Source organism: Falco peregrinus, chromosome 14, assembly GCF_023634155.1.
Source record: "Falco peregrinus isolate bFalPer1 chromosome 14, bFalPer1.pri, whole genome shotgun sequence".
In the NCBI taxonomy this organism is placed as follows: domain Eukaryota; kingdom Metazoa; phylum Chordata; class Aves; order Falconiformes; family Falconidae; genus Falco; species Falco peregrinus.
In genome coordinates, this window is record NC_073734.1 from 25,571,188 (window position 1) to 25,711,642 (window position 140,455).

At 51.1% G+C, this 140,455-nt stretch overlaps 4 protein-coding genes and 2 long non-coding RNA genes across 14 annotated transcripts; 2 read left to right on the plus strand and 4 right to left on the minus strand.

Moving 5' to 3' along the window:
• Window positions 1-536: 536 nt before the first annotated feature.
• NRN1L (neuritin 1 like) lies at window positions 537-3,753 on the minus strand. The gene is made up of 3 exons (XM_055818422.1): window positions 3,625-3,753; window positions 1,480-1,639; window positions 537-1,387 (listed from the first exon to the last, which is right to left on the minus strand). The coding sequence occupies exons 1-3, from the start codon at window positions 3,680-3,682 to the stop codon at window positions 1,123-1,125; spliced, it is 483 nt and encodes a 160-aa protein (XP_055674397.1). The 5' UTR covers window positions 3,683-3,753; the 3' UTR covers window positions 537-1,122.
• A 730-nt stretch (window positions 3,754-4,483) lies between these two features.
• EDC4 (enhancer of mRNA decapping 4) lies at window positions 4,484-40,076 on the minus strand. Its single transcript, XM_055818694.1, has 29 exons — window positions 39,922-40,076; window positions 35,612-35,768; window positions 34,410-34,521; window positions 33,149-33,248; window positions 31,530-31,719; window positions 30,365-30,512; window positions 29,719-29,823; window positions 28,674-28,783; window positions 28,006-28,089; window positions 27,383-27,478; window positions 26,253-26,355; window positions 25,607-25,787; window positions 24,790-24,862; window positions 24,250-24,341; window positions 23,399-23,595; window positions 21,083-21,171; window positions 20,115-20,268; window positions 18,975-19,438; window positions 17,210-17,311; window positions 16,065-16,217; window positions 14,647-14,683; window positions 13,496-13,676; window positions 11,400-11,555; window positions 10,529-10,644; window positions 9,702-9,867; window positions 8,315-8,501; window positions 6,844-7,063; window positions 5,975-6,138; window positions 4,484-4,886 (listed from the first exon to the last, which is right to left on the minus strand). Exons 1-29 carry the CDS (start codon window positions 39,995-39,997, stop codon window positions 4,694-4,696), a joined length of 4,206 nt encoding a protein of 1,401 aa, XP_055674669.1. The 5' UTR covers window positions 39,998-40,076; the 3' UTR covers window positions 4,484-4,693.
• Window positions 40,077-42,528: 2,452 nt separating this feature from the next.
• Window positions 42,529-68,982, minus strand: NUTF2 (nuclear transport factor 2). Of its 5 annotated transcripts, none has more exons than XM_055818850.1 (6): window positions 68,841-68,905; window positions 66,824-66,878; window positions 58,533-58,657; window positions 55,035-55,106; window positions 50,958-51,056; window positions 42,529-43,048 (listed from the first exon to the last, which is right to left on the minus strand). In XM_055818850.1, the coding sequence occupies exons 3-6, from the start codon at window positions 58,629-58,631 to the stop codon at window positions 42,935-42,937; spliced, it is 384 nt and encodes a 127-aa protein (XP_055674825.1). In that variant the 5' UTR covers window positions 58,632-58,657; window positions 66,824-66,878; window positions 68,841-68,905; the 3' UTR covers window positions 42,529-42,934. The 5 variants fall into 5 exon arrangements, with proteins under 5 accessions (XP_055674825.1, XP_013152495.1, XP_055674824.1 ...); XM_013297041.3 differs by lacking the exon at window positions 68,841-68,905 and adding an exon at window positions 67,682-67,822; XM_055818849.1 differs by lacking the exon at window positions 66,824-66,878 and having other exon boundaries at window positions 68,841-68,982.
• Window positions 68,983-69,129: 147 nt separating this feature from the next.
• Window positions 69,130-74,339, plus strand: LOC129785657 (uncharacterized). The gene is made up of 2 exons (XR_008749822.1): window positions 69,130-69,418; window positions 73,862-74,339. It is a non-coding gene; the product is annotated as an uncharacterized LOC129785657 (long non-coding RNA).
• Window positions 74,340-76,100: 1,761 nt separating this feature from the next.
• Window positions 76,101-97,022, plus strand: CENPT (centromere protein T). Of its 5 annotated transcripts, none has more exons than XM_055818844.1 (13): window positions 76,101-76,692; window positions 77,876-78,002; window positions 78,316-78,409; window positions 80,412-80,545; window positions 81,986-82,022; window positions 83,193-83,335; window positions 83,769-84,179; window positions 87,894-88,070; window positions 88,861-89,061; window positions 91,108-91,237; window positions 93,879-94,043; window positions 94,776-94,880; window positions 96,601-97,022. In XM_055818844.1, the coding sequence occupies exons 1-13, from the start codon at window positions 76,222-76,224 to the stop codon at window positions 96,722-96,724; spliced, it is 2,319 nt and encodes a 772-aa protein (XP_055674819.1). In that variant the 5' UTR covers window positions 76,101-76,221; the 3' UTR covers window positions 96,725-97,022. The 5 variants fall into 5 exon arrangements, with proteins under 5 accessions (XP_055674819.1, XP_055674820.1, XP_055674821.1 ...); XM_055818845.1 differs by having other exon boundaries at window positions 91,108-91,198; XM_055818848.1 differs by lacking the exon at window positions 76,101-76,692 and adding an exon at window positions 76,901-77,298.
• A 4,429-nt stretch (window positions 97,023-101,451) lies between these two features.
• On the minus strand, window positions 101,452-104,819 carry LOC129785656 (uncharacterized). The gene is made up of 3 exons (XR_008749821.1): window positions 104,331-104,819; window positions 102,858-102,964; window positions 101,452-101,696 (listed from the first exon to the last, which is right to left on the minus strand). It is a non-coding gene; the product is annotated as an uncharacterized LOC129785656 (long non-coding RNA).
• Between the last annotated feature and the right edge of the window lie 35,636 nt (window positions 104,820-140,455).

Consider the following 140,455-nt stretch of genomic DNA (forward strand, 5'->3'; position numbering starts at 1 on the left):
GGCATGGTGGCACTGGCACTGGCCGGAGGATTTTGGCAGTCAGGGTGCTGTTGCCTTTACAGAGCAGGACAGTTTCCCACGTGCCAGCCAGATCCACCCACTGCTGGGAGCCAGCCATTGGTCTGTGCAATAGATGGGGTGGCCCATTAGCAGTTTTAATATCCCCTTAGGTGGTGGGTCAGGGGAGAGGCTGCTCCCCAGAGGGTGGGGAGGCCACCTTGCCCACATGCAGGGGTACTGGTTTGCCACCATGGGTTTTAGTGTGCTAGGAAAAAAAAATCTGAAGTTTTCGCATGACAGCAACAGAGATGGGAATAACAGCGTCTTCTGCTGATAGTCACAAACTGAACCAAGTTAAGCTCCAGCACATCAACTTGGTTTAACTTCACCAAGTCCCCCTTGGACCTGGATGAGCGCTTCAGTTCCCTGTTTTTTTCACCTATATCATCTCAGCTACAAAAACACCTCTTTTCTCTGCAAACCCCCATCTCCTTCATGACCATTAGTAAGACTGAATACAGCAGGACCAAAATAAAAGGGATGGAAAATAGGATTTTTTTCAGAAAATTGTCTGATGCCACTGGAGTTGCCCATCAGACAAGCTGTTGGCTGTCAAAAAGAAAAGAGAAATACATGCACCATGTTTTTCTAAGATGCCCTTTAAAATAAAGAAACCACTTGACTGACCTCTAAAGGGAATATCCTTCATGCCTAGCCCTGAAAGCTGCTGTCAGGGAGCAGCAGAGCCGTGGGAATCCCCGGTACAGCTCTCCCTGGGGCCCAGCACAGCCACAGGCAATGTGCCTGGGTGACAGAGCCACAGAGACCCATGGCGACCCCCCTGGGGGCTGGTCCAGGCAGCATCTCCTCTCCAATCCCCAGAGAAAATCTGGAGCTTGGGAAGGGCGTGAGGGGCATCCCATGGCAGAGAGACGGGAGAAATGTAAAAGCGTCTTTTTAATATAAATATAAATCCATCTGAAGGGCTGCAGGAGAGGACTGTGCCCTGCGAGGGATGCCTGAGGGGCAGATGGGCTCGGCGGGGAACACAGGTGTCTGTGCCCGGCCAGCACTGGGGAACCGACCCGGAGCATCACCTGGGCACCCCGCGGGCATGCAGGGCTAGAGCCGGGGCACCAGCAGCAGCAGGGCCAGCAGGTGGGGGCGCAGGGGGGTGGCTGAGCCCCGCAGCGTGGCGTGGTTGGTCTCAGCAGCTGGTGAGCCGCGGGCACTGGCCAGGCCTCTCTGGGTGCTGCACAGCTCCTGCAGGTTCCCCTGGAACTGGATCTTGCGGGACTCCTGGCGCAGCGACTCCCAGATGGCGGCTGCTTCCTCAGGGCAGCTTGACAGCACCTCGCTGGCACAGGTGTGGAAGTCGTCCCAGGACCTGGGGAGATGGGCAGGAGTGGCTGGGACCGCTGGTGGCAGGTCACCAGCCATCCCAGCAGCTCCCATCAGAACAGGGATGGGGACTCTCACTTGCAAATGGTGTCCAGCTCCTGTGCCTCCTCCCCGCCCTCCTCCTGCTGCTGCCGAACACTCTGGGCCATGCTGTCCCCCAGGCTGATGAGGCAGCCAGCAAAGCCCTTGTAGATGGTGTCGCACTTCCCCGCCATGCTGATGGGCTCCTGGCTGGTGGCTGCAGGCGAGAGACAGAGCTGAGCCCTCATGGACTCCCCCATGGCCATCACCTGCCCGGCTCAGGGGTGCACCACTGTCACCGGGCTCCAAAATCTGGTGAGGGGCTGGCACCCCCCTTCCGCATCCCACCAGACTCCTGGCATCCTTCTCCCCAGGCACTTGGGGTGAGCCTTTGCTCCTGGCCCAGGAGCCCAACGTGGCACGATGCAATTACCCCACAGCGATGCTGCCATCAGCTGCAGGGGAGCGCGGCACGCTGGCCGCTCCGCCGCGGCCTCCCGGGCTCTCCCCAGAGCCATCTGTCCCGGCTTTTATCCCCTAACAGCAAAGATTAATTTGTGACTACAACAGAAAAAAAAAAACAACCAAAAACCCAAAAGCAAAGGCTTGTCAAGCTGGAGTACCTGCTTCTTCTGCAGTGGGAGAGAACGGGGAGGGGGAAAAGGGGAAAAAGGTGCAGGGGGAAGGGGGAAACATGGAAAGGGGAAAAATGGAAAGGGGGAAAAGGGAAAGCACAAAAGGAAGAGGCACAAGCGCAACTCTGGCTGTTTCACTCTGTGAAGCCCCAGCTCCCTGCTCTGCTCCGCAAGGATTCACCACGGGAACTGGCCACACCCCCGTGCTGGCCACAGGACAGTTGGTGACGGGATGTGCTGGGGATGACTGCGAGTGCATCCATGGCCGGGGGACGCCCAGAAAGAGCTGGTGTGTGGCTGGGTGACAGGGAAACACCGCGCAGTCCTCGGCTCTGCCCCTGGGGTCCCGCAGGGCTGGTGGGTTTCCTGTGCCAAGTCACAGGGGTTGGGAGACTTTTGGAAGCGCGGGGGTGTGCATCTGGGAGGTCTCTAAGCTGAGGATGCTTAAAAGGCGCGAGGCGAGGACAGTCCCGGAGGGATCCCTGTGGGAAGGTGACCCCAGAAGCAGGCGAAAGTTGCCCGGTGGCTGCTGAGGCAGCCAGGATGTCTCCAGGGAGCCGTGTGCCGTGTCGCTGGCATCCCACGCCGGTGCCCCTGGAACCAGGCCCCGAGCAAAGGGGCCGTGGCCGAGACTAACAGCGGGGCGAGCCTGAACCCCAGCCCGTCATGGAGCTCAGCGGGTGCTCACGACGAGACACCCCCCTCCCCGAGCATATCGCCAAGGAAGGTCTCGGGGTGACACCAGCCATGTGGGTCACAAATGTCGCAGGTAGCACCGAAGGGGGATCCATTGTTCCTCTTCTGACCCAGTTGGGCTACAAGCGCATCTTCCCCAGCGCAGGGACACACCGGCCGCGGCCGGCAGGTGCCTTCCCTCGGGGCTGGTCCCCGACACAGGCTGCGGTTCGGCCCCCCGGGCTCCCCTAACGCCCGGCACGACCCTCCCCTCCGCCCCGGTCCCTCGGCACAAGGCAGCCGGGAAGGAGAAGCCAGGAGGGCAAATCGCCTCCGCTACCCCGTGGCCAAACCACGAGGAAAAACCTGCCCCGGCTCGGCCGGGGAGGGAGCCCAGGGAGAGGCACACAGGGAGCCCCCAGCGCGCTGCAGCCCCCCGCTGCCCCCGCAGCCGAGCCAGTGCCGACGCAGCCGCCCCGCGCCTGGGGACGGCTCTGAGCCATCACCCACTCTCCGAGCCTGGAAACCGCCCCGGCCGGGCTGTTCTCGTCCCCCGCTCAGCGCCGGCCCCGGGGCACCCCCGGGCCCCCACCCCTCCTCCGGCAGGGATGCCGCGGGGTACCCGCGCCGTGCCTGGAGCCCCCCGTGTCCCTCCTCGGCTCTGGGAGCACCGGGGCAGCGTGGAAGGGACACGCCGGTGCCAGGGCTGCTGGGTGCTCCCCGGGCGAGGGCAGCTGGCAGCAGCCTGGGGTCAGCAGCCAGGGCCGGCTCGGGGCGCTGCCCCGGTCCCAACAGCCCAGCCCCGGATCGCGGAGCCCCGGGGCGAGTGGGCTGAGGCGGCGCGGGGGCTCCGCGGCCGGAAGTCCCGCTCCCACCCGCCCCCGGCACTCACCGAGGTGCAGCAACAACGAGCACACGACCCCCAGCAGCCGCCACCAGCCGCGGTCCATGGTGCGGACTCCGCCGCCACCGCCGCCGTGTGTTCCCCGCTCCGCCGCCGCCGGCAGCCCCGGCCCCGCCGCACCGCCCCCGGCCCGCCCCGGCCCGCCCCACCCCCCCGAGCGGGCAGGGGCAGGGGGCTGCGCCGCGGGGAGCGGAACGGGCGGCTCCTGTCTGCGCCCTCCGAGAGACGGAGCCCGCGCCCTACCCGGTCCCACCTCCTCCTGACCCCCGGGTGGCACAACAGAAGCAGGGACCCAGGGGAGGTGTTGCTTTTTTTTTTTTTTTTTTCTCAAAAAGTTGTTTATTGAACTGTTTTTAATGTTATTTCAAAAAAACCCAAAATTTCAAAATTTAGACAAAAAGAAAAACCTTGGTGTAAAATCAAAACCAACGCCTGAACCATGGACATGCTCCAACACACAACAGAACTGATGGTCACAAGGGGCTGCTGCCCGGCTGGCCTGACCCCCAGCACCACCCCAGCGGCCCCGGGGGGGCACATACAGCCCCCCCTTGCCCACACCTGCTTGGGGAGCCCCCATGGCAGCCGCGCAGAGCCCGGGGTGTGACCCCCCTCCTGCCCCGCAGCCCATCACCCAGGAGGGAGGCACAGCTCGAGTCCCCGACCAAGGACCGGGTGCTGGTTTGTGGCCAGCACGGCAGCCCCCCTGGCTCAGCACTCGGCCCCCACTGCCCTTGGCAGATGCCAAACTAGAGGGCTCAGACATCCACCAGCTTCTACCGAATGCGACTTGGACTGCCAGCCAGGCCTCGGGGACGGATGGGCAGGTGAAGAAGAGACTTAACTCTGTCAAAAAGAGGCTATTTAGGAAAAATAAGCCAAGTGAGCGTTCAGTGACTATTTGGGACTATACACAGATGGCGCTTGCCTTAGAGACATCACACACACGTTGATAGATTTCCTGGCAAGAGCTCTTAACACAAGCCATACGTGGTTAGTAACTACTGGAGCTGCTGGTGGGCTTCCACGGAGCAGCCCACAAGGTAGCCAGGAACTCCTAGGTCATGCCAGGGGTGACCAGGCCCTGAAGCATGATCATGAGACGACGGGCAGGCTTGCTCAGCGTGTTGTGGGGTTCCACCTGGAGGAACTGGAAGAGCTTCTGCCGCACCTGGTTCATGACCGACCCCATGTGGTCTCGGGTGATGGGGTCACTGTGGTCCAGGTGCATCACTGCTTCCTCCAAGTAACTAAAGGAGGAGAGATCAGGGTTAGAACCAAGCCCAACACACAATCCCATTCCGATTCAGTTCATTTCAGCAAGGAAGATGCGCATTTCTGCTCCACCATCCACCCAAACTCAATGCAGTATGTTTAGCCATCAGAAAATAAATGCTACTGACTCACAGCAGAGTTCACTTATCTCTTCTTCAACACATAAGGGCAGCCTATAGCTTTCAGCCTGCAGGATGTGCAGCACAAGCTGGCTGCCTAAACCAGGCACAATGGCAAGCCAGAACACGCTGCAGTGCTGGAGGTGGCACTTGGCCACAGGCCATGCCTGGTCACAGCACTAGATATTTTCTTTGATGTCTTTTTAGCAGAATTAATCACTTATTGGAAGTAAAAATCCTCACCAGTGAGGCTAATTTCACATAGGGATGTATTTAAGGCCTTCTTCCAATGTCTTACCCAGAAAGGGGTGTGGGAAGAGCAAGAATTTTACCAACAAGCCATTCTGAAGTTCAGAGGAGCCATAAACTTTGAAACCACAACCCAAGTAAAGCAATGTGGTCACTGCAATTAGGTTAGGTTTTCACTAACAGACCAGTTTGAACTTCACAGCAGCAAATTTAACTCTAATTAGCAGCTCGTCTGTAAAGCTCCTTTTCTGGTTTTCTAGCTTGCTTTATCCCTATTGTTAACTTGCATTAAAAAACTCCAAGTCACTTTTCCATAGAGGCCAAGGTACCTGCGGGTTTTGACTGTAACAAGTTAAGTTTTTTAGGGCAGAGAACAGGGTTTTGACGCGCTCACTAAAAATGTTCATGGCAAGTATCAGCACAGTCACTATTCTGTCACACAAACTTTGCTTGGAACATCTAACAAGACATGACTTCCAGTAGCTCCTGCTGCCACGTTCCACCAAACCTGTGGCAGTCACAACCAGAAACTGCTGACGCAAGGTCCAGTGATGGGTTAAGAACTGAGGACAGGGAGAAGTCACTCTGGATATTAAACTGCCCAGGAAACGTGGCACTATCCCTCCTTTTGCCTCCACAGGGGAATTGTTCCTTGGTCTGCATAGGTTCAGACCCAGCACTCTGATCATACTCACTTCAACTTCAGTTCTGTACGAGTACCCAAATCCGAGGAGAGCTGCTGAATGAGAGAGAGCAGCACAGGCTGGGACAGTGGGCATGGATGCTGGCCAAATACTTGCTGAGTATCCACAGTCTCACAGACGTACAAAACCAAGTTGAGGTCAGCCGCTGTTAGAGCCTGCAAGGAAGATACAGCTAGAAATGCAGAGGAAACAACAGGCAGGTGAGGGAGACAGGACAGAGCAGAGACAGCCCTCTGTCTTGGGACAGCTTCATGGCTTGCCAGCCTCCTCTGGGAGCAGAATTCTCTGCAAACCCTCTCCCAGTCTACACTCTGAGGACACCTGCGTCTGTTCTAAGCTGAACAGACCACAACCAGGCAGCAGGGAGCAGGTTACAGTTGGCAGCACAGAGCAGGGCCACATCTACATCCCGTGCCAGCCCACTGGCATGGCATTGCTACCATTCCCAGAGGAGTCTGTCTGCAGCAGCTCAAACGGATCTGCCTACATATTCAAAGGCAAAGGCAAGGTCAGGCCCCAGCTGGTAGATCTGCCCAGAGAGGCTTATGAAGCTGTTGCTCTTCAGGCGTGCCCCACGTGCCACTGCTGATCGCAAAACACTCTGGCTTACTGGAGCACTGACACTGTCCTGACAGGGCATGGGCAGGGAAGAAGAAACTGCACCACCACTGAAACATGGAACTTCCATGGCTTGACCTGCATGAGTGCAACAGCACCCCTCAAACAGTCCGCTGCCACAGGTCTTTTCAGTCAGCTCCTGCAGAAGTTGTTGTAGGTTTACGTCTCTACCTCAAGAAGCCCCTCTCCCCCCACTCCGTCCCCCAACAGGCAGCAATGCCCACTGCTGGAAACTTAGGTACCTGCTGGAAAGCTTGGTTGAGGTGTCCCTGCTGGAGCAGCTGAAGGATGTGAGTCTGCTGAGACTGGAAATCCAAGTGAGCAGAGGGGATCGGAGTCCCGGCTGCTGAGCGCATTGCCTGGACGATGCTTGAGGTGACAGCTGCCTGCTGCTCCTTCATAGCCAGGCTCACTTCTCCTTTAATGACTCTCTGCACCTGGGCCAAAATAGACTCCTGCATGCTAAAAACAAAAAAAAAGCCCAAGGCAACTCTGAAAATGAAGAGCTGAGGGACAACATTGCACAAAGCTTGTACCAGCAAGAAAACACAGGCTTGCTTGCTTATTGTAGTGTGGCTCCCAAAGGGTTAACACAAATGGTTCTGAGGCACTGGAAACATGCTGCACAAGGCAGCTCTGTGGCCAACACCACAATGTCCCAGGGTGCATGCAGAAGATGCTAGGATTCTGTGCGGGAAAGTGGTGTTTCAGGGAACTAAGTCTCTCATTATATAGCATTTTAAATCTTTAATGTCTCTGGCTTACAAGCAAGGCTAAAGCTGTAGGTTTATCCCCAAACAAGCCCAGCTTCCTACATCCGATCTGTTGACTGCAGAATCCTAGCCTGCAGATGACACCTTCAGAATGAGAACACATTTTAACCGAGCCTGTGACTTTTCCACAGAAGACCAGTTCACAGTGCAGGCTCTGCTGCTGCATGTTACACCTCTCCCACCAAGGCCCAGATCCTCCCCTCTTACACAGGGTGCCAAGCATCAAACCTGCTCTTCTGCAGGTAGAATATCAGGACTTCCCTGGGAACAAGCACAGCCCATGCAGCAAGACCAGAATTTACTCTGGTAGCCTTCCCTGGCAAGTCTGATCTGCATGGAAGACCCCAATATGCTCTGACATATGCTCTAGTGGCTTAAAATAGACAGGGGCATTCTGCCCCCAGGTGACCACCAGCCAATCTTAGTGCCTGGCAACCTGCCACCAGCCTCACAGCGTGTATGTGCTGAAGGCACCACTGGGATGGCCAAGCACGACTTGCTGCAAGAGCAGTTGGGAGGACAGAGTAACCTGCAAAAACTGTTGGTACGCCTAAGGACACAGAGTCAAGAAGAAAAGCCTTCAGAAGGCCTGTTCCAAAATGATCTTCAGGAAGCGTTCAGACCCGAGTGTGCTTATGGGCTGCCTTAGGTCCTTCTGTCCTCCAGCACACACGCGGGACCCTAAGAGAAGCAGGTCCTGAGCTCCCAGATGCAGCAGCGATACAGCATGTTAGAAACCTTCCGCAGTCTCCGTGTGGTGCTCTACACAGCACTGGGCGCACCCGCTCACGTGCTCGGTGACACTGCATGGAGCCAACAAGCAGCCCCGCCGTACTCATGGAAACAAGCCATTTGCCACAACTAAGCAGGGTGAGGTTTGTGTTAACAAACACATATATACCTCTGACATCTCTTTCCACAAGCCCAGCTGTCAACTTACTTGCCCACGATAATATGCAGCTGATGCTGCACCTCAGCATGGACGCTGGCTGCGACAGTGGAAGCCAGCTGCTCCGTGGTGCTCTGGAAGGTGGTGATGAGCTGTCGGAGTTGGTTCAGCAGCGGGTCCCGGGCCTCCTGCTCTCGTACCTTCCTGTTCTTCAAGTGAGTCTCAAGCTGCTGGATATCTGCAACAAGCAGAGAGGAAGACATTTGTGCCGCTGGTACTTGCAGAAATCCAGCTGCCAGGCTGTACACATTCTCCAGCAGAAACAATTACTGACCCAGCGTACGAGTGCCGGAGAGCCTGGTGAACACACAAGCCTTGTTTTGGGCTGCATTACACTAACCTAGAAACCATGCTTCCAGCTTCCCCATTATGCAGGATTACCTGACCCAGCAACAAAGCCACGAGTCCTCTTATGACAGACCTTTAGAGGCATTCTTTGTTCAAGGCAAGATAAAGGGGGGAGTGAGGTTATTTTATTTCATACACAGTGTGAACTGTGATCCGCGTTAGTGATGGAGTTCAATGCCAATGAAGAAAAAGGAGGAATACTTCTGATGCAAAAAATACCCCAAACCCTTGAACAAGGCGTCTGCAGACATCAAAAAGCTGCATTTTAAAATATTTTATGAATTGGTCTGATCGAAAGGGAGAAGAATGTGAGCTATATGTACTTGTGGAAGACTTATGAGGAAGAGGAAGGGTGCAAAATAAACAACAGCTGGAAACACTGCAGATCTATGGACAACAGAACTCACTGGGCTAGCACTAGCCAACTTCAGCCCCCCTGGGAAACCAGCTCTGCAGAGTAACACCTGCCTGGCCTCCCAGAAGGCCAAGGAACTGGATCCCAAGCCTGAGAACAGGAAAGATCTTCTCCAGTGCATCGGTGTACAATTTTCTTTATTTTTTTTCTTTCCAGCCTGACCAGGCCTATGCCATTCAGCCACTATTTAACCTCCGATCACCCCCATACCCTTCTCTAAACCTTCCCCAACTCATCACCCCTCCGAGCTGAGTGCCTAGCTGTAGAAGTGCTACCCTCTCCATCAGTCATCTTCCTGATGTAGGGATGGGGTAATGCTACAGCTGGGCTTCACTACTCAACAAATGAAGTCACAGATTCACAGCATGAGGCCAAATGTTTTGCTGCATGGACAATGAAGACCAGAGATGAAGCCCTGTTCTTGCAGCACCACCCACAAAAATATCCTCACTTCTGCTTCCGTTGCCCAAGTGTGAAACAGAGCACGCAGACAGGCTAAGAGGTTAAAAAGAGTTACCGGTGAAACTCTGAAAGGCAAAGACCTAAGGCCAACTTGTTGTCAGCCACTAATGCAAATAAGCTGTGCAGAGAAAACTCAAAAGAAAACCTACTCACATTCCTGTGTGCCCTGCTTAAAGGTGTCATTGATTTGCTGAAACATGGACTGGCAGCTCTTCTCGAAGGCTGGCAACACAACGCTCTGAAACGCTTCCTTGTAAGCTGACTGGATCGGCCCCTGCAGGGTATCGGCTGTTGCCCTCACCACGGTATCTGTAAGGTTCTTACAAGCGCACACAGAAGAGATTCCAGGAAATTAACAACAGCCTGCTGCAGACTAAAGATGTGAACAAACACTGTTGGTCCCTGCAACACACCCACAGCAGATAAGGACAGCCCGGTGTCACAAGTGTGTATTCCCTCAGCTCTTTCCACTGACTGGGCTGCACCATGACCACAGCAGGCAGAACATCTGCTTGCTGAGCGGCTGCCTGAGAGCGTCACCATTTCCCGAAGGTGGCACAGTCAGGCATGGCTCCTTTCCCCTTCCCCTGCTTCCCTCCTGCAATCCACCATTCCCTGCAAAAGTACATAACCAGCTTCTGCTCCCTTAAATAAAGTACGAATGCAGAATGGAGCGGGGAGCTCAAACTTTCACAACCTGGCTGAAGGAGTTGGCCCTAAAAGCCCTGGCTGTAGTGAGAAACTCTTCTCTAGTAGAAAATTAACAACTTGGTAAATGAAAGAAAGGGCTAATGAAGCAAAGTGGGCAGGGGAGTATCCAACAAGTTTGTTCTCCTGATGAGACCAGGAAAAAGCTTTGACCACTGGCTCTAACCTTACCAGGAGATACAGGTGAGGGGAAGAGGTGTAAGGAATTGCTACCCAGATGACAGATGACAACCCAATGTCCCCAGGAAAAGTTACAGTCTGGTTCTCCTTACCTTTGATTTCACTAGCTTGGTGATACTTTCTTTCAGGGTCCCCTCAACAGTCGTGAGCTTGGCAGCAATAGTGTTACTTAGCTGGCCAGCGACAGGGTCCATGCTCTTGGAAATGCCTAGGCACAACATGGACATGTCAAAAGCTGCACCTTTAAGCCTAGAGTCCCACTTCAACACCCCAAAAGAAGAAGAAAAAAAAAAAAAAAAAAGTCAAACTCTTCTTGAATATGACACAGCAAGGGGCAATGGTCACAAGCTCTGCCCTGGGAAGCCAAGGTTGGACATCAGGAAAAAATTTTTGCTGGGAAAGTGGTACAGCTGTGGAAGTCACTGGAGAGGCTATGGCATCTCCAGCCTTGAAGGTTTTCAAGACTTGCCCCAACAAAGTCACAGCTGACCTGATCTATAATAGTGAGCAGCCCTGCTTCAAGCAGAAGGGTGGACATGAATGGCTGCAGAAGGCTTTCCCACCAGCATTTCTTTGAATGTTTCCTTACATGGACTGTTGCCAGTATGTCAAGGAAGGGCAAAGACAAGTTTAAGTTTGCTCCAGATGAGTCTCAGCATTTCCAAACTCATTAGCCTCTTCTGCTTTTCTGCACTGAACAGAAACTAGCAACTTTACAGGTTATACTGGAAGGTCAGACCCATGGTCTCTGGAAGGGCATCCCCCGTGGGAGCCTCATACTCTGTCCAGACCAGAACTCCTCAGATTACAGTGGGGCCCACAACAATTTAAAGTGCAGTAACTAGACTTCACGTAACCTAACTCCTACTTTATATAGTGCCAACACTTTTACACAGCACGCTTACAATCCTGACGGGGCTAGCTGTAGGGAACCACCTTCAAAACCTAGGCAGCAACACTCACACTGGGGTACGGTCTTCTTCATCTCCTCGCGAATGGTCCTCTCCAGGCGGTTGCACACAGCAGTGGAAAGGGACTGAGAGAGCTGCTGAGACAGATGCTCCTGGAGCTGCCCATTGCGCTGCTGTCCTTCTGTCAGTGCTCGGTCTAGTCTTCTCTCTAATGAGAAGGCACGTTAAGGAGCACAAACAACAGATTTCCTCTCTATTCTCAACACTCCTGTCCACAAAGATGGATGCTACCCTCGCCTCCAACAGCTGAGTTAAGAGCAAGTTTGCAGCTCTGGTGAAAGAGAGGTCTAATGACATTGCTGATGCATTCCTGTAAAGAACAGCATGCTCCTAAACAAGTGATCAGGGTGAGAGAAGAGCTCTGGAAGTTGGGGCAGAAAAGCCAAACAGCTAAAAGAAGCTCAGCAGTAGTGTTCCCTATGTATTGTGGGTTAACTGCCTCCATAGGCAGCTCAGCCCCACACAGCCAGTCACTCACTTTGCAGCAGGATGGGGGAAGAGAACAGGAAAGGTAAAAGTGAGAAAGCTCACAGGTTGAGATAAAGACAGTTTAACAGGTAAAGCAAAAGCTGCAAGCCAAGGAAAATAAGGAATTCATTTACTACTTCCCATCAATGGGCAGGTGTTCAGTCTTCCCCAGGAAAGCAGGGCTCCATCACATGTAACGGTGATTCGGGAAGACAAACGCCATTGCTCCAAACATCCCCTCTTCCTCCTCCTTTCTCCCAGCTTTTACTGCTGAGCACAATGTTATATGGTTCAGGACACCCCTTTGGCCAGTCGGGGTCAGCTGTCCCAGCTGTGCCTTCTCCCTACTTCTTGCTCAACCCCAGCCTGCTCGCTGGTGAAGCAATGTGAGAAACAGACAAGGCCTGGACAGGGTTTAGCAACAGCAAAAAACATCAGGGAGTTATCAAACTTGTTTTGGTCACAAATCCAAAATGTACCACCCTATGAGCTGCCATGAAGAAAATTAACCTCTTCCCAGCCCAAATCAGGACCCTACAGAAACCAGGAAGCTCAATATCCATAAAAAGCAAATTGGTAAAAAAAGCTTCTACAGGATGGAATTGGTGAACATAGCAATACAGCGCATGGGAGCAAACCCAGGCTTAATAAAAGCTAGTCATACCTCATGAAGCAACCAGGCTCCTTGAAGGAGCTGACACACAAACACTGAGATGCACGTGCATCTTAAAAACAAGACCAAAAAACCCCAGCAAAACAAACAGTGAAAGGACAATTCAGCTGCTGACAAAATTCAGCGCAGATACGAAACTGTGCAGATAGGGAAAAGTTATTCTAATATTACAATATAGCTCTAGACTCCAAACTTCAGAAGAAAGCTACCGGAATTGCCTATGAACACATCAGCCTGATGGTCGAAAAGGAAAACCCAAGACCAATTAACAGAGAAAACAGAAATCATTGTCATGTCACAGAAGCTGAGTGCTTTCAGACATGAAACAGGCTAGAGCTGCTCAGTTTGGGGAACATGACCAAATGCAGTGCTGCAAAAGATGTACAGGAACCAGCTACTCACAATCCAATAAGAATAATTGAATAGCAGGTTTGAAAACACCAAAAGAAAGTAATTTTCAGACAGTACATAAGGAACCTGTGGACCACACGATGTATATATGGGTACAGACAAGATAATTCTATATTCAGCTATGCAGTATGGCAGTCAGATGCTATTTCTGGTGCAAGTACTGACTTGCCTTAAGGAGGAAAGGAAGGAAAGGATCATCCCATAATTACTTTTGTGCAACTGGCCACTGACTGACAGGATAACGTATTTGGTGCACCTCTAGTCTACTCCAGCATTGTGGCACTTAGCATCTTAATGGGTAACTAGAAGATTTAGTGGCATGGAGGAAAGTGTCAGTTCTTCTCTGTTCTGAGTTTCTTGCCCTTAGAAAGGGACTGAGAGGAACTGAAATAGTTATATCACAGCCAGACAGTTTTACTGCACCTATAGTCGACTCTGCCAAGATCCTTGAACTTTCTTAGCCTTCCTCATGTCTCTAGTCTGCCTTGCAGCCTTCCACTCCTCAACTGCCACACAATGTTTGCCAACAAGGATACGCTCCTGCTCCTGCTGGGAGTCAATCACCCTCTCCACGTGGCCCATAAGGGAGCTCTGAATAGCATCAAGGTGATCCGTGAGTCTCTGCAGCAGCTCCATCTGGTTCTGACGCAGGTCAGAGAGCTCCCGCTGTTGGCTCCTCAATATGCACATCAGCTCGTCCTGGAACTCTGGTGTCACCTATGTGTGGAGAGGACAGGCATTCATGTCTAACAGGATCGGAGGTCAGTCAAGCTTTCTGCAGGGCATTAAGTCAACCCCTGTGCCTAGCACTGAAGCATAATACACAAAGCAGGCATTAAGCTGGCCTCATTTTCTATTTCTAAGACTTTTGTCCCAAGAAATACACTGATAAAGCAAGGTACATGAAGTTTCTACATGCAATTCATAAATGGTTGCTTAAAATATTAACTGCTTAGATTCAAGACCCCCTTCAAAGATCCTGTTCACTTTTGGCCAGGTACTGAGAAGAGTATGTTTAGGCCTGCAAATGTAAATAACGACCTCAAACACTTATGAAAGAGCTGTACAATCAGTAGAGTAAGAAGGAGGTTTCCTAGAACACTTTTTCAGCTCTTTCCACTTACTTATGAACAACCAAACAACCGGAGAAGTATACATCTATAACTGTTGTCTCTTCACCTGCTCAAAGTATCTGAAGGAGGCACACACATATCAAGGACAGTTTAAGAAGTGTATGCAACGCAGCTGAGAGCATTTTCTGCCAGATATGAAGTTACTATCAACAGAGACACGGAATGCCAACAAGCCAGTCCCACTCTGACCCTTACTTTGCTGGGAACAGTTTACCCTGCTGCCAACATATGCGAGTCATCTTGGCAGGGAAGAGGAAATGAGTGGTAGCATCTTAGATATAGGGCTTGTGAGAACACAGAAATGCACATCGATATGCAAAGGTGAGAAGGAAGCATCAGTCTGGACAGCACGGAGCAGCTCCTTCTCTGCTGTGTGAGTCAGAGAACAGAGTAATGCCAAGCCCCAGCACAGCCGCACCTCTGCCTGCTCCTGCTTGGGCACAGCAGGGGCTTCAAGGAACTGGGATGAATTTTCTCTCAGGTCTTTAGTCAGACAGTAAACAGAGCTGAAGCATCATGCCCTTGGGATGGATTGTAGAGCAGCTCTGACTCACCTGGTTGTTAGATGATCTTGGTGACTGGTTCACATCCCTGCAAATAAAAATAGTAGTAACTCAATTATGTCAATTAACTGCTCTTATTACCCAAGTCTTCTGCTAAAACACATCACACATTTTACAGTTGCTTCAGATTTTACACTCCAGCTCATACTTCTGTTTTGCCTTGTATAACACGAAGAGCGATGGGGAGGTGTTGAAATCCCAGCCCTTGCAGCATTGTGACTCCATCAACTGCACTATCCCCAGGCCCTGAAGGTCCTTATAGACTGGTCCCTTGGTAGGGAGGAGACTTGAACCAAGTCTTAATGAGGACCCTTACAAAGAACAGTGCACACCGATTTTTCAGTTTTGTCCACATTCAAAGCCAGAGAAGGCTTTGCCAAACAGCTTTTGAAGGTCTCCCAATACTTCACAAAGAAAAACCAAGTGCCCATTCAATAAATATAGAATTAATGAGCTTCAAATCATCTAGAATGATTCCAGTTCTCAAGGTGAAGAAACTATGCACTCCAGCATATATAGCAGAATAAAGAAAAACACTGAACTGATCCACTAATATCGCACGTTTCCATCAAAGTCACAGATATGTGAATACTCAAATGCTACGAGAAGGAAAGTAAATGCTTGTTGTTCCCAGACAGCATCCATTCAGCAACTTAAAAAGGACTGAGGCAGGAAAAATGAAAGTCATTTCAGAGGCTAAGAGCTTCTGGGCGCCATAGTACAGGACCACAACAAGAAACGTAATGCCATAGGCCATCTTTGCTGTAATCTGCACAGCTAGAGATCCAAATCACGAAGCTACAGGAACACAAGAAGAGAGTGCCCTGTGCAGCTGTGCTGCTCTCCTCACATTAATGCAGACAGGTTGGTCTAACTTGCTCTGGGCAGACCTTCCCAGTCATCAGTTTTCAGTTATAAGACATGCATATGGGCACGTTTAGAAACAGCAAAGGCAGCAAGCAGGTAACAAATGATACATATTGTCAAACAAGGGCACTGTGCCAGCATTCAGAAGCCAATTAGAAATGGAGGCCATGTTAAGCTATACTCACAGCATCACAGTTCCAATGGAGCCTTCACTGAAACCAACAAATGGATCCAGTGTCCCCCCACAATGTGCAATTTACCTGCCACACATTCTTCCGAAGCCCAGGCTGTATTTTGGATTTTGATTCCCAGCTGGAAACATAGTGCAGAACCTACTCCCACATCCCCGAGTGGCAGTCAGAGTCCGAGTAACCAGTAACACTTAGTGTGGGGTTACTGCCATTTGCAAAACAAGGTGAGGGTTGGGAGCACTTGGCTGTTGCCCAACCTCAGACCCTGGTCTCACTGCTAATGGCTATGTGAGGTTGTGACCCTGCACAGCTGGTCCCACAGCCACCTGTACTCTGGCCAGCCCGGCATACCCGTCATCTTTCTTGCCCTTCCGCTTTAGTTTTGGGGAAGCCCGGGGTGATGCCTTGGCTTTCCAGTCCTTCACAGGCAGCCTCTGCGTAGACGCTTTGGCACCAAATCCGCCTGACGTAGAAGCCAAGCTTGCGACTTCATCATCATGATCACTACGAAGGAACAGCAGGGGAGAGACATCACTTGCAATACTGGACAGTGTTAGCCTTCACTGAAGGGAGGGAGTTCACATTCTGCTCTTCATCCACACGTGGCCAGTCACACAGCTAAGGACACCTGCCACATTGATCTTTAACACAGAGACCTCCACAGAGCTCAGCACATGCTGCTCTGTTTTCATCCAGGTCTGCTCAGGCTGAGCTCAAGCACTGCGTAACAAGACTGGAAGGGTCTCTGCATTAGGGACAACTATGGCTCAGGCAGTGCAGTGGAATGATGCCTGCTCTTACTGCATACACACACTTGCACATAAGTCCTAGGACGTGACGCTGACCCAGCAGGGAACTCGAGCATAGCATCTCCCTACAGCTTTACAGACAGAAAGCACTTAATGCAGCAAGTATTATGGGAACAGAGTTCAGGCTGAGCCTAGGAAGTACGTGATCCTTGGTACCTTGGAGTCTTTCAGCTGCTGACCAGCCATCCAACAAAGACTGCACGTTTCAGTCTGAATTTAAGTGTGGATTATGAACGAACCCACAGCTGTCAAACAGAGCTGAGCTTGCCAGGCACACAGAATGTGCCCACAAGAACTTTAGGATGGCTTGTGAGGGAGCAAAGGTGTCAAAAGCAAGCAGCTAACTCCTTAGATACCCTCACTACCTTATTTAAGGCACGGTATTTGGAAACTTATCCCTTAATAGGTTTTCACTGGCAAATAAACCAAGCTTGATCCACTCTTAGGAACAGCACAGTTAAACCCTTCCCTACAGAAAGTAAATCTGACAGTGCTCAGAGGCCAATCTCATGATCAGCTGAAGTCATCAGAACATTACGGAAGAAGCTGGACTGCATAAACACATGAAGTCAGGAGACAAAGCAAAGACATTCACCCCACACGTGAAGGCTTGCTGGGGGCAGAAGCACGAATGCAGCCTGAACTGAGTCCATGCAGGGCGAGAGAGGGGGCTGAGCACTCTGGTACCTTTGTTCTGCACTAGCATCCTGGCTGTCATGCTGCAGCAGGTGGTAGCTGTGTCGATGATAGGAAGAGCTCTTGTGCTTTTCTTCAACTTCATCCCTTGGGCTAGAGGAGGGGAAAAAAGCCCAGAAAATACCGTCATGAAAGTATCATTTGGCTTGGATGTTTGTTCACTCCACTTCTCATGAGGGATCCTGATAGAAGGTCTAAACCAAACAAACTCACAACTATCTGCATGGATCCAGAAAGCAGCAAGTGTTGCTTAGAAGTGCTAAACATTCAAAAGTTTTCCATGTGTTTTCCCAGGAGCCTTAAGAAGGGAGAAGCAGCTCAGCCATGCTTTATGCATAACCAAGAACAATCCCCAAGCAGACATTCATGCAAGACAGGTAAGCCACTACTCAAAATGGGCAGTACAGCATACTTCAGTGAATAGCATTCATCTCCAGTTTGTTTTTCCTCAAGTAATACTGATCACTGGGGCAAAAGTCATCAGTGCTTCTCAGTTCTTTCAAGTGTCTGAGGAAGCGTGCAAATTTGAAAGCAAATTGCATGTGCTTCCAAGCTGTAAACTAGGTGTATCTGAACTCAGCTTGCAGGAAGATCTTTAGACAGAAGTGAGTACTTGTTACTTTCACCTAGGCTGATGGCTTGATTGAGCTGGAATGTAAAAAAAACCCACAAAAAACAGCCCAAACCCCTCTCAGATCCAGAGATATCAAACCTGATTATTCTGCTATGAGAAGTCCTGAAGAATTCAAAGACAGAGCGGGATTGAGGGGAGTTGCGAACTCCTATAAAAGCATTTTCTCAACTTCAAATTATGAGCAAAAGCAAAAACACTGCTTAGAGACAGAGCCTCGGTGCCCTCCCCAGAGCCATCAGAATTGAGACCATTTCCTAAAGCAGCATCCTCAGGTGTGGAGGCACAAGGTGAGGCCTTTCTCTTGCAATTCTGATGTGAGAGAACAGCCCTGGGTCATCATTGTTGTCCCTCAAACTCTCTCAGCCTGCTAGTCCTGTTGAAAAGGAAGGTATCTGCAGGCTGTCATGGTGCATACAGTGCTGGCCCGGACAGACTCTGGAGACACCAGATGTATCTCGCTGTTCCTGTCCCACTACAGGACAGGGACACCAATTCTGTGATGAATCCTAGCACTGCTCCAGTGTAATAGTTTGCTCCTGGTAAGCAGGCCTATGTGATGTTGCACTGTTCTGCATGCTTACTCCAAAGCGATATTGCCATTCATTTTCCGACTTTTAAAGCACTTTATTTAAAAAGCTAGCTGCACAGAGCCAATCCTAGAAGAGAGATATACAATTAAGCTATAATTAAACCTGTCAATTATGTGCCAATTGACTCCTTTCATCAAAAACATGCAGGAACGCATCACCCTGGGGCAGATTTTAGCTTGTACTGCTTTTATTTCCAGACTACAAAAAAAAAAAAAAAAAAATCCCATCTCAACTGTCCATTCCCAGGTGAACAAGAAGGTCAATAAAGCAGACTTTTCACCTTCTTAACAGAGATCCTTTATGCTGCAAGGGATATGAGAGAGCAGAAATTGTTAGAGCTGGCCTAGGAAGTTCAGGACACAGCATACGCAGACCAAGCACGCAGGAAGGCTGAATCACCAGATCCTCCAAGGAAAGGAGGGATGGAGGACTGCTCTGGTTTAATCACACCTCAAGAGCTTTTCACCAAGCTATCAGTTTGGCAAGTGCAAAGAAATTGCCCTAAGCAAGACAAACCCAAGTGATTACCTACCTGTCTGCCATGCTGTTCCTAGTTTCTCTGGTTATGTCAGGAGCTGCTGGCCATGGCTGACTCACAACACTGTCAGAAGATGCATTTTCCTGAGTTAAAGCAGTCTCCAGTAACGATGGAGCATTCAGTCTGTCCACCTCCACTGGAGGCATGTCCAAAGAGTGGTGGCTGTGCTCTGAATTGTGCCGGTTCCTCGGAGACAGCAAATGCAAGGCTGAGGCAGCAGATGCCATACTGTCTGCATGGTGACTGGGCTCCAGCACCTCTGCAGGGAGCCCAGACGGAGCTGCTGCAAAGCTACGTTGCAAGGTCTCGGAAGCAATCTCTGGGATATCTTGGGACATAGCTGTGGAAGCAGAGGAAATGACGTCTGGCGAGCGCTCACGGGTGGGAGACGCCTGGGGGACCACCAAGGGCTCCACCTCCTGCAGTTCCAGTGCTAAAGAGGGGTTTCCTGGTGTGACCTGAATACAAAAATCAAATAAGAGCCTTCAGGGTAACGTGGAGACATCCCAAGAATCCCTGGTATCTTACACCAACCACCTCTGGAAACAGCCAGCCATATCCTTTCCTCCTGTGACCCCTGTGCTAACAACACACTTCAGCTGATGCTAGTTTGAACACACTTCCAAGAGAAAATGTAACACCAGTTCTACCTCCCTGCTCTGCTTCAGGATCCCTTCTCTTTGAGGGAAAAATGTTACGTTTAACACTGAGTACCTCCTGGACTGAAAAGTTTATTTCAATTTCAAGCTTTGGTCATAACCTGTTTTACATTACACCTGGAAAGAAAAATTGAGGAATGGGAAATGATTGTTTCAGACTTGTCAGACCAACAAGGAGGAAGAAACCTTTCGAGGTAGCACTGTCTCCTAACACAAAGGCTGACCATGTTCAACCAGTGACAACGACAGCACAAGCTAGAGCTGTCTAGTCTTCAGCAACTGTTTTACACACGGTCAAGTTCCATTAACATGGGTAAACCTGGCTGCAGATCAGTGCCAGCATCTGTGTTTTCCAAAGGGCAGGCGCTAGCCCTGTTAATATCATCTAAGTAAGGCTAATTTCAGCTTGTATAGGCCCACAGAGAGGTCCCTTGGCCCACAAGGAGGAGGAAGGGAACAGCATTTGGAGCCTTACTGGAACAGGCGCCTTTGGTGTTAGCTTGTCGGGGAGGCCTGGGATAATAACTGAATGGCTCCTAGGACTAGTTTGGAGGCTGCTGCTGCTGCTACTCAGCGTGAGGCTGGTGTCTAGCTGCATCTTGGGGCTCACGGTCAAGTCTTCTGATGGCCTGCAAGAAACAGATAGACAAAAAAATCAAGCAGGCCAACCCAGTGATACAGACCTGCAGCAAACACTTGAGGTGAGGAGACGGGATCAAAGGAGGAGCCCAACCCAAACTTCACTAGTGTTCTTCAAGCCCTTGCTTTTTCCACCACAGTCAGCTACTCCCTGTCAACTAACACCTGCATCTCCTAGTCCCCATCCAGCCCAAAGAGATACCAGGTGGAAACAAAAAAAACCAACCCACCCACCAAATCAAAAAACACAAAAAGAGAGGGGCATCGCAATCTCTTGGAATTCCAAGCGTCAGTGAGAGAAGGGACCGGTTATATTTTCAGTGCACACTGTACAGAGTTTAGGGAGAACGAGGACACTACAGGACAGGTCTCTGTCCTTTTCCCAGCCCCCCAAAGTGAAGTTTTCACTGGTTAGGCAGCCCAACCCACTAGTGACACTAGTAAGATTTTTCCTAACAGTCCCAATTATCTCCCTGTCCTTGGTGGCTGCAGTGTTCTCTTACCTGTAAACAATGACAGCCCTTTGGGAGAAGCATGTAAAGCAACAAAACTGAGATGCAGTAAGAGAAACCCTTTGAGGCACAAATGAAACACTATTGTTGGCCCCTTGAATGACAACAGGCATGCTCCAAAAGCTGCATTAGAGATGCAAACAGTTGCCTGTGTAGGGACTTTGGGACTCAGGCCAGTTTCTAACTCTGGTTACAGTCTCCTCTCCTACAAGATACACTACAGCTCCACGCCACCCTGAAGGGCTGTATCAGCTCAGTTGCAGATATATTCTTTAACATACATGCTATTTACCTGGGCATGGAGGCGTCTGCGACAGAAGTGCTACTCATGGCTGTGACTGCAGTCAGGGAACTAACACTGCTGCCTGGAGATACAGCGATCTGCAAGAAAACACACAGTCTTTTGTCGGGATGTGACAGAAGAGTCCAACAGCAGAACGTCACCTGAGAACGCTGGCTCCAAAAGAACTGCTGAAGAGTCTTCGGTGAAGAGGAATAGAAAAAAAAAAATATAGGTCAAGTTGTACTGCTAGGGTGTTTAGACGCTGGTCAAAGGCAAACCCCAATACATCCTCATCACGTGGACCATGACTACTTTTATTGAGGAATTGCTCTCCCAAAACAAAGTGGCACTCTGCAGGGCTCTGCACTAGGTCCCCACTTCGTTCTTTGACCTTGACTGCTCTGGTCAAGGTCTGTTGCCACTTGTGAGGCCAGAGTCTGTATAGGGTTTAGGTCCTGCACTGCTGGACTGATGCATGGAAGTAGAATGCTCCAATGCACAGGAAGAGGTATCATGCCTCTAGCTTAGCTGGCTAGCAGTGTAGAGCACATGGGATATGCTGGCCCCCACTACTGCTTCTGGCTACCAAAAAACACCTACAGAGAACACCAAGATAAACACACAAGTGCTCAGCTGGGAAAGCCAGTGTGGCCAGGCTTCTTACACTTGACAGTGCTTACAGCAGAGACTGAACTCAGGGCGATGTCCACCCTACAGTGCTCCCAGGTCCTGGGTCCAGCAGGAAAAAGCCTGCCATGAAGCAGGTAGCAGTGAAGTGCCAGGTTTAAACTAAACAGCTTAAACTACAGAATAAGGTGCTCCTTGTAGCAAACAGTATGTGCAACCATCTTTCTGCTCCTTTGGGACATCTTTGCATTGGGAAGGCTACCCACCCTCAGGCACAAAAATAACTCCTGCATGTAGCAACTTTGCCAGCAACATTAAAACCGTTAGGAGGATTTTAATTTATTCTTTGTTCTCCAAGTTGTCACCAGGGTGGCTCACTCTCATTAGTCAAGTCAGCATAAACTCCATTTCTGCACATCTTCCTCTGCTGTCTATCCTCATCCAGGCTCCTCCAGTACATGCTCAAGCTGTGGTGACAACCATGCGTTGGAGGGGGAAGCCCTGCCCTATGATGTGTACGTGGAGTGCTGCTCACACTCTCCTCCTTGCCTCTAAGAACTGTATCAGCACAGCAAATAACTGCTGACAGTTAATTTCTCACAGGGAGGCAAAGAAAACAAACAACATAGCTTCTCACCACTGGAATACACACCCTGTCATTAAGTTGCAGATCACTTTTCTGAAAGGATGCACTTTAAATAATACTTTTTAATTTATGTCTACTCCCATTCTAAAAGCACATGGAGAAAACTACAGAGTTACAAATCCAGTACAGCGATTCAGTACAAAGGCACAGAAGCAGGCTACAAAGCAACAATATCTGAGTGGGTTTAAGACAAACTATTATGACACTGGGATGCAGAGTGGCCAAGAAACAGCAAGCTCCTGCACTTCTGCTTGTTGGCATAGCCAAGAAGGGGAGCAGAAACCTGCACTGAGTTAGACAGATGCACAGTGTCAGTGCCAGACAGTGTCTGGAAATGCCCAGCAGTGCTGGCCACACACATGATGGAGCATTAAGACGAATTATATGTTTTCTGACTGCTCTATCAGAGCTCCACTGAGGACTAAATGCTTATGAATCTTCACCAAGACATGCTGTTATCCTTTGCAGAGATCTCCAAATCTTAAGGAATGGTTCACATGCTTCCTGATACCAAAACCCCTGAGCTTTCTGTACAAGTTAGGGTCTGCTGTGTTAGATTCGGAAAAAACCCACCAAGCTTCTGGATTAACAATTTGCAGATCTCATGCAGAAGATGTTACAGTCCCTTCCACCTACCTGATCATTTCTGGCATGCATTCCCCACAAGATCCCATCAGACAGGATGTGCAGAGATGGCATATTGTCTTCCACTGTAGTTACTATCAAAACCCCAAACACCACAGGTAAACCAGTAAGAGCAGTCTCCAAGCGTAAACGCAGTTATTTAGCAAACCTGTATTTCTACACAACACAGCTACATCAGCAGTTTTGCAGCAACACACAGCACTTGCAACACAAGCTTAGGTCAGCCTAGCATTTCAGATTTGCCAGCGTGTCTTTACTAAGTTTGGTCACATGCACAGTGTTTCCTGTCTGCTCTGCATTCAGCTAGCATAGCCTATCAGCTACTATGGCCTAGAAAAAGTTCCCAAAAGTATCAAAATCCAAACCCACCCCTGGTACCACCAATATCAGTGCTGATCTCTGGTTACCTGTTGAAGAGATGTACTTGGTGTCATGAATGCATCTGGAGTCATCAGCTTAGGTTTGGCATCATTTGAGAGAGAAAGGAAGTCTGCTGGTACAGGCAGATCAGCAATGCGCCGCAGGTCTGGTTGAGAGCCATGCACCGATCCTTTTTCAGATCCCAGCCCTTCTGTGCTCAGATCAGCCATGTGGTCTGGAAAGGCTTTCAAAGGAGAAATATAAAACATTTACAGGATCTTCCCCAAAAGCTGAAGATTTAATTCCACAAGGTATACAAACTTAGGCCATTGCCAGCCATACTTGATTCCAAAAAGACCAAGCAAAACCACTGCAACATCCTAGTCAAAGCTTAGGAGAAAGCAAATCCTGTGTTATGCTTACTCTTGTAGGCTAAAGAGTAGATTTTATCAGGCTTTGATAATAAGTGATCCAAGCTTCCTTTTTTCCCTAAACGCAAGGCCAGTTAACAGCCACATCCCAGAATGGTGAATAAACTGAAAAAGCACACTACATGCAGCCCAGTCCGCTCTGCTCCCAAAGCTCTGCTGTCACTCTCATCTCTTCCACCTGACAAGAGGCAAACATCAAGTTCCTGGCACAAGTGCCAAATCACCTAGGAAGGTGAACTCAAGCATGCACAAAGCATTAGCACTGCTAGCCTAACATGTCCCCGTGCTCCATACTTATACCAGGCTCTAGTCAGGTGGCCTGCCTCGTAGCCAGTCCATATTCAGAACTCTTTATGCAATGACACCACTCTATTACAAAGAGGCACCTACAGCTGCCCTCCTGCTACCCCCGCAACAACCTTTAAAGGCTCAGCAACACTGAAGATCAATTTAACACAAATGCTCACCAAACTCCTCATGAGAGCCATGGGAAGGCATGGAGGCACTCATGTCAGGGCTATGAAGAGGCTGGAATCTAATCTGCACATCCTGTAGGGCTCTGCAAAAAAACAGGCATCTCTGATTAGCTTATGAATCACCGAAAGAACTCTAAGACTGAGATTTCTCTTCACAGAACCAATTCTCTTGGAATATGCTTTACAGTTTACTGCCTGAAACAGAAGCGGAGAAGCTGATACTCATTCAGCTGCATCTCCCAGTTCTGGCACCCAGGGTATTAGAAAGATGCTTCCTCAGCACTTAAGCACGAGCACAACTCTTAAGTCACTGCTTACTCATGGCAACAAAAATACTACTAGCTTGCCACAGTACCATGCAAGGCTACTTCCTGGTATGGCAACACTGAACACACCACAGCTACAAGTTTCTATGGGTCCAAGTAATTTTTGTTACAAGCAAAAGGAACCTGTAAGTTAAGTTTCTAGAGGTCAGTGCAGGATTAGGACAGCCATGGACAGCTGCCCATGGTAGCTACTACACGTACTTACTTGGTGTGCACACAGAAGAGTTTTATCAGCACGCCTGCTGCTGATTCAACAGCCCCAGCTCCCTGAGCACCTTCTGGAAGCGAGACAAAAGTAAAACATGAAGTTGGAAGGGAACTGCAAAGTACTAGAAAACCATCATAGCAAATGAACTAGCAGAGAACCAGCATGATACAGCTTTGTAACTTCTCCACTTCAGAGGCGAATTTGCCCTGATAAGGAAAAAACATATCCTACACTCCCTTTACTTTTCAGTGTGACAACAATCTCATTTGCTGTAATCCAGCCAAATAAGCCTCAAGGAAGAGGGGCTTGAGAATAAAAGATACTTCACTAGGTAAAAAGGAAGAAGCTGAGGTCTGGAACTGCCTCGACTGGCTGTTGCAGTGACCAGTTGGATATATTTGGAGACACACTAGCTTATATCAAACAGAAGTTCGGAACAGGGCTCAAACATCCTTCCCGGTTGTAGACAACTATAGTTATGAAGAACTCTGCGATGACTTCCCATCAGCCAACACTGACAACATTCACTCAGTACCCTGTACCAGTCTCACCAAAGCTAAGCAGGCCAACAAGAAAAGATAAACCTCACTCCCCACAAAAAAATTAATTGGCATTCCTATGCAAATTGTCCTAATCACATGAGCACCAATCAGGGACCTGAAGTTTCAGTCGCAGTCTGCTCCTGACTTGCTACCCGTATCAGTGCCCTACCGCTTGTTACTTGGGAGAAGAGACCGGCCTTTCTTAGGAAAGCCAGAACCATCAAAGAAAGAAATCCTGACCTCACAGCAGCCCAATTCTCTTCATCACCTACCCACACTCAAGTTGTCATTTTCCTCTTCTGCTGGGAGCACTTCAGTGTGCCTTAACCGACAGCGGCTCACTGCCTGGATGCCAAAGCTGAGGACTGGGTGGGTGAGGAGGAACTCTGAGATGGAGCTGAAGTAAGCCTTGCCCTCCTCTTGGTTCTGCATCAGCTCCATCACATACAAAACCTGGAAGGATCAGAAACAGTAAGTCACTGGGCTTTCAGAGCAGACCATGTATATGTGTGTGTGGGCTACAAAGCCTAGCCCCTGAACTAGGTTTGGGACAACGGAAATAATACGAGGAACAAAGTCTGGGCCATTTGAATTTGAAACAGAACACCCAAGAGAACCACAATAAGCACACTCCCATCTGAGCCAATGTTGATCAGGAACTCAATCCTACTGTGCCAGACACAGGTGTCTCCAAATGAGAGCTTTACTTAAGGGTGAGAGACACTGCTCAAGGCTCCTCAGGATTAATCAGATGAATTGTTACATTTGTCATCTTATCGTGAAATAGCTGAGGCCAATCTCTACATTTTTAGCTATTAACATGCAAATCCTAGACCTAGGCAGCAGAACCAGCCACACAGAAGGCCGTTTCTCCTGTTACCATCACCCACACAGCCAGCAACAAAATGAACCACCTACTTTTCTCTGGACATCGCTCAGTATCAGATATTCAGCAGAGAGATCCAGGCAGACTTTCAGGCTGGGAAGAATACTCATGGAGCTGAAGATGTCAGGAGAAAAGCTAGATCCATAAATAAGAGGGACGGGAGGTGAAGAAAGCAAGGTAGATTAGCACAACTAGAACAACTGCTATGAATCTGCATTTAAAAAAATATGTATCTTCAAAAGTTTACAGCCATATTACAGTGCAACCACCCACTAGAACTAAAACATCATTGCAGAAATCAGTGCTGACTTCAGCTGAGAGACCAGCAGAGAGATCACACAATAGGATTAAGTTATGGATTCTGAACATTTATATGAAAGATGACATGTCCCACATTCATAGGAGGACAAAAGCCAATGCTACAGATTTAAAAACAAAAATCCACCAAAACAAAATAACTCTTCTACAGGTTTTTGACCTTCTGTAGTATGAGGCAGAAAAAGCAGCACTCGGCTGTATGCCATATTCTTCTTGCTTTAAGAGGACAATTCAGATATGGCCTTAAGCATTCATGTCATCAGACAGGCCATGACCCACCAGCAGAAACCTAAAATTAGGGAACATAAGCTGAGTGAAGAAATGGACTAAAGCAGAATTTGAATTTCTGGACCTATACGGCTCAGCAAATAATCCCTGTACAATTGCTTCAGCTCTGTCAACATAACAGCTCCTCATAATTTAAATCAGAAAAAGCAGTAATAGGAAAAGATCCTAGACTGCTCATTGAATATCTACTATTTTTACAGAAGAAAGCACTCAAGGTGTGCAGTTTTGGAATGCCTCTCCTCATGCTGCAGGTATGTCTATACTCTATGGAACAAAGCAAAAACAACAGGTCTCAGTAACACCAAGGAGACTGTATGAAGTATCAACCTCCCCGGCCTTGCTGAAGGTCGACCTTACAGTCTGCCACAGCCCTGACAGCTTTCAACACAGGTCAGGCTGGCACAGGAGGTGCCTCTACCTGGGGCTAGAGTAGACTCCTTCGGAGATCAAGGACCACCTTTGTAAATTAAGTATACCTGGAATTTGAGACCTTTGTTACAATCCACTGCTCGAAGTAAGCCCAACCCTTCACAGGAGCTGGCACACCAACACCTACCGGACAGTTTGCAGACAGGTCCAAGACACAGTGCACCACATCTTCAGTTCTCTGTTCTGATCTGCTCCTGTAATGAGAAATCTCCAGAAGGGAACCCTGCAAGCACAACAGACACAAGTTCTCTTAAAGATATGGTCCTTCCGATATGGACATTTCACAGAAAAGTTCCTCACAAGCTGCCCATAGCTGATTTTGCCCAACTGCATCCTAAAGTTTGCAGAAAACTTCTGCTTCCGAGGGAGATTAGAAACCACTACAGCTCTCAAGAACCTTAAGGCCACAACTGACTGAAGAAAGAATAAAAATAAAAAGCTATTCTTTTAACCAACTGCAGTTGAATTTGGAGGGTAGCAGGCTGGTTGAAACCGACCATACCACACATCTGAAAGGACTCATCAATTTATTCATGGACTTGACACTAAGATTAAGGTCACTTTAGGCTGTGCTCCAGAGCCTTATTTATTTCTCCATCCCTAGAAAATTGACTACAAAGGGAACAGGACTTGCTCCTGCCACAAAGCTAAACTTTTACAAGTACCATGCGGTTACAAGGAACCCTCCAAAGGTAGAGTTAGAAGACACTACCAAACTTTGATACTTCAAGTACTGGATTTGGAACTTACTCTGGGTCTTGTTTTTTATGGTTGTCACAAAACAGCAGGCAGGAAAGAGGCCTACCATCATGGGGTTTCCACTCATGAAGACACCTGGGAAAGAATCAGAGAAAACATCCAAGTGTGCAGGGAGTGGTAAATGAGGAAGACAAGAGGTGGGCACTGAACACATTATTCCTTGTCCAAAGGCAGCATTAAGTCAGCAGCCACCAAGTGTTACCAACTTGTAGCTGTTTACAGGCTTATATAAAATAAGGACATCATAGCCCATGCAGACATAAATTGTGATTAAAAAATAAATATAATCACATGTTGCCATTTGGTTTGGTGTTTTAACCAGGGTGCAATACACAAAAGAAGTCAGCATCGAGAGGAACAGCTCAGAGTAGCTTTCTGCATTTACAGAGACAGTGCAAAAGAGTCTGGCTACAGCCTGTGCAAAGCACAGAACTCTGGTTTCCAGACACAGCTCTTTGCTTTTTCCCTAAGCTCACCAAACCTTGTGCGAAAGTCATCGATACAGCTCTTCAGCAACAAAGTACTTTACAAACATTCACCCTGTATCTTTATAATGTCCTGAGAATTAACATCACAGAAGATTCTGTAACAAGGAAATTCTCACAGATAAATTGCTGCTCTCAGTTCCAAGATCCTTCATTTTCTAATTCTCCAGTTACCTTGGCTCATCTTGCCCCTCAATATAGATCTGCCAGAATTTGACAAAACCATCATGACTTGCTGTGGCCAACACAGTTCCATCCGGAGAAAGTGCTCCCTCACTGAGGCACTACACAGAGGGGTAGGGGGAGAGGGAAGACACAGAAAAGTCATTATATAGCTTTTTTTATTTCACAGGAAGACAGACTACTCTCTTCAAACAGGAATTTGACTAACAGTCCAATAGTGCAGGAGATCAGAACGATTTCCGACAGACACATCACTAGACAGCTTAACCCTTCACAGAAGAACTGACAGGATATTTTTTTTTTTTTTTTTTTTTTTTTTGGTAATAATAACAATCACCTTTTCCGGACAGCAAGTTTAAGTACAACAGATTGTGCTGCTACTGTTCCTACAGTTACTCATGTTATGAACGCAGTTCGTTTTCTTTTAGGATCTTGTGGCTTTTCACAATCATTATTGTTTCATCTAAGCGATAAAAATAGTTTGTCATCATCCTGTTCAAGAAGCAAAACTGGACTCTTTCCAGTTGTTTCTTTTATATTCAAAATATCGCCTACTGGATACTCAGCTGCAGTCCTGGTCCACTGCATTCACATCTAGAACTACAGTCACTGGAGAAATCATAGAAAAACTAAAGTTGACACCGGGCTTAATTATCTCCTTCCTATCCAGCAGTAAACCACAGCATTGTTAAGTGTGCCATTTACCAGGAGATACAACAAGACAGTTGAAATACAGCCCAGGCTGTCAAACAGGCCCTTGGAAACACAGGTAAGATTTTCCAAGAGCCATTTTCAAAGCAAATGACTACACATTCACCTCAGCTCCTTAAACAGAGGTTACTTACCAACAGCATGTGCACAGAGCCAGTAGGTTGTGGGTGATAGTGTGGGTGAGTAAGAAACTGGGTTGGTTTTTTTACAGCCAACCATCCTAAGAACTAGAGCTCCTGAGACACCAGGACACAAAGAAAACCTCAGCGATGACCTGTGTGATGGCAGTGAAGAAAAAAAGAAGAAAAAAAAAAAGCTTTACTACCGTGCTGTGGCCTTTCACTACGATGAAGCCTTCTTTGATGCTAGGCACCTCCACCGGCCAGGAGCTGTTGTTCGTTCGGATAAGGTCCAAATCCCACACCTCTGCCTGGAAAACAAACATGCAGGCACACAGGTTTATTTCCACAACTACTGGTCTGATCCAGTGGAGATTTTTTTAGATCCACTATCTCATATCCTGACATACCAGCCCAACGGCAAGTACGTGACATAAACCTTCCCATTTTCACCCAATTTGGCCATTAGATTCCTGGCATCCAGCCATACATAAATGCAGGGAATTGCTCTTGGCAATTGTGGCTGCTGCTCACCAAGCCCCCTCCCTCCCCTACATACTGGCTCAGCCTCAACAGAAGAGCAATGCCTCTGGCCCTCCACATTGTTTCTAGTGGTCCTGGCTATTTGATGGCGAGCAGAAATGATCACTTTCCATCTTCCTGAGGCCCAAAGAAAGATCAGTATGACCTCTCCTCAGAGGAGAAGAATCCCACATCTCATATTAGGGAGGATCCTCAACATGGACTAGACAGGAGCCTTTACAACCCTAACCATATGAGCTCTTTCCTTCATTAGATTCTCTCCTGCTAATGGTAATAAGGGACAATGTTTCAAGAATAGGGTTTCCTTACCCTGTCCTCATGCAACAATGCCAACGTCTGACTTCCCTCTTCACCACTCTCCTCATTATCATCCGGAATGAAAGGGCACCAGATGATTCGTCGAGAGGTGTTCAAGGGTGTATTCTCAGGTCGCTTGATGTTAACCAAGATCTCCTCTCTGATCACCATGGTTAAGAAATGTAACATTCTGGCTGTGTTATTAATGCTCAGCAATAACCTATTCAGGCTTGGCCCTCTTAAATACTGTAAAACCTCAAGATTTTTTGGCTCACTGATTCAAATGAAACTAGGTAAAAGGATTCTGCTAAGAAAGCAGACAAGCCACCGTTTCTCTGCTGGCAGAAGAGGTTAAGCTTCCAAAGGTTAAGTCTCATAATTTTCTCTTGCAGGCTGCAGACAGGGTAAGCACAACAGGGGCACACAGCCACATCTGAATGTGCAATCCATGCAACTGCTGGTGGACAGATTAACTGATTTCAGCTAGTGTCACAACACTACCACAGAAAGACAGGAAAGCTAACACACTGCCCCAGGCTGAGTGCTCTAGTCCACCCCTACAGATCAGACCTTAAACAACTACTACTGCCTTTGCTCCAGTTGCTTTTGAAGTGATGGTATACAATTAAAATTCAGAAGCCACAACCTACAATGACATATCCCACAGACTGACATGCTTCCCAAAAGTACTAAGCAGTCACTCCTAGCAATTAAAAGGCAAAGATTTAGGGCAATGAATGAAACACTGAAATTTCAGAACCACCAGAAGAAGGTTTGGAAGGAAGATAGTGAGTGGGAAGGAACTATTACGTCCTCTTCCCCAGAAAAGTAACTAAGAAAAGAGCTAGACAAATGTGAGTAAAAAACCATCGCACAGTTGAGGTAACACCACCCATCTGCAAGGCCAGCTAACACAGACTGACACTTCTGTTTTTGCTTGGACCAGAAAGGAACACCAACACGTCAGCCCTAGAATTTCAAGTTACATGCCATTTCAAGTAATAACTGGGCTGAATACAGGCACAGGGTGACTGATACTCTGGAAGGGGCAGAACTATTGACCTTCCCCCTGCAAGCTGCTATTCTGGAAAGGCTACAAATAAGTTGCAGTTTGGAGGTTGTATTCACATTAACTACCACACAAAGACGCATATGAGCATATCTTCTGACAAGATACTGGATCTTTTCTTTATCCATGGCCAGGCGCCAGACAAAAAGGTTGCCAGCCTCATCCAGGCATGCCAGCTGGTTGGAGTTGAGATGAGCAAAAGCCAGGTCTGCCACACCACCTGTGAATCCTTTCAGCAAGGTCCGCTCAGCAGTGCTGATGCTCAACACCCGCACCATAGCGGAGCCATTACTGGCAGCTGCAGAAAAGACAGAGGGAGAAGTCACCGTTGATCTGTGTGGTTCCCCGCAGGACTGCCTTTGCTCCCAACCGTCAGCATTTCTAGCGCCCATCCTGCCGTCAGCTGCCACAGGCAGCACTCTGAAAACCCATATCAACAGGTACCACGTTAACAAGCACTTTCAACACAGGCACAAATATTCACTGCACTTCTCAGATTTGGCGCAAAGACTGGAACGGCAGCATCAAGGAGGACTTTGCCTGCCCCTATAAGGGGCAGTGTATTTAAGGGAAGCTTAATTCCCCTTATCTTCTGTTTCTCAAGCACCACAAATTCTAAGTTGTTCTACTTGAAAAGAACGCAACAGAAATTGACTTCCCATAATACCCAGGGTTAGCCTCATGAAAGATGCCTTCACTAATGTAAGGCCTAAATCTTTAGCCCAAGCTCATGATAAAGCTTCCAAACCTCCAAGGCTGACCTTCAGTGACAGTGAATTAGTTTTAACAGCATTTTCATTTGCAGTAACCGGAGAAAAAGAGTCACTGAGAGGCAGCTAGCTCAAATACATGTTCTGTAAGGGGAATGTAAAAATCATAAACATTCACCTGGCAAAAAGCACTGCTTTTGGCTTGCATTGCTGAAAAGAACATGCTTTAGAGCACACACACCCCAAGCAAAGCTTCCCCATTTCAGACAAACGTCACTGTGGCACAGGCAATCTTCTGGAGACCATATTGCTTCCACTTCTTGATGCCCACGCCAGCCCTAGCAGACCACTCAGCTTTCCAGAGTGTTACTGCACCCAAGCTTTAATACTTTTTAAAAGGGTGAGACACCCTAAAGCTGCTCTAAAATAATCTCAGCTAGGAAAAAAAACACAGTAGCAGAGTTGTAGATTTCATAAAAGGCCAGACAAACTGAAAGGGGGCTAGAACTGAGAAGAAAGGAAAGAGCTGACTGAGCTCTAAACACTATGTGCTTATATGAGAACAGAGACATTGCAGATGACTAAGTGTTCATTTGTTTCATATATGTTATGAAACAGTATTTCCCTGCATTGTTCTGCTCTTCTCTCCCTTTCTATTGCAAAATACACTGCATATGCATTGCTCTTTGGCTCCTCTATATTTAGCCTTAAACTCAACTCTAAATTTATGCAAGCAAATCCATCGCAAACATTTATCTGCTCAAATTACCACAGGCAGGGCTGTTTCTGTGCTTAGCTACAGAGAAGCTTGTTTGCAGCAGAAATATTTAATTAGAGGACTAATCGGAACATCAGCTTACTGTCCAGCAAAACCAATATAGTCAACAGCACTCCAAGTATTGCAAGATGTGCTTCAATTACTGACATTTACCTTCTTCTGATGCAAACTTTGCCTCTTTTAGAGATACACAGAGCAAAATAATACAAATCACATCCAAGACAGAGAAGGTATCTCACCTCTAATGGCATAAGCCAGGTAAGAGTTTGAAACAGCTATCAGATTGCCATAATAATATTTCTGCTCCCAGTCATATCTAGCAACAGGCTGTATTTTCACCTGCTCAGGAGAAAGAAAACAAAACATGAGAAATGTCTGGAATTAACTTTTTCCTGCAATAAACCTGCCAAATATACAATTTCCTCCAGGGAAGATCTGTAATGTTTAATAGGGAACTGTTAGAAGCACCAGTTGGTAAGGAGAATTGCACTTGAATGCCAGGTAGCAGAGCCCTGAACATTCAAACTTCTGGAGGCTGATGAATGTCTCCTTTCATGGAGCGCATGCCTTCTTGCAATGGATTTGTCATGCTGCAGAACACCACGCTACCCTGCAACTACAGCAAAGCAGCCCTTATCTCTTCATTAGCATTAGTGTCAGGATTCCCATTCTTAGAAACTTTTTTTGAAATACAGAAACACATTTGCTGCATAGGCACTTGCATAGTTTTAATACTGCTTTCCAAGAAACTGAGAGTCTGGTCTTATTTGGTATCTCTGAGCAAAGAATTAAGAAATACTATGGAAATTACAGCAGTGATCCTCCCTGTCATTTTTATCTTCAGAATTTTCTACAAAAAACAGTGTACAGTACATTAACATGGTACAGTATTTATTTACTATCTCTGTGGTCCCTTAATTCACTGCACATTAAGGAAAAAAATGATATAGTATGGAAAAGGGCCAAGAAGATGAAGACCAGAGCGTTCTCTCCTAATGCCTAGCATTTCTTCTGAGCATGTCTTAGTATTCTGCTACAGCACTAGTTCTGGTATCAGCATATTGGTTCTTCTGCATGTTGGATCTGCTGGGTGGAGCCCTCAGCAGGACTGAAGCTAGCAAACCATGAAGAATTTTTGTTTCGGTTCTCCCAAACGCCCCCCACTGTGAAGACCTTCCAGTGAAGAAACAACAGCAGGAAAAGCTTGCTTGTGAAGGAATGACACCTTCCCGTGAATCTACAGCTTAGGTCATGGACTTATTCCTGAAAATTAGAGGATAACTTGGCCAGATTCTGAAATAAGAGTAACAACCACTGACAAGACACCACTCCAAATTTTTGCCCCTCTTTAAGCTCTTTGACAAACTTCTACTTAATTTAAAGCTCCTATAACACAGGAAAAGGGACAGTAATTGCTGTTTAAAAATATTCAAGCATGAGCTCACATGACCCAAAAAAATCCCCAAAACCACAGAACTACGCTTTCCTCTTGCTCCTTACCTTGTTACTCCCTCTGGCCTTACTGGTGATGCTGGAATCACTGCTGGCCACTATCTCCACATCTTTTGCTGATATCACTATGCAAGTGGAGCTGTCATCACCTGAAAGGCAGCTTTTAAGAAAAACAAAAGGGGGAGGTAAAAAAAATTCACCATCAGACAGGAGTCACAGGAAGAGAAAAGAGGTCAGATATTTGCTATTCGTAATTTTAACACCAATGCAGGAGTATCTGTGCATCCAGGAAGTCTGAGCTGAACAACTGAAAAGAGAATCTACTTTCAGTCAAGACCCTCCTTTCTCCATGTGTCACAGGTTTGTCAGTGCCAAGCACCCAGTTTCTTCAGCTTAAAATCCTCCAGTCCATATGACTTGAGCACAGACCTACATTTGGTTAAAGTAGCCTTGACTACGACCCAACACTGGAAGGTGCAAAGAGACCAAAGTCAGTCAGTTGAACCTCATCAACCACAGTGCATGCTGCTCATGGTTCTCACAGCAGCCTCTCACAAAACTATGACCAGAGAACCCAAACAAAAGCTATTTACACGAGCTCTAATGTTAAGAGTCAGCACATGAAGCCAAGCATTATACTAATTAGACTGATGTGGATTTGTGTTATTACTTCCATGACAAATCCAAAGTATTCTATATGCATATGTTCTCTTGCATATAAGCAGTAAAAGCACAAGTATTGGCCAAAATGCATTGACGTGTATGCACAACTCAGCAAAGAGTTAGACGGAAATCCAGCTCAGGATCATTTGTCCTGCTTTATGTCATGCGGACAGCAATACTTCGACAAGCACAAGGTCTACCATACTGCGAACTGGTAAAAGTTACCCTCAGGTACCTTGGGTCCCTGAAGGAGTCCAGCTGGAGGTCTACTGAGAATGCCGTTTCACCCAGAGCCCTGCTAATTTACCTCCAACCTTATTTACAATGTCTGCCATGCGACTAGTTCTGCTCCCCTTCTCTCCAAACAGCTCTGCCAATATTCTGCACTTCCTAAGCAGAAGGATGGCAGGCTCCACACACCAGCCTCACAAAAACTACAAAAGCTCTGACCAGCAGCACTGACTCACAGCTGTCACCTGAACTCGATGTAAAACTCTTCAGATTCCCAGCGTGCTTGTCCAGGCTAACCAGAACTCATTTTCGATCGTTTTCCTATTCACACTCAGCCTTTCTTCGACAAAACTTACATGACTTGTTTCTCCTGCAGGGCTCCCAGAGAAATGCTGCGATGCGCCGGCTTAGCCAAAGAAGGTCCATCTCCAGCTGCAATGGGATCAGGCACCAGCAGTCCATTCAGGTCTCCGTTATAGGAATTTGACGGTCTCCGGTTCTCATTCACCGAACCTAGGGAAAAGCATGGCCAACTGTGCACAACATCTATTTAAAAGAAATAGCACTGAGTGAAATACACTCCCTCCAGGCTGTTCTGTCAGGTTCTACTGGTCTGCCAGGCAGAATACACTGAATTAGTTGGGAAAAGTATTCTCCAAAAACGATGCGTGAGAGACCTCCCACGTAAGAAACACAAACAAGTGAAGTCACAGCTCTGTTCTTGCACAAGCAATCCCAGCAGACCAGAAAAACACCCAAGAACAGGTACAAGGAACTGACCAGCTTCGAGGAGGATCAAATAGTCTTGGATCAGAAAGACTAAGCTGGTAATTCAGATTTCCTGAATCAAGTACCAGATCAAAAGGTTCCTGAAAGGTCATTTCTAACCCTCACATCTGCAGAGAGATCTCCGAAGTCCAGCAACACAGCGGCTCGTTGCAACACTTGGGGTTGGCTGGAAATGCTAAATTTGTTACTCCAAAACTGGCTTCTGAGTGCGAGACCTGACCTCAAAGTCCACTGGCTATGGAACTACGCAGCTGTCCCTAGGCGATTCCTGCATTTTTCCCTTGGTTGATTAGTGACATAGAAGTTTACAGCACTCAAGTTCTACATAAAGCAACTATTCGTTCAGAGTTTCAGCTGTGCTTTGAGGATGCACGTGCCCTGACTTCATATATTTGGCCTAGCACAAGTTGCCTGGTGGCCTCCATACCTTCTGAAGGCTTTTAGAAGGACCAGATGCAACAGGTGGTGAAGGAGACTCCTCTGTTTCACTAGCAAGGTACATAGAGCACAAGCCCACTCCATCTGCACTTACACATCAGCACAGCGAAGTCAAAGCCTCGTGTCTCAACAAAATCCTCGCTTGAAATTTTCACTGGTTTTGAAAACTGAAATTTCATATACTGTTGCCAGGTAACAACTGCTGTGGAGCTGTTGCCATTGCAAAATGGCTGCTCCCAGGACCAGAAGCTCCACTACTACTCTCACATGTAACAAACCCAAATGTAACTGGGGGCAAGAGGTATGTCCTTTGAACGCAAGGCAAGCTTTCAGTTACCAAACAGGCTTTAGTGTACCAGGATGAGTGCTGCCGCCTACAGAAATAACTGCAACTATATTTAAAACTTGCCTGTTTATGAACAGCCATTAAATCAGCGACTATGCTATAGCCACAAAAAGCCTGTGCAGCAACAGGGTATCCTGACGCAGAGACCATCTGGGCACTCACCTCAGTTTACCTGCACTGCATGAAGAAAGCAGCACTCACACAGCATGAAGAAACTTCAAGGCCAGCAAACGCGATCCTGTGTAACCACCTAACACATTTGTGCTGTGCTTGCTACTGCAGCATTAAGATGCACCCCTTACTCCTATAGCGTATGGTGGGTGCTTGTCCAGTTGCAGCTCCTTCCATCAACTGCAATTTATCCTTTGCAACCAAGAGCAGGAAAATATCCACTACAGAAAAAGCATCCAGGCTGCCAGAGAAAGGTGATACACTCTTTTCCCTATTTGCAGCAACAGGAATGCTTCACATCTCTCTCTTTTATGGACAACAGGACAGTGACGTTTGCGCCATGGGAAAGGGAAGGAGGAAAACACACCCCAGAGGCTGATGGGCACAAGAACAGTACACCGAAGCTCAGGAATGGGCTTAGCCCATCACTCTGTCTTAGGGAGAGCCAGACAAGCACAGACAAGCTGCCTGTGCACAATCCTGAAGGTATAAAAGAAGGGAAATAGCTCAGTGTTTAGTAGGTACACGAACAAAACCAAAATGTTAACCTAGACTGGTAGATCTAGGCCTCAAAGGGAAAGAAATGAGGTCGTATTAATTATCTTTTCAAAGAGAAGGAAAGCAGGAGCAGTCAGAGCTGAGATACTGAACTCTTCCTGCTCCTGCTGTCACCTGCACCAGAGGATGCTACTCTGTACTGAACAGTGAGCCCATGTTAAAACCTGGGTCCTGCCCACAACCCCAGCAGGGACTCCATAGCATGCTGGCACTGATGGTCTGTCTACGTGCCCCAGAGTTTGATCATGCAGCTCAACCTTGCCGAGGACATGGCATTAAAAAAAAAAAATGGCAAGGGCTAACAGAGCAATGGATGTTTGCTGAAACTGGGAGAAAACAGTGTTCAGAGAGACTAGGGCAGTGGATCGCATTTCCACTATCACCAAACCCAGCACAACTAAAAAAGTATTGTGACAGTTGCAAACTCCTCAGAGCAGGGAGTGTTTCTTGTCCCCTGCCTGGACAGCACCCAGACTAATGTAATGCTGCTCATAGCTATGGGCACCTAGTACTGCAAAATCTTCTTTGTGGCAATAGCGTTGGAAAGAAGCCATGCTGGTCTCTTCTGGGTATTAAAATCTGCAAGTAAAAGCCAGGGTATAATAGAAACTAGAACTAAAGAGGACCTTGACCACAGCAACTTTGTGCCAGACAAGACTAGACCTACACATACATTCATGAGGCTGCTTATATTCTCTTTCAAAAGCCTTGAAGGATCCCAGTTTCCCCTTCCTCTGACATCCTAACAGGATTTTCAGAGGCTTTCAGTTAACGTATGCGTACTCTTGCTGTTCACTTTATCATGCCCAGTTCCTTCAAGTCTATTTGCTCTTACCCAAGCAGTGATTTCTGTGAACAACCACCACAGGTTCCTTACTGCTTGACTTACTGTCCATTTACTCCTTTTCTTCTCAACAAGCACCTTCTTGTGCACTAGAGCTGACGGAGCAGGTATAAAGGGAGTGAGTAAGAGAAGAAAAACAACAATAAATAACTAATAATAAATAACTAACTCCTTTGCTTCAACCAGCAAGAGAAGCTGCTTCAGGGGAAAGCTGCTCTCACCTTGAGAGAACAGAAACAACTCCAACCATTACCATAAAGCATTGTTTCATTTCAGAAATTGCTTGTGAAACAAGCATTCCCCATCCCTGCGCCTTTCAGTCTTTCAAGTACAGAGTGCTGCACTGTGACGGAAAAATGTATTTTCTTATAAGAATTGTAATCTTGAAACACACAAGCGCTCTAGAAACAAAAGAGACTACTTCCAGTAACGGTAAGTTTCTCTATGGGCAGTAAAATTAATGAAGGCGACTTCCTGTAGGTTTGCCCCATCTGCTCCCATGCCCCTGCACCTCTGCCACATCAACCCTTCGTCCAGCCTTTAGGCCAAGCAAAAGGCAGCACACACGACAGTTGCTTTGGAGGTAGCACATTCGTACCAACTCTCAGGATGCTTAAAAGCTGTTATTCCTGCCCTTCCCTCAACAGGAGCGCAACATGGGCATCAATTCTGTCTTCTACAAAGAAGCTAAGGTTTTTTTGCAAAACATCCACGGTCTCAGCCTCCTTTGGACCATTAGCTCATCAGGTTTGCATGAAATGCCACGGTAGGGTCAAAAAGCTCTGAGGGGGGCGAGAGCGAGGGGCTCCGGGGGAGCAGGAACAGGCTGGCTCCCAAGGCTCGGCTCCCCACTGCGGGCAGGAGGGGGCCCGCAGAGCTCCGAGAAGCTCGGGGTCAAAGGAGCAGACTCGCAGGCGCTTTAGAAAGCGGTTTGCAATCTCGTTTCGCCTTCAAGGGGGAGAGCGAAAAGTTTGCGGGAAGGGTGAGGATGGCAGCGATCCCGGAGGGCCCGACAGCCCCCCGCGCCAAGCCCAGCGAAGCCCCCGGGTTACTCACCGCGCCGCAGCAGCGGCGGGAGCCGCGGCCGGGGGGGGGGGGGGGAGGGGCGGCTGGGGGGCAGCGCCGCCGGGCTCCCAGGGGCAGGGCCCGCAGGCCCACAGCCGCGCCAGCCCGCGGTCCCGCTCCGCCCCGCCACCGCGGCCCTCCCCGCGGGCCGGGGGCTCAGCCCGGGCCACCGGCACCGCTCCCCACCGGCACCGGGCGCTGCGGGAAGGGCGGCAGGGCCGAGCGGGACCCCCCACCCTGGGCGGGACGCTGCCGGCGGAGGCCGATGTCGACGGCGCCCCGAGGGGAAGCGGGCCGGGCCCGGGCCCGGAGCGCGGCCACCTGGCACGCGGCCACCTGGCACACGGCAAGGCCCCGGCGCGGCGACCGAGGGGAGTCCCGGGGCAGGGCGGCGCGGTCGCCGGCCCAGTGCAGTGACCCCACCCCGGCCAGGCCCGCCGCACCCGGCCCCTCACCTCCCGGCCGGTCCAGCTTGAGGATGTCCCGCAGGTGCTGGGTGGCGTCCTCGATGTCGATGCTGGAGGAGGCCATGGGGCCCAGTTCGCTTCCCGCCGCCGCCCGGCCCGCCGCCACCGCACTGCCCCAGCCCGGCCCGCCACCCACGCTTCCGCCTCCGGTCCAGGCCGCGCCGCGCCGGCCGGAAAGCTCCTCCGGGACGCAGCGTTCCGGGCGCAGCGGGGGCGGAGCCGGGCCGGCCCCGGGGCGGGCAGCAGGGCCGGGACCGGCGGCGGTGGGAGGCGGCGAGCTCTTCCCCACCGCCCCTTCCTCCTCCTCGCGGGGTCCCGCCAGGGCCGGCAGCGTCAGGGCGCGCGCGAGCCCTTGCTCCTTCCCCCGGGCCGTTCCGGAGGGTTACAGCCTCCCACCGCCGCCGGCCCCGCGCCCCGGTTTTCCTGTCTCGGCCGTTCCCCCACGCCGGCCGCCGGGCTCGGGCCCGCGCTGTGCGGCTCAGCCGAGGCCCGCGTTCACCGCGGGTGCGGGGACAGCTGGGACAGCAGATGAGTGGGGCGACAGAAGTGGCCTGCGGGTGTCAAAGCTGCTGACCGATGCTGATACAGGAATGCGGTGTTTGTGTCTTCCCGGCAAGGAGTGGGAGCATGGCGAAAGGTGGGGAAAAGAGCCCCTGAAAGATCTAGGTGACCAATTTCAGGGGACAACCGTGCGGGTCCCGTTTAACGGCCTGAAAGAATCTCAGTTCAGATGTTTTTAAACTTATGCCTGCCACATGCACCGTCCCTTGAAACTGCCCTTGAAAGCAGCTCCCCCGGCTTGCGCAGCCCCACACAGGGATGGCCAGCCCTGCACCTGCCCGGGCCTGGCTCCCTGTAAACCTCTGGCTGTGGACGCTGCTCCTCTCTCCCAGCCATCGGCTCCGAGCGCCACTTCCCCAGCAGCACCAGAACAGCCCTGGGTTTCCAGCGGGGGATGTACGGGAACGCTTCGGTACCCGATGGGAGGGCCCCAACCTCAGCCTCCCAGCAAGCCCTGTCCCACTTCAGCGGCCAGAGCAGCCGGCTCCGGGAAATGGCCGGCCTGAGGCCCCCGCGGCATCCCTGGCCAGTCTCAGAAAGGGAAGTGCCAAGTTCAGAGAGAACCACAGGATCATTCAGGTTGGAAAAGACCCTCAAGACCATAGAGTCCACCCGCTAACCCAGCGCTGCCAAGGCCACCACTAGCCCACGGCCCCAGGCACCCTGTCCAGGCGTTTTTTTAAACACCCGCAGGGCTGGTGGCCCCACCGCCTCCCTGGGCAGCCTGTGCCAGTGCTTCAACACTTCTTCCCTCCCAGGGAAGAAACGTTTCCCGATACCCAACCTAACCCTCCCCTGGCGCAGCCTGAGGCCGTTCCCTCTTGTCCCGTCACTTGTTACCTGGGAGCAGAGACCGACCCCCCTGCCTACAGCCCCTGGCAGGCAGCTGGAGGGAGTGAGAAGGATCCCCCTGAGCCCCCTGCTCTCCAGGCTGAACCCCCCCAGCTCCCTCAGCAGTTCCTCATCAGATTTGTGCCCCAGCCCCTTCACCCACCTCTGGACACGCTCCAGCACCCCTATGTCCCTCTTCTAGTGAAGGGCCCAAAACATCCCACAGGATTTGAGGTACAGCCCCACCAGGGGTGAATACAAGGGGATGATCACTGCGCTGGTCCTGCTGGCCGCGCTGTTTCAGACACAAGCCAGGATGCTGTTGGCCATCTTGGCACACTGCTGGCTCATGTTCAGCCAGCTGTCACCCAACACCCCCAGGCTCTTTTCCATCAGGCAGCTTTCCAGCTGCTCTACCCAAAGCCTGAGTTGCATGAGGTTGCTGTGACCCACGTGCAGGACCCAGCACTTCTCCTTGATATACACTTTAAAGGCAAGCTCAGCGAGGCATGCTGATCCCTTGAAAACTGGGGCCTAATAGCTTAGTGAGGTCTGAAGGTAAAGCAAGTGTGATTCTGCTCCTGTGCCACCTCATATGCTGGGAAGAGAAATTTAATAAATTCCTCCCCTGGTGGAATACCACCACCTCCAGGGCTGAGGACACATGACAGCTAACCACACTAAAACCCTGCACAGCAAACACAGTACTACCAACCAGCTCAAATTATAATGAAGTGATGCTAGAAAGGCAATGTAGAGCACAAATCTGGCCAGGGGATTAGAGCTGGACACCAACTCCAGGAGGGCAGTGCTAGACTGACATCCTGTGCATCTGCCTATAAGGAAAACACAGCTGTCCAGTTTAGCTTTGATGGTGAATGCAACAGATTTCACGACTACATTAACTACTGTGTGACTGTGGTCATCCTTGTGTATTATTTGAGGCATGTGTTGGTAAAACACAACAGCTGAGAACTAACCTGTCAATGTTAAAAACTGAGCTAGAAGTCTCTGTTGTAAAAGCTGCCAAGAGGGAGGGAAAAAGGAGTTGTACGGCTGAGGGCATGCCTGCACTGCCCTCGCTGGTAAAACTATCCCATTCAAGCTTTAAGTTCGCAAGCGTTTCCCCACCAAGCAGACACAGGATATCCAAAGCAAGTGATATCATATACTCCATATCCAACTCATTAAAACAATTTAAACTGTTAAGAAAATCTCATTATTTTATTGTGTAATGTAGCATTGAAACATCTGAACAAATCAGTATCTGGGCTGTACAGGCTGCTGTTCTTTCATTTCTTTGGGTTATAGAGCATCTTGTCAGTACATAAACAACAACCTTTTGCATTATATTCTTTCCGAGGCATGCTGGTACAACACAAATTTCTCTTGTCAAATGCAGCTAAGTCTAACTTCCAAACATCATGCACAAGAAACTCATCTAGTGACAATGTAAACTCAGCAGAAGGGCAGGTCACAGGTCTTGCTTGCTCACGCTCTGCAGTGCTGCAGGTTTGTGTATGATATTTGGAATGTTCTGTGAGTGTGAATAATACTAGTAAGAGAAGAGGAGAAAAAAAAAAAGTATGGGTGCCTCGGGGTTGCCAGCTCAGCCAAAGTTGTGCAATGCTAGCCTGAACATGTCATTGGTGCAAACCCAGGCATCGTTGATGTTCTTTAATAGAAATATCTGGTGGAATCCCATGATAGGATCTTCATCAGCCTGTAGAAAGAGAGGAAAAATAGTTCAAAGAGTTCTTTTTTGAGAAATGTATTCCAAAACTTGTCATAAGATAACTTAAAAACTAATGTTAACAGTGATGTCACATGCTTTAAGATGCGTAGTACCTTAAGAGACACTAATAAAACCAGAGGTTCTGTTCCAAGGTGCTTTGCAGACTAACACCTAGGGCCCAATGACACAGAAATCCTGCAACAACCTCTGAAGTTGGGGTTTTCTGGAAGACTTGCAGACGTCTCATTCCAGCAGCTTCACAATGTTGATTGATAAGAGCACACCTGCCTCAGTGTTGAATCACAAGTTTTCTCTGGGCCTTCCCCAGGAAATGAGCATAAAACAAGGCGTTTCAAAATTAGTTTTTAGCTGCTGTACTTTGGATTGATGACAGCAGGGAGTTTCTGGAGAAGCTGATATCAACAGTATTGCCTGAATGATCCAAGTAGTGACATAGGTTTTTGAAAGCTTTCCCAGAGCAGGTACAGCTAGCCAGCAACGTAGTGCTTCCCACTTCCACTGTCCGGGGACAGCTTGAAGGAAGCACAATATTTGCTATAGCTGCAACAAGATGTCCTAAGCACAGAGAATCTCTGCAGCAGTGCCTCAATTCCTGCCTTTGACAATTCATCTAGGGGGACTTGTATAGTGCCTGCACAATATTTATTATATTACTACAGAAGTAGAAAAATAGTATTAGAGGGACACTAGTTCTCCCACCTAACGTTTACCAGCCTCCTCAGAGACATCATGCAGGAATTAAAGCCTCAAAATAACACAAGTGATTCCCATATTGGCTGGAAATCCCACAACAGGACTCCATCTGAACAGTGCACACGACCAAGCTACAAAATCTTCTGATACTGACCATAGCGTATTCAATTCAGCATTTTTGGAGGATTTTAAGCTCTATTCTTTCAGTACACAACTATTCAGCTTCAGAAAAGGGGGGGAAATGCACCAAAAAAAAAAAAAAAGGAAAAAAAAAGCATTGAAGAGCAGCAGCCAGAGCAGCACATGAAACAGACTGTCAAAGTGCTGAATATGTATTCACAATGCTCTGCTGCTGCCCACCAAGAACAGCAAATGAGAAGGCTGAAGAGCAAAGCAGACCACAGAATAAGCAAAAAATAAGTGTTTACTTAGGAAAGTAATATTCATGTAAGTGACAAATTGACTATAAGTCAGCTTTGAGAAGCAACTTGCTAAGGGCATCAGTTATATCACAAAACAGCAAGTCTGCCGGAGCACTGGTAGGATCAAGTGCATGTAAAAACAGCATTCCAATCCAAAACCACTGCAAGGATTTCACAGTTACAACTGCCTTGGAAATAAAGTGGTGTAGGTCAAGTGTGGTTTCAGTATGTGTATGCTAATCCACAGAGGAAACCCAAAAAGGGTCCTAGATTAGCTGTGGCCTCTCAGGAAAGTGATACTGAAGTCACGATGGAAAATTTTTAATTTTTTTTTTAAACCAGCTGAGAGCCCAAAAACTATCAAGGCAAGCACCGCGTTAGCAGTTATTAGGAAAGGAACAGAGATCTAAAACCCGTAAGTAAGCAACTACGTAAATGCACAGAGAGCACCCACATATAAAATCCTGCATGCATTTCTTATCATTTTAAAAAAGTGATACAATAAGGAAAGGCCAGAACAGGACAAGAAAGCTACAGGACTGTTTCCTGTAAATTGAGTATGAGACTCTAGCTTGCAAAAATGTGATCAGGGTGGAGAGAACAGGCAAGATAAATTCCTGTAAAACCATGAAGGACAAAGTGTATGAGGAAACTACTACAGGCAGAAATTAAGAAGGCAACAGGTAAGGCCAGAAGTATGAACAAGTTAATTGTTCAGTAGATGAATGAAAGAAAAATGCGCAAGACAAGTGCCAATGAAATCACTGTTCCAACAGGCTGATGAACCGGGCAGCTTTTTGTCACATAGGTATACACCTTTTGGATTAGGCAGAGTCGCTGTAATCAGCACAGTGTGAACATGAGCAATTATGCAGAATTAGACCAGCCATCCATCTAGTTCATCTGCCCATGATACTAGTGATGCCAATTATTTCAGGGTAACTATTAAGCATTACCATTGTTACATCTGCCCAGAAAAGATGCTTGCATATCCATGCTGAAGAGGTGGCCTGTGCACTGAAACCCATGGGTTTCTACCTCTTCTAGCTTTTCCTAGGTCTCAAATACAACACTTACATCCTAGCATAGTCTCACTACTGCTTGAGAGTTGGTAGGTTCCTAGACATGAAGGAATCGTTAAAAAAAACCAAACTGAGTAGTATCAGAGCGCTGTACATGGACATACTACTTTGTAAAACATCTTAATGCTATCCCTTTTGTCTAAGTTGGAATTAATTAATATTTGTGTCAGCTGCTTTCTAATGGCTTAGTTTAAATCAGCCAGGCAGAATCATTTCAGCTTGAATAATTTCCAATCGCAACTGTTCATAAGCATTTAGAATACTCTCAGATGCCCTACAGTCTCTTCTTTTTAGGTCACTGAGGCATCTATGACAAGTTGCGTAAGTAGTTTTCACACCAAATTTGAGCATGTTGTTACTGACATGAGTACACTTTAAAAGCATACCTCTGGACAAAACCCTTACCACCAGACTAGTTTTAGTGTACATTTCCTCAATTTCTGATAAGCCTGGCTGCACTGCAGCTCTTACTGCTTTGGCTTGAGGAGAATTTCCTCCTTTCTTGCCCAATTCAGGATGGGACACATGAAAAAAGATTAAAAGAAGAGGAAGTGTTTGGGGAAGGAATTCCCTTTTGTACAGATGGCAAATTCCCACAACAAAGTCATACATTATTGCTTTTTTTTATTCCTTTCATGTAATATCTTCACAGTATAGAGGAGCAGTATACTTTAAAAACAAGGATAATTCTAGACTACTTTTAAGGTGAAGTAAATAATTTATAGTCCATTCCCAAAATTCTGAGTATGTGCTATTAACACATAGCAAAGACCCACAGTTGAGTGACTTGAGATGCTCTACTAGAAGGCATAGACTAATCCTATCCTGTTTTGGTTTGTATCTTCATCACAGCTCAGATAACATCACTGAAATTCTTTACCCTTACTTTCCACTCCAAATTCAGCTATGTCCAACTCAAAATTTGCATTCCAGATGTGGGACCAGGCTTGAAACACAGAGGCTTTCTTTTTCCTACAAAGCCTTCTTTTATGCAGTTCAAATTCTTTCACGACAACCTTGAGTTAAAATAACAAGTCACAGAATCAGATTGGAAGGATCCTGTAGTTTCCAGGCCAGCCTCATGCTCAGCATGAGCATGGACTACAGAATGGTTTGGGTAGGAAGGGACCTACAAAGACCATCTAGTCCAACCCCCCTACCATGAGCAGGGACATCTTTCACTAAGTCAACCACAGCTTTGTCTAGCTTTTCCAAGCCTGCAAAACCAGGTATTTCACAAGGTGGTGTCCAGGGACCATTTCCCAGGGTTTCAGCCTTCCAGTGAAAATCTTCCCTGTGTCCAATCAGAACCTCTCAAGTTACGGTTTGCAACCACTGACCCTTGTTACTGTCTAGTACCACCAAGAACAGTTTACTTTCAGGTTGTAGAAGTACCCAACTGCTTTCCACCTACATTTCAGGCAGATTGCCCTCAGCTGCCTCCTCTGCCAGCTTCACAGCCTCTGAACACTGGCAATCTTGGCAGCTTTTTGATCTCTTCCAGTTTTTCTACGGCCCTTCTGACCTGGAGGCTCAAATCTGTAGAAATCCTCAGCTTCACAGACCTGTGGGTCATGTCAGAGTACCTGATGCAACACTACTTTGCAATCCAAGTTTAACTGCACGACTTTTCTCCTCTTGCCTGCTCAGACAGTTTTACTCTTCCACCAGCACCCTGCAGCAACTGTTGAATTGAACTGCAGGGTTGCAACCACTCTTACCTCAGAGGGAAGGCTAATTACTTTAGATAGCAGGCTCTTTCAGATGTTAAGCCTCATTTAACAGGCTTTAAGCAAGGCTTTAAGTGTTCAGCATGCAGTTACAAAAAACATCCGGTGATTTTAATTGCAAATTTCCTTTCCCTTTTAAGACTAGGAAACACTGCATAACAATTAGTTATTCACAATTAATTCTGCAACAGTCACTTCAAAATTCACACGCCCGGAGAGCGCCACATATCTGCCACATTGCTCTGAGAACGCGCAAGCCACAGCCATGCTTCTCAGCCGATCCCAAGTGACAGAAAAGCGAGAAGAGAGCACTCCTTACTCAACCAGGACAGCGAGGACTGCATGGAAGAGAGGTAAGGCAGAGGGTTAAACGTTGTGGAGAGCTAGCCTGAAGACTTCGTTGGTGCACACCCAGGCACCTTGAAAACTTTTCAACAAAAAGGTTTGGTGGAAGCCTAGAACCTGGTCATCATCTGCCTAAGCACGACAGGAGAAATATGTTACTAGGTGAAGCACACTGAAAATACTGGGTGACATTCTGGATGAATATTGGCAAAGTAACAGCACACTAAACAAAACTCACTCCTACAGACTTAAACTGATGCCTACTCTTCCTAGTTGAAGCAAGCAAGCATGCACCCAGACAATGAATAGCAATAAAAAAATTAGAATAGAATTAGAATAAGAGGAGGTATATTATACTTCTACAAAAGGTTAAAAAACCCCATTACTACTTACACCAACATCTATTAAAGAGGATCTTTCATATGTTTACTCGTAAATATGCTTTTGAATGAAAGCGACTACTGTACAGCTTCTGCCTGCAAGTTAGGTCCTCACTGGTGATATTCACTCTACTTAGATACTCTATTACTCTCCAACATCTTTTACAAGAAGCTATTCTGTATGGTCCCCTCAGTTCAGATGATTGTTCTGCTGCCATAGATACTGCCTCCCCGCCCCAGCTCACATTGCTATTAGCACGATGGGCTGTAGAGTGCACCACCACAGAGGCTGATCTTGTCACAGGGCAGTGGCGATTTCAACTGACCTCAGTTAAACCCCCTTCCAGCAAGGAAGGCCAAAAGGCTTAAAACAACCTAAACCTGCAAGTTTACTTAAGGCATAACACTTTAGTAAAGGAAATACAGAGTTTAACATTAACAGTCCTTGGCCCCATTATTTCTTCAGAACTATTCTTGTGCAGTGAAGAGAGCTGAGGCCTTTGTGACAATTTGGTAGCAGTTCATCCCACAATATATGCAGGGAGAACAGAAGGTTTTCTGCTTTTCTAAAAGCAAACAAGATTGAAATATAATGGTTTAAGGAAGAAATGCAGGATGTGCCTAGCTCACTTCAGAACAAGTTTCCACTGAACTTTCGGGACTAGCAATTCAAGCAACTAAGGCCTCAGAAAATCCATTTAAATATCATGCCAAGAATGACTTATTAGAAAGGGAATGTTACAGGTATTTTAGCATTATTTTCTTGGATTGCTCTATTAAATGCATAACATATGCTCCTCCATTACATAAAACAAATCAAGTTTTGAAAAACCACAGACGATTCAAAAGCATATGCATTAATTGTACTGGGCTTTGAAGAATTCGGCTCACAGCCCCATGAAAAGGATAACTGAATAGTAAGCAGGAAGCATGGCTTTTCCCTTCAAATTCTGCTACTGATGGTATTGGAAGTGCCCTTCCTTATGCAAATTTCTCTACAGTTTTCCCCAAGACCAACAGATACAAGCTGGTATATTTTAATAATATATATATTAAGAAGGTAACCTTTAAATAAAGCCAAGTATGCAGCTCTATGTTTGCATGTTAAAGCATAGCCTGCTCCACTGGAGCTACAGATAAGCCACTTGTTAAAATGCACTAACTGAATGCAGTTGTTCTCAGTTACTGTCCTGTAACTAGAACAGGACTGAGTCAACACATATGTATTAGCACAAGTATTCTCTACATATATTGGCAGGCTCATGTTTGTGTCATGCTACAGACTATTAGTGATTATTTCATTTGTCCACCTGTACAAGTATCACACAAGGCAGAACCAAGAAGTCAAAGTTTTAAGCTGACTTTGACTTTCTGGCCACTTCCTCAGTGAGAAGCCAGATTTCCAGGCATTAAACCATGCTTTTTAAAGCTAAGACTGGAGACACATACACAAGAAGAGTGGAAAAATGTTACTTCTGCCACTAAAAATTCACAAGCAGTTGAATTTGCTCATGACAATAGGTATACTTCAATCCAGCACATTCTTTCCTAATACCTAGACAACCTACACATAGTCCCTGAATTATTCTGAATAATTTCTGCAAACTGAAATTATTCAGATAAAAACACAGAAAGACATACTGCTCCAAGCCATGGTATTTATGGAAAGCTCCTAGACTGCATCTACAACCTTAATTACAGTACTAAAGGATGAGAAAACCCCAAAAGCTTTACAGAATCTTTAAGAAATTGGTGTCTTGCCACAGGATTCAACACAATCGCTGCTGCAAGCCATGATCTGCTTGATAATTATGCAATAACCTTAAAAACATGACTGTGCAAAATAAAGTGAAGATGTGACTGGCCCGGCCCAAGACAGAGTAAAAATTTGGCCACATTATTTGAGTTTTGTGCACACCCAAGAGTAATAGAGATGAGATCAGCATGTCTGACTTCATACCTGTCCTGCAACTCAGTGCTTTCCGTGGCCACGTGTGACTGTCCTCAGTGGAGTGTGTGCAGGTGGGATTGAGCAACAAGAAAGCTGGAATCCAACTCGCAGCTAGGAAGCAGGAGCAACTTTAATGAAAGCCAAAGCTATCTACGTTAGGCTCAGAAGTGGACGCAATACACTAGGAACTGCTCTTCTCAATTGCCCAGCCCAAAACAAGTAAGGAGAATAGCTAAGCAAGCAGATTCAAACTTTCAGTCCTGTGTTTGCTTAGTTAACAGTACAGTCAGTGGAAGTTTGAATGTTTTGATCCTGGAAGTGTCATTCAGAGTTAACAGGAAAAGGAAACCTAAACAGCTCTTTTTAAAAAAAAACTGGGCTGAAGTTACTCTAAAGACTGGATGGTGTCAGAGTCCTGACTTGGCAGCCTGGCTGGACCAAACTCTGACAAAACTATGATAGTTTTAACTATTGATATGTAATTCCATACTTTTTAAATAAAACTTGCCCACTGTGAGAAGTTCTGCCTACAGCTGACTTTTTATATAAAGGAAATTTTTTGCAGATCCCAGATCAATTTCTTTCATTAATAAGTAGTCTCGTTTATTTAAAAGTCTATGGCCCTGGTATATTAAGATGGAACATCTCCTCAAAAGAACAGGAGGCTGGGTGAGTTTGAGTTCAGTGGTATAACAAACAGTAGTGTAATCATACTACAGCCTGAAAAATAATCTGATTTTTTCACAAGAAGCAGCTGTTACAACAATAAGCATTTGATCTCACAGGCAATGCTCCCATGGCTGAACCAGTTTTGACTACAGAGGTACTGGACGGCATTAACACCAGGACTGTATTCTTGTGTCCCATGATAGTAAAGATAAGGCATGGTCTTACTGAAGGGTTATCAGCAACCAAAAAAAAAAAGTCTGCTTTTAAATGCAACAGAGGATACTGAAACTGTACTGCACCAGAGTAAGGGAAACTGATGCTTCCAGAGCCCATGACATTTATGTACACAGTAAAAACCATGATACTTTGCTTGGCAGGAACATATGATTGTCTAATTACAGGTGGTTTACCTAGTCCTAGTTATCTGAAGGGCTGAGCAATTTCTTGACAGCTTGAACAGCAAAAGAATCCCATCCCAATGCAAGCTTACCAGTGTTCCTTCCCCACCCAAGAGAGCATTTCAATGTTTTCAGAAATCAGATTTGGAATCCTGCAAAAAATCTAAGACATAAGCATTTGTTAAACTGTAATGGAAAGAGTTTACCTTAAGCTGTCCCACTACCATACTGAGTATACAGCTGTCAGGTGTAGGCTGGTGGTCTTGTGCTGTGATGCTGTGTTGTATTTTTTGGAAAGGGAGGCTCTGCAATGAAAGGAAAGCAAAATCAGAAAATGTACAGTCATTGTATTGTTTAACTTACAAAACAATGATTGAGCAAAACCAACATTATGAAGTGTTAGACTGTTTTGGTAGCACTGCATGGACAGTTGTTGCAAGTCAGCACTACTCAGGCTGGGTTGATCGTAACAGCTATTTTTCAAGCAGTGAGACATGAAATAATGTCACCATATCCAGCAAACAGTACCTTTCCATAGTCTAATTACACTGCCTGAAGAGCTTCAGATCATCTGTAAGCCGAAAATTCATGTGATAAAGGCACAAAGTTTCTCTGCTCTGAACAGCGTTAAAGGATTGTACGACCTAATACTTGGTGTTTACCAGACAACTCAACATTTTCTTCTTTATTGTATTAAAGTGGCTATGAATAGAAGATAAACATGGTTGACCGAGAACCAGTGTTCAAGACTTGAAATCCACATACCCACGTTTCCCCGGTTTTTGTTCCCTTGATGCTCACGTATCCAAGGCAAGGGTGTCTGGAGTTAAGCGTGCAAGAAACACACCTCGAGAAACACCAGACACTGTGGAGAAATTCCTCTTTTGACTTAGACCACATTCACATTCCAACTATGGACAATTCCAAGCAGCGAACACCAAATATCTAGGGCATTCTCAGAGTCCTGCCACACAAATGCAATTTTGGCACTGTTCTGTCTAAAGCTGCATTAATGCTAGATGCTTCAGAAGTGGCAGTTCAGCATAGATGGAGGTCTGAGTGACCACATGGCTGACACCCAGAGTCCATGCACTTACACAGGACAGCAGTATGTGGTTATTGAAACCCTAGGTTATACTTTGATGCTGTTGCACTGTTCCCTTGATTTGTTAACAGGTTAAGGCAGACCCAAACATCTACTTTTGACAAGTTCTGCATTTCAGTCTAGTGGAAGGAGCCTGAAAGACTGCTAGAAGGCCAAGGTACAAGAACAGGAGACCCAAGCTGTACTGTCAAGGATGTGAAGTACAGTCCTGGCTCTACAAGGATAAGGCTCTAGGAAGAATACCAGGAAGCTAAATCCTTACAGAACACAAACTGTGGGAGGATCAGTACCTGGGGAAGCAAAGGGAGCATACAGAACAGCCCTCGAATCAGAGGGACACTATTCAAGAACACTCTCTAATAAAGTCTGCAGTGTTTCCTCTTGGCTGGGAGAACAATCCCACCATGAACTGCAAAGTGAGCCAAATGGTTTGTAATATGGAACAGACATTTAGTAACACACACACACACACAAAAAAATATCCAGAGCAGTCTTTTCTGAACTACCAGTAAAGTATTTTCCAGGGTCACCATCCCAAACTTAAATGTACAATGTACCCACACACCCTGCACAAGCTTAGGCTGGGACACCGCACACCCTTCCTTTGACAAAAAAGTACTACAAAGCCTGGTCCCACCTCAGCAAAACAGCTTCTTGTTGAACAAGTTCCACAAGAAGTCTCTTGAAGAGGCAGAGGGATCAAAGGGAACAAATGTGTCTGTATCCAGAACCCAGCTTTCAGTGTGACAAGACGCCAATGAGAGGTGAGACTGCGGAGAGAAAACAGGGAGGAAGGACAGACTTTGGAGTCAAGAGCTCTGCCAAATGGTGACAAGGAGCCAAAGACAAGGCTGCGTGAGACAGTGCCTGTGTCAAGTACCTGATTGCCCCCTTCAGAGAAAATGACCCCAATGGCTGGCCAGCCGAGTGAGCTACTTGGGTGATGAAGTGTGGGAAATCCCAACTGGAAAGAGTTGGGTCAGCTGATAGGAAAGATCACTGATTTTTAGGATAGTCAGAAGCCACCTCAAAGGACAGTTGCTTATGGACATCCATCTGTACTGGAGAGAAGCATCTAATACAACAAAAGCAACTAAGAAGCAAGAAGCCACACAACCACCAAGGCTTTTAGTGTCCTCTGACCCAAAAACTTGTCTGGGCTTTCACTACTAAAACTGGAATCCTCCTTGAAGTCAGGTAAGAGCAATTCTGCAAGAGTAGCTTAAACTCAATCCTAAGCAACCAAGCTCCCTGTCCCAGCTTCCTCCTTGGTCCAGGAGGCTTGCAGAACTACAGGGTTATCTCAAAATCTCAATGTAAATCAGGCTGCCCCCTGATTAGGACAGGCACTCTTATTTGAAACAACTCCTAAGTCCAACACCAAGACACAAGGAACAAGTGTCAACTCCCACTCTGTAAAAAGATACACGTGCCCCAGTGCTGGCAAAGCAACATCTGTACAACCTTGCCCTCCTGTATTAGCATCATCTAACAGAGTAGACTGAAAAGGTGCCATATCGTTGTTACACAGCAGAGAACTTGCTGTAAATTACAATCTTGCCTTTTGGTGCTTACTTTGATTAATCAGCCAGGCACTGAAGAACACCAGACTGCAGAAGTGCAAAAAAAATTCAGTGTCAAACTTCCAGTGATCTGCTCAACTGACTAGGAAGCTCCAGAAGCACAAACAGTAGGTGAGCACATTAAGCTGAAAGAGCAAACAGAGCCCAGCTAGCTCAGTGCTTACAGAGGTATGCTGAAACGACGTTAAGAGTCATGGTAAGTTGATACAGCCCCCATAATGAGCCATAGCAGTGGAAGGGCATGGAATAATTTTACTGCGTTTCTTCCTTACTTTAGGCAGATTGATACAAATCAGAAGTTTCCCTAAGGCAACGTAGCACGCCTCCACTTAGCAAGCAAGACTGTGCAGCAGGCAAATGAATCCAGAAAGTTCAACTTGCACCACAGACAGGGAAGGTAAAGATGAGTAATGCTCCAGTGGGAAAGGGGCCTATCTGCACTGAGCCAGATCCAAGGCTGCCATCTGAGACACTGTAGCCAAGCAATTGCTTAGCTGGTTGGATATGTAAATGGCTGCTAGCCCAGAAGTCTAAAGAACACCGAGTACACAACCAACCAACCCTGGAGCTTGAGTATCCCCTCACCTAGAGACACGCAGTTGCAAACTGCTATTTCTGAGCTGCATGGCCTTCTCAAAGGCAATGCAGGCACCTAAAACACAGATCCAAGGGCAAACCTCACCCTTCACTGTTAAAGATGTCCTGGATGAACGCAGCGATTCCAAAACACAGGAGCAGTATCTGTGCAATAAGACAAGTGTCCAAGTTGCAAACATTTTTCTTCTCAATGTGTAATAAAAATGGCATATCTGCCTGCTATACCATGCTCTGAGCAGAATGCCCAAGGACCTAAAGCATGCCCTCCACATATCTGGCAAGAGAAACACACTTTCTAGTCTCATGACAGCTTGTAAGTACATGCGGTTTTATAACAGAAGCATGGATTTACTCAAAAAGATAAAACTTCAAGTTTAACAATGAACACAGTGTTTCAGTCTCTATGCATAAGAACTGCTTTCCTCTCATTTTCTCAAAAAGAAACACGGGTTTCAAAGTCCTGTACTGTAAACACTCCTATCTGAACAGCCGACACATGCTGCACTGAGAATAAGTCAGGCTCTCCACTACAGAACTTATTTGCAGCTTGTGTGTCAGAAAACAAATTGTTCCCTGCAATAACGTGTTTAGCCTCTGTGTCACAGGCAGATCCAAATAACAGGTCTGATATTGCTATTTTCTTGGCATGCTTTAAAATAACAAAACCCCACCCTTCATTCCTCTAGATCACAGGATCATCTTAGGAACTATACTTTTCTAAAAAAATAAAGGAATCATATCAAATGCAATTGCAGTCACAATATAACCTTGCAAACTAATGGAGTCCATTAACATTCCACCATTAGAGCCACCAATGGAACATCCCACTACATAGGATTAAATCTTAAGTAACATTTTCTGAAGATGAGAAGTTGGAAGCACAAGTCCCATATTCAAGATTTTTAGACTGCTGAAGTCTAACTCAATTTTTCAGAAGCAATTAATTTATATTCTTCAGAACTGTTTCCCAAAACATTCAGTAAAGATTACAGACTTACAGAGAGTTTTTCAACAATAGCTGCTTTGCCCTGGAACTGCTGTCCTTCCCACGTAAGGCATGATGCATCAATCTGGGGGGAAAAGAAAAGCAATCATAAACATGCCTAGGTAACCCTTTAGCAATCCTTGTAAGAAACTTTGTTTACTTGGCATATATCCTTAGAATCCAACTATTTTGAAACTACCTCAAAGGGAGATGGAAAGAAACCACAAAGAGCAACTGGAAATGTTTGGAATAAACCAGCTAGAAATTAAGCAGACTAAATTTCATTATCATGATTCCACCATCAAAAAAAAAATTTCCTGCTGGATCAAAGTTAGCTTTCAGAAGTAAATCTAAAGGATAAAAAAAAAATAATCCTATGGACACGAAGTCAAGCACTCAGAGACAGAAAAATATATGAAGAAATCTGACAAAATAAGCTGCACCACCAGTTTGTTTTTTGTTTCCTCTCAGGTACTGATATGCTTATCCTACTCACGCCCAGAAAAGTAGAATGTGCCTCTCAAAGTTTTCTAACAGACCACTCTGTGTGGCATGAAGTAATTAAGGTGCTTCAACCTACAAGGACTTCCAGCATACAAGGGAGGGTGTTCTGAGCATGCTACATCAGGTGCAACAGCAACAGGCAAGAAACTTTCTATTCAGCTTAGGATACTCTGTTTAAACCACAGTCACAATATCCTACTGCTGACATAGCTCTGCCTTCTCAAATCCAGTTGTAAACCTTGGCAAACAGACCACTTAAACTGGTTTCCGCAGAGCTCAAAGTCTGCCTGCTGCCATCTCCAAACAGCATGCTCAACTTACACCTGATAGCCCAAGTTCCTGCATACCCTATCACAGATGGCTATTCCTTCCACCTTTTTGAGTTTAAATACCACCAGGAACATGATTCCCAGCTCTTTCCCATCCAGTCTTCAACTCTCACCGAAGCTCTGAATGTCTCAGCAGAAAACGGCAGATTCCAAAGAACTCCATTTGTATGCCCTCTGGTAGATTTCCCTGGCCTTGTGCTTGACCCACACATCAAAAAGCCACTTCAGCCACGCAGGCTGTGCTAAACCTGCAGAAGTCACAACCACTGTAAAAAAAGCTTTTGGTCCTCCACATATCAACAGAAGGAACTACACAGCGCAGCAAAAGCCAAAAGAACAAAGGGGACCAGGGCAACATCACAAAGCATTTCAGGGTCACAGATGCAACTGAACACTGCACGAAGAGCCCCTGAATACAGTCTCCTCTTGAGTTTGGACACATTTCTTTCAGGAGGAAACAGCCTTTGATCATGTAATCTAAAGTCACATATCAAGTCATCTGGCTGACGCCACCTGCATCTTGCATGACATCAACCCCCGATGCTGGTGACTTGAGAAGCCAAGTGATGGTACCAGGGAATGAGGCTATCCTCTCAAGTATTCACAGCACAACCTTCAAATATGGAAAGCCAGAAAAGCCTTCCCCAAAAGAGGGGACCTAGAACCTGCCTGACTGAATCCACTTCAGCAATGAGCAGGTGAGCACACAGTAGTGTAGGACCCTCCTGATGTTTCAAAGTGCAGCAGAGGACATAGATGAAGTTGGTGAGGAAATATGCTCTTCCTGGAACACACTACAACTTCCCATTGTACCTAATCAGCGTCCACCTGACTCTCTGCTATAGGTTGCGTTCCTTAGCCACTTACTGTATCAACAATCTGGAATTGCTTCAAGAACAAAAAGCAACTCCTCGTTTATCCCAAAAGCCCTACAGATGAAAAAATGGCATAAGACAGTATTTCATTATAAGTAGCCACACACTCAAAGCAAAGGAAAAATGTCGCTACAGCATCTTCCTGCAAAACAGCTGCAGGGGGATAACTGTAAAACCAGTCTTTGACCTAGTACTCCAACTCACGTAACTCAAGCAATTCATGGCAAAAGTGACTGGCCCAGATGCCTACCTGGAATAAGTGACAAAAGCTCAATTGACTTGGATATTACACTGCTAAAGGAGAAAACTGAACCTTTGGGTGGAAGCAGTGATACAGGAATGCAAAACAAATCCAAGTGCTCCCTGCTGCATTTCTGCATGCTATGAAATGTTTGCTGCCACAGGGTGTCTCAAGGCAAAAAACTCAGCAGCAAAAGCACATTTCTGCAGAACCTCCCCTAATTTAGACAAGTTGTGACCTTGGTGCATTTCAGCCACACAAAACAGGGTCCCAGTCCTCCATAGTTTTGGAACTCCACAGAACACCACGTATCAGTGACCTGCATTATAGTTTTCCTGACTACATTTGCAGAGGCATCTCCACTGAATGATGAAAGGTAGAAAGACTCTAAGGGTGGAAAAAAAGCCAGGAGTTCATTGTGTGGAGGGCCATGTTTCCAGGAATTTAAATTAGCCTGTACTTAACACCAGTCTTCCGAGGTGTGTGAGACTGAATGCGTTTGGGTAATAATATGACAAAAACTGCTAGGTGCCTTCCTATGTGGAGCTGTGGATTGAACACAGGCTGCTTGTTTTTCTTGGTTTAGAGGCTCTGTGTACATTCTGGCCAAGAAATTATAATGCAACAATCTAGTAGACAGCAAATACAGAACAAACCAAAGCGCAAGTGCTATCAGTGCCAGTATAAGGAGGGGTGTCAGATGGTGATCATGCAACAGTTTCAATCCTCAAGAGCTTGGTGAAGCCACATACAACTCATCCAGCAGATGAAAAAAGAACAGAAAACCAGGATATGCTGCTGAAGACTTGTAAGACTTGAGTGTCTAGCTGAGGTGCCTCAGCCACCCAGCAGCATTCCTCACCACCAGTAACCAGCTGCACAGGCAGTGCACTCTGCATGCTCTGTGGGAACCTTCCCCCAGAACTAAGAGCTGATGTTCCCTGGGTTTGTTAACTACATTCTTTAACTCTGGAAGCCAAATCTACTTTGCCCAAAATAAGGGGCAAAAATAAAAATCTGATTTTTGAAGAAATTTAAACTGAAATTAGATTTATTTTAAAAATTCTAAGTATTTAAACTGGATTCAAGATTTAAAATATATTTTAATGTTCTGAGGATTAATACAGCATGAGATTCAAGAAACACCTGCAAGAACTGCTAAACACAGAGTAGGGCATACATTGCATCCCACTTCAAGAGGGATCCAAGCAAATCCACACCTGTAAATTAATGGCAAAATAAAGCTAGCATATTTGCTTTTACAGAGAATTTAGTCAAAGGATCATCATCAGCCCCCTCCACTGCAAGCCACTGCCTACAGTCAGCTGGGGCTTTTATGTGTCTAACCGCCTATAGGTAAGGCTGACAAAGCTCAAAACAGAAGTAGTGAAGTGTAAAAGAAATGCAATAAACGAAAGTTGAGTTAAGTGTGATTGCATTGATTGACATTCTGGAGTCTGAATAAAACCCACCATCCCACCCTGTGCACTTCCACCCATCAAAACAGGGAAACCCAGACAGATAACAGAAGAGAGTGTTACTCCCTTTTTAGAGATACTTACATATATTGCTCCTAACTGAGTCCTGTCTGCATCAAAAAGCTGGTAGTAATGTTGTACAAAGCTGGACCCAATCTGCTCCCAGATAGGCTTGTCTCCCATTCTGAATCCTCACCTAAAGCCAGTGACTATAAAGCAAACAAAAAAATAATTAGAAAGGTCACACAATTAAGCATAACACTTGGCTTGAGTATTAAGCATCAGTAAACACAGATCCTCTCAGCTGGCTAGAATTTTTCTTTGGAAGAAGTAGGACAAGTCTCATCTCTGTGTCCTAGACTTTTGTAAGTAAATATCTTAGCAATCATATAGTTTAATTTCTTATTACAGTATTGGGTGATTTCTAGAGCTATTGCAGTGTGGTCACAAATCATGTATGAAAGCGGAGAACAAGAACAAAAATTAGTTGTTAGCACCTTCTATTCAAACATTTCAAAAATTACACCACTGAAAAAGTTGGTGAGTGTTTGCTACTTCAACTTGATCTTGTCTACTGTAAACAACTGACATATTAATATGTAGTGTCTGCAAGTGGCTCACACCAACTGATTTACCTGTTCAGCTCCCCAGGTATTTCACCATCCATAGGCCATTGTGTAAGGAAGTTTCTTTCAATGCTACACAACAGGAGTTAATTAACCAGCTCTCTGCTTAATGCAAGCTTACTTTCCTTTTCTATGCTGTCACTAAGGCTGAAGTACACTCAACAATGTTCTCTGTGAACCTGTAGCAATTTCAAGGTACAAACGTGATTTTTCATAGTAGTGAGAATCTGCTGTTCCCAGTGAAGGCACTGGAAGCTCAAGAGGCAGTGCACGCTTCTGAACATGAGTCCCTCCAAACTAGGGGGATTAAACAAACATACAGCACATGCAGCAGTCCAGATAGACCCAGTCTAGAAAACACCTTGTGCATGATCACTACCGATGATCGCTTTACCATGTCATTAAATTTTTCAAGAAAGCAAATTCATTTTTACTTTATCCTGACACCTGAAAGGCTAAAGGATTGTGCTAAGATTCAAAACATGATGTTTTGCTCAAAACCCACTACATGACATTTTAAGATCTGATTTTACTTAAGCAAACTAAACTACACTTGCTAAATGTCAAGAATTGTCAGACTACTACTAGTCCCTCTGCAATCCCTGACCAGGAACCCTGGAACTAGAGATCTGTACTGCACCACTAGTCTGGAAAGGCATGAGATTCCATTTTAGAACACATGACACGACAGTTATTTTGGCTTCCTTTAGATGTCAATTACTCACACACGTCTTTAAGGTTTGACAAATTCCTAAGAGAAGCAAAAAACCATATTCCCCAAGATCTCCACAGCAAGTATTATTACCAGGCCTAGCTTTGTGTGCAAAGTCAGCCAAGAAAGCTCTTCTCATATTTTACGCCTTTGGCTGTTTTCCTCATACAAATGGGAACTGAAATGAGTTCAAACCCTAGCCCAGAAGTTTTAAGGTTACACAAAATCGGCCAGACTTACAGAACAGCAACTGTCTTTTATTAGATCAATGGCATAACAGGAGGTAACAAACATACAGGTTTTCAGGCTGGTAATTTCAACTACCTAAGTAAAATACAAACCAAGAACAACTGCTAGAGCTTAGACACCCAGACTATTTGAGGGAGAAAATGGCTGGCATCTGTGGAGCTGAGAACGTGACAGCCCAGAGAACTGTCAAGGTGGCCCTCCCTTGCTGAGAAAGGGATGTTTTCCAGCCTGTGAAAAAAGGAGAGGTTCAGCAGGAAGAGTTCTGGTTGTGATAATGCACTCCAAAAGCATGCCACAGACTCCGTGGATTTTGACATCCAACTGATGCTGGCTGCATGCTAGTTCTCAAGTGCATCTTAGAAATGCATTTTATTCAAGGCTGAGATAAAAAATGAACTTAACATAGAAATATCCCACGCAACATGGTCAACATCAAACTCAGAAACCCTGCACACCAACAGAGACTAGAAATTCAAAGACTTGTTGCCACATAAATATCTGAACTGCTCAAAAAAAAAAAAACATCTATCTGGCATCAGTCACCATCACACGCTCCGCTAATACTTGCAATATATGACTCAGTCTGAGGAAGTTTTACCCAGTGCAGCCACTCCTCTGGGAAAACAGATCACAAATTAAAAACCCATCCAAGTACAATAGGTTCAAAAAAACCAAAACACATGCACACCCTGAACAACGAACCTACTTTACAACAGAAAAAGTTGTATTGACTGCAAAACCACAATTGCCACATACCAGCCTAACCCAGAGCAGATGTAGAAATGTAACAACTTCAGCCTGCATTAAAGGGGTTTACGTTGAAAGAAAACCCCCTTAAAACCATCACACCAACTCCGTGGTTGTTAGGGCACTCTCACATCTTATTTGGAAAACCAGAAGTACTAATATTTAGTTTTGAAGTCTGCTGTTTCCACTCCAGACCTGCAGGTACCTAGAGGTGTAGTTTGGGATAGCTGTGGCAGAGCCAACAATCAGTCCAAGTGAAAAAATCTCTTCTAGTCACTTTCTACAGACTGTCATAGCTTCAACTTCAACCCATGAACTCTCATCACTCTGATATCCTTCCTAAACATTCAAGTGCAAATCTAGTTGATGGTATCAATGTTAAACCGCCACACACCTAACACTAAGATGAAGTAGTGAACAGCAAAACCACATCAGCTTATTCTCCTGAAGCTAAACTAGTTATTGCTAAATTATTTTTTATATATATATACACACACACAACGTGTATTCACCTTTAACAGCTCACTGTACCATCATATGAACTCCAGATCAAGCCGTATGCTAGCTACCACTGCACCTAGTTTAGACCCAGAGGCTTTCAACTCCTCAAGGCACAACAGCCTCACTCAAGCACCAGATGCCTTCTGTTCTGTGAGAAAGCCTTTGAGGCAAGAAATTAAGGAATTCATATTTTAAATACAGAAAGTAGTAGTATAGTTTCTAAAACTAAGAATTAGTATGCTAGCTTGCTATCTCCTTCTAAAAAAACATATTTGTATTTTGGCAGGTAAAACACCATTACACACAAACAAATCAGCGTAAATTTGACCAGTTATAATGCTGATTTTGCCAGAAGTGAGAACCAGACAAAACAAAAAATGCTGCTGAAATTAATGATCCTTGGTTTTGTTTGTTACAACCTTGCTTTTTTTCCTGTGCCATTCATATATGGTTTTGCCGAACACTCTCGCTCTCCCTGGAAAGGTTTTTATTTTCCTTTTCTGATTTGTCACCTTTTCCTCCATGCTGTCTTATGTTCTCCACCTGTCATCACAGATGTAAGAAGCTTAGAGATGTACCTAAAGAAAGAACAAGTAGGAACTATCTGTGTCATCAAGCCCAGTCCTTTTCAGTGAGATACAATCCATGTAACATTGTATTCATACATTTATCAGGCTGTTTTAATGGGATAAATGTAATATAAAAGGCTTTTAAGATCTATTCTAAAGCTAGGAAGAATGCATATGCTCTGATGTTGTCAAACACCAGGATAACACAGACGTACCTCAGAGCCATCCAGCCAAATCTATCTGTGGTTCACTCAACATTTGATTACAGAGGCAAGAATATTCAGTTAATATTAAGCCAGATAAAAGAAGTTTCAATAAGCCAGAAGGCACATAAGATGTGGCACTGCTGCTGAAAGTTACCACTGTATAAGTGTATTACTGGATATTCCACCTTCACTCCCCATGGAAAAGGAGACATAATTCCTTAACCTAATTAATTTTCTTTCTTTTGTCACTTCAAACCAAAACTACCTCATCACATTGACTTAAGATCATCACAGTCCATTCGATTAACAGCTTCTTCACAGAAGCACAGCAGCAAAGCTGAGCTACCAACACAAAAGTGTAATACTTTAATCCACATTACTAAATTTTTTGGAATCTGCTCATATTAGAGAATTTATGCCCACCTCAAATACCACCCAGCAGTCAGTGCTCAAGCCAAAACCTAGTACAGTGCACAAAAACTGCAGCTGCCAGCAGCTCCCTCTTCAACAGGTATACGCTGACGCTGCAGAACTGGAATCGCTGCTGCTCCACGGGGGACTTTTCCACAGTGAAGTCTAAATCAAAATTTCCAATACCTTTGCCAGGCCACACACTGACACATCCTCAAGTGTAAACTCCAGTCCTCTACACATCTCTCACCATGCTTCTTACAAGGTACCATGGTGTCCCCAGTATCTTCATCCAATGTTCATCCCTTGGTGTGGCCCTGCCACTGCTGCACAATGCCTTGGTGTACACCGCATCTCTGAACGCACAGCAAAGCTCCCATGTTCAGCATCTTGCAAGAGGGAATTCATACCCTAAGCCATGCAGAACTTCCCAGTTCCACATACCACCAGGCCTTCCTACATGCAGTCACAGGCTCCCAACATCAACAGGCCTTCCCCAGGGCCCCACAACTCCGACAGCCCAGCCCGCACAGAACATACTGCCCAATGCTTCTGTTGCTCCTCGACCTTGCCAAATCACACAAGGCAACACTGCACGCTGAAGCCTCTCTCCCCACTTCCCCACAGGCTCCTCCGGCTTGTTGTGTCCTGTGCCACCAACCATGCTAGTCCAGGAGGGGGACAACTGCCTGAACTAAGCCTCTCCCTCACCTGCTTTGGCATGCAGCAGATGGCACCAATATCATGTGAAGCGGCACGACCCAGAAAGCAGCAGCAGCACCAAGAGAGAAGACGCATCAAGGTATGAGAAAAGGACTCGAAGAGAACAGAGCCTTCACGTGGGCCATGAGTGACCTTGAATTAGACTAAGGTTACATTGGCCTCAGGCAGCAGATTCTTCTGTCCGCAAAATTCAAACCCACACAATCTTTTCCACTGCTTGTCCCAGCTTAGGTGTTCCTATCTACCCTCATCCCTCTTCCTTCTCTGCCTTAACTCAAAGTGTGAGAGATCAGCACGAACACAGCAAGACTGCCTATAACTCCTAAAAGGGAACACAGTTCTTAGAAGACCTAATTCTGCAAAAGGTCTGGATGAAACCTCTTCCCATTGCTTCCTTCAACAAACAAGAAACCACAAAACAATGTGGAAACAATTCTGTGTCAGCACGCTACAGCACAAAGTTCATCTTTCTGCTGAAGCACAATCACCAGGAGCTACTTGGAGGTGTAACTTGAGGAAAAGCCACCCTTTTACTTGGCAAAAGTAGAAAGAGTCACCTGCACGTAAGCACCAGTGACATCTGGAGCAGGTGGGCTATCATCACAACTCTGCAACATAGAGAAAGACCAAATAATTGTTTCAACCAGTGGTTGTTTTTACTCCATTATCAGACCTGGACATATGTAAGCTTACTGCTTGAACAAAATTCTTTTTGAATTCAAGCATGGCAGACCTGCACTTCTAGAAAAATCCTACATTTTCTGAAAGAGTCAACAAAACCTAGCATGAGCACAGTACATTATAATGTAAATTGCTAAAGCAAATGAAGGTGGTCTCCCAGGGACAGCCACATTTTAAAAAGCAAGCTGTATTCAAAGAATCAATGAACGACCATCACAGGCAAATAAACTCAGTAAAGACCTTCCGATCTGCAGAACATCAAGAAAGAAAACACTGAATTTAAAAAGGAAAAACTTCAAACCAATACACTCTAACATGCTGGGGGGTGTGGGGTGTGTGTCATCATCTATTATCCAGTTATGACTACACTTATTCTATACAAAATCAAAGCATAAATAAACCACGCTCCCTGGACATTAAAGCTGGCCCTACACACCACTGCACTGAAGTTAAAACTCTCTTAAGATCGAATTCAAGCACATTTTCTGGAAGACATGAAAATCAGCATAACAAGAGAGCACCAAGGCTCCCTTTAAATCAGTGCTGGCTGGTGCAGGGGCACATGCAAACCCATGGCAAACATGATTTACACCATCAGTTGCTGCACCCTTCACTACTGATTAACATGAGCAAATAAGGCCAATGGAAGAGCTCTTGTTTTTTTCAGTTCCTGTTATTCACGCAATTTCTACCACGCATGTATTTTTGATTGCTCAGATTAAAAAAAAAGTGACTAGTCTTCAGACTGCAGTAAAAAAAATTAAAGCAGCAAACAGCTTTTAAGACTATTTTTGCTTCAATCTCTTTTCCATTACCACTGAAACTTGGAAAGATAGAAGTGTCTCCTGTGCACACTTGCTAGGAACACAATGGAACCAGCATCACAGGACCAGTTAAATCTTCCTTCAAACAGATCATCTATTCAGCTACACCAAGAATCACTCGATAACATCATTTTCCTTCAGCAAAGGCATACACTCTCAACAGTAAAAGCTACACAAATTATCACAGAATAACTCAGGTTGTAAGGGATCTCCCTCCAGCTCAAAGCAGGGTCAGCTAGATCAGATCAGGTTGCACACACCTTTATCCACTTTGATCCCAAAAAGCCCTGATGATGGAGACTACGTAGCCCCTGCAGGCAACCTGCTCCAATGCTTGACTGTCCTCATGCAGAGAGCAGCTCTCTCATGTCCAACCAGAATTCCTTCTATTCCAATTTGTGCCCCTTGTCTCCTGTTCTCCTACCAACTACCCCTGTGAAAAGCCTCATTCCATTTTCCTGATAACAGCCTGACAGTCATCAGAGGCTATGACTAAGCCCCATTTCAAGCCTTCTCTTCTCTGAACTAAAGAAGCCCTGGCCAGGCAGAATGCACATGAACACAGGGATGATGAAATACTGGAACTTACTCAGGGACATCACATATCATCCATCATTTATCTTAACACACTGTACCTCTTTCTGATAAACTCCTATTTAGTGGTCAATCTTTCTCCCATTTAAAAACCTGTATTAATTCCCAGCTGAGGAGCAAATTCATGCATTCAGAGACTGAAAGAAGTGCTTCTCTTCAGTATCTTTGCTATCATCTCCACAGTAGCCAACAGATCCACAGAGGCTAGCAATCCGAAAATTCAACAAAGACCTTCATATCGTAATTGCTAAGGGCTACGCTGTGAGAAATTACATTATTCTAAAGACACTTTCAGATCTAAAAATAATTAAGTCTAGATATGCAAACAGTGGAAGGCCAGAAAGGGAAGGAATGAATGACAAGATGCAGACTGTTTCCCTCTGAAAAATATGGAAAATAAATTGACTTTCCCTTTCTCAGTCTTTTTATTCCTCTGCTCCTACTTCATTAAACCAAATTAATGCAGGAATTATGCCAACCCAAAGTATATTTTTTTGGTTACAGATGTCAGCAAGGACAAGGCCATTTGTAAACCAAATATACAGGGAGGACTCTGGAAAATCTTTCACTGTGCCTACAGCCTGATGCTCATCCTATCTGCAACGTGGCAAGCCAACAGAGTCACAAAGTTAGTCCAGGTGACTCTCAAATATATAGACAAATATTACATGTTACATATAATTGGAGAGGAAGGCATAATGTTTTGTTGTTAAGCAATAGCCACAATGCTATATACATCTGCCATTTTTCCCACAGTATTCTTTATGCAAGCCAGAAACTGAACTCAAGTGCACAAGGCTTAAGTCGCATTTCTTTTCCTCGGGATGAACCCAAGACTGCTCAGTTTTATAGTAACAGAGGAGGCACTGGGGAGCTGAAAGGGAGAACTGCTGCACCACATTTTTCTTTACCTTACAGGAACAGTAACATAACATTTAATCTCCAGGAAACAGCAGAATAAAAGATATTTCTATCTATCCAACTATCACAACAACTGTTTCAGGTTAAAAGAAAATTAGGAGCCAATTTTAAAGTTATAGAAGCAAATACACCATATTTTTGTTATAATCTGTTCTTCTCTATCAAATCATTACTTAAAACTTAAACAGGTTCCTTCATGAACTCAGAAGCAAAAGAATATACAGTAATAATTTTTATTCTAAATAGAATTTCCAACAACAACTGCAACTTAGCCCTTGCAAGTTCTCTTGTGGTTCACAACTAAAGTTTGGCACATTTGAAAACAACCACTGTTGTACTTTTGTCAAAGTAGCCATTGTGAAAATAACAGCTCCAAATTAGCACAAGGGCAGCCACATCTGAAAATGTAACTCTAGGTAAATTAAACTAGTGCAGGGTTAAATGCGAGAGGACCAAGATCATGATATATGTATACTGCCCCATAACTTAAGGTTTAGCCACAGCGTTCTCTATTATTGATTGGCAGCATTCAAAATATAAAAAATTATCTCCAACATGCTCTACGATCTGCAAGCTTTCCATGTGTGTAAGCAAGGCTTGTTGTACCTCACCTCCATACAACTGGTATCATGGTCTTTGCTTGAGCTCCAAATTTCCAAGATACACCTGGGGAAAAAAAAAATATCGCCGAAACCTTTCCTATGGTATCTACCAAACTAACCTTACACTTCCAAAACCCACACATTTTCCCTCCTGTTTTGCTTCCTTCCCCCACCCCGCTGCAACACACAATAGTCCTGTGTCCAAAAACATGGTATGTAAGTGCACAAACTGGTCACACACAAATATGAATATCAAAACCATCTGTGAAGCCACAATATCTAGAACTGAAAGAAATTATATTTACAACATTGCAAGCTATTAGGATATATTGCAATCCTTACACAAGACATACCCTACACCACCAGACAACACTATTATTCATGACAGAGACAAAAGAAAACCCAGCAGAGAAAACTGCAGAAAGTTGTTGCTATTTGCATTTCATAAAGAACTGAGCAAACACAGGTGTTAAAAACAAATACATTTCAAACCATCTACCAGGCAACTTGCAGCCTTTTTAGAGAAGAACGTGAAGTAACAATTGGGACCCCAGTGTTAACAGCCCAAAAGTGAGCCAAAATATCATTGCATTTCAAATTAGATTACATGTTTCACTGATAATGATACTATATACAGTAATTCCTCTACTTCTACACAGAGATCTGTGAAACGCCTTTCTCTTTTGTTGCTGCTATAAGAAAACTTACGACTCACCACACACAAACACAGAAAGCATTGCCTAAATTCAACTCCTCCCAGAAAAAAAAGTGAAACCAAGATGATCAACTTCAGCAGGCAGCTGATTAATGAATCAGATTTGACTTCTGAGCAACACTTCTGCAACCAATTCAATTTCAAGCATTTACCTGGGTTTTGTTTGAGTTCAACTGGAATACAACGTGTATGCCACAAATCCAGCTCTAGAAGATACATTCACACTGGAAATGATGGGCTTCAAACGAGACCGAACAGCTGAAGCACTGTTACAGCCCGCCTTCGACAGGAAGCTATATTTGAAATGCAAGAACAGGGTCTTGGGACGCAACGTCTTCAGAAAGCTACTGTATATTAACGAAATGCAACATATGCTCCTTGCTGCTGCAGTTTTTTGCTGGTTTTGATCGGTTTTAAAGCTGAAAAGCGACAACAGCTATAGAGATGGCAGAAAACAATAATCTCTTGTAGAATCAAACTGGCAACTCCAAGGAAAAAAACAGACGGCTATGGCAGGTCGCTGAGCACAAGCAGTTTTGCTCATTTTGCTCCGAGAAAGCGCGGACCCTTTCGTTTTCTACGTGACAAAGTGATTCAACCACACCAGATGAAGCCCGTCCCTCGCACAGCCTGCCGGCAGCCGGCCCCACAGCCAGGCCACCGACACCGCGGGGCACCGAGGCCCAGGGGCCGCGCTCAGGCCGCACGAACCGCCCCCAGCCGCTCCCCCTCCACCGCCGGGCATCGAACCCTGCCGCCGGCAGGCAGGCAGGAGCGGCGACGGGCGGCCGGCCCGCTGCCGCCGGCCCAGCCCGGGCACACCGGGGCGGCCGGCAGGGAACTGCCGGTGGCTGCTGAGGCTCAGCCTTCACCGTCCGGGCCCCGCCGCGGGGCTCCGCTCCCTCAGCCCGCAGCCCGGGCTCGTCCCGGTAGAGGCCTCGCGTCCCGCCCGGAGGGGCCGGCCCGCGGGCCTCCCCATCCGCCTCAGCCCACCGCCCGCCGGCGGGGCCCCGCCCGGCCCCCCCCAGCCCCGGGCGGCACCGCGGCTCCCTCAGCCCGTAGGTGCGGGCGCCGGGCCACGGCCGCCGCCCCTGGGGGCCCCGCGCTGCCGGCGCCTCAAAGACGGGGAAGGTCAGGGCGGCTCCGGCCGTCGGCTGCCACCCAAAGCCTAGCCCACGGCTGCCCGCGGCAGCGTTGGGGCCGCGCCACGGGGTCCCCCGCGGCCAGAAAGCGCGGAGTAGAGCGGCGCCATGTGCCGAGCGGCGGGCAGTCGAGCCCGCTCCCGCCGCCGCCCCGCCCCCGCGTACTCACCCCGCGGCTCCCACTATGGCGGCGGCGGCACCGTGCGCGGCGCGAACCCCCTCAGCCTCACTCGCCCGCGCTCTCCGCCCCGCCCCGCCCGCCCCGCCGCATGCCGGGACAGCGAGCTCTCGCCGGCCGTCGCAGCGCGCCGGGAGGGGCGAAGAGGACTACACCTCCCGGCGTCCCCCGCGCCGCCGTCCGCCTCGCCTCATTTGAATGAAGGGAAAAGGGACCGTGCGGTGCTGGCCCCGCCGGAGGCGTCCCGGAGCACTGTGGGATGGTGGCGGAGCAGGGAAGGGCGGGGGCGGGGAAGGCGAGCGTCCCCGCTTTAGAGGGGTACCGCGTGCCAGGCGGGTAACCGCTGCCGCCGCCGCTCTGTAAGAGGGCCTTGGCGGCTTGCGGGGACACGCAGCCCGCCTAGGGCCTGTGGCGGTGAGGGGCTGCCCCTGGGCAGGGCTCCTTCCCCTGCCCCCGGAAGGGCTTCCGCCGCGGCGGCCCAGCGGCCCGGGGCGAGGAAGCGGGCAACGAGCCGCGGCCACAACTCCACGTCCCGAGGGAGCTGTAGCTCTCCTAACAAGAGCTATACAGTGGGTGGAAGAAAATATTTTATTTTTTTTTTTTAAAGTACGCGCTTGGCTTGTTTGCAGTGAAAGAAGTTAGCACTGGAGGTGTTGGGTTGTAGAAAAATGCCTTCAGATAAATCCTGATTATTGGGCCTCCTGGAAGCCTGCGCGCCCACCCCAGCAGCAGCCCCGGGCGCTCTGGGGTGCCACAGCTTTCCTTGTGGTTTAGCTCACAGGGCCGTGCCTGGAAGGGCAGCAGCTGCCCTGTCCTGGTGCTTTGGCCCAGCTTGGGAGGTCCCCAGGTCCTGCTGGCAAACCCAAGCGGTACCTGTCTGCTCCATAGAGCGCTGGCACTGCGCAGCCCTGCACAGAGATGGGTCGGCAGAGCATCTGCCCAGACTTGCTGCTGAAAGCAGTGCTGGGAAGGAGATGGAGGTGGTGGACACTGAGCCTCCTTCTTGGACTCTTGATGTTGCACTGTCTTCCAACAAGTTTGTCCTGTTGGAAAAAGGCAAACCTGATTGCCAACACTCTGTTGGTCACTATCTCATGGCTTCTTATCCCACATGGCCTGGAAACAGACTGCAGGCAGCTGATACTCCACTGAGCCCAGGTGAAGAGAAGCTGAACAAGAAATAAGTGATTTCCCCCCACCGCCCCCCTTCTCTCTGACATTTTTTATGACTGAGGTGCTGGTTCAAGTCTGGGAGAAAATGCTAAGCTTTTTCATTGCCTTTGTCATGGCATTGTCAGATCTCCAGCTGCCAGTCTGAGATGCGTTCAGGTGCTCTGTACCTTGTGGCTGTGACTGATGTCTCTCCCACAGCGGGGGGAAGATGTCGGTGGAATGACTGGCATTGTCCTGATCACAGTTCTTTGTGGACTCAGCTCAAGGATTTGTATCATGAACAAACTCTTTTTTTTAAATTTTTAAATTGTAGAGCCAGTGACATTTACACAGGTGTTATTTACAGAGTTTGTGCACAGCCAGCCTGACCAGATGAAAAGACATGAGAAGGATTTGCATGATATGGACCTCCCGGCGTCCCTTCTTCTAGCTGATGTGTTGCAGAGTCTGTTCCAAACATAGGACTCAGGCCTGGAACTTGCAGGCTTTAGGATAGCATCGTGTTGATTTTCCTTCTGCTGTTCCTGTAGTTGCCACTACAGTGCAGTAGGTATTGCTAGTTGCCCCTTTCTGCTCTGTGCAGTGTTGTTTTTAATTTTTTGAGGGAGAATTGCTGTATGATTTGGGAAGAAAAGTAGAAATGAGATGCTGGGGGCTGAATGGAGCATCCTGAGGAGAAGGTAGCTGGGTTTAGGAATGTTTTGCTTGTGTGAGAGCCGTTCCTAAATCATATTCCATCAGAAAGTGTGTTTCCAGAGAGAAGGGAAGTGGTGAAGGTCCGTCAGCAGATGGTAACCTCGCTGCCTGCAAGAGCACGCCATTTTTCTCCTTTTCCCACACAGTGATTTCCAGATGAGTTGTGGAACAGGCACAGATGCAGCTGGTGCCTTGTGGTTGCCCATCTGGTCTCTGGGCTGTCCCAGCACCCCTATCTGAACTGTTGTATTTCTGTGGGGAAACAACCAGCCTTTTGAAGTGAGAACTGATAGGCCAGCAGCTGAATGATGCCGATTCTTTATTTTTTTAGCAGAGATTAAGAGGGGTATCACTTAGGAGCCCAGGCAGCTTCAAAGCCCTGCTTTGCTGGTCACTGTAAGTGGACAAGAGAGACATTTTTTACCCTAAAAATCTTGCAATCGAAAAACCATAGAATCATCAAGGCAATGAAGATGGGACTGTGCTATGAAGTGCATGACAGAAGTGTACACTTGGCTCAGTAGCATCCATCCTGATCAGAGTGGAGCAAATTTTCATTGCCTGGTTCTCACCCAGCCCTTAGATAGTGATGAATTTGTGACACTGGGATCCTGGGAGTGCTCCCGTGTTCTGCTCAGGAGGAATGTGAAAGCTTTGGATGCTTCCTCCTTACTGTTGGTCCTGGGAGGCAGCAGCTGCTGCTTTCTGGATCTGGGAATGATACAATGAGCCCACCAGACTACCTGGGCTCTGATCAAGAATAGCGAGGGGAGCCAGCCCCAAGAATGGGCCTCAACAGCCCTTGTAATGAGGGTAAAAAAAAGGCCATGTGAGATGCAGAGAAGGAAAGTAAGAACAAGGAGCAGAAGGTTGGGGTTGGTGGCACTGTTTGTCTCAATTTATCCCTGATTTAGCCCAGAATTTCAGCATTTCTGCTGTCTGTATAGAGAGCAGAGAGGTCTGAGGCTGTATCAGAGAGATATCTGCCATCCAGTCTATCAGTCTATGCTTTCTAGCACGCTAGTTCCCAGAGGAGTCCCCAGCCTCTGCATAATGATGTTCACTGGCACAGTAATTTCTGCCCTGTCACATCAGGGCCCTGGGCAAAGGTAGGAACAGTGGGAAGGGCTGTAAGAGGAGGCAGTTTCTGAAGCTGGAGGCAGGATTCAAGATGGGGAGACAGAGGTGGAGCTGGCATGGGAACACACTGACCTCCAACACAATGGCTTCCAACAATGGCAGAGAAGAACTGCAGGTGAAGAGTTTGGGCAGAACACCAAAGGATAGTCCTCATGGAGAAACTCACCCTGCGAAAGATGCTGTGTTAGAAGTCATGAAAATAGTTGTCTGCCCAAAATGTAATGGGAGTGATCCTGATCTCTGAAATAAAGGTGAACTGAGCAAGCCTTGTGCATGTGCAAAGAAATTGGTTAGGATTTCACCTACAGAAGAGTGGTTTGCATTGGAGAGAAGCTTCTCTGTCTTTCTCCCATTTGGTTCAGCTTGTTAACTTTTCTTGTCACATAAGAGCCCCTCTGTCCTTTCCCATCCATATCTGATCATGAAGAACTTAACACAGAGCTCAGGCTACAGCTCACCACCTTGCTCTCACAGGGCCCCATCGCCAAAACTCTTTTTATCCTCCGTTCTCACAAAGTCTGATTTTTACCTTATTAAAGTTCAAAAACCTTAGTCCTTGGAAGTGCAAATGCTTCAGGTAGAGCCAGGTGATGAGGTAACGGCACCTTTGGAAAAACAGTTCTTCTGTTTAATCTGGACGTTTGGATCGCATAGCTTGCATACATGCATAGAGCCATTAGGTGAAGACTGTGAATGTTAGAATGCTGTTTTTACTCAGTCTAGCCTGAGCTTCAACCAGTCATGGTGTGATTTTGTCAGCTGGTTTGGGAAACCAGGGAAGGAACAACCAGAAACTTTCTACAGATGTCGAAAATGCCATCAGCCAGCTGATAGCCTGCCTAGCAGCTCTCCCCATTATAGGCATCCTGCGTTAGCCTCATCCATGCTGTCAGGAGTTTAGGAGTGCGTGGCCAAATGTGCCATAGATGGAGTTATATTTCTAGATTTCTTGTGTAACTGGAAAGCTGAACTGGTTGGTGAGCTTGTATCATGACACTGGATACAGGCTACTTAGGGAATATGTGACTTGTTTAGCACTTGAGCCCTACAGCTTGAGGACGATGAGCAAGAATGCATCGTCTTAAGTAAAATAAAATTATTAACCCTCTAGGTTAAAGGCTACCCTGTTACTACAGAAAAAATTAAAAATAGGCACAGAACCCAGAAAGGACATTACTATTAATCTTTAGGAGTGATTGACTGTTATAAACATGAAATCAAGGTTTTCCCTTAGAACCATAAAAGCTATTTTAAAGATTCTTCAACTCCCCTTGGAGGGCTAACGTTTGATAATATACACACAGAGGAATGTGGCAACCAACAACAGCTGAAGCTGGTAGAAGAAAAATATGGCGAGGATATAGGTAAGATTAGAATACAGGATGCAGAAAGGTGAGGAGCTGAAGTGGCAGAAAAAGCATTTGCATAGAGCAGTAATGCAGTCTTTTAGCATACTAAGAAGCTTTCCTACAGAATTAGCCTCTTAATTCACTGCCAGTACCATTACTCGCTTGCCTTAATTTAGTGGCAAACAGGGAAGTGTGCATGAGAAAAAGTGTTTGCTTTTGCCACACTGCTTCACGTAATATTCCCAGTTCAACCTGAAAATGTGATGCTTGAGGCCCAGCTGAATTTTTTTGCTGCTTACGATTGTTCAAGACTAATAGCTCTAAAACAATCTGAAATTAGGAACTCTGAGAAGTGGAGTTACAAATTCAGAGATACTATGTGCTAGCTCTTCCCTGCGCTAGGCTGCTTCACAGAGGCTGTCCCTTCTCCTTCCTCCACTACACATAATGTGGGAGAGTCCTGTTGTCCCTCCAGCGGAAGGAAGGGAAGCCTGGTTTTCACTGCTCAAATTCCTCCTGGCTATTTAGATAGAAATCCTGTCCTAACAGCCCTTTGCTCATAGGAACAGCTGTAACTCCTGTGTGTGTAACCCCTGTGTGGGCAGGAATGTAACACCCTGAACAGAACTCTAACTTCTCTTCCTCACCCTACAGGAATGTAAAGATATTTGTGCTGTTACAGCTGTGGAATTCATGAAGAATAAACAAATGGTGCAAAAGAGAAGACAAGCTACAGCCACTGACCTTTCAGAAATATATATACACATACACAGCACGGAAGCAGGAAACATAACAAAACAAAATATACTTTATTAAAATTAAGCATGTTAGCACCTCAGTGTAACCTGGAGAAGCTGAACAGTCCAGCAGTTAACCAGTCCAGCAGGCCAAATGGCTGAACATCCTGAAGTGCATTCCAATGGTAGAAAAAGTACCACGACTGTTACAACACGCACATTCTCAAGAAGCTAGGACGCACAACCAGTCTCATTTGTGAGGAGGGATGTTGTGCTGCCTATTGTCTTGATGGGAGCCTATAGATCTGCTGGACCAATTACATATGTTAAATCAGATGGTGTAGCAGGTACCTGCCTTCCCTACAAAAAAAGAAAAATCAAACCAACCAACCAACCAAGAAAAAAAAAAATTGCTGCTTACTTGACTCGCAGGAAAATCAGTATACCATGGAGCTGAAGTGAAAAGCTACGTATCTAGACTGGAGCAAATAAATTAAAATGAAATAATGAGAAATACTTAGTACATGAATAGACCTGTAGTATCCTTACAGTCAACCATCCAACTCAGTACACACGTTAATAGAAAAATGACCCATGCATCACACAGCAGGCTGTGACAACCAATGCCTTTAGCTGAACGGGCTACAAGATCGATAAACCTGCAGCTACCAAATTGCGCTGTGCCCTTTTGTTCCGTTATACAGAGTACGAAACTTACAGTTGTAAAGCTACATTAGCCAGTGTTACAAAGATTACATTATTTTCAAACTAAAGATACTTTCTACATTTAGAAAATAACTTCTATAAAATTCAGTAAAACTGACATCCTGATCTACTGACTGCAACGCACTCTGATTACAGGAGAAAGCTCTCAGAGACCCAGAAGACACCTGGGCATTCCTCCCTTGAATGTAATTACGGGCACATCGTGGTGAACTGCCTTTTGTTTTCCACCTCCATCACTCCTGAAGCTGTACCCGCTAAGTACACATCGCCATATAGCTACTATGCAGGTGCACCAGATACCCTCCTTTTCCTCCTCCTCCTCCAAAGCGCCAGATACCAAAGTGGATGTATCTGCTCCACTGGCTAACCTGGAAGTACATATTCAAGCCAAATTAGTAGCCTTGCTGCCCTCACTCCAACCCTCTTTCCAGCCAACACTGATTTGGTTTCCTGTTCCTGAAAAGTAAGGGGACTAATGCTGGCTAGAAATAGAAACTACACAATCATTCCACATAATTTGTTACAATATTCTTAAAAATCTTGGTTTAGAACACGCAAACATGTTTCAGTAAGGTCTTGCCTAATGTACAGATTATTAGTCATGCCAACTAGTTTAGGATTAGACAGCAAGGGTTTGCAACCACTGCAGAGAAACTTGCTTCGCTTCTGTTTCATCCCAGTTCTCTGAAAGAAAGCCAAGGATTTAAATTCCAACGTGTTACAAAGCCTCCGTTTCATTAGAGAGAGTTCTTAAGCCAATGAGATAAACTACAGCTGTCAAATGCCACCAAGTTCTTTGTACCAGATTGTAATCCTTACTAGTGTTGAGAGCATCGAGACATCTGTAACAAATACGTATGTACTGCGAAGAAAGCAGAAACTACACAGTACAAGTACTACTTTAATCTGAGGATTCTTTCACGCTAGAAACAGCAGTCTTTTATGGCATCAGTAATTTACTGAAGAAACACATTACCCTGAGAGGGTTTCTAAAGCTTTCCTCGTGCCTCTGCTAAGCGAGGCCATGTGCGGCATCGTTGTTCAATCCTAGGAAGGGTACGGTGCCAACTGCGCTTCCCAACACGCCTTCTCCAGGGGGTAGTGTTGCCTCTACTTTATGTAACGCAGAGCAAGTTTACTTGCTGAAAACCGGAACCCTGCGTCCGCTTAGTGGTGACACGGGTCCCATCCACACTGAGAGAAGCGCTTTCTGCCACTGCTGGCATGGGGGGAGCGCTGCTAGGTCCGGCAGGGACAGGGTGCCAGCAGCACTAGCTCTGGGGTAACGTCGGATTGATAAAGGGGCTCAGCACTGAGCTGACAGTGGCCGCCCCATCTAGGCAGGGAAATCCAGTGGCACGGGCTGGCCCAGCGGTGGGCTGCTTTGATGGGGCAAGAGGGAGCGGGCAGCGCGAGCCAGGGGCCCCATCTCCGTTCTGTCCGGGAACCTGGCAGAGGGCGGCAGGGGCTCGGAGGTGGGGAGCCCTGGGCCAGGCCGGGCCCCGGCAGCCCTCAGAGGCCGTGGCGCTTGCGGGTGCCAGCGCTGGCGGCATGGAGCAGCCGGTCCTTCTCGCGAATCTCCTCACGGAGCTGGGCCTCGGCCAGGCGCAGGCGGCGGATGCTGCCCTTCATCTCCTTCATCTTCACCTCCAGCAGCGCAATGATGTCGCGCTGCTCATTCAACTTCCTCAGCAGCTCCTCCGACGTGGTGCCCGACGACAGCGAGTACGAGTGGTCCGGGGGGCCGCCCTCCACCGGGCCCTCCTCCCCCACCGCCGCCGGGAGCCTCCCGGGGCCGGGCCCAGCGGTCGCCCCGGACCCGAGCTCCACCTGCACCGTCAGGTCGATGGGCTTCACATCTTCGGCCGCGCCCCCTGCCGGGGCCTCGGTGGGGGCGGCAGCACCGGGGCCCTGGGCGGCGGTGGCAGCAGCAGCGGCGGCGGGGCGGGGGCGGCGGGCGGCCCGCTGCGCCTTGCGCTCGTTGACGCCGCGCAGCGGGAATATGGTGGGGACCCGCACCAGGTAGGACTTGCGGCCGCCCTGGAAGTGCTCGCTGCAGACGCGGTGGCCCGTGGTGGGCTGGAAGGTGCTGAAGCAGCCGCTGACGCCCGCCCGGGAGACGTTCTTCAGCCAGAGGCGCCGCAGCTCCTCGTCCTTGGGGAAGGTGTAGAAGTGCAGCGCCTTGTCGCGGTGCGAGTTGTTGTAGCAGCCCGGCACGCAGCAGGTGAAGCCCGGCATGGCGGGGCGGCCTCCCGAGCTGCCGGGGGGACCCCTGGGCAGCCCCGGCGGCGGGGAGAGCGGGCGCGGGGGGCCCCCGCGGAACTACAGATCCCACAAGGCCAACGGCGGCCTCTCGCCGCCCGCCAACGCCGCCCGCCGCGGCCGCACCGGAACTACGCGGACCACAATGCACCGCGGCGGCGGCACGGCGCCGGAACTACTCGTCCCACACTGCGCTGCGCCCCCGCCCCCACCGCCCACCGCTCCCGGAGGCACCGCCCCGCCCCGCCCCGCCCTGATCTCGCGAGAGGTGGCACGGCCGGACGGCGCGGCCGTTACCCAGCGATGGCCGACAGGCCCCCTCGGGCCCGCCGCAGTGGCCACCTCACGGCGCGGGCAGCGGCCAAGGTGGCGGGCAGGGCCCGGCGGTTCCGCGGCGGGGGGGCCGCGGCGGGGCGCGGCCCTTGGGGCTAGCCGGCGGACGCTGCCTTGTTCTCGTTTGCCGTTAAACCGGGGCGTGGGCCCAAACCGCGCAGTTCGGTGCTCGCCCCGCAGCCAGGGCCCTTACCGCCCCGCGCCTCGGCTGGGCGGCTCCGTTGCGCAGTTTTGGGTTGCTTTAGGTTGGAGACTAGACGGGGCCGGAGGAGCCGTGAGGGGGGCGGCCGGGGGGCTGTGAGGGTTGGAGGGCCGTGAGGTGCAGCAGGGCCGGGGGCTGTGCTTTCAAGTCCCTCAGGCTTTTGCCTGAGTTGCTCACTGAAACCCGCCTCAACGATACACTGTTGTGAATTGTCTTCTGTCCAAAACCAAAGTGTGCAGTGCACGTGCATGATTTCTTTTTAGAAAGTGTATTTCGAAAATGTTTTGTGTTAGCTAGCTTAGATTTTTATTAGGAGACAGATGATGAATGCTTTTGATGTCAAGGTTGCTTTGTAATGATGGAAGGTACAAGTTTGGAACTATGTGTCTCTGTGATTTCTCTCTTCAGAACATACCTGGTTCAGGAAAGGACAAGAATTCTGGCAGAAGCACCTTGGTGAAGCAGAGACCAGCTGTGTTCCCTGATCTTGACAATGACACCCCACGGAATATGCTCAAGAGAATCATCCAGACCCGTAAGTACTGTTTTTCAGGAAAGCAGAGAACAGAAGGACAGTGTAATTAGAGGCACGTGCTGTTGTGAACTTCAGCTCAGGTCTGCTGTGGCTCGTGGAACCGCCGTGCTGCTGTTTGTCTGTACTGCTGGCTTTGTCACTGTACATGCCAGCCTTCCTGGGAGTTAGAACCCAAATAGTTTTTACCAAGTCAGTATTTTAACCAATTAGTAAATGTAAGTTACAAAATGTAGCGTAGATCTGACAGTCTGCTGCGTTTTGGCATTCTTGCTGGATTGAATTGTGGAAAGGAAATGTTTTCATTTGTTGGCAGAGCCACAAGTTTCACCTCTGGCACTTAGGATATCTAAACATGAAGAAACAGAAGGACCTGTATGGGAACTCCCAGCTAAGAGGATTTCCAACATGTAAGTACTTTTTTTAAATTTTCATTTTGACTTCCTGTTTTTTACACTACCAGGTACAGTGCAGTTCCTACAATGGGATTGGGGAGCAGGATTTCTCTACTGCTGTTTCAGTGATCAGAATTACATTCTGTCAGGTGGGATTTTCAAAAATAATTTTCCAGCTTTAAAAGTCACATAGGAATCACTGGGACTGAGGGACCAAATAGGAAATACTGCAAGTATTTGCTTGTCCCCTTTCTTAAATGCAGGCTTTTAATAAAATTGTTGTGGCAGAAGTGCTGATTAAAGTAAGGCTCCTGATGGAAGCATACTTTTCTTAGCTGTCTGTGACAGAGACTAAGACAGAAATTCTTGGATTTCCCCAAGGCTACAGGCCATGTACTGACAATGCAGGGGCATAAATGAGTGATGGCTGTGTTTTGTATTTAAAACACAGGCTGCTGCAGCTTTTCATGGTATTACTACTTCTTGGTTGTCCTTGTTTTGGGGTGCGTGGTTTAACTTCCTTCCTGTAGGGTAGCTCAGAGGTGAGGTTTGCCTGAGGCTCAGATGCTCTTATTTGTGTTTAGCGGCCATTAATATTTTATAGGCCTGACTGGACTGGAGAGGCTGAAGTGTGGTTCATTTACTTCCACTTTGTTATGAAATAGAAGGAAGTGGTAGGGCTTGTTTTTGTGTACTGCAAAATAGACTTCCAAATAATGTGATTTTATAGCTAAACCTTTTGCATTGACTGTAAGTAGCCTTAAACAGACCATATAAAATATTAAGCAAACTTCTGTCTTTCACATTTTTTTTAGTAGAGGAGTAGACATCTGAGTTTTCTGTTAAGTGGGGCGGCTTGTTTATTTGTGTGTTTTTTTAATTCAGACTAGATGAGTAATGTTATTTTAATTCTTTATTGATTTTTCTTTTTGTAGTTCTTGAAGGTTTTTGTGCTTCTCATCAACCTTTCTTAAATGAAAAGACAAGAGGGTTGGGTCTTTGCAGGGTTTTATATTCCATACGTTAGCTAGCTGTAAACAGGTGTAGACTTGTTTCAAAACCTTCCTCACAGCCGCCTTTTAGTTGACGTGAACTTTCTTGAATTTGGGAAGTCACTGCTTTCCCTGGTTGTAATAGCATGTTCCAGGACAGATGTGAAAAAATGAGCAAATTTTTTTTTTTTTTTCCCCTTCCCCACTGCTTTACATTTGTTCCCCATTACAAGCCAGTTAATTCTAATGCTTAGGCTTACATTATACTCATGGTAAGAAACAAAACCTAGCTGCATTTCTGAGTAGTAAAAAACCTATTTTGTAAGGGGAAAAGACCTGTAAACAGGGAGTCCCTTACAGTTCTTGCTATCTTGAAGCCACCTTGTTTGTACCAAAAGGATACAGAATGCTGCATCTGCTGCATGCAGGTCCTGGCTGTTGGGAGGGACGCTCTGCTCTAGTTCTGTGGGACGTGGTGTGGCGTGCAGGCAGCAGCTTGCTGCCTGAATGTGACGTTGATTAGAGGGGATTCTTGGAAGTGCTCAGTGAGGGGAAAACAACTCAGAAACTCGCTTTCTGATACTGATCCCGGTGCCTGACTGGGGTATTATGTGCCTGTTCTATGTGCCAGTGCGCTTGGTGGTACGTAATGTTTCATGGTGATGATGACTTTATTTACATTGTAATGATTGGCAAGCCTAATAGCCCCTGTGTGCTGTTAGAAGGAGAGCTATGGATGGAGCTTCTTGGAAGTCCAAGCTTTTACTCTTAGTCTGACCTTTCTCAGCCCTGTTGTTCTGAATAACCACTCAAGTTTTGATTCTCTTTTGAGCATTTACTTTGATTTAGTAGGAGGGAATGACACACGTTCTTGCTTTGCTGAGCTAATCACGGATTAGTTCCTTACTTCTGCTGCAGCAAGGTCAAATAATTTTAATTTGCTTTTCAGTGATGTTACAGGGACCTTTCAAAGGTAGCTAAGGAATAATGCTGTCCTTTGTTAAAGGCTTGCTTTGTATTGGTAGGGGGGAAATGCAACTGCCAGACCTTGTTCCTGAGGATGCATCTATTGCCACATTCCGTATGACTAAGAAGAGAAGGAAAATCAGCGTTTCTGAATTTGAGAGAGCAGCAGATGAACGGCTTCCCCAGAACCAAGGTAAGGCTGCAGTAAAAAATCACCTTGTTCAGCACTGCGTTTGCTGTCAACTAATTTTCATCTGCTGCAGTTTAGTTCTTAGTAGCTTCTCAGCTGGGCAGTTGCATGTTTGGAAGTAAGATTGCACTGTTTTTTGTGAAGGCGTTAGCGGAGGAGGTAAAAGCTCCTCCTATCAAATTAAAATAAGCCTTTTTGAGCCAAGTTACAGGCTCTCCCTTAACCGTATATACCTTCTGGAATATTTTTGCAACTTGATACTCTTTGAGTTTTGGAGTGTCTCCAAAAGAAGCAATCTCTGTCTTCCCCTCAATCGCAGAAACTTGAAAATACAACAGGCTGCATACTTTTCATTGCAATTATATCAAATAAGTTACAAAGTTCTTGCTTGAGGAAAAAAGCGTCTTGCAGTTTTATGAAAGGAATAATGTAGTATTGCAGTAAGTCTTCCCTTTAAACATAAATTTGCAAATTTGGTAAATACAACTTTCATTTTAGTTGCAGTTTAACAGAGGCAGTTAAAACACCTCACCTTGGTTTCCATATCCTATTGGCAGTAGCAACTGGAGTACATTTCAAGGGTGGGATTCAGCTCCAGATTACACACACCAGTACCTCAGCTCCGAGTTATAGATGCTCTGGGTCTGTGTGTACGTGCAACTGAAGTCCTGCTGAAGTTCAGGGGTGATCTAGTTGGTGGAGTATGGAGGGCGATTCAGCTCACCCTAAAGCAGATGCCTACATTGGATTAATTGTGCTTGACTAATGGGAATATAGACAGCTGTGTTCGGATGGTTTAATCTGGAGTTGGATCCCACCTGGCCTCACTTCTGGTCAAGAAATCAACTTGTCTTTTTTTTAGCCTGGTACCCAATCTGAATATCTTCTGATAAGCTGCGGGCAGCTCTGCAAAACCAGAAGGGGCATGCTCTAGTATTTTCTAATATGAGCATGATTATGTCCCTGCTCTCCAGATCTGCTTTTGGATTTTTGCGATTTTGTGAGTAAGCAAGGTTTGAGTTCCAGTTTCACCAACAGTCTGTGGAGCAATTATCTGTACTTCTAAAGCTTCCAGATGCTTTAATGTTTGACTTGGATTGCTGAAGGGTGGTTGTGACTGAGGCCCTAGTCTAGCATCTTGCTATTAACGTGGTAAGATTAGTATTACTGAGTATGAGGGCATGTACCATATCAAATTTTCTTCGAAATAACTGTTTTATTACCCTTTCAGAAATCGCTTATTAGAATTCTAATATGCAGTTCTGAAACACAGACAAGCAATTGCAAAGCAAACCTGTCACCTTAATTTTGTTCTCACCAAAATGTTACTTTTGAGGATTGTAGTATAACTGATTCTAGAAAGAGGAAGATACATTGAGGTATTGTTGTCGCCTGCTGTGTAGAGGGTAAGTTCTCAGCTAATGCGTCACCAACTTTTTCTAGCTCGGTCAACGCTGGACAGCAGCACCGCTTTGGCTCGGTGAGTTTGAACTAAAACGTCTTAAATTCTTGCTGTCCTAACTATAGCTGCCTTGATTCATCACCTCTGTAGTGTGAAGAACCCAGATACCTAGGTTCAGGATAAAGACTTGTGTTATTACGAACGCAATCGTCTCCCACTCTGGTGATGGAATTTGAAGATGTTAAACCTTGTGGTTTTCAGAAAATGTGGCTCTGTATGCCCAGTTTGGTCTAGCTGGTATCGCTACTGTTGCTCCTCTTTACTTACTAGGATTGTTCTCTTTTTCCTTTCATTCTAATGTTTCCAGCAATAAATCAGTACACAATATACCTTAGACTATTACCTCTGCCTGTTATTTGACCCATCACATCAGTTGCATCTACACAGTCTTTAGTCCAACTTTCTTGGACTTTAAAAGTTTTTTAGCAAGTCAAAGAACTTATTTTCCTGTGTTGCCTGTATAATTTGCTAATGATCTTAGCCATGGTGAGCAATTTATTTCACCTTTCTTACTGCAGCCCTTGCCTGCAGTGCCAAGCAAGGTGATTCATAGGGCTGCGTTCTGTACTTCCTATCCCTGAATCCTTTGAACCCCCTTTTTTGATCAGACTGCCTAGGGAGAGTGACAGGAGGTAGCTGAGCATGGCCAGTCTCTTTAGGATGCAAAATACATACAATGAGATACACTTTTTCCTGTACTTTGCCTGTTGCTGTCTTAGCTCCCATCTCAAAGAAGTTAACAGGGTGTTGGTAGCTGTACTTTGCTGTGAATACTGATACTAAGCAGCTTCTTAGACTTGTTCTGAAGTCCTCCTACCACCCTGCTGTCATCTAGAGGATGTCTTTACTCTGAAATGTTTTATTTTCCTTTTTCTTTTTTTGCTATTTAAAATGTTTAAAATTTCTGAACCTTTTGACAGATATTGTTGCAGCACTCTTGAGGTAGGAGGCTATAAAATGTCTGTTTCCTGATCTCTGTTATACATATCCTGATGTTAGGTGGTATCATGAAATTAAACTATTTGTTTAAAGTAGACTGGCATGCATTCTTCAAAGGTATTTTTGGGAAATTCCTCCTAGTGAAGGGATTTGTGAAATGTCTGTTAGTGGCACTGTGTCTGTAATTTGAGGGTAAAAGAGGAGTGTGTAAGTTTGGAAAATCATTTCTTTCCTTCTCTTTTTTTACAGGTCTCTTAGCATGTCTCTTGGTACCGTGATCCCACCAGACACTGTTGAAAAGAGAGGCTTGCTCCGGAGGCCAAAAAATCGCAGAGCTATTGACATAGAAGCTTTTGAAGGTGGAGTGGAACAGAACATGCTGAAAAGAAAAGGTTTCTTTTGTGTTACTACCTGTTTTGGGAGGGTGGGCCTTATATAAGGTGGCTTTTAGAAGTAGTGGTCTATATTGTACGATTTGAATGCTACTAGCACGTTCACAGAAGTCCAGTGTAATTTGGGATGCAAGATTAGAATGAGGTTCTGCATCTGTGGTTGCTTTGATTCTATGCACTTAAATGTGCGCCCTACCCAGTTTGGTGATTTATACTACAGGAATCGTTTGGGATGGTGTTCATAACTGGGTATGGGGGAGATGGTTTGTAGAGAAAGTTAGGGGCACCGAAGTGTGGTGATACGGTTTCAGTGTTTGATCTCTGGAGGAAGAATAAAATTTGGTTGAATTATGCAAGTCCTGGTAATAAATGTGTGTCCCTGTGGCCTTGAACAGTTTTTCACATAGAATTTGTTTTAAAACTTCCTAAACAGCACAGAAGTATCTTGTGGACTCACAAACAGCATCTGAGATTCAAACCACCGTGCTGACCAGTGACGTGGAAATCATGCTGAGTAACACAGAGCTCTTTGTTCAGCCTCAGTTTGATGATCAGAGCCAAAATAAGCTTTCTGTTCTTGAACCACAGCTATTGAATTCAAAAACTTCAGCACAGAGAAGCAAGATTTCTGATGCTGCTCAAGAGGAAACAAGGCTGGTGGGCACAGATACAAGAAGGACACCAAGAAATTCTGAGAACTTAATCCTTGATCATGAGCATGCTGGCAGAATGACTCCTCTTTCTCCAGGAACACCTGCAAACCAGCAAGAAGATAAGCACAGTCATTCCCAGCAGAGTAACCCAATGAAACAGCTTTCTGTTTCAGAAGAGGTGGCAGTTGGCAGTGAGTACTATGGGTTAGGGCTTGGGGCTTAGCAGGTATTACCTGAAATCACAGAAGGGTTGAGGTAAGAAAGGACCTTGGGAGGCCATCTTCTCCAGCCCCTCTGCTCAAGCAGGGCCACCTGGAGCAGATTCCCCAGGGCTGCATCCAGGCAGCTTTTACGTGTCTCCAAGGATGCAGACTGCAAACCCTGGGCCACCTTTGCCAGTGCTCAGTCACCCTCACAGTGAAAAGAGTTTCCTTATGTTCAGACAGAGCCTCCTGTCTTCTAGTCTGTGCCCGTTGCCTCTTCTCCTGGCTCTGGACACCACTAAAAGAGCCTGGCTCCATCTGCTTGACACCCTTCCCCCAGGTACCTGCCTATATTGGTGAGATCTTCCCTGAGCCTTCTCTTCTCCGGGCTGAACAGTCTGGCTCCTTCAGCCTTTCCTCCTATGAGAGGTGCTCCAGTCCCTTAAGTTTCTCATGGCCCTTTGCTGGACACTCTCCAGTACGTCCATCTCTCTCTTGTACTGGGGAGCCCAGAAGTGGACGCCGTAAATTGGTCACAAATATGGTGAGATAAGGAGATAAAATGTAGGAATTGTTGACAGTTTGGAGTGTCAGGAGGTTACTAATCTAAACTTTTACCCTGATACGGTCATTTATATTTCACAGCTAACTGCCTTGTTGCCTCCAGGGCTTTAAAAATCCCTTGGACAGAGTTAATCACGTCCCTGGTCACTGTAGCAATGCTTTGCAAGCCCTGTCACTTGCCAGTTTTTCTCAGGTGCCTGGTATCTCTCTTCTGCATTTATTTCCCTGTAAATAGGATCACATTTTCTTCATATTGCATAGACCAGGTCCCGAGGCACAGTTGTAACCCTAAAATTTTCTGCTTAGTGACCTGAGGCGGCTAGCCAGGATAGGATCTGCTGTAGTAAATAGCTTCATGCAGTTCTTATATCAAAACTCCCAATGCTTGCCATGAAGTATGAACAACTACTGTTTCTTTTTCATTCAGGATTTTATATGATCCTATGTCAGAAGGGCCACAGAAACTGTATTTAAAGAATGGTTGGTGTATTCAGTACTGCTCAGGTCAGGAGAAGAGTTCTTGCTGTAGAAAGCTTTGAAATTAATTAAAGCCTGGTGGACTGTTGCACCATACTCTGCTTCTAGAGTGTTGTCTGTGGCAAGCTTGGTGGGAACAGTTGTTTGGAAAGGATAAGGGAAGAGATCAACAGAAAAAGATTAGTCTTCTTCTGACAAGTCCTCTCCAGAGCTGCTCTTTGCCATCCAGAAGTTGAAGTAAATGTTTGGGATCCTCAGTCACTCTAAAGCCTGAGAGATCTTTCAGCCTATCTTTGAAGGAAGTTGTGTCCCATATAACTGAAGACCTAGATGTAAGCAATACAGAAGAAGAGGTGGCTAATGCAATGAACAAAGCGTAACAGGAGGGGATTTTCAGAGAGGGTAAGAAGTGCTTTCCGTGTTGCAAGGGAAAAGTATGGTAAAAGCTCTGCATGGATGCTGAGGGTGGCAGGTGTTACCCAGTCATTACATAAAGCTTTGGGTATATGTGGACAAAAGTTGCGTGTTTTGTTGAATTTCACTTTCCAGACTCCAGTTTAGGATCCTTTTTAAGTCTTTCCCAGTGTTCCTTTGACAGTGTCCGGAAATGAGAAGACCATTGTCATGCAGTTTAACTTGCCTGGGGCTTAACTATGTCTAAAGCTTCGTATGAATTACCTTATGTCAGTATGGAAACTGAACACACTGTAGCACCAACAGTTTTGTTACTAGAATTTGAAACTGAATACTTGCAGTGCCCATAAGTAATTGCTTGCACATACCAGGTGTATCAGCAAAATTAGTTATGTTTTTTTATTATGAAGATACAGCCTTTTGTTCTAAACAGTTCTTTGAGAGTAGTTCATTAAGGCAGCAGATATTCTTCAGTTCTAAATTTACAGTTGTGTAAGCTTGGCATCCTGTAATCTTTCTTGAATCTGTTGTCCTGTTACAGTTTTACTTGGGTGCACCTGTGGAGTTTAAATGGGCTGTGACTCTTGAGACTGATGAAAGTCACCTCAGTATTGTTAGTTCTGTGAACACCAGCTCAGAGCTTGGGGGGGATGGTCAGGAAAGCAAGTAACATGTAAAAATTCTTATGAAAGGAAGATGATGAAACGTCACCGTGCCACTGCTGAAATAATTGTCATGCTCACCTTTCGAATACTGCATGCAGTTCTAACCTCTCCATCTCTAAATAGATTTAACAGAACTGGAGAAAGAAGGTGCAGAGAAAAACAGTTTTACCATTAGCAATAATCAAATATGTGGAGTAGTGTCTGCAGTCTTGGATAACTAAAGCTAAGAACTGCTCAGCCCGGAAAAAGGACAGTGGTAGTGAAATACAAGAGGTTTAAAAAGAAAAGCCATGGGCAGCATTGAAGGAGATGATTCAGCCAAGCAGCTTCCTGGTCTGTCAGCGCAGAAATTCGAGAGGAGCAACTGGCACTAAAGGCTGGCAGGTTATACCAAACTACAGGAGGTATTGCTACTAGCAACAAGTAAAGAAATCGGTAAAAATCATGCTTGAATGTAACAGTGGAGTACCAGATGCTACTGATGGAGTACTGGATCCCAGCAGTGATGCAGTATTGTGGGAGAAGCACTGGTGCCTGTCTGCCTTAGGCAGACTTAGTGTTGAGTTGAGCTTTTGTCTTCCCCTCACAAAGCTAGTTAATATTTCATGTAACTAGGCAAGATACTGCCCTGCATTGGTGTAGCGAGCCCTATGTTCTGGTTAGTGAGATTGGTATTACTGATCTTTTGCACCACCTTTGGCCAGACTTCCTTGTCCCCTTCACTGGGGCTTGGGGCTCGCAAGACTTTGACACTTGTACTTTTGAGTGTGAAAACTCCCAGTCACTGGAGGGGGTGGTAAAAATCCACTTTTACAGCTTCTGGTTCTGGATTCAGCCAAGATTTCCAAACCTGTCAGCAAGCAACAGTACTATGAGAGTTCCCAGTAAGATTTCTCCAAATAATTACCTGTGTGGGTTTCTGCTGGAATTGAGCTACATGGTAACAGACATGCAGACTATAGACTTAGTACGCAGGGAAAAGGAGTACTGAAGTACTCTTCAGTAAGTAGCTACTTTGGTAGCTGAAGTCATCTAAAGACATGCAAATTGTGTATCCATTTATTTCTCCTCATTCTTCCTGCCAGAGGCTTGTCTGGGATGGCTAAAACCACTGCTGGGCGCTCTCGTCTTTATACTGCAGTGTATCTCTGCATGGTTTATTCAGAAAGGCTGAATAAAATGGTTTATTCAGAAAAGCCGAGGAAATGGGGAGGAGAAGCTGAGCACAAACTCAGCATATTGCTAGACCTAAAGGAAAAGAAATTGCTCTTTTGCACAATTGCCAAGAGTGAGAATAGATGTAGAGATGACGGATCTGGAGAAGCTCTGCTTACTGAAAAGTAAAATTCCTGCGCTGGGATCTAATGTGCACGCTAGTTAGGTGGCTGTAGAGTAGATGCTGGAGAAGTTGTGCATTTCTTAGCTGTAAACTTTTGGGAACTGCATCTGCTTCCCTTATAGCTTATGGTTGTCGCCATTTGCTTATCATGAGTCAGTTTCAACGTCTTTTAAACTGTATGCAGGTGGTTGATTGAGAGGGTTTTTTTATAGCTAAGGTCGAAGATAGAATTTCCTATTTTAGCTGCAGAGCATCATGCAAATGCTGGATATTCTGAAGATTTGGAGAAGACACTGAGGGAGAAAGGAGAATTGCAGATAACTGTGGCACAGGATGCCAGAGCTGAACCAGAAGTGTCCTCTTCAGAAGAAGGGGGAATAGCAGAAGGCAGTGTTGAACACCCAGGCTCTCCCAAAGCTGGTGAGGACAACCTCTAATACTACAGAGTGTCTCTAATGCCAGAGGCCTCTCAAGCTGCATTATTGGCATCAGTGCTGGGAGAGGGACTTGTTAACTCTCTTTGCATTCTGGAATCTGGGCTAAATACTGGGAAAACAGACTAAATTTGGCATATTAAGCTGAAAGGACTGTGTTCTGTGCAAACGGAAACTAAAATTGCATTGGCAGTAGTGTTTAGAAATATATAATTGCAGAAGGCATCTTTAATTAAAATTTAGTAATGGAAGTTCTAGAATCAAATCAGTTTTAGCAGTTGATAAAATATTGGCCAATTTTATCAATTGATAAAATTGGAGACCCTCTGATTATGTTGGCGAGTTGGCATCTCTTAAGTTACTTTTCCTGAATTGCTAGGTCTTCTGTGTTCAACATGCTGCATAAGGCTTTGGTAAGACTTCTTTTGAGATAAAAATACTTATGAAAGGAAGTTCATTTAAAAGGAGCTCAGATAAACATTTTACTCAAACTTCCTGGGCTTCTACCAAGTGCTTTTTTTTTTTTTTTTTTTTTTTTTTTTTTTTTTTTGTGGGACCTCTGCATGCCTAGATGTAACAGAGGGAAAAGTTGAGAAGTCATCAGTACTTTAGTTTATCTGGCTTAGTGTATGGACACCCTAATCCTTGAAGACAGGAATATGATAAGTGGCAATGTTGCCAGGAATGGAAAGATGGTTTTTTTTCTTATGAGTGCTCTGAAACTTTGGCTGTGATACTTGTTTCAGTGATGTGTCTGTCCTGTTTTGGAAATCTAGAACATGAGATCACCAAAAGTGTTGGAGGTGAAAGTCTGGACAGGCATTCCCACACTTCCTCCTCTGAAAAATCTGGGATGAAGTTATTGAAGGAAGCTGTTGAACAAGCAGATGAGCTAGAGGACCAGGCTATCAAGATAGAATTGGATGGTATGGAAGAAGGGCCCACTGAGGATGAAGCTGAAGACCCTGAGAGTGAAGGTAAGAAAACTATTGCAGAAGTAGCAGAAAGCAGTTGGAGAAATTTTTCCCTGTTACATCTTGATTGAGGAACAATGTAGGTTAATAATGTTGTTAACTATTTAGTATGTCAGTGGAGGGGAAGCTGTTGGCTGCACTTCCTAGGGCCAGATTCTTACTGGCTCATCAGGTGCTTCAGGGACCTAGATCATCTCATACTTTTGAGGTGAAGGTAATGGAAGCACACAAATAGGCAAAACTGTTTTTACGCAGTGACATAGGGATATCCTTCATTTTATTCTTCCTTCCTGCTTGACTTCTAACTTCATGCAGACTTTTTAATGTCTTAACGTTTAACTTCTCTTTACACAGCCATGTATATGACTCCAGACTTGAAACCTAATTTAGAACCCCTATTTTGTAGTTACAAACTTAACTTTCCAGTTAACCAAAAGCATAGGCTGGTTTTCCAGAAAGCCAGGAGGAAGTGTCTGTTTCTGAACAGGTCTTCAGATGCTGGATCAGTCTGCTCTGTTTCCCCAAGAGTGCTTAAGCCTTTTGGAAGAATGTATACATCAGACTGAGTTCTCTTTGATCAAGGCCACATTTGAGAATGCTCGGAGTGTGTTTTAGTGGCGTCTTTTGGGTCTGATCTTAACAGTTCTGTGACGTACGATACACCCTGAAATAAAAAGGTGAACTAAGGGCATCCTAAAAGAATCCCGTTGCCAGGATTTGAGGCTTTGTGGGGAAATTCACCTGTAGTGAAAACACCAATGCCTGTATGTATTTCTGCAGTGTTGAAGGGCGAAAGGTGACACATGATCTGGTACACTTTTGCCATGAGGAAATTTGTAGGTGTTCTTATAGTGTCAACAGTAGTGTGTCAGTGTGCTTATCTTTACCACAGCTGTATGAAGAAGAAATGGAAAGATGTTGATGAAGAGATCTCTGCTGATAGGGTAGAGCAGTAAGAGTAGCATCTCACAGGTCTTGTTGGACAAAGAGAAGAAGAAAAAGCTGGAAGATGAGAAATTATGCACTCTTCATAAGTCATAAAACTTATCTCAGAAACCTCAGCATAACTAATCTCTTCCCCTGCATCATGCTCCCAGTTCCTCCAGTGCACAGAAATGCTTCCTCAGAAGAAGCTAATGCGAGGGACCATGGTAGTTCACCCAGCCCTGCTTTGTTTGAGAGACCCCTGACCCTCTCAGTTGTGGAGTTTAACTCTCAGTACCCGAGGCCTCTGGTAGCTGGGCTTGTCTTCTGTAACAGGGCGGATGGCCTGGTTCTTACGGGGGGGTTGCAAAGTTGACACCATTACCAGATATGCTGGGTTCTTGCTCTGTCCTTGGCTTGCAAGGGAAGCTGGCAGGCAGGAAGCCCTCCATGACCACTCCTCTTCTAGACAGGGTGCTGCTCAGTATTTCAGTTCTGTTAACATTCTTTTCTTTCCTGGACTCGCTTGTTAAGAACTTTAAAAGTTCAAGAGTAGAGTTAGAAGATGCAGATTAGACTTGGAGGAAACTGCTATGGTTAGTTTACAGCAGAGAAGAGGTGAGCCTGAGCCTTAGCTGGAGGGAGTTTATGAAAAATCTGTGAATACGGGAGATGCACATTGATTGGTGCTGGTCTTGTGATTCTGTTGCTCTACTTGTCCCTGTGTTCAGGAGAATTTGCCACTGATTTAGCAGGATGGCAATAAGGTATCTTGCAGACTTTGAAGTTCTTTCTGGGAAAAGAGGCTGCAGCCTAAGTCAACCCAGCCGTCAGCCCCAGCCCGGCCCCGGGTGTGTGTTCCTACACCCTGCCCAGCCTGCTGGCCCAGCACAGGGCTCAAGGGAAGCCACCAGCCATTGTGGCAGGAGGTGTGGAGGGTGGGATGGCACAGCCAGCAGTCGTGCTGGCTCAGGGTGCCTTGGAGCCACAGCCTGAGCACCGGCACTGCGGCACCAGACAGATGCAAAAAGCTGGCTGGGCTTCTGTCTGTGCTACAGCGCTGCTTGCTGCAAGAACTCTGAAAACAGAGCTCAGTTCCTCACGTACCTTTCTTTTTTCCCCTAGGGGATTCCATGAAGACACCCACATTTGTCCGTGCTGTAGCCTACAAGCCACTACTGTCAACTCCACATCCTGCAAAACCTGCTGCTCCCAAGTTGTCAGCTCCACGTCCTGCAAAACCTGCTGCTGCCAGGTAAGTGTAAGGCACCTTCAGCAGCGGCCTGGTGGCGTACCTGGGGTGTAAGTGTAGGGGAGGGAGCCGAGCCCAGCTTTGTCGGCTGTTTTGTGCTTTGTCAGCTGTAGCGGGCAGTAAGCAGCCCTGAAGCCTTTAGTTAGTTCACTGCCTTAGCAGCTGAATAAAGAGTTCTATCAAGTGGATGTCAGTACTCTCCCAGAGCAGATGTGATGCCTCAAGTCTTTCCAATGAGCATTCTTGTAATAGTTTCTTGTGCTGAAGGCCAAAATCTTTTCCTAGGAGTTTTTAAACTGGTAAGCTACTCTGGACCCATAGACTGCAGCATGGGATGCAGAGGCCCTCACGGAAGAGGGGGATTGATGGATTATGTTACACTGATCTTACGAAATGGCATATTTGCGCTGATTTTAGAAGCCTAAAGCTGTATGCAGTTGCCATGTGCTGAGTATAAAATGAAGTTCGTCTAGAGGCAGAAAGTGAACCAGTCCCCTGCAGTATTCCAAATTAATTAACAGTTGTCACCCTCTTAACTAGAAATTTGGTGAAGCTTTGTCAGAACCACTAACAGGGGGTCCTAGGGAACAGAAGGAATTTTTCTAGCCCATGACTCTAGATGAAGGAATAAACAATAAAACCAAATTCTTGTGCCCTTTACTGCTGTAAACAGAAGGTGCTGGATGATTGCTGTCATCATGAATAGTAAAATACATTTATAAAATAGAAACAGGAGTCTCTAATAACTCTGCCGAAGTGGAGCGGTGTTATAACTGAGGGAATGTGGATTTGTTTTGGGATTTTGCACTGGGATGTGCCCTTCATATATAGGGAATGTCTGAATACTAATTGCTCTGTAGAGAGTGCTAGTCCTCGTTGGCAAAAGAAGTCCATGTATTTGGATGCATGCGCTGTACAGGAATTTCTGGACTGACAGATTTTTCAGGTTTTCAAGCTGTGCTGAGGCAACAGATGGTCATAATTACAGGTTCAGAGCCTCAATTAAAGGATGCCGTTGCACAAGTCCATGTTTTTTAGTGCTTTATGGAATACAGTCTGGCTCTGACTTGGCCTGCTTGCTTCCTGAGATAGCAGTACTTGGGTTAAAGGAATACTCTAGGTTATTTAGTGGAGCCATAACTGTGAGAGACCTACAGTTAAGGCATCTTGCTATAAAATAATCTATGCTGGTACAATTCTACTGTGATCAACTATACCAGATTAGTGCCACAGAAATTTTCATTTAGAAACACCGAAGTCTCATACAGTCACGTAGAATCACAGCATGGTGGGGGCTGGAAGGGACCCCTGGAGCCCCCCCCCAGCCTAGCCCCTGCTGAAGCAGTTCTCCAGAGCTGCATCCAGGCAAGTCTGAATATCTCCAGAGAAGGAGACGGCACAGCCTCTCTGGGCAGCCTGTGCCAGGGCTCCGTCACCCTCAAGGTAAAGTTCTTCTTCCTCTTATTCAGAAGGAACTTCTTGTGTTGCCGTTTGTGCCCGCTGCCCCTTGTCCTGTCGCTGGGTGCCACTGAAAAGAGCCTGGCCCCGTCCTCCTGACACTGGCCCTTGAGATATTTGCAGGCATTGATGAGGTCCCCTCTCAGCCTTCTCTTCCCCAGGCTGAACAGCCCCAGCTCTCTCAGCCTTTCCTCATCAGGGAGATTCTCCTGTCCCCTCATCATCTTTGTAGCCTCCCCTGCCCCCCTCCAGCAGTTCCCTGTCTCTCGTGAACTGGGGAGCCCAGCACTGAAGTTGCTAAACTTCAAAGGTTTTGCCCTGATTCTGCAAACTGAACATTCCTGTATAGAATCATTCACAAACAGGTAAAGGGAGGCACAGAAGCTGTAGCCAAGATGACTCAAATCATGATTGTTTTGTCTCATTGCAACACGTACTTCCTCTCTGGGGCTGACCTCTTTGGCCTGCCCCTGAGGTTCTAACAGGAAAACATGCAGGTGGGCTGCAGGGGGAACTGAATGATACATGCACCCCCTCTGTAGGCTTTGCATGCGTTGGCCTGAGATTCTAGATATTTTCCACTTGTCTATGAGTGAATCCAGGGCTTTCACTTCCCTTTTTTTATATTATGATTTTCCCTTTTTAGAATGGAAAACAGAGGCTCGCAGTCTTGTTTGAGGAAAAAAGACCCCACAATAACTCACCAACAAAACAACCAACTAAAACCCAAAACCCACAAAAAACACCTGCTAAACAAAATGTTTGTAATAGCGTAAAAGTCTGTGCTGCAGACCAGACTCTTCTGTCTGCAGATACAGAGGTGACCTGTGGATGTCTCAAAGTCTGTGGACTCCTGGAGAGCAAGTACTACAGGGATGCAGGGAAAATTCCATTTATGTGTTGGAGAGAACTAGACCTTGTTGACTACTTGTGATGCTAGCTAGCATGCTTCTCTCAAGGAAACGAGCCTGGATTGCTTCTCCCATGATGCCATGTGAACTGTTTGCAGACTGCACTTCATAGGTGTGAGGGTTTTGAAGAATTGTGAGGGAGAAAGAATTAGAGCTTGAGGTAGTTCTTGCCTCTTGTAATTTGGTGTAAGGTTTGCCCAGATTCAGCCTGGTGGTCTCTGGCTTTCCTTGTGGGCGTTCATTTGATGTGTGAATTTTCATTTTTTTCCTCAAAGGTCTCCCCAGCAGCCGCTGCAGGCTAACCGTGTTCCAAAGGGCTCGGGTGTGTCACAGAGGAAAACAAGTGAGCCTGAAATAGCAAGCAGTTTGATAAAGAAGATATTTAGCCATTATGTGAAAATGCCAGTGGCCAGAGATGCCCTCAAAATTGTTCAGAAATGGTAAGCAGCAACAAACTGCTCCTCTTCCTATGATTCTATGATTCTCCCTGCTCTATTTAGTCTTTTTTTTCCTTTCTTTTCTCTCCTGAAATAACAAACCTGTCAGGAGCACTTGCTGCAAGCTGACAGCCCTCCCTGTTCAGCTGGGGAGAGTCACAGGAGGTCTGATTGAAACTAGGACAGAAACGTGCTAGGTGCTCCCGGGCCAGTACAAATTGCACCACTCACAGTCTCCTCATCACTAGCATTCCCTGTGAGCAGGACGGCTCGGGAGAATGGTGGTTGTGCTGGGCAGGGTGCAGGTGTTCCAGCTGGGCAGTGTTACCTCTGAATCCAGGCTTCTCAGCCTCCTGAATCTGTAGACCCATGTTACCTTCACGAGTGAAATCCGTGGATTGTTGGAACAGTGTCACGATAGTCTAAGCCTCAGTGTTGATTTTTTGCTGGTGCCAACCCCTGTTCTTGCATGTGTGGGAAGTTTGGGAAAGGTTTTGCTTGTCAGCTGTGCAGCTGTTCCACAGCTGCCTTGACTGTGAAGTTCCTGGGAGCCCAGGCTGAGAAGCCAGACTTTGTTTGTGGGCTGGGGAGTTTCTTCTCCCATGGTTTTTGCTGGCAGGCTGTGACCTGCACAGTGAGCAGCTCTAGTGCAGCTTGCCCTACAGAAGCAGGCGAGAAGCTGGTGTTTGCCCACTCCACAGTCTGATTTTATTTCCCTCTTCAATCCTCCTTCAGCTCAGAGAAATATTTCATGCAGCTAAGCAACGATCTGGAAGCTTACATCCACCATGCGGGCAGGAAGACAGTGGAGATGGAGGACCTGGAAGTCCTCATGAGAAGGTAAAGGGAGGGTTTTTATTAACCTGTGTAGTTAATGTCCAGTGGGGCATTGACAGCCTGGTAAGATGCGCCGTCAGGGTGTGCGCTAGCAATACTTCTGCAGTAAGTGTGGTGTCTTGTGATTTACTTGGCATGATGCCACTTGGCCTTCCATCGCAGGAGGGCATTTGTGGGCTTGGGGTTTTATACTCCATGATGACGGTGGTGGAGGTCCAAGAGGAAGGTGTGAAGCAGTTATGACTGGGAAATGAGTAGCGTCAGTAGAAGCAGAGTAATGGTCACAAGGCTAGGCTGCACCATTTGCATCCCGGAGCAATCTCTCTTTGCTAAAAGCACTTGCAACTGAAATAGCATGAGCATTTTCACATGCTTTGTGGTCTGTTTTGATTCCTTACTCTTCCAAATAAAATACTCTTCCTGCAATATTCTTCCTGCTTCTGCGGAAGCTGGGACTTGGGGTTCAAGCTGACAGTTCCTCTCCAGAGCAGGAGAAGGAGCCTCCAGCCTGACAGGCCAGGGCTGGCTTCTAACAACGGTTTTCTGCTCGCCAGCAGCCTGGCTGAACTGTTCTCAGAGTCTTCTCATTGCTGGTCTTTCCTGTGGGCTCCCTCAGCTGCCCCATCTGGTGCCTGAATTTAATTTGGCCCGTGACCAGAACACAAGGGATTTGTTCTTGGCTTGGGAGTCCTCTGTAAAACTCTGTGGGGCCTGAAACAAATTCATCACTCCTTGTTGAGAGTCAGTGCTCTGGGTTGTTACTCCTTGTCTCTTTCCACTGGCAGAGTTCCAGGTGTGATGTTAAAGGCATTGGAGGGATTGTGCAGGCACACCTGATTAAAGGCACAGGTTTTGCATGGGCTTCGTGTAGGTGGAGCTGGTGCTGCTGCTTAAGAATCTGTTGCTGTCTCGAGCCAGAGATTTGCATTTTCCTACCTGACAGGTGTGGGCTGAAGTTGGTGTGAACAGGCTGAGAGGCACGATGGTTTAGTTGGCCGGGTCTGAGGATTCTGTATGCTCACTTTACCTTTTTCTAGATGTCCTTATGCCTTTCCACAGCCTCATAAAGGGATCAGTAATTGTTGCTGGTTTGTGAATAACAGTATTTCTGTTCCTTCTGTGAGGAAAGCATGAATCGGTCCTGCTTTTTTTTTTTTTTTTTTTTTTTTTTTGGTCTCCCTACAAGGCTAGGAGATGCTGATGTTTTCGGGGCCATCAGCTACATGGTGTACTAGAAAACTGCATTGGATAATGCCAGCCACCTCTGAACTGTGAATGTAAAAAATCTGCCGAGTAATGAGCTATTTGCTTCTGTTGCATTATTCTGCGTGTGTCTTTACATGGTAAAATGTATCCCATGGCAGGTGGCTTGTGAATTTAAAAAGCAGCGAGTATATACTTTGGTCTAGGTTGGTGTGGGGACTCTCGCTGTGATAAGCACTTGCCTCCGTGGGGGGCTGCTCTGCTGTAACCCTCCTGCTCAGCTTTCACCTGTAGGCAAGCCTGGTGCCCGCGCCGCACAGAACCAAATGTGTCACCCAAGGGGGCTGCCTGCAAATAGAAGTCTGCAGCTCTTCTGTCACAAGCAGCCACAGCGTTTCAGCTGTTAAATGCAAAAATGTCCCTGCAAGAAAACAAAAAACATTACCCTGATGGCAAGTTTGAGTGCAAACACTTTTCATTAACAGCTGTGTTTGTTCTCTGCTCTCCCCTTTATGACCAGACAAGGGCTAGTGACAGACAAGATGCCGCTGCATGTGCTGATCGAGCGTTACTTCCCCCTGGAGTACAGGAAGCTCCTGATTCCAGTTGCTGCGAGTGGAAATAAAGTGATCCCCAGCAAATGAACATGCCCCTCTGGTGGGGATGGCCCCCATGGGTGTGAGGCCACTCTCCTGGCCAAGGCTGCCTGTGGGTTATTCCATGGAATTGCTCCCTGTGATGGTTTCATACGAGTAACTAGTGGGGCGATAAGTGGTTGACGTCATCTTGAACCAGTGCAGGCTGGGCTGTGGCTCTCACACCCGCCTGCTGGGTCTCACCAACCGTTATTACAAGTAATTTTGACCACCCTGACTTTTTTTATATTACCACTGAATACTTGTACAGCTCTGATAAATAAAGTATTGTATATATTCTGAGGAATTCTGTGTTCCCTGGTGCTGCATTGTGGTGTTCAGAGTGTTCCTAACAGACACTCAGCTGTGGTGGTGCTCTTTGTACCAATTAGTTGTTTGCTCAAAGAAGAGCTATGTGCTACCTTCCAGAAAGGAGCAGATCCTTGTTACAGCTGTGTTTTTTTCTAGGGCAGGGGCTTTGGCCCCCTGCATAGGTCTGGTCTCCTGTACCAGGAGCCGGTCATAGTCCCCCTGTGACCACAGCTGTTTGCTGAGGTAAACTGAAACGGCACAATACACTTTATACTTAATTTATATATGTAACTAAAACTTACGGGGAATTAGCAAGCAGTAATTTAAAACTGTTTGAGAGATGAAGTGCTCTGGTGTACCGTGTGGTAGGCAGACTGGGAGGGACTGACTCAGCTGGAGTTGCCACTGTGCTGGGTTTTGTGCCCAGGCTGTGGTAGTGGGTTGGGGGGGGTGTCTAAGAAAGGGCAAAAATGCTGCATAGCAGCTGTCGGAGGGAGGAGTCAGGAGAAAACAGAGAGAAACAACCCTGCAGCACCGAGGCTGCGGGGAGGAGGTGCTGGGGTGGAGACCCTGCTGTGGCCCGTGGCATGGTGGGGAAGTGGGGTGGCTCCCTGCAGCCCACCAGGACCCCGTGCCAGCAGGCAGACCTGCCCTGTAGGAGTGCTGGAGCCTGTGCAGGTTTGCTGGCAGGGACCCTGGGGACCCGTGCCGGAATGGCTCCTGAAGGATTGTGTCCCATGGAAGGGACCCCACGGGGAGAGTGTGAGGAGAGGGCAGCAGAGACGAGGGGCTGACTGACAGCTGTGGTTCCACATCCCCTCTGCCCTGCTTGGCAGCGAGGAGCTGAGCCTGGGAAGGAGGGGTGGGGGGGAAGATCCTTTTAGTTTTGTTTCTTACTGTCCTACTTGATTCTTAATTGGCAATAAATTAAACTGATCATGCCCAAGTCAAGCCTATGTTGCCTGTGACGATACCCACTGACCGATCTCCCTGCCTTCATCTCAACCCGTAAGATTTTTCCATCTAATTTTTTCCCGTCATCCTGTTGAGGAGGGCAAGAGCAGCTGGGTGGGTGACTGGCCGCCAGCTGTGGCTAAACCACCACCTTGGGCTTCCCCAGCTGTTTCCTGCCAGCCCTGGTGCTGCCCCCAGCTCCAGGTACAGAAATGTATCCGGGAAGCCACCTCCTGCCTGGCGGTGCCACCAAGACGGCGGGTGACCACCAGCTCCCTGTGAAGCGAGGTCTGGTTGCACTCCGTGGGTGCAGTAGTGTCCCGTGTCATGATCCAAAGCTGTGAGACCCACACAGTGACTCTGCTAGTGACAAGTGGAAATGAACCCTCTGTGCATTTGATGCACCTGGGTGGTTTCTGCCACTCTGCGCCCGCCATGAGCCATGGTGCCGCTCAGCTTCCCACCCACGCTTTCATACAGCAGTTGCTGCACAGAGGAGCTGCTCCGTGCTGTGCTCCCTCATGTCCCTCAAGTAGGGCAATGATTAAAGCAAAATTGTTGTGTGTGATTTTACTGCTTACAGCGAACCTAAACCATGCCAGGAACAAGGTCAGCCACAGCAAAGACTTTGGGTGCAAAGGACTGTGACTTTGGAAAACCCTTCAGAAGCTGGTAAGGAAGGAATGACAACGATCACATGTTCCACATTCGGAGGGACGGATGCAGATATCAGACCTCCACTTGCGCGCTCTTCATCGGCGTGCTTTCTCTGCTGTCTTTCCAGGGGGGGCAGCCTAACACACTAGCGCGGTTTCCTTTTATTTAGCTAGTCTGTTATTTCCAAGGAGAGACATGATGCTTAATTTCTGAGAAAAATTAATGTTATTTTTTCTCCTGATTCTTGCGATCTCTTGTCTTGAAGATGAAAAACCTTGATCCTTTAAATTGATTAATTTGACTTAGACTTGAGTCAAATGGATTCAAATTCAAATGGATTGATTAATTTCCAGATGTCTGTGCAGAAGGGACAGCTCAAGGCTGCAGCTCTGCAGCCTCCCTCGGTCAGGCAGAGCAGGGCCGAGCATGGGTGGCACGCCCCATTGGGGTAACTCGGAGCTCTGCGCAAACATCATCCTGCTGCTGCCTCTTCCAAGGCTCCGAGGCAGGACCATCGGTGCAGCCGGGCGGCTGGTCACACAGCACGCCTGCCAGCCTCCAGTTGCTGCTTTTCCCCATCGTAGCCCTGTCCTAAATCCCACTACGATATGGACACTTGTCTCTGGACTAAGCTGCGCGCACGGTGCAGGTTCCTAAAACCATGATGGCACAAAGGGCCAAGTGGCGCTGTTCATAAGGACCCCTGGAAATCCAGCCCAGCTCTTGGCAGCAACACTTGCAAGTTACGCGGGTTTTGCACAACACTGAAGGAAATGATGGCCAACACAGTTAAAACCTCTTTGGCAGGCCATACCAATACGAAGGTCAGTCATTTTTCAAGTATTTTTTTAAAAACCAGAATTCCACAACAAAGGGTATTCCCGCCCCCCCCCCCCCCCCTCCTTCCCCAAAGGAAATGGCTTTGTTGTTTGGGACAAACATGCTGCAAAATTTGTACTTTTTAAAATACATTTTTGGATACTATGGGATATTTCAAGTGTGTCCTCGAGGCTTTGCATGCCTGAGTTTGAAAATGTTGATCTGAAGTAGTAATGAAGTTTGCACCTCCTTTTCTCTGTCGCTGAAGCACCCTGAGAACCTGCGCTTCCTAAGGAGAGAACTTCCCAGGAAACTGCTGGTTTCCTCTTCTCCCTCCGTTGTTGCCACCACCTCCTGCAGCCGTGCTGCTGGGACACATGTTGGTAGCCAGGGTCCTGCCCTGCTTGGCTTCCAGATGAAGGTGGACGAAGGGGCTTTGAGAGCTGGGAGTGCTGAGGGAGGTGAGACTCCCCACCTGGTCTTTGTCTTCTCCCGAGATGTGTTCAGCTTCTAGCTGCACTGAAGTCAGGATTAACCAGACTCAAGACTTTTAGGGACACATTGTTCAAGTCCTAACGTTAACTGGAAGGGCAAAAGAAAGAGATGCCTGCACAGTGAACAGCTGTGAACTTTTGGCATCTAAAGTCCTCTGGGTGAAGCAGAACGAGTGGCTCTGCTGTCCGTAGCCCACTGCCTTCTCTGCCTCCCCATCACAGGCTTGCTTGAAAAGCTTTGCAGATTTGATGTTCACCTACCAAACACTTCTGTGGTGGTTCAGTGCCCTGTCCTTTTTAGATACACTGAATTGTGCTGTATTCCACCCGCTCCTTTCAGAGTACTCCTAGAGATACCCGCAGTTAGGCCATTTGATTTCTAGCCAGACGATGCATCTCCCTTTCAATCCTTTTCTAGCTCCTTTCCTGCTATTTTGTGACTTGTGTTGGAAGTGCCTGGCACCAGGTTCTAGTATTAAGGCAGAAAGCCCCAGGGCCTCGTACCTCTGGGTGGCACATGCTGTGCCACACCAGCTGTGGTGCCTTCCCGCTTTACAAATGCAATCAGTTTTGGCAAGTTTACAAAACTAGTGCTTTATCAGGAAGGTGTCTTTGGGTTTCAGCTTACCCCTTTCTACTTTTCATATGCCTACATCGCAAGAAGAAGAAAGGGTTTTGCTTCTCAGGTTTGCTCCAGTTACTTGGCAATTCAGGCATGACCACAGCAGAGCTGTTTTCCTACAGTCTTTTTTGTTTCCAGAACCCTCCCTCCCCTCCCTAGAGAGGGCTATGTGCAGGGCAAAGCGGACACTATGAGTAGGGACAACTGAGTAAAGTTACCAAAGGGCACGTGGTGCCTTCCTCGCAGCAAGGGACTGATTTCAGTTTTTCTATGCTTGGATGACTTTTGCAGCTCAGAGTTTGGTTAAATCTACTCGTGGGGCAGCACTTGAACGTCTGTTGAGTGATTTCATACTGGACAACAGCAGCCACACCAAGACAAAAGTCTCCTCGGGGACAGACACGATAGCAGACTTCGTGTGGGCTGACCTCACCTTTTGCTTGCAACCGGCACCTTATTTTGCAAAGGAATCTTTGAAACCCTCTTTCTTTGAGACAAGGGACTGTAAGGGCCAAGGGCCAAAGCAGCCACGCTGCAGCCTGGAGCCTGACGGTGGCTTCTCAGGTTCCAGCAATGGCTGTGGAGCACAGCTCTTGTGTCACCAAGCAGAGCGCCTGACACCCTGAAGTGCCTCGGCGCCCCGGGGGTGTGAAGCCTCTGTCTGGGGATCAGGCAGCCTCCCACCACAGGTCTTGCTGAGCTAAAATGACTCTGCAGAGGCTGTAAAATTGTCTCGGAGTGCTGTGCTGCTTAAGATGAAAGTGCTTCCGATAGCTCAAGCTAGCCCACCCACTCAGCTCTTACGAGCTGTACCTCCATATGCAATGGGAAGAAGTATTTAACGCAGTAACTCCAACTCTCGGCTTGGCACCCAAACCTGTAGATCAAACAGTCCATTTATTCTTATTATTGGAAGTCTCCTTCCTCCCCTCCAAAGCCTGTCGTGCTTCCCTCCCTGGGCGAGGGCCCTACTCGTCTCGCATATCCAGCAAGCAGCCTCTCGAGTGCAGTTTCCACAGGCACATCTTGGTCTGGCAGGTCAATGTAGGTATCTAGCGTCTGATCGTCGATACCGGGATCAATCGCACAGAAAGCAGTCTTCAGATCATCTGCCTTCCCCTCTCTGTTCCAAAACAACACAGTCACCATTACGTTGTGGTATGTGAAAAGAACATTTACTTACTTGTGTCACAGTGAGAATCCATGTTGCCCGAAATGCAGAGCAGAGATGTCTTTTGATACAATCATCTCTGCCTCTACTAGTATCCCGTTGTTAAACACATGTGCAATAAAGACTGGTGAATGCTAAACGTCAAACTGAATGGAAGTTAAGAAATCTTAAGATTCATGATAACCTGGGAAGACCTTAATTTCACTCTATTGTGCATTGATATCCCTTATTACAGAACTGTACTTCTTGCTAATTCAGTGCCCACGTTGGACAGGATTTCACTTCACAGGCACCTGCCCACCTCTGGCGTTCTCCTCGGTGCTCGGTGTGGCACCAGATTTTTTTTCAATGCAGTAATTGCCTCTTGTTTTGAGGTGGAATTATTTCTCAGATTTGCACCAGTTGTCAGTCCTATTTGCTCTTCCCACTCCTCAGAACCAGTCTCTGAAGATGTACAGGATTTTACCGCTATTTTTGGAGAGCTGAGGAGTGTGGATAACTGGCTAGCTGAAAAAGTTCACATAAACATAGTCTAGCTGGCTAGACAAAAATGCACATCGCTCTCAGCTTATCTGAAGTAAAGCACAAATACACTGTCCTTGGCTGTTCTTGTTACACAATAACAGGAAGATCGCGGTGGGAAAAGAATGTTGCAGGTGGGAACAGATAACTACAGAAGAGAAACTAGGGATGGGCTTGATATTCAGGCAACTCACCAATAATGAGCTTAACTTTTGTAATACATATGAGCTAATTATAAGAAGGCATAAAAGGTGACTGTAAGGTACAATAAACGAAGTCTGCTGATCACTCATATTGAGTGACTGTGTCTTCCCTCTGTCGCGACAGAAGAGCACTGTACCGAAGGGGATTATTGGTACAACTGATCTCTGCTCGCTGTCTGCCACGCCAAAGTTCTTTGGGTCGGGGACTGCTGCTCGCAGTGTTCCGCAGAGCCAGGCTCAGCCAGGTCTCGGCATTCACTGCAACGGGCACAGCCCTGTAGCGCAGGGAGGCCTGCGCTGGCCACGCACACTGCGTCCACTGCGGGGTTCCCTCTGCACGCGCGGTCCTGAGCTACTGTCCCCATCAGCCCCTTCCCTCCATACTTACAGTAGATCTCCCAGCTTGTTCTTCAGCTGGCTCAGATACTCCTGCTTCTCCCTGACATCCTGGCTCCGGGGCTTGGCCACGAAAGCTTCAGCGCTCCCCGCCTCCTCCTGAAAGAAATTACAGCTGTGTTAGCACCGAACATGTGTTCCGGTCTGCACAGGAGCTGCCTCTCAATGTGCACGAAAATAACGCTCTCCTAGAAATGGAATTTCCATGTGAAAAGTGGAAATAGAGAGAAAGAATATGGGAAAAACTCCCATCACAGAAAAGGCACAAGCTTGCACTGCCATTGTCTGCAGAGGGCCTTCAGGTGTTAGAGCTTGTGGTGGGCACTCCAGCTTTGTAAGTCTGATAAACCTAGCTAGTCTTATAAAACTAATTTAATCCCTAATTTAATCCCATTCTCCTGAAAAGGAAAGAGCCAATCCAAGAACTAGTTGATGCAAGCAGGTACAGCACTGAAGACCTCATTGACAACTTATCCTTATTCAAAGAATTAAACTGACGTTACTTAGGTTTTAGGGATTAGAGATTTAAATAAGGATTACATTTGCTTTAGGGATTTAGGGATTAAATTAGGGATAGGTCATTTGTGTGGGTCTCGCAGTACTACAAAACACATCTGTCAGCACCTTTGCAACTTGTCTCGAGTGCTCCAGGGTGGAAAAAAAATGGGACTCTCTGAGAGGTTCTGCCCAACAAAACCAGAAAAGGAAAGATCTTCCTTGGAAATACCTTTCAGGAATGGCAGGGAAAACAGTTCAAGCTTCTGGAAAGGCTGAGGAAAAGATGTCGAAGGATCAAAGAAATGCTACTCTATCCCAGAGAGAACCTCTGGATACAGTCGTGCTTAGTATGACGTGAAGAATTCTTGCAACGCTTCCTTGTCCCTGTATCATTGCCTGCTTCCCCCATGTGCTGGGGTACGGTGCAATGGGACATTGTGAGCTGAATGAACTTCCTCATGCCACAAGAAGCAGTCATTCCTTACAATGTAGTCTTGCTACTTAGTCATTCTAGCGCTTGTCTGCATTAATCTCGTCAGCAGAGAAGTAACCCGGGAAAACCCAAATACTGCTCTGCTGGACACTTCCCGGTCACGGCCACCAGTACCGGGGCAGGGAGAGGGGAGGAGGACGAGGCTTTTCAGCAGCAGGAAGCTGTTACTTTGGCTTGGCCATATAGCGCAGCATTAGCAGGGGCTCGAGCCCACTAGAAATACCTGCATGTCCGGTGGTTCACGTGGCATCATTGTCAAGTGTGGCTACTTCAGCTATGTCTTCAGTACGCTCACCGTTTCAGCTTTTCTAGTGCACCTGAGTTTTCCTGGCTTTAAAGTTTTCAGTGTTTACACTAAGAAGGTGGTGAATATTGAAGACACCGGCTGTGAAAGTAATTCTCCCACCTTCCTAATGGGTATTTATTACCAATTAATCTCAGTGGAAACAAGCAGTGAAGAAAGCTTCCACATACCCATGCAGGGAAGCCATTTCTCTCTCTTAGAGCTCCCGTTGCTATTTCTTCCAGAAGAACATCCACCAGCTGACTGCTGGTCTTCCCCTCAGCCAGAGAACCCCACTGGTCAGCTCCGCCTGGAAATCACCTCTGCAACAGCAAAAAGACACCGAGCTGCTAGGAGAATGTGCCCACACATACTGGTTTTGTGTGAATCCCACTAGGAGCCTAACGATAGATACAGATCTCCAGGCATTTGGTTGGTCTCCTAAGCTGTCTAAGGCAAAATGGAACACCCTGCAAGCACCTCTCAGGCCACTCCTAAAAGCCTAGGAGAAAATGGGGTGTTGCAGGTGGGGTTAGGGGTGTGGGAAAATCACCCTGAGGTGGGGCGAACTCGAGAAAATCGCGTCCTAACGGAAGCATAGTATTACGGAAAGCTTCTCTTAGGGTAGAATACAGCTATAGCCTTGAGGACGGTTGGCACGCACACGTTTCGCTGGGAAGCAAACCAAAAGGCCTCTTCCCCTCGGCTGCTCCGGCCCCGGAGCTGACTGTCACGACACAAGACCAGCCAGACATCTGAGCTGCCGCTGCCTCCCAGCCCTCCCCGGCAGTTAAAAGGCTTGCGGAGAAAGCAGCAGTCGGGGGCGACGGCTGGGGATTCCGCTGCCGGCTGCCTTTTCTTGCTCTGGCCCGCTCGCAGGGGCGGGAAGAGGCTCCTGAGCCACACACACACACACACACACACACCCCGGCCGCGACAGCGTTACCGCAGGCCCCGAGGCAGCCTCTCTGCGGCCCGCGGGAGCCGGCAGCCCCAGCCGGCTGCCACGGCTCAGGCCAGCGGCTGGGGGAAAGACAAAGCCCCGCGCAGGGCTGCGGCGGCTGCCCGGGCAGCCCGGAGGCGGCGGCGGGTGGGCGGCGGGGCGGCGCGGGCCGACCCCTCTCTCCCGGGCGCCGCCGCCACAAGCGAGCACCGGGGCCGCCCCGCCGCCGCTCCTCGCCGAGGTAGCGGCGCGGCTCCGAGAAAAAAAAAAAAAAAAAAAACCAAAACAAAACACCACCCACCCAGACAAGGGCAGCCCCGTGAGGAGCCCGCTGACCACCGTCCCTGCCGGGGAGACGAGAACCGGCGGCAGCCCCGCCGGTGCCGGGCCGGGCCGCCCGCCTGCCTCAGCCCGCCCGCCGCCGGCACCAGGCGCTCCCTGCCGCGGCCGAGCGCCGGGCCGCCACATCCCCCCCGACCGGGCCGCTGCCCGCCGGCCCCCGGCCGCCCTTCAGCCCGAGCGCGCCGCCGCACGTCCCGGCCCGAAAGTCTCCCGGGCTACCGGCGAAGGCTCCGCACCTCCACGGCCGCTCCAGCGCGCCGCGCGGGCCGGCAGTGAACCCGCCTTTCCCGGGCCGGATGCGTCCTCTGCCCCTACGCACGAGGCCGGAAGCCCCGCCCCTAGGGGGGGTCAAAGCCGCTTCTGCGCATGCGCCGCCCTCCGTCGGCCAGCAAGGCTTCTGCGCATGCGCCAAAGCGGGATTGCGTCATCGGCCCGGACGCACGGGGCCGGAAGCCCCGCCCCTGAGGGTCAAAGCCGCTTCTGCGCATGCGCTGACCTTACTCGGCCAGAAAGCCCTTCTGCGCATGCGCCAAAGCGGGATTGCGTCATCGGCCAGGACGCACGGGGCCGGAAGCCCCGCCCCCTTCGGCGTCAGGCCGCGTCTGCGCATGCGCTGCCCTTACTCCGCCTGGGAGGCGCGGTGCTGCCGCCTGGCGAAAAAAATTGGGTACTGCAGCCCGTCTAGCTAACGAGACTGCACAGTTTATTATATAGGCACGGCATCAAGAAGGGAACTCTGCCCACGGCCCGTTCGGAAGTTGCCTGGCTTCCCATCCCGGTGGATGAAGTTCTTACAGCGAACATTCTCGATTCGACTAGTCTAGAGAAAAAGAAAAAAAAATAAAAAATAATAATCACTCGAGAGACTAGGCATACGCTTTTTTTCCCCCCTTATAAAAACACTAGCAACAGTGCCTGAACGGGAAAAGGGGTCACGAAAGTTTTTATTGTAAAATGGAAGGGCACGAAAGAGAACAGAATTCGACAGACGAGACGTAAACCTCTCCAGCTCTTTCCCCGTGCCTATCGGACATCGGTTTCCAAAAACTTTCTCGGGTGAGCGCCTTTTGTCTTTGAGCAGTGCAACAGACGCTTTGCAAACAGCACAAGTCTGCTTTTGAACCATCGTTTCAGACTTTGCAATCACTTGAGATGGGGCGCTTTGTACTTAAGAGAAGCAAAACCCGCTCTGAGTCTTTCCTTTAACGATACAGGCCTATTCCCCTTTCCCTTAGAGAAACAACCTACTCGCTTCTGAGCTCTCGAGGAATCTTAATACTCCCAACACACTGCGCCGTCAAGATCAACAAAGCAGTTTCCTACCACGTTGCCAGCGAGCGATAGGACCGTCTCGAGACGAAGTTTCCTCGGACAAAAACCAGAGAGATCTATCTTCAAGACTCGGTCCAAACGGGCTCCGTCACCGTTCCATCGCAGTCCCCTTCGGCTCCACACCGCTGCCTTGTGGGAACGCCCCCTAGAAAAAAAGAAACGCTTTCATCAGGGTAACAAGCAGAATACAGCTCTAGCCTTGAGGACGGCTGGCACGCACACGGCCTGTATCGCCGCGGTCCCCTCCCCGAGCCGCAGCTCAGCGCGCGCCGACAGCGGTGACGGAGGAGGCGCTGAAGGCGAAAAGCCGAAAGCCAACCCCCCGAAGCCCAGAACCGTGCTCAGGCACCCAGGAGTTAAGCCGAAAACCGGTTGAAAGAGCTGCCTCCTACCTGTTCCCCCGCCACCTCTCCCCCTCCGAGGTCAGCACCTTTCCTCGCGATCCCTTTTCGCAAACAAAAGACGGACGCCTGCGGTCTCAGCTCGGTACCGAAGCACCACGACGCGCTTGCCGGCGGCGTGCTCTCTCACAAGGCTGACAGCTTCTCTGCACGCAACAGCCGAGGCCCTGTGAAAGGGGAGGAAGGCAAACACCGATCACGTCTCGCCGGGGTCAGGAGGGAGACGGGGCGCGCCGCGCCACAGTCAGAGCCCAGCGCCTTCCCCAGAGGAATTACCGGGGCACAACAAGAGGCAGGAGCGATCGGCAGACAGGCAGGTAACACGCACGGCAGCGATACCCACGGCAGACTGGCAGGACGCTTCCAGCCGCTTCACCCCGCCGCTTTGTTTCGAATTTCGTTACAAGGCAATCCGATTCTTAAGGCTCACTCTGCTTTGAAGAGCTGCTGGAGAAAGGCTAACACGTGGCATCGGCGCTACCGTCGGAATTCCGGCGTAAAAATCACGGCAAAGCCGTGCCTTGTCAAGCGGCTTCCCAAGCAGGCTCTGGAGCCTTTCCACGAGACGGGCAAAGCCGGAGTCCCGCGGGAACCCTGTGCCAGCTCCGTCAGTACGGCCGAGCCCTCCGACAAAGCGCACCGCCGTACGGAAACGTCAAGCGGGTTTATACCTCGGGCTCCTTTACAGCCTCGGAAAACAACACTGCCCGGCCGGACGCGCTGCTTTAAGCGCCTAGCAGGCCCGGCTGCGTTACCACCAGGGACCGACAGTTCCTCCCCGGCCGTTGCCCGAGCCGCAGCGCAGCACTCGGAAGCGGCGGGCACACGGAGCCTCGCCGGCCCTCGGCGGCTACAAAAGGGATCCCTCCGTAGTCAGCAGTCCGACTCGCAAGCACGAGGCACGCGTGGTGAGGTAACATCTCGAGCGACCTTCGGTTCCGCTCCCCTTGACTTGTCGACGGACGCTTCCGGACGAACCTAGGGACAAAGGGAAAACAAAAGGCCCCGGTTTCGCGGGGAAGCAAACCAAAAGGCCTCTTCCCCTCGGCTGCTCCAGCCCCGGAGCTGACTGTCACGACACAAGACCAGCCAGACATCTGAGCTGCCGCTGCCTCCCAGCCCTCCCCGGCAGTTAAAAGGCTTGCGGAGAAAGCAGCAGTCGGGGGCGACGGCTGGGGATTCCGCTGCCGGCTGCCTTTTCTTGCTCTGGCCCGCTCGCAGGGGCGGGAAGAGGCTCCTGAGCCACACACACACACACACACACCCCCCGGCCGCGACAGCGTTACCGCAGGCCCCGAGGCAGCCTCTCTGCGGCCCGCGGGAGCCGGCAGCCCCAGCCGGCTGCCACGGCTCAGGCCAGCGGCTGGGGGAAAGACAAAGCCCCGCGCAGGGCTGCGGCGGCTGCCCGGGCAGCCCGGAGGCGGCGGCGGGTGGGCGGCGGGGCGGCGCGGGCCGACCCCTCTCTCCCGGGCGCCGCCGCCACAAGCGAGCACCGGGGCCGCCCCGCCGCCGCTCCTCGCCGAGGTAGCGGCGCGGCTCCGAGAAAAAAAAAAAAAAAAAAAACCAAAACAAAACACCACCCACCCAGAAAAGGGCAGCCCCGTGAGGAGCCCGCTGACCACCGTCCCTGCCGGGGAGACGAGAACCGGCGGCAGCCCCGCCGGTGCCGGGCCGGGCCGCCCGCCTGCCTCAGCCCGCCCGCCGCCGGCACCAGGCGCTCCCTGCCGCGGCCGAGCGCCGGGCCGCCACATCCCCCCCGACCGGGCCGCTGCCCGCCGGCCCCCGGCCGCCCTTCAGCCCGAGCGCGCCGCCGCACGTCCCGGCCCGAAAGTCTCCCGGGCTACCGGCGAAGGCTCCGCACCTCCACGGCCGCTCCAGCGCGCCGCGCGGGCCGGCAGTGAACCCGCCTTTCCCGGGCCGGATGCGTCCTCTGCCCCTACGCACGAGGCCGGAAGCCCCGCCCCTAGGGGGGGTCAAAGCCGCTTCTGCGCATGCGCCGCCCTCCGTCGGCCAGCAAGGCTTCTGCGCATGCGCCAAAGCGGGATTGCGTCATCGGCCCGGACGCACGGGGCCGGAAGCCCCGCCCCTGAGGGTCAAAGCCGCTTCTGCGCATGCGCTGACCTTACTCGGCCAGAAAGCCCTTCTGCGCATGCGCCAAAGCGGGATTGCGTCATCGGCCCGGACGCACGGGGCCGGAAGCCCCGCCCCTGAGGGTCAAAGCCGCTTCTGCGCATGCGCTGACCTTACTTGGCCAGAAAGCCCTTCTGCGCATGCGCCAAAGCGGGATTGCGTCATCGGCCCGGACGCACGGGGCCGGAAGCCCCGCCCCCTTCGGCGTCAGGCCGCGTCTGCGCATGCGCTGCCCTTACTCCGCCTGGGAGGCGCGGTGCTGCCGCCTGGCGAAAAAAATTGGGTACTGCAGCCCGTCTAGCTAACGAGACTGCACAGTTTATTATATAGGCACGGCATCAAGAAGGGAACTCTGCCCACGGCCCGTTCGGAAGTTGCCTGGCTTCCCATCCCGGTGGATGAAGTTCTTACAGCGAACATTCTCGATTCGACTAGTCTAGAGAAAAAGAAAAAAAAATAAAAAATAATAATCACTCGAGAGACTAGGCATACGCTTTTTTTCCCCCCTTATAAAAACACTAGCAACAGTGCCTGAACGGGAAAAGGGGTCACGAAAGTTTTTATTGTAAAATGGAAGGGCACGAAAGAGAACAGAATTCGACAGACGAGACGTAAACCTCTCCAGCTCTTTCCCCGTGCCTATCGGACATCGGTTTCCAAAAACTTTCTCGGGTGAGCGCCTTTTGTCTTTGAGCAGTGCAACAGACGCTTTGCAAACAGCACAAGTCTGCTTTTGAACCATCGTTTCAGACTTTGCAATCACTTGAGATGGGGCGCTTTGTACTTAAGAGAAGCAAAACCCGCTCTGAGTCTTTCCTTTAACGATACAGGCCTATTCCCCTTTCCCTTAGAGAAACAACCTACTCGCTTCTGAGCTCTCGAGGAATCTTAATACTCCCAACACACTGCGCCGTCAAGATCAACAAAGCAGTTTCCTACCACGTTGCCAGCGAGCGATAGGACCGTCTCGAGACGAAGTTTCCTCGGACAAAAACCAGAGAGATCTATCTTCAAGACTCGGTCCAAACGGGCTCCGTCACCGTTCCATCGCAGTCCCCTTCGGCTCCACACCGCTGCCTTGTGGGAACGCCCCCTAGAAAAAAAGAAACGCTTTCATCAGGGTAACAAGCAGAATACAGCTCTAGCCTTGAGGACGGCTGGCACGCACACGGCCTGTATCGCCGCGGTCCCCTCCCCGAGCCGCAGCTCAGCGCGCGCCGACAGCGGTGACGGAGGAGGCGCTGAAGGCGAAAAGCCGAAAGCCAACCCCCCGAAGCCCAGAACCGTGCTCAGGCACCCAGGAGTTAAGCCGAAAACCGGTTGAAAGAGCTGCCTCCTACCTGTTCCCCCGCCACCTCTCCCCCTCCGAGGTCAGCACCTTTCCTCGCGATCCCTTTTCGCAAACAAAAGACGGACGCCTGCGGTCTCAGCTCGGTACCGAAGCACCACGACGCGCTTGCCGGCGGCGTGCTCTCTCACAAGGCTGACAGCTTCTCTGCACGCAACAGCCGAGGCCCTGTGAAAGGGGAGGAAGGCAAACACCGATCACGTCTCGCCGGGGTCAGGAGGGAGACGGGGCGCGCCGCGCCACAGTCAGAGCCCAGCGCCTTCCCCAGAGGAATTACCGGGGCACAACAAGAGGCAGGAGCGATCGGCAGACAGGCAGGTAACACGCACGGCAGCGATACCCACGGCAGACTGGCAGGACGCTTCCAGCCGCTTCACCCCGCCGCTTTGTTTCGAATTTCGTTACAAGGCAATCCGATTCTTAAGGCTCACTCTGCTTTGAAGAGCTGCTGGAGAAAGGCTAACACGTGGCATCGGCGCTACCGTCGGAATTCCGGCGTAAAAATCACGGCAAAGCCGTGCCTTGTCAAGCGGCTTCCCAAGCAGGCTCTGGAGCCTTTCCACGAGACGGGCAAAGCCGGAGTCCCGCGGGAACCCTGTGCCAGCTCCGTCAGTACGGCCGAGCCCTCCGACAAAGCGCACCGCCGTACGGAAACGTCAAGCGGGTTTATACCTCGGGCTCCTTTACAGCCTCGGAAAACAACACTGCCCGGCCGGACGCGCTGCTTTAAGCGCCTAGCAGGCCCGGCTGCGTTACCACCAGGGACCGACAGTTCCTCCCCGGCCGTTGCCCGAGCCGCAGCGCAGCACTCGGAAGCGGCGGGCACACGGAGCCTCGCCGGCCCTCGGCGGCTACAAAAGGGATCCCTCCGTAGTCAGCAGTCCGACTCGCAAGCACGAGGCACGCGTGGTGAGGTAACATCTCGAGCGACCTTCGGTTCCGCTCCCCTTGACTTGTCGACGGACGCTTCCGGACGAACCTAGGGACAAAGGGAAAACAAAAGGCCCCGGTTTCGCGGGGAAGCAAACCAAAAGGCCTCTTCCCCTCGGCTGCTCCAGCCCCGGAGCTGACTGTCACGACACAAGACCAGCCAGACATCTGAGCTGCCGCTGCCTCCCAGCCCTCCCCGGCAGTTAAAAGGCTTGCGGAGAAAGCAGCAGTCGGGGGCGACGGCTGGGGATTCCGCTGCCGGCTGCCTTTTCTTGCTCTGGCCCGCTCGCAGGGGCGGGAAGAGGCTCCTGAGCCACACACACACACACACACACCCCCCGGCCGCGACAGCGTTACCGCAGGCCCCGAGGCAGCCTCTCTGCGGCCCGCGGGAGCCGGCAGCCCCAGCCGGCTGCCACGGCTCAGGCCAGCGGCTGGGGGAAAGACAAAGCCCCGCGCAGGGCTGCGGCGGCTGCCCGGGCAGCCCGGAGGCGGCGGCGGGTGGGCGGCGGGGCGGCGCGGGCCGACCCCTCTCTCCCGGGCGCCGCCGCCACAAGCGAGCACCGGGGCCGCCCCGCCGCCGCTCCTCGCCGAGGTAGCGGCGCGGCTCCGAGAAAAAAAAAAAAAAAAAAACCAAAACAAAACACCACCCACCCAGAAAAGGGCAGCCCCGTGAGGAGCCCGCTGACCACCGTCCCTGCCGGGGAGACGAGAACCGGCGGCAGCCCCGCCGGTGCCGGGCCGGGCCGCCCGCCTGCCTCAGCCCGCCCGCCGCCGGCACCAGGCGCTCCCTGCCGCGGCCGAGCGCCGGGCCGCCACATCCCCCCCGACCGGGCCGCTGCCCGCCGGCCCCCGGCCGCCCTTCAGCCCGAGCGCGCCGCCGCACGTCCCGGCCCGAAAGTCTCCCGGGCTACCGGCGAAGGCTCCGCACCTCCACGGCCGCTCCAGCGCGCCGCGCGGGCCGGCAGTGAACCCGCCTTTCCCGGGCCGGATGCGTCCTCTGCCCCTACGCACGAGGCCGGAAGCCCCGCCCCTAGGGGGGGTCAAAGCCGCTTCTGCGCATGCGCCGCCCTCCGTCGGCCAGCAAGGCTTCTGCGCATGCGCCAAAGCGGGATTGCGTCATCGGCCCGGACGCACGGGGCCGGAAGCCCCGCCCCTGAGGGTCAAAGCCGCTTCTGCGCATGCGCTGACCTTACTCGGCCAGAAAGCCCTTCTGCGCATGCGCCAAAGCGGGATTGCGTCATCGGCCCGGACGCACGGGGCCGGAAGCCCCGCCCCTGAGGGTCAAAGCCGCTTCTGCGCATGCGCTGACCTTACTCGGCCAGAAAGCCCTTCTGCGCATGCGCCAAAGCGGGATTGCGTCATCGGCCAGGACGCACGGGGCCGGAAGCCCCGCCCCCTTCGGCGTCAGGCCGCGTCTGCGCATGCGCTGCCCTTACTCCGCCTGGGAGGCGCGGTGCTGCCGCCTGGCGAAAAAAATTGGGTACTGCAGCCCGTCTAGCTAACGAGACTGCACAGTTTATTATATAGGCACGGCATCAAGAAGGGAACTCTGCCCACGGCCCGTTCGGAAGTTGCCTGGCTTCCCATCCCGGTGGATGAAGTTCTTACAGCGAACATTCTCGATTCGACTAGTCTAGAGAAAAAGAAAAAAAAATAAAAAATAATAATCACTCGAGAGACTAGGCATACGCTTTTTTTCCCCCCTTATAAAAACACTAGCAACAGTGCCTGAACGGGAAAAGGGGTCACGAAAGTTTTTATTGTAAAATGGAAGGGCACGAAAGAGAACAGAATTCGACAGACGAGACGTAAACCTCTCCAGCTCTTTCCCCGTGCCTATCGGACATCGGTTTCCAAAAACTTTCTCGGGTGAGCGCCTTTTGTCTTTGAGCAGTGCAACAGACGCTTTGCAAACAGCACAAGTCTGCTTTTGAACCATCGTTTCAGACTTTGCAATCACTTGAGATGGGGCGCTTTGTACTTAAGAGAAGCAAAACCCGCTCTGAGTCTTTCCTTTAACGATACAGGCCTATTCCCCTTTCCCTTAGAGAAACAACCTACTCGCTTCTGAGCTCTCGAGGAATCTTAATACTCCCAACACACTGCGCCGTCAAGATCAACAAAGCAGTTTCCTACCACGTTGCCAGCGAGCGATAGGACCGTCTCGAGACGAAGTTTCCTCGGACAAAAACCAGAGAGATCTATCTTCAAGACTCGGTCCAAACGGGCTCCGTCACCGTTCCATCGCAGTCCCCTTCGGCTCCACACCGCTGCCTTGTGGGAACGCCCCCTAGAAAAAAAGAAACGCTTTCATCAGGGTAACAAGCAGAATACAGCTCTAGCCTTGAGGACGGCTGGCACGCACACGGCCTGTATCGCCGCGGTCCCCTCCCCGAGCCGCAGCTCAGCGCGCGCCGACAGCGGTGACGGAGGAGGCGCTGAAGGCGAAAAGCCGAAAGCCAACCCCCCGAAGCCCAGAACCGTGCTCAGGCACCCAGGAGTTAAGCCGAAAACCGGTTGAAAGAGCTGCCTCCTACCTGTTCCCCCGCCACCTCTCCCCCTCCGAGGTCAGCACCTTTCCTCGCGATCCCTTTTCGCAAACAAAAGACGGACGCCTGCGGTCTCAGCTCGGTACCGAAGCACCACGACGCGCTTGCCGGCGGCGTGCTCTCTCACAAGGCTGACAGCTTCTCTGCACGCAACAGCCGAGGCCCTGTGAAAGGGGAGGAAGGCAAACACCGATCACGTCTCGCCGGGGTCAGGAGGGAGACGGGGCGCGCCGCGCCACAGTCAGAGCCCAGCGCCTTCCCCAGAGGAATTACCGGGGCACAACAAGAGGCAGGAGCGATCGGCAGACAGGCAGGTAACACGCACGGCAGCGATACCCACGGCAGACTGGCAGGACGCTTCCAGCCGCTTCACCCCGCCGCTTTGTTTCGAATTTCGTTACAAGGCAATCCGATTCTTAAGGCTCACTCTGCTTTGAAGAGCTGCTGGAGAAAGGCTAACACGTGGCATCGGCGCTACCGTCGGAATTCCGGCGTAAAAATCACGGCAAAGCCGTGCCTTGTCAAGCGGCTTCCCAAGCAGGCTCTGGAGCCTTTCCACGAGACGGGCAAAGCCGGAGTCCCGCGGGAACCCTGTGCCAGCTCCGTCAGTACGGCCGAGCCCTCCGACAAAGCGCACCGCCGTACGGAAACGTCAAGCGGGTTTATACCTCGGGCTCCTTTACAGCCTCGGAAAACAACACTGCCCGGCCGGACGCGCTGCTTTAAGCGCCTAGCAGGCCCGGCTGCGTTACCACCAGGGACCGACAGTTCCTCCCCGGCCGTTGCCCGAGCCGCAGCGCAGCACTCGGAAGCGGCGGGCACACGGAGCCTCGCCGGCCCTCGGCGGCTACAAAAGGGATCCCTCCGTAGTCAGCAGTCCGACTCGCAAGCACGAGGCACGCGTGGTGAGGTAACATCTCGAGCGACCTTCGGTTCCGCTCCCCTTGACTTGTCGACGGACGCTTCCGGACGAACCTAGGGACAAAGGGAAAACAAAAGGCCCCGGTTTCGCGGGGAAGCAAACCAAAAGGCCTCTTCCCCTCGGCTGCTCCAGCCCCGGAGCTGACTGTCACGACACAAGACCAGCCAGACATCTGAGCTGCCGCTGCCTCCCAGCCCTCCCCGGCAGTTAAAAGGCTTGCGGAGAAAGCAGCAGTCGGGGGCGACGGCTGGGGATTCCGCTGCCGGCTGCCTTTTCTTGCTCTGGCCCGCTCGCAGGGGCGGGAAGAGGCTCCTGAGCCACACACACACACACACACACCCCCCGGCCGCGACAGCGTTACCGCAGGCCCCGAGGCAGCCTCTCTGCGGCCCGCGGGAGCCGGCAGCCCCAGCCGGCTGCCACGGCTCAGGCCAGCGGCTGGGGGAAAGACAAAGCCCCGCGCAGGGCTGCGGCGGCTGCCCGGGCAGCCCGGAGGCGGCGGCGGGTGGGCGGCGGGGCGGCGCGGGCCGACCCCTCTCTCCCGGGCGCCGCCGCCACAAGCGAGCACCGGGGCCGCCCCGCCGCCGCTCCTCGCCGAGGTAGCGGCGCGGCTCCGAGAAAAAAAAAAAAAAAAAAAACCAAAACAAAACACCACCCACCCAGAAAAGGGCAGCCCCGTGAGGAGCCCGCTGACCACCGTCCCTGCCGGGGAGACGAGAACCGGCGGCAGCCCCGCCGGTGCCGGGCCGGGCCGCCCGCCTGCCTCAGCCCGCCCGCCGCCGGCACCAGGCGCTCCCTGCCGCGGCCGAGCGCCGGGCCGCCACATCCCCCCCGACCGGGCCGCTGCCCGCCGGCCCCCGGCCGCCCTTCAGCCCGAGCGCGCCGCCGCACGTCCCGGCCCGAAAGTCTCCCGGGCTACCGGCGAAGGCTCCGCACCTCCACGGCCGCTCCAGCGCGCCGCGCGGGCCGGCAGTGAACCCGCCTTTCCCGGGCCGGATGCGTCCTCTGCCCCTACGCACGAGGCCGGAAGCCCCGCCCCTAGGGGGGGTCAAAGCCGCTTCTGCGCATGCGCCGCCCTCCGTCGGCCAGCAAGGCTTCTGCGCATGCGCCAAAGCGGGATTGCGTCATCGGCCCGGACGCACGGGGCCGGAAGCCCCGCCCCTGAGGGTCAAAGCCGCTTCTGCGCATGCGCTGACCTTACTCGGCCAGAAAGCCCTTCTGCGCATGCGCCAAAGCGGGATTGCGTCATCGGCCCGGACGCACGGGGCCGGAAGCCCCGCCCCTGAGGGTCAAAGCCGCTTCTGCGCATGCGCTGACCTTACTTGGCCAGAAAGCCCTTCTGCGCATGCGCCAAAGCGGGATTGCGTCATCGGCCCGGACGCACGGGGCCGGAAGCCCCGCCCCCTTCGGCGTCAGGCCGCGTCTGCGCATGCGCTGCCCTTACTCCGCCTGGGAGGCGCGGTGCTGCCGCCTGGCGAAAAAAATTGGGTACTGCAGCCCGTCTAGCTAACGAGACTGCACAGTTTATTATATAGGCACGGCATCAAGAAGGGAACTCTGCCCACGGCCCGTTCGGAAGTTGCCTGGCTTCCCATCCCGGTGGATGAAGTTCTTACAGCGAACATTCTCGATTCGACTAGTCTAGAGAAAAAGAAAAAAAAATAAAAAATAATAATCACTCGAGAGACTAGGCATACGCTTTTTTTCCCCCCTTATAAAAACACTAGCAACAGTGCCTGAACGGGAAAAGGGGTCACGAAAGTTTTTATTGTAAAATGGAAGGGCACGAAAGAGAACAGAATTCGACAGACGAGACGTAAACCTCTCCAGCTCTTTCCCCGTGCCTATCGGACATCGGTTTCCAAAAACTTTCTCGGGTGAGCGCCTTTTGTCTTTGAGCAGTGCAACAGACGCTTTGCAAACAGCACAAGTCTGCTTTTGAACCATCGTTTCAGACTTTGCAATCACTTGAGATGGGGCGCTTTGTACTTAAGAGAAGCAAAACCCGCTCTGAGTCTTTCCTTTAACGATACAGGCCTATTCCCCTTTCCCTTAGAGAAACAACCTACTCGCTTCTGAGCTCTCGAGGAATCTTAATACTCCCAACACACTGCGCCGTCAAGATCAACAAAGCAGTTTCCTACCACGTTGCCAGCGAGCGATAGGACCGTCTCGAGACGAAGTTTCCTCGGACAAAAACCAGAGAGATCTATCTTCAAGACTCGGTCCAAACGGGCTCCGTCACCGTTCCATCGCAGTCCCCTTCGGCTCCACACCGCTGCCTTGTGGGAACGCCCCCTAGAAAAAAAGAAACGCTTTCATCAGGGTAACAAGCAGAATACAGCTCTAGCCTTGAGGACGGCTGGCACGCACACGGCCTGTATCGCCGCGGTCCCCTCCCCGAGCCGCAGCTCAGCGCGCGCCGACAGCGGTGACGGAGGAGGCGCTGAAGGCGAAAAGCCGAAAGCCAACCCCCCGAAGCCCAGAACCGTGCTCAGGCACCCAGGAGTTAAGCCGAAAACCGGTTGAAAGAGCTGCCTCCTACCTGTTCCCCCGCCACCTCTCCCCCTCCGAGGTCAGCACCTTTCCTCGCGATCCCTTTTCGCAAACAAAAGACGGACGCCTGCGGTCTCAGCTCGGTACCGAAGCACCACGACGCGCTTGCCGGCGGCGTGCTCTCTCACAAGGCTGACAGCTTCTCTGCACGCAACAGCCGAGGCCCTGTGAAAGGGGAGGAAGGCAAACACCGATCACGTCTCGCCGGGGTCAGGAGGGAGACGGGGCGCGCCGCGCCACAGTCAGAGCCCAGCGCCTTCCCCAGAGGAATTACCGGGGCACAACAAGAGGCAGGAGCGATCGGCAGACAGGCAGGTAACACGCACGGCAGCGATACCCACGGCAGACTGGCAGGACGCTTCCAGCCGCTTCACCCCGCCGCTTTGTTTCGAATTTCGTTACAAGGCAATCCGATTCTTAAGGCTCACTCTGCTTTGAAGAGCTGCTGGAGAAAGGCTAACACGTGGCATCGGCGCTACCGTCGGAATTCCGGCGTAAAAATCACGGCAAAGCCGTGCCTTGTCAAGCGGCTTCCCAAGCAGGCTCTGGAGCCTTTCCACGAGACGGGCAAAGCCGGAGTCCCGCGGGAACCCTGTGCCAGCTCCGTCAGTACGGCCGAGCCCTCCGACAAAGCGCACCGCCGTACGGAAACGTCAAGCGGGTTTATACCTCGGGCTCCTTTACAGCCTCGGAAAACAACACTGCCCGGCCGGACGCGCTGCTTTAAGCGCCTAGCAGGCCCGGCTGCGTTACCACCAGGGACCGACAGTTCCTCCCCGGCCGTTGCCCGAGCCGCAGCGCAGCACTCGGAAGCGGCGGGCACACGGAGCCTCGCCGGCCCTCGGCGGCTACAAAAGGGATCCCTCCGTAGTCAGCAGTCCGACTCGCAAGCACGAGGCACGCGTGGTGAGGTAACATCTCGAGCGACCTTCGGTTCCGCTCCCCTTGACTTGTCGACGGACGCTTCCGGACGAACCTAGGGACAAAGGGAAAACAAAAGGCCCCGGTTTCGCGGGGAAGCAAACCAAAAGGCCTCTTCCCCTCGGCTGCTCCAGCCCCGGAGCTGACTGTCACGACACAAGACCAGCCAGACATCTGAGCTGCCGCTGCCTCCCAGCCCTCCCCGGCAGTTAAAAGGCTTGCGGAGAAAGCAGCAGTCGGGGGCGACGGCTGGGGATTCCGCTGCCGGCTGCCTTTTCTTGCTCTGGCCCGCTCGCAGGGGCGGGAAGAGGCTCCTGAGCCACACACACACACACACACACCCCCCGGCCGCGACAGCGTTACCGCAGGCCCCGAGGCAGCCTCTCTGCGGCCCGCGGGAGCCGGCAGCCCCAGCCGGCTGCCACGGCTCAGGCCAGCGGCTGGGGGAAAGACAAAGCCCCGCGCAGGGCTGCGGCGGCTGCCCGGGCAGCCCGGAGGCGGCGGCGGGTGGGCGGCGGGGCGGCGCGGGCCGACCCCTCTCTCCCGGGCGCCGCCGCCACAAGCGAGCACCGGGGCCGCCCCGCCGCCGCTCCTCGCCGAGGTAGCGGCGCGGCTCCGAGAAAAAAAAAAAAAAAAAAACCAAAACAAAACACCACCCACCCAGAAAAGGGCAGCCCCGTGAGGAGCCCGCTGACCACCGTCCCTGCCGGGGAGACGAGAACCGGCGGCAGCCCCGCCGGTGCCGGGCCGGGCCGCCCGCCTGCCTCAGCCCGCCCGCCGCCGGCACCAGGCGCTCCCTGCCGCGGCCGAGCGCCGGGCCGCCACATCCCCCCCCGACCGGGCCGCTGCCCGCCGGCCCCCGGCCGCCCTTCAGCCCGAGCGCGCCGCCGCACGTCCCGGCCCGAAAGTCTCCCGGGCTACCGGCGAAGGCTCCGCACCTCCACGGCCGCTCCAGCGCGCCGCGCGGGCCGGCAGTGAACCCGCCTTTCCCGGGCCGGATGCGTCCTCTGCCCCTACGCACGAGGCCGGAAGCCCCGCCCCTAGGGGGGGTCAAAGCCGCTTCTGCGCATGCGCCGCCCTCCGTCGGCCAGCAAGGCTTCTGCGCATGCGCCAAAGCGGGATTGCGTCATCGGCCCGGACGCACGGGGCCGGAAGCCCCGCCCCTGAGGGTCAAAGCCGCTTCTGCGCATGCGCTGACCTTACTCGGCCAGAAAGCCCTTCTGCGCATGCGCCAAAGCGGGATTGCGTCATCGGCCCGGACGCACGGGGCCGGAAGCCCCGCCCCTGAGGGTCAAAGCCGCTTCTGCGCATGCGCTGACCTTACTTGGCCAGAAAGCCCTTCTGCGCATGCGCCAAAGCGGGATTGCGTCATCGGCCCGGACGCACGGGGCCGGAAGCCCCGCCCCCTTCGGCGTCAGGCCGCGTCTGCGCATGCGCTGCCCTTACTCCGCCTGGGAGGCGCGGTGCTGCCGCCTGGCGAAAAAAATTGGGTACTGCAGCCCGTCTAGCTAACGAGACTGCACAGTTTATTATATAGGCACGGCATCAAGAAGGGAACTCTGCCCACGGCCCGTTCGGAAGTTGCCTGGCTTCCCATCCCGGTGGATGAAGTTCTTACAGCGAACATTCTCGATTCGACTAGTCTAGAGAAAAAGAAAAAAAAATAAAAAATAATAATCACTCGAGAGACTAGGCATACGCTTTTTTTCCCCCCTTATAAAAACACTAGCAACAGTGCCTGAACGGGAAAAGGGGTCACGAAAGTTTTTATTGTAAAATGGAAGGGCACGAAAGAGAACAGAATTCGACAGACGAGACGTAAACCTCTCCAGCTCTTTCCCCGTGCCTATCGGACATCGGTTTCCAAAAACTTTCTCGGGTGAGCGCCTTTTGTCTTTGAGCAGTGCAACAGACGCTTTGCAAACAGCACAAGTCTGCTTTTGAACCATCGTTTCAGACTTTGCAATCACTTGAGATGGGGCGCTTTGTACTTAAGAGAAGCAAAACCCGCTCTGAGTCTTTCCTTTAACGATACAGGCCTATTCCCCTTTCCCTTAGAGAAACAACCTACTCGCTTCTGAGCTCTCGAGGAATCTTAATACTCCCAACACACTGCGCCGTCAAGATCAACAAAGCAGTTTCCTACCACGTTGCCAGCGAGCGATAGGACCGTCTCGAGACGAAGTTTCCTCGGACAAAAACCAGAGAGATCTATCTTCAAGACTCGGTCCAAACGGGCTCCGTCACCGTTCCATCGCAGTCCCCTTCGGCTCCACACCGCTGCCTTGTGGGAACGCCCCCTAGAAAAAAAGAAACGCTTTCATCAGGGTAACAAGCAGAATACAGCTCTAGCCTTGAGGACGGCTGGCACGCACACGGCCTGTATCGCCGCGGTCCCCTCCCCGAGCCGCAGCTCAGCGCGCGCCGACAGCGGTGACGGAGGAGGCGCTGAAGGCGAAAAGCCGAAAGCCAACCCCCCGAAGCCCAGAACCGTGCTCAGGCACCCAGGAGTTAAGCCGAAAACCGGTTGAAAGAGCTGCCTCCTACCTGTTCCCCCGCCACCTCTCCCCCTCCGAGGTCAGCACCTTTCCTCGCGATCCCTTTTCGCAAACAAAAGACGGACGCCTGCGGTCTCAGCTCGGTACCGAAGCACCACGACGCGCTTGCCGGCGGCGTGCTCTCTCACAAGGCTGACAGCTTCTCTGCACGCAACAGCCGAGGCCCTGTGAAAGGGGAGGAAGGCAAACACCGATCACGTCTCGCCGGGGTCAGGAGGGAGACGGGGCGCGCCGCGCCACAGTCAGAGCCCAGCGCCTTCCCCAGAGGAATTACCGGGGCACAACAAGAGGCAGGAGCGATCGGCAGACAGGCAGGTAACACGCACGGCAGCGATACCCACGGCAGACTGGCAGGACGCTTCCAGCCGCTTCACCCCGCCGCTTTGTTTCGAATTTCGTTACAAGGCAATCCGATTCTTAAGGCTCACTCTGCTTTGAAGAGCTGCTGGAGAAAGGCTAACACGTGGCATCGGCGCTACCGTCGGAATTCCGGCGTAAAAATCACGGCAAAGCCGTGCCTTGTCAAGCGGCTTCCCAAGCAGGCTCTGGAGCCTTTCCACGAGACGGGCAAAGCCGGAGTCCCGCGGGAACCCTGTGCCAGCTCCGTCAGTACGGCCGAGCCCTCCGACAAAGCGCACCGCCGTACGGAAACGTCAAGCGGGTTTATACCTCGGGCTCCTTTACAGCCTCGGAAAACAACACTGCCCGGCCGGACGCGCTGCTTTAAGCGCCTAGCAGGCCCGGCTGCGTTACCACCAGGGACCGACAGTTCCTCCCCGGCCGTTGCCCGAGCCGCAGCGCAGCACTCGGAAGCGGCGGGCACACGGAGCCTCGCCGGCCCTCGGCGGCTACAAAAGGGATCCCTCCGTAGTCAGCAGTCCGACTCGCAAGCACGAGGCACGCGTGGTGAGGTAACATCTCGAGCGACCTTCGGTTCCGCTCCCCTTGACTTGTCGACGGACGCTTCCGGACGAACCTAGGGACAAAGGGAAAACAAAAGGCCCCGGTTTCGCGGGGAAGCAAACCAAAAGGCCTCTTCCCCTCGGCTGCTCCAGCCCCGGAGCTGACTGTCACGACACAAGACCAGCCAGACATCTGAGCTGCCGCTGCCTCCCAGCCCTCCCCGGCAGTTAAAAGGCTTGCGGAGAAAGCAGCAGTCGGGGGCGACGGCTGGGGATTCCGCTGCCGGCTGCCTTTTCTTGCTCTGGCCCGCTCGCAGGGGCGGGAAGAGGCTCCTGAGCCACACACACACACACACACACCCCCCGGCCGCGACAGCGTTACCGCAGGCCCCGAGGCAGCCTCTCTGCGGCCCGCGGGAGCCGGCAGCCCCAGCCGGCTGCCACGGCTCAGGCCAGCGGCTGGGGGAAAGACAAAGCCCCGCGCAGGGCTGCGGCGGCTGCCCGGGCAGCCCGGAGGCGGCGGCGGGTGGGCGGCGGGGCGGCGCGGGCCGACCCCTCTCTCCCGGGCGCCGCCGCCACAAGCGAGCACCGGGGCCGCCCCGCCGCCGCTCCTCGCCGAGGTAGCGGCGCGGCTCCGAGAAAAAAAAAAAAAAAAAAACCAAAACAAAACACCACCCACCCAGAAAAGGGCAGCCCCGTGAGGAGCCCGCTGACCACCGTCCCTGCCGGGGAGACGAGAACCGGCGGCAGCCCCGCCGGTGCCGGGCCGGGCCGCCCGCCTGCCTCAGCCCGCCCGCCGCCGGCACCAGGCGCTCCCTGCCGCGGCCGAGCGCCGGGCCGCCACATCCCCCCCGACCGGGCCGCTGCCCGCCGGCCCCCGGCCGCCCTTCAGCCCGAGCGCGCCGCCGCACGTCCCGGCCCGAAAGTCTCCCGGGCTACCGGCGAAGGCTCCGCACCTCCACGGCCGCTCCAGCGCGCCGCGCGGGCCGGCAGTGAACCCGCCTTTCCCGGGCCGGATGCGTCCTCTGCCCCTACGCACGAGGCCGGAAGCCCCGCCCCTAGGGGGGGTCAAAGCCGCTTCTGCGCATGCGCCGCCCTCCGTCGGCCAGCAAGGCTTCTGCGCATGCGCCAAAGCGGGATTGCGTCATCGGCCCGGACGCACGGGGCCGGAAGCCCCGCCCCTGAGGGTCAAAGCCGCTTCTGCGCATGCGCTGACCTTACTCGGCCAGAAAGCCCTTCTGCGCATGCGCCAAAGCGGGATTGCGTCATCGGCCCGGACGCACGGGGCCGGAAGCCCCGCCCCTGAGGGTCAAAGCCGCTTCTGCGCATGCGCTGACCTTACTCGGCCAGAAAGCCCTTCTGCGCATGCGCCAAAGCGGGATTGCGTCATCGGCCAGGACGCACGGGGCCGGAAGCCCCGCCCCCTTCGGCGTCAGGCCGCGTCTGCGCATGCGCTGCCCTTACTCCGCCTGGGAGGCGCGGTGCTGCCGCCTGGCGAAAAAAATTGGGTACTGCAGCCCGTCTAGCTAACGAGACTGCACAGTTTATTATATAGGCACGGCATCAAGAAGGGAACTCTGCCCACGGCCCGTTCGGAAGTTGCCTGGCTTCCCATCCCGGTGGATGAAGTTCTTACAGCGAACATTCTCGATTCGACTAGTCTAGAGAAAAAGAAAAAAAAATAAAAAATAATAATCACTCGAGAGACTAGGCATACGCTTTTTTTCCCCCCTTATAAAAACACTAGCAACAGTGCCTGAACGGGAAAAGGGGTCACGAAAGTTTTTATTGTAAAATGGAAGGGCACGAAAGAGAACAGAATTCGACAGACGAGACGTAAACCTCTCCAGCTCTTTCCCCGTGCCTATCGGACATCGGTTTCCAAAAACTTTCTCGGGTGAGCGCCTTTTGTCTTTGAGCAGTGCAACAGACGCTTTGCAAACAGCACAAGTCTGCTTTTGAACCATCGTTTCAGACTTTGCAATCACTTGAGATGGGGCGCTTTGTACTTAAGAGAAGCAAAACCCGCTCTGAGTCTTTCCTTTAACGATACAGGCCTATTCCCCTTTCCCTTAGAGAAACAACCTACTCGCTTCTGAGCTCTCGAGGAATCTTAATACTCCCAACACACTGCGCCGTCAAGATCAACAAAGCAGTTTCCTACCACGTTGCCAGCGAGCGATAGGACCGTCTCGAGACGAAGTTTCCTCGGACAAAAACCAGAGAGATCTATCTTCAAGACTCGGTCCAAACGGGCTCCGTCACCGTTCCATCGCAGTCCCCTTCGGCTCCACACCGCTGCCTTGTGGGAACGCCCCCTAGAAAAAAAGAAACGCTTTCATCAGGGTAACAAGCAGAATACAGCTCTAGCCTTGAGGACGGCTGGCACGCACACGGCCTGTATCGCCGCGGTCCCCTCCCCGAGCCGCAGCTCAGCGCGCGCCGACAGCGGTGACGGAGGAGGCGCTGAAGGCGAAAAGCCGAAAGCCAACCCCCCGAAGCCCAGAACCGTGCTCAGGCACCCAGGAGTTAAGCCGAAAACCGGTTGAAAGAGCTGCCTCCTACCTGTTCCCCCGCCACCTCTCCCCCTCCGAGGTCAGCACCTTTCCTCGCGATCCCTTTTCGCAAACAAAAGACGGACGCCTGCGGTCTCAGCTCGGTACCGAAGCACCACGACGCGCTTGCCGGCGGCGTGCTCTCTCACAAGGCTGACAGCTTCTCTGCACGCAACAGCCGAGGCCCTGTGAAAGGGGAGGAAGGCAAACACCGATCACGTCTCGCCGGGGTCAGGAGGGAGACGGGGCGCGCCGCGCCACAGTCAGAGCCCAGCGCCTTCCCCAGAGGAATTACCGGGGCACAACAAGAGGCAGGAGCGATCGGCAGACAGGCAGGTAACACGCACGGCAGCGATACCCACGGCAGACTGGCAGGACGCTTCCAGCCGCTTCACCCCGCCGCTTTGTTTCGAATTTCGTTACAAGGCAATCCGATTCTTAAGGCTCACTCTGCTTTGAAGAGCTGCTGGAGAAAGGCTAACACGTGGCATCGGCGCTACCGTCGGAATTCCGGCGTAAAAATCACGGCAAAGCCGTGCCTTGTCAAGCGGCTTCCCAAGCAGGCTCTGGAGCCTTTCCACGAGACGGGCAAAGCCGGAGTCCCGCGGGAACCCTGTGCCAGCTCCGTCAGTACGGCCGAGCCCTCCGACAAAGCGCACCGCCGTACGGAAACGTCAAGCGGGTTTATACCTCGGGCTCCTTTACAGCCTCGGAAAACAACACTGCCCGGCCGGACGCGCTGCTTTAAGCGCCTAGCAGGCCCGGCTGCGTTACCACCAGGGACCGACAGTTCCTCCCCGGCCGTTGCCCGAGCCGCAGCGCAGCACTCGGAAGCGGCGGGCACACGGAGCCTCGCCGGCCCTCGGCGGCTACAAAAGGGATCCCTCCGTAGTCAGCAGTCCGACTCGCAAGCACGAGGCACGCGTGGTGAGGTAACATCTCGAGCGACCTTCGGTTCCGCTCCCCTTGACTTGTCGACGGACGCTTCCGGACGAACCTAGGGACAAAGGGAAAACAAAAGGCCCCGGTTTCGCGGGGAAGCAAACCAAAAGGCCTCTTCCCCTCGGCTGCTCCAGCCCCGGAGCTGACTGTCACGACACAAGACCAGCCAGACATCTGAGCTGCCGCTGCCTCCCAGCCCTCCCCGGCAGTTAAAAGGCTTGCGGAGAAAGCAGCAGTCGGGGGCGACGGCTGGGGATTCCGCTGCCGGCTGCCTTTTCTTGCTCTGGCCCGCTCGCAGGGGCGGGAAGAGGCTCCTGAGCCACACACACACACACACACACCCCCCGGCCGCGACAGCGTTACCGCAGGCCCCGAGGCAGCCTCTCTGCGGCCCGCGGGAGCCGGCAGCCCCAGCCGGCTGCCACGGCTCAGGCCAGCGGCTGGGGGAAAGACAAAGCCCCGCGCAGGGCTGCGGCGGCTGCCCGGGCAGCCCGGAGGCGGCGGCGGGTGGGCGGCGGGGCGGCGCGGGCCGACCCCTCTCTCCCGGGCGCCGCCGCCACAAGCGAGCACCGGGGCCGCCCCGCCGCCGCTCCTCGCCGAGGTAGCGGCGCGGCTCCGAGAAAAAAAAAAAAAAAAAAACCAAAACAAAACACCACCCACCCAGAAAAGGGCAGCCCCGTGAGGAGCCCGCTGACCACCGTCCCTGCCGGGGAGACGAGAACCGGCGGCAGCCCCGCCGGTGCCGGGCCGGGCCGCCCGCCTGCCTCAGCCCGCCCGCCGCCGGCACCAGGCGCTCCCTGCCGCGGCCGAGCGCCGGGCCGCCACATCCCCCCCGACCGGGCCGCTGCCCGCCGGCCCCCGGCCGCCCTTCAGCCCGAGCGCGCCGCCGCACGTCCCGGCCCGAAAGTCTCCCGGGCTACCGGCGAAGGCTCCGCACCTCCACGGCCGCTCCAGCGCGCCGCGCGGGCCGGCAGTGAACCCGCCTTTCCCGGGCCGGATGCGTCCTCTGCCCCTACGCACGAGGCCGGAAGCCCCGCCCCTAGGGGGGGTCAAAGCCGCTTCTGCGCATGCGCCGCCCTCCGTCGGCCAGCAAGGCTTCTGCGCATGCGCCAAAGCGGGATTGCGTCATCGGCCCGGACGCACGGGGCCGGAAGCCCCGCCCCTGAGGGTCAAAGCCGCTTCTGCGCATGCGCTGACCTTACTCGGCCAGAAAGCCCTTCTGCGCATGCGCCAAAGCGGGATTGCGTCATCGGCCCGGACGCACGGGGCCGGAAGCCCCGCCCCTGAGGGTCAAAGCCGCTTCTGCGCATGCGCTGACCTTACTCGGCCAGAAAGCCCTTCTGCGCATGCGCCAAAGCGGGATTGCGTCATCGGCCCGGACGCACGGGGCCGGAAGCCCCGCCCCTGAGGGTCAAAGCCGCTTCTGCGCATGCGCTGACCTTACTCGGCCAGAAAGCCCTTCTGCGCATGCGCCAAAGCGGGATTGCGTCATCGGCCCGGACGCACGGGGCCGGAAGCCCCGCCCCTGAGGGTCAAAGCCGCTTCTGCGCATGCGCTGACCTTACTTGGCCAGAAAGCCCTTCTGCGCATGCGCCAAAGCGGGATTGCGTCATCGGCCAGGACGCACGGGGCCGGAAGCCCCGCCCCCTTCGGCGTCAGGCCGCGTCTGCGCATGCGCTGCCCTTACTCCGCCTGGGAGGCGCGGTGCTGCCGCCTGGCGAAAAAAATTGGGTACTGCAGCCCGTCTAGCTAACGAGACTGCACAGTTTATTATATAGGCACGGCATCAAGAAGGGAACTCTGCCCACGGCCCGTTCGGAAGTTGCCTGGCTTCCCATCCCGGTGGATGAAGTTCTTACAGCGAACATTCTCGATTCGACTAGTCTAGAGAAAAAGAAAAAAAAATAAAAAATAATAATCACTCGAGAGACTAGGCATACGCTTTTTTTCCCCCCTTATAAAAACACTAGCAACAGTGCCTGAACGGGAAAAGGGGTCACGAAAGTTTTTATTGTAAAATGGAAGGGCACGAAAGAGAACAGAATTCGACAGACGAGACGTAAACCTCTCCAGCTCTTTCCCCGTGCCTATCGGACATCGGTTTCCAAAAACTTTCTCGGGTGAGCGCCTTTTGTCTTTGAGCAGTGCAACAGACGCTTTGCAAACAGCACAAGTCTGCTTTTGAACCATCGTTTCAGACTTTGCAATCACTTGAGATGGGGCGCTTTGTACTTAAGAGAAGCAAAACCCGCTCTGAGTCTTTCCTTTAACGATACAGGCCTATTCCCCTTTCCCTTAGAGAAACAACCTACTCGCTTCTGAGCTCTCGAGGAATCTTAATACTCCCAACACACTGCGCCGTCAAGATCAACAAAGCAGTTTCCTACCACGTTGCCAGCGAGCGATAGGACCGTCTCGAGACGAAGTTTCCTCGGACAAAAACCAGAGAGATCTATCTTCAAGACTCGGTCCAAACGGGCTCCGTCACCGTTCCATCGCAGTCCCCTTCGGCTCCACACCGCTGCCTTGTGGGAACGCCCCCTAGAAAAAAAGAAACGCTTTCATCAGGGTAACAAGCAGAATACAGCTCTAGCCTTGAGGACGGCTGGCACGCACACGGCCTGTATCGCCGCGGTCCCCTCCCCGAGCCGCAGCTCAGCGCGCGCCGACAGCGGTGACGGAGGAGGCGCTGAAGGCGAAAAGCCGAAAGCCAACCCCCCGAAGCCCAGAACCGTGCTCAGGCACCCAGGAGTTAAGCCGAAAACCGGTTGAAAGAGCTGCCTCCTACCTGTTCCCCCCGCCACCTCTCCCCCTCCGAGGTCAGCACCTTTCCTCGCGATCCCTTTTCGCAAACAAAAGACGGACGCCTGCGGTCTCAGCTCGGTACCGAAGCACCACGACGCGCTTGCCGGCGGCGTGCTCTCTCACAAGGCTGACAGCTTCTCTGCACGCAACAGCCGAGGCCCTGTGAAAGGGGAGGAAGGCAAACACCGATCACGTCTCGCCGGGGTCAGGAGGGAGACGGGGCGCGCCGCGCCACAGTCAGAGCCCAGCGCCTTCCCCAGAGGAATTACCGGGGCACAACAAGAGGCAGGAGCGATCGGCAGACAGGCAGGTAACACGCACGGCAGCGATACCCACGGCAGACTGGCAGGACGCTTCCAGCCGCTTCACCCCGCCGCTTTGTTTCGAATTTCGTTACAAGGCAATCCGATTCTTAAGGCTCACTCTGCTTTGAAGAGCTGCTGGAGAAAGGCTAACACGTGGCATCGGCGCTACCGTCGGAATTCCGGCGTAAAAATCACGGCAAAGCCGTGCCTTGTCAAGCGGCTTCCCAAGCAGGCTCTGGAGCCTTTCCACGAGACGGGCAAAGCCGGAGTCCCGCGGGAACCCTGTGCCAGCTCCGTCAGTACGGCCGAGCCCTCCGACAAAGCGCACCGCCGTACGGAAACGTCAAGCGGGTTTATACCTCGGGCTCCTTTACAGCCTCGGAAAACAACACTGCCCGGCCGGACGCGCTGCTTTAAGCGCCTAGCAGGCCCGGCTGCGTTACCACCAGGGACCGACAGTTCCTCCCCGGCCGTTGCCCGAGCCGCAGCGCAGCACTCGGAAGCGGCGGGCACACGGAGCCTCGCCGGCCCTCGGCGGCTACAAAAGGGATCCCTCCGTAGTCAGCAGTCCGACTCGCAAGCACGAGGCACGCGTGGTGAGGTAACATCTCGAGCGACCTTCGGTTCCGCTCCCCTTGACTTGTCGACGGACGCTTCCGGACGAACCTAGGGACAAAGGGAAAACAAAAGGCCCCGGTTTCGCGGGGAAGCAAACCAAAAGGCCTCTTCCCCTCGGCTGCTCCAGCCCCGGAGCTGACTGTCACGACACAAGACCAGCCAGACATCTGAGCTGCCGCTGCCTCCCAGCCCTCCCCGGCAGTTAAAAGGCTTGCGGAGAAAGCAGCAGTCGGGGGCGACGGCTGGGGATTCCGCTGCCGGCTGCCTTTTCTTGCTCTGGCCCGCTCGCAGGGGCGGGAAGAGGCTCCTGAGCCACACACACACACACACACACCCCCCGGCCGCGACAGCGTTACCGCAGGCCCCGAGGCAGCCTCTCTGCGGCCCGCGGGAGCCGGCAGCCCCAGCCGGCTGCCACGGCTCAGGCCAGCGGCTGGGGGAAAGACAAAGCCCCGCGCAGAGCTGCGGCGGCTGCCCGGGCAGCCCGGAGGCGGCGGCGGGTGGGCGGCGGGGCGGCGCGGGCCGACCCCTCTCTCCCGGGCGCCGCCGCCACAAGCGAGCACCGGGGCCGCCCCGCCGCCGCTCCTCGCCGAGGTAGCGGCGCGGCTCCGAGAAAAAAAAAAAAAAAAAAAACCAAAACAAAACACCACCCACCCAGAAAAGGGCAGCCCCGTGAGGAGCCCGCTGACCACCGTCCCTGCCGGGGAGACGAGAACCGGCGGCAGCCCCGCCGGTGCCGGGCCGGGCCGCCCGCCTGCCTCAGCCCGCCCGCCGCCGGCACCAGGCGCTCCCTGCCGCGGCCGAGCGCCGGGCCGCCACATCCCCCCCGACCGGGCCGCTGCCCGCCGGCCCCCGGCCGCCCTTCAGCCCGAGCGCGCCGCCGCACGTCCCGGCCCGAAAGTCTCCCGGGCTACCGGCGAAGGCTCCGCACCTCCACGGCCGCTCCAGCGCGCCGCGCGGGCCGGCAGTGAACCCGCCTTTCCCGGGCCGGATGCGTCCTCTGCCCCTACGCACGAGGCCGGAAGCCCCGCCCCTAGGGGGGGTGAAGGCCGCTTCTGCGCATGCGCCGCCCTCCGTCGGCCAGCAAGGCTTCTGCGCATGCGCCAAAGCGGGATTGCGTCATCGGCCCGGACGCACGGGGCCGGAAGCCCCGCCCCTGAGGGTCAAAGCCGCTTCTGCGCATGCGCTGACCTTACTCGGCCAGAAAGCCCTTCTGCGCATGCGCCAAAGCGGGATTGCGTCATCGGCCCGGACGCACGGGGCCGGAAGCCCCGCCCCTGAGGGTCAAAGCCGCTTCTGCGCATGCGCTGACCTTACTCGGCCAGAAAGCCCTTCTGCGCATGCGCCAAAGCGGGATTGCGTCATCGGCCAGGACGCACGGGGCCGGAAGCCCCGCCCCCTTCGGCGTCAGGCCGCGTCTGCGCATGCGCTGCCCTTACTCCGCCTGGGAGGCGCGGTGCTGCCGCCTGGCGAAAAAAATTGGGTACTGCAGCCCGTCTAGCTAACGAGACTGCACAGTTTATTATATAGGCACGGCATCAAGAAGGGAACTCTGCCCACGGCCCGTTCGGAAGTTGCCTGGCTTCCCATCCCGGTGGATGAAGTTCTTACAGCGAACATTCTCGATTCGACTAGTCTAGAGAAAAAGAAAAAAAAATAAAAAATAATAATCACTCGAGAGACTAGGCATACGCTTTTTTTCCCCCCTTATAAAAACACTAGCAACAGTGCCTGAACGGGAAAAGGGGTCACGAAAGTTTTTATTGTAAAATGGAAGGGCACGAAAGAGAACAGAATTCGACAGACGAGACGTAAACCTCTCCAGCTCTTTCCCCGTGCCTATCGGACATCGGTTTCCAAAAACTTTCTCGGGTGAGCGCCTTTTGTCTTTGAGCAGTGCAACAGACGCTTTGCAAACAGCACAAGTCTGCTTTTGAACCATCGTTTCAGACTTTGCAATCACTTGAGATGGGGCGCTTTGTACTTAAGAGAAGCAAAACCCGCTCTGAGTCTTTCCTTTAACGATACAGGCCTATTCCCCTTTCCCTTAGAGAAACAACCTACTCGCTTCTGAGCTCTCGAGGAATCTTAATACTCCCAACACACTGCGCCGTCAAGATCAACAAAGCAGTTTCCTACCACGTTGCCAGCGAGCGATAGGACCGTCTCGAGACGAAGTTTCCTCGGACAAAAACCAGAGAGATCTATCTTCAAGACTCGGTCCAAACGGGCTCCGTCACCGTTCCATCGCAGTCCCCTTCGGCTCCACACCGCTGCCTTGTGGGAACGCCCCCTAGAAAAAAAGAAACGCTTTCATCAGGGTAACAAGCAGAATACAGCTCTAGCCTTGAGGACGGCTGGCACGCACACGGCCTGTATCGCCGCGGTCCCCTCCCCGAGCCGCAGCTCAGCGCGCGCCGACAGCGGTGACGGAGGAGGCGCTGAAGGCGAAAAGCCGAAAGCCAACCCCCCGAAGCCCAGAACCGTGCTCAGGCACCCAGGAGTTAAGCCGAAAACCGGTTGAAAGAGCTGCCTCCTACCTGTTCCCCCGCCACCTCTCCCCCTCCGAGGTCAGCACCTTTCCTCGCGATCCCTTTTCGCAAACAAAAGACGGACGCCTGCGGTCTCAGCTCGGTACCGAAGCACCACGACGCGCTTGCCGGCGGCGTGCTCTCTCACAAGGCTGACAGCTTCTCTGCACGCAACAGCCGAGGCCCTGTGAAAGGGGAGGAAGGCAAACACCGATCACGTCTCGCCGGGGTCAGGAGGGAGACGGGGCGCGCCGCGCCACAGTCAGAGCCCAGCGCCTTCCCCAGAGGAATTACCGGGGCACAACAAGAGGCAGGAGCGATCGGCAGACAGGCAGGTAACACGCACGGCAGCGATACCCACGGCAGACTGGCAGGACGCTTCCAGCCGCTTCACCCCGCCGCTTTGTTTCGAATTTCGTTACAAGGCAATCCGATTCTTAAGGCTCACTCTGCTTTGAAGAGCTGCTGGAGAAAGGCTAACACGTGGCATCGGCGCTACCGTCGGAATTCCGGCGTAAAAATCACGGCAAAGCCGTGCCTTGTCAAGCGGCTTCCCAAGCAGGCTCTGGAGCCTTTCCACGAGACGGGCAAAGCCGGAGTCCCGCGGGAACCCTGTGCCAGCTCCGTCAGTACGGCCGAGCCCTCCGACAAAGCGCACCGCCGTACGGAAACGTCAAGCGGGTTTATACCTCGGGCTCCTTTACAGCCTCGGAAAACAACACTGCCCGGCCGGACGCGCTGCTTTAAGCGCCTAGCAGGCCCGGCTGCGTTACCACCAGGGACCGACAGTTCCTCCCCGGCCGTTGCCCGAGCCGCAGCGCAGCACTCGGAAGCGGCGGGCACACGGAGCCTCGCCGGCCCTCGGCGGCTACAAAAGGGATCCCTCCGTAGTCAGCAGTCCGACTCGCAAGCACGAGGCACGCGTGGTGAGGTAACATCTCGAGCGACCTTCGGTTCCGCTCCCCTTGACTTGTCGACGGACGCTTCCGGACGAACCTAGGGACAAAGGGAAAACAAAAGGCCCCGGTTTCGCGGGGAAGCAAACCAAAAGGCCTCTTCCCCTCGGCTGCTCCAGCCCCGGAGCTGACTGTCACGACACAAGACCAGCCAGACATCTGAGCTGCCGCTGCCTCCCAGCCCTCCCCGGCAGTTAAAAGGCTTGCGGAGAAAGCAGCAGTCGGGGGCGACGGCTGGGGATTCCGCTGCCGGCTGCCTTTTCTTGCTCTGGCCCGCTCGCAGGGGCGGGAAGAGGCTCCTGAGCCACACACACACACACACACACCCCCCGGCCGCGACAGCGTTACCGCAGGCCCCGAGGCAGCCTCTCTGCGGCCCGCGGGAGCCGGCAGCCCCAGCCGGCTGCCACGGCTCAGGCCAGCGGCTGGGGGAAAGACAAAGCCCCGCGCAGAGCTGCGGCGGCTGCCCGGGCAGCCCGGAGGCGGCGGCGGGTGGGCGGCGGGGCGGCGCGGGCCGACCCCTCTCTCCCGGGCGCCGCCGCCACAAGCGAGCACCGGGGCCGCCCCGCCGCCGCTCCTCGCCGAGGTAGCGGCGCGGCTCCGAGAAAAAAAAAAAAAAAAAAAACCAAAACAAAACACCACCCACCCAGAAAAGGGCAGCCCCGTGAGGAGCCCGCTGACCACCGTCCCTGCCGGGGAGACGAGAACCGGCGGCAGCCCCGCCGGTGCCGGGCCGGGCCGCCCGCCTGCCTCAGCCCGCCCGCCGCCGGCACCAGGCGCTCCCTGCCGCGGCCGAGCGCCGGGCCGCCACATCCCCCCCGACCGGGCCGCTGCCCGCCGGCCCCCGGCCGCCCTTCAGCCCGAGCGCGCCGCCGCACGTCCCGGCCCGAAAGTCTCCCGGGCTACCGGCGAAGGCTCCGCACCTCCACGGCCGCTCCAGCGCGCCGCGCGGGCCGGCAGTGAACCCGCCTTTCCCGGGCCGGATGCGTCCTCTGCCCCTACGCACGAGGCCGGAAGCCCCGCCCCTAGGGGGGTCAAAGCCGCTTCTGCGCATGCGCCGCCCTCCGTCGGCCAGCAAGGCTTCTGCGCATGCGCCAAAGCGGGATTGCGTCATCGGCCCGGACGCACGGGGCCGGAAGCCCCGCCCCTGAGGGTCAAAGCCGCTTCTGCGCATGCGCTGACCTTACTTGGCCAGAAAGCCCTTCTGCGCATGCGCCAAAGCGGGATTGCGTCATCGGCCCGGACGCACGGGGCCGGAAGCCCCGCCCCTGAGGGTCAAAGCCGCTTCTGCGCATGCGCTGACCTTACTTGGCCAGAAAGCCCTTCTGCGCATGCGCCAAAGCGGGATTGCGTCATCGGCCCGGACGCACGGGGCCGGAAGCCCCGCCCCTGAGGGTCAAAGCCGCTTCTGCGCATGCGCTGACCTTACTTGGCCAGAAAGCCCTTCTGCGCATGCGCCAAAGCGGGATTGCGTCATCGGCCCGGACGCACGGGGCCGGAAGCCCCGCCCCCTTCGGCGTCAGGCCGCGTCTGCGCATGCGCTGCCCTTACTCCGCCTGGGAGGCGCGGTGCTGCCTCCTGGCGAAAAAAATTGGGTACTGCAGCCCGTCTAGCTAACGAGACTGCACAGTTTATTATATAGGCACGGCATCAAGAAGGGAACTCTGCCCACGGCCCGTTCGGAAGTTGCCTGGCTTCCCATCCCGGTGGATGAAGTTCTTACAGCGAACATTCTCGATTCGACTAGTCTAGAGAAAAAGAAAAAAAAAATAAAAAATAATAATCACTCGAGAGACTAGGCATACGCTTTTTTTTCCCCCTTATAAAAACACTAGCAACAGTGCCTGAACGGGAAAAGGGGTCATGAAAGTTTTTATTGTAAAATGGAAGGGCACGAAAGAGAACAGAATTCGACAGACGAGACGTAAACCTCTCCAGCTCTTTCCCCGTGCCTATCGGACATCGGTTTCCAAAAACTTTCTCGGGTGAGCGCCTTTTGTCTATGAGCAGTGCAACAGACGCTTTGCAAACAGCACAAGTCTGCTTTTGAACCATCGTTTCAGACTTTGCAATCACTTGAGATGGGGCGCTTTGTACTTAAGAGAAACAAAACCCGCTCTGAGTCTTCCCTTTAACGATACAGGCCTATTCCCCTTTCCCTTAGAGAAACAACCTACTCGCTTCTGAGCTCTCGAGGAATCTTAACACTCCCAACACACTGCGCCGTCAAGATGAACAAAGCAGTTTCCTACCACGTTGCCAGCGAGCGATAGGACCGTCTCGAGACGAAGTTTCCTCGGACAAAAACCCGAGAGATCTTCAAGACTCGGTCCAAACGGCTCCGTCACCGTCCAATCGCAGTCCCCTTCGGCTCCACACCACTGCCTTGTGGGAACGCCCCCTAGAAAAAAAGAAACGCTTTCATCAGGGTAACAAGCAGAATACAGCTCTAGCCTTGAGGACGGCTGGCACGCACACGGCCTGTATCGCCGCGGTCCCCTCCCCGAGCCGCAGCTCAGCGCGCGCCGACAGCGGTGACGGAGGAGGCGCTGAAGGCGAAAAGCCGAAAGCCAACCCCCCGAAGCCCAGAACCGTGCTCAGGCACCCAGGAGTTAAGCCGAAAACCGGTTGAAAGAGCTGCCTCCTACCTGTTCCCCCGCCACCTCTCCCCCTCCGAGGTCAGCACCTTTCCTCGCGATCCCTTTTCGCAAACAAAAGACGGACGCCTGCGGTCTCAGCTCGGTACCGAAGCACCACGACGCGCTTGCCGGCGGCGTGCTCTCTCACAAGGCTGACAGCTTCTCTGCACGCAACAGCCGAGGCCCTGTGAAAGGGGAGGAAGGCAAACACCGATCACGTCTCGCCGGGGTCAGGAGGGAGACGGGGCGCGCCGCGCCACAGTCAGAGCCCAGCGCCTTCCCCAGAGGAATTACCGGGGCACAACAAGAGGCAGGAGCGATCGGCAGACAGGCAGGTAACACGCACGGCAGCGATACCCACGGCAGACTGGCAGGACGCTTCCAGCCGCTTCACCCCGCCGCTTTGTTTCGAATTTCGTTACAAGGCAATCCGATTCTTAAGGCTCACTCTGCTTTGAAGAGCTGCTGGAGAAAGGCTAACACGTGGCATCGGCGCTACCGTCGGAATTCCGGCGTAAAAATCACGGCAAAGCCGTGCCTTGTCAAGCGGCTTCCCAAGCAGGCTCTGGAGCCTTTCCACGAGACGGGCAAAGCCGGAGTCCCGCGGGAACCCTGTGCCAGCTCCGTCAGTACGGCCGAGCCCTCCGACAAAGCGCACCGCCGTACGGAAACGTCAAGCGGGTTTATACCTCGGGCTCCTTTACAGCCTCGGAAAACAACACTGCCCGGCCGGACGCGCTGCTTTAAGCGCCTAGCAGGCCCGGCTGCGTTACCACCAGGGACCGACAGTTCCTCCCCGGCCGTTGCCCGAGCCGCAGCGCAGCACTCGGAAGCGGCGGGCACACGGAGCCTCGCCGGCCCTCGGCGGCTACAAAAGGGATCCCTCCGTAGTCAGCAGTCCGACTCGCAAGCACGAGGCACGCGTGGTGAGGTAACATCTCGAGCGACCTTCGGTTCCGCTCCCCTTGACTTGTCGACGGACGCTTCCGGACGAACCTAGGGACAAAGGGAAAACAAAAGGCCCCGGTTTCGCGGGGAAGCAAACCAAAAGGCCTCTTCCCCTCGGCTGCTCCAGCCCCGGAGCTGACTGTCACGACACAAGACCAGCCAGACATCTGAGCTGCCGCTGCCTCCCAGCCCTCCCCGGCAGTTAAAAGGCTTGCGGAGAAAGCAGCAGTCGGGGGCGACGGCTGGGGATTCCGCTGCCGGCTGCCTTTTCTTGCTCTGGCCCGCTCGCAGGGGCGGGAAGAGGCTCCTGAGCCACACACACACACACACACCCCCCCCCGGCCGCGACAGCGTTACCGCAGGCCCCGAGGCAGCCTCTCTGCGGCCCGCGGGAGCCGGCAGCCCCAGCCGGCTGCCACGGCTCAGGCCAGCGGCTGGGGGAAAGACAAAGCCCCGCGCAGAGCTGCGGCGGCTGCCCGGGCAGCCCGGAGGCGGCGGCGGGTGGGCGGCGGGGCGGCGCGGGCCGACCCCTCTCTCCCGGGCGCCGCCGCCACAAGCGAGCACCGGGGCCGCCCCGCCGCCGCTCCTCGCCGAGGTAGCGGCGCGGCTCCGAGAAAAAAAAAAAAAAAAAAACCAAAACAAAACACCACCCACCCAGAAAAGGGCAGCCCCGTGAGGAGCCCGCTGACCACCGTCCCTGCCGGGGAGACGAGAACCGGCGGCAGCCCCGCCGGTGCCGGGCCGGGCCGCCCGCCTGCCTCAGCCCGCCCGCCGCCGGCACCAGGCGCTCCCTGCCGCGGCCGAGCGCCGGGCCGCCACATCCCCCCCGACCGGGCCGCTGCCCGCCGGCCCCCGGCCGCCCTTCAGCCCGAGCGCGCCGCCGCACGTCCCGGCCCGAAAGTCTCCCGGGCTACCGGCGAAGGCTCCGCACCTCCACGGCCGCTCCAGCGCGCCGCGCGGGCCGGCAGTGAACCCGCCTTTCCCGGGCCGGATGCGTCCTCTGCCCCTACGCACGAGGCCGGAAGCCCCGCCCCTAGGGGGGGTCAAAGCCGCTTCTGCGCATGCGCCGCCCTCCGTCGGCCAGCAAGGCTTCTGCGCATGCGCCAAAGCGGGATTGCGTCATCGGCCCGGACGCACGGGGCCGGAAGCCCCGCCCCTGAGGGTCAAAGCCGCTTCTGCGCATGCGCTGACCTTACTCGGCCAGAAAGCCCTTCTGCGCATGCGCCAAAGCGGGATTGCGTCATCGGCCAGGACGCACGGGGCCGGAAGCCCCGCCCCCTTCGGCGTCAGGCCGCGTCTGCGCATGCGCTGCCCTTACTCCGCCTGGGAGGCGCGGTGCTGCCGCCTGGCGAAAAAAATTGGGTACTGCAGCCCGTCTAGCTAACGAGACTGCACAGTTTATTATATAGGCACGGCATCAAGAAGGGAACTCTGCCCACGGCCCGTTCGGAAGTTGCCTGGCTTCCCATCCCGGTGGATGAAGTTCTTACAGCGAACATTCTCGATTCGACTAGTCTAGAGAAAAAGAAAAAAAAATAAAAAATAATAATCACTCGAGAGACTAGGCATACGCTTTTTTTCCCCCCTTATAAAAACACTAGCAACAGTGCCTGAACGGGAAAAGGGGTCACGAAAGTTTTTATTGTAAAATGGAAGGGCACGAAAGAGAACAGAATTCGACAGACGAGACGTAAACCTCTCCAGCTCTTTCCCCGTGCCTATCGGACATCGGTTTCCAAAAACTTTCTCGGGTGAGCGCCTTTTGTCTTTGAGCAGTGCAACAGACGCTTTGCAAACAGCACAAGTCTGCTTTTGAACCATCGTTTCAGACTTTGCAATCACTTGAGATGGGGCGCTTTGTACTTAAGAGAAGCAAAACCCGCTCTGAGTCTTTCCTTTAACGATACAGGCCTATTCCCCTTTCCCTTAGAGAAACAACCTACTCGCTTCTGAGCTCTCGAGGAATCTTAATACTCCCAACACACTGCGCCGTCAAGATCAACAAAGCAGTTTCCTACCACGTTGCCAGCGAGCGATAGGACCGTCTCGAGACGAAGTTTCCTCGGACAAAAACCAGAGAGATCTATCTTCAAGACTCGGTCCAAACGGGCTCCGTCACCGTTCCATCGCAGTCCCCTTCGGCTCCACACCGCTGCCTTGTGGGAACGCCCCCTAGAAAAAAAGAAACGCTTTCATCAGGGTAACAAGCAGAATACAGCTCTAGCCTTGAGGACGGCTGGCACGCACACGGCCTGTATCGCCGCGGTCCCCTCCCCGAGCCGCAGCTCAGCGCGCGCCGACAGCGGTGACGGAGGAGGCGCTGAAGGCGAAAAGCCGAAAGCCAACCCCCCGAAGCCCAGAACCGTGCTCAGGCACCCAGGAGTTAAGCCGAAAACCGGTTGAAAGAGCTGCCTCCTACCTGTTCCCCCCGCCACCTCTCCCCCTCCGAGGTCAGCACCTTTCCTCGCGATCCCTTTTCGCAAACAAAAGACGGACGCCTGCGGTCTCAGCTCGGTACCGAAGCACCACGACGCGCTTGCCGGCGGCGTGCTCTCTCACAAGGCTGACAGCTTCTCTGCACGCAACAGCCGAGGCCCTGTGAAAGGGGAGGAAGGCAAACACCGATCACGTCTCGCCGGGGTCAGGAGGGAGTCGGGGTGCGCCGCAGTCAGAGCCCAACGCCTTCCCCAGAGGAATTACCGGGGCACAACAAGAGGCAGGAGCGATCGGCAGACAGGCAGGTAACACGCACGGCAGCGATACCCACGGCAGACTGGCAGGACGCTTCCAGCCGCTTCACCCCGCCGCTTTGTTTCGAATTTCGTTACAAGGCAATCCGATTCTTAAGGCTCACTCTGCTTTGAAGAGCTGCTGGAGAAAGGCTAACACGTGGCATCGGCGCTACCGTCGGAATTCCGGCGTAAAAATCACGGCAAAGCCGTGCCTTGTCAAGCGGCTTCCCAAGCAGGCTCTGGAGCCTTTCCACGAGACGGGCAAAGCCGGAGTCCCGCGGGAACCCTGTGCCAGCTCCGTCAGTACGGCCGAGCCCTCCGACAAAGCGCACCGCCGTACGGAAACGTCAAGCGGGTTTATACCTCGGGCTCCTTTACAGCCTCGGAAAACAACACTGCCCGGCCGGACGCGCTGCTTTAAGCGCCTAGCAGGCCCGGCTGCGTTACCACCAGGGACCGACAGTTCCTCCCCGGCCGTTGCCCGAGCCGCAGCGCAGCACTCGGAAGCGGCGGGCACACGGAGCCTCGCCGGCCCTCGGCGGCTACAAAAGGGATCCCTCCGTAGTCAGCAGTCCGACTCGCAAGCACGAGGCACGCGTGGTGAGGTAACATCTCGAGCGACCTTCGGTTCCGCTCCCCTTGACTTGTCGACGGACGCTTCCGGACGAACCTAGGGACAAAGGGAAAACAAAAGGCCCCGGTTTCGCGGGGAAGCAAACCAAAAGGCCTCTTCCCCTCGGCTGCTCCAGCCCCGGAGCTGACTGTCACGACACAAGACCAGCCAGACATCTGAGCTGCCGCTGCCTCCCAGCCCTCCCCGGCAGTTAAAAGGCTTGCGGAGAAAGCAGCAGTCGGGGGCGACGGCTGGGGATTCCGCTGCCGGCTGCCTTTTCTTGCTCTGGCCCGCTCGCAGGGGCGGGAAGAGGCTCCTGAGCCACACACACACACACACACCCCCCCCGGCCGCGACAGCGTTACCGCAGGCCCCGAGGCAGCCTCTCTGCGGCCCGCGGGAGCCGGCAGCCCCAGCCGGCTGCCACGGCTCAGGCCAGCGGCTGGGGGAAAGACAAAGCCCCGCGCAGAGCTGCGGCGGCTGCCCGGGCAGCCCGGAGGCGGCGGCGGGTGGGCGGCGGGGCGGCGCGGGCCGACCCCTCTCTCCCGGGCGCCGCCGCCACAAGCGAGCACCGGGGCCGCCCCGCCGCCGCTCCTCGCCGAGGTAGCGGCGCGGCTCCGAGAAAAAAAAAAAAAAAAAAAACCAAAACAAAACACCACCCACCCAGAAAAGGGCAGCCCCGTGAGGAGCCCGCTGACCACCGTCCCTGCCGGGGAGACGAGAACCGGCGGCAGCCCCGCCGGTGCCGGGCCGGGCCGCCCGCCTGCCTCAGCCCGCCCGCCGCCGGCACCAGGCGCTCCCTGCCGCGGCCGAGCGCCGGGCCGCCACATCCCCC

Coding starts and splice junctions, on each gene's coding strand:
- NRN1L (XM_055818422.1), bottom strand. CDS start 3,682: ATGGACCGCGGCTGGTGGCGGCTGCTGGGGGTCGTGTGCTCGTTGTTG. Junction 1,640..3,624: donor CTCGTTGTTGCTGCACCTCG/GTGAGTGCCGGG, acceptor TCTCGCCTGCAG/CCACCAGCCAGGAGCCCATC. Junction 1,388..1,479: donor GAGCTGGACACCATTTGCAA/GTGAGAGTCCCC, acceptor CCATCTCCCCAG/GTCCTGGGACGACTTCCACA.
- EDC4 (XM_055818694.1), bottom strand. CDS start 39,997: ATGGCCTCCTCCAGCATCGACATCGAGGACGCCACCCAGCACCTGCGG. Junction 31,720..33,148: donor CCTGGCTTATGCCATTAGAG/GTGAGATACCTT, acceptor TCTTTTCTGCAG/CTGCCAGTAATGGCTCCGCT. Junction 25,788..26,252: donor TGAGCGATGTCCAGAGAAAA/GTAGGTGGTTCA, acceptor TGATCCTTCCAG/GTTTTGTATGTGATGGAGCT.
- NUTF2 (XM_027781683.2), bottom strand. CDS start 55,102: ATGCATCATGCCTTACGTGGGAAGGACAGCAGTTCCAGGGCAAAGCAG. Junction 51,057..52,493: donor CAAGAAGCTGTTTTGCTGAG/GTGGGACCAGGC, acceptor CTTTCATTGCAG/AGCCTCCCTTTCCAAAAAAT. Junction 43,049..50,957: donor TGGTAGTGGGACAGCTTAAG/GTAAACTCTTTC, acceptor CTCTTTCTACAG/GCTGATGAAGATCCTATCAT.
- CENPT (XM_055818844.1), top strand. CDS start 76,222: ATGGAGCAGCCGGTCCTTCTCGCGAATCTCCTCACGGAGCTGGGCCTC. Junction 78,003..78,315: donor CAAGAGAATCATCCAGACCC/GTAAGTACTGTT, acceptor ATTTGTTGGCAG/AGCCACAAGTTTCACCTCTG. Junction 78,410..80,411: donor GCTAAGAGGATTTCCAACAT/GTAAGTACTTTT, acceptor TTGTATTGGTAG/GGGGGAAATGCAACTGCCAG.